Genomic DNA, 125,127 nt, shown 5'->3' with positions numbered 1-125,127 from the left:
ATCTTTCGATCCCGTTTGAATTGTGCCACGAATTACACATATGATGTTTGTCAATTTAAAATATAATTTTGCAAGTCAAAAAAAAAAGTAACAGATTTGTTTGTGTGAAACGCTCAATGCACTACATCTCTGGTCAACAACACACGTCACCAAGATGGCCGTCACTACTGTCTTGTCAACAAAACGATTGACTACCCTCACTATCACCACAATGAAACACGTCCAGAAGAATGTCATGCAAAGCTGCCTGCCTGCCTTCCTTTGATTCTCTCTGAACTGCCTGGTCTTTTTAATTTCAACCATTTGTGCAGATAGCATGAAGTAGAAAAGATCGCCGATCGCCGATGCTAGCGTTAGCGTTAGCATTTCTCCCCCGGGCTTAAATTGTGTATTATAGAATGATCACACCGGTGACAGTACTCTTCAAAGGGTTCACGAAATATGACTACTACTCTTACTGTTTAACATTTTGGGTTACTTAATGTGCGTTGCGTATTTTTCATAGTCTTATATTTCAACAGTTTTACGACAAACTGTGACTTTTTTGACATGGAAATTATTTTTTAAGATTGACAAACATCATATGTGTAATTCATGGCACAATTCAAACGGGATCGAAAGATACGTTTTCTCTCTCCATTGACTTCAATACATTATTTTTCCGAAATAAGGTCCCATGGACCGGAAGTAGATGGGCGGGACTTCGCCACTCTATAAGGATTCAGAAAATCCATGTTTCCATTTGCCCAGATGTAGGCCGTAAAATGTAGGTTTTGTAATATCTCGGCTTCTAAATAAGCTGGAACATTGATTTTAACTTCTAAACCTACATTTTCAGGGTCAAGGAATCCAATGATGGTAGTTACAAAGGTACTACATTTTACAACATTAACCCTTCGATGCATGAGTCGGTCGAAAATGACCTGTGCAAAGTTTTTTTAAGTATACAAAAACAAATTGATTTGATTATTTTTCATCAAATACTCTATAATAGACCATTATCTTATATAGATAAATATAAAATATCTATAAATTCAATTCAGGCAAAAAAAATAATAATCTTATGCGAGGCCCTGTGCGACCACAGTTTTTCGTCTCTTATGGCAACGGCCCTGTTCTTCAGACTTCTGATTTTCTTCTGATATTTGTTGTGGACCACACATAGCCTACTATATGAGAAGTGTCATCCCTCAAGGTTATTTTACACATCATTTGATACATGTACAGTAAGTATTATCTTCATTTTTACCTCAGAAAAGTTCAACAGGTTTTATGTCTACAACATCCCATTTAAGCTAGCTAACATTACTATTGTGTCATTCATGATGTCATGATGTTATCATCTTGTATCATCGAATTAAAATACAGTAGTTTGCTAACACTAGTTAGCTAACTAAATATGTGTGTGTGTGTGTGTTTCCCCTACCATTGCGCCCTGCCAACGGAGCCCCGCCCCCCCCCCCCCCTTTAAAAAAAGAATATATGTAGCACCAAATTGCAACTGAAGTAATCTATGTACGGTCACTTTTCACTCTTTTATCAAAGAGCCCCAAAGCAGTAAACCTAGGGGAAACACTGGTGTGTGTGTGTGTGTGTGTGTGTGTGTGTGTGTGTGTGTGTGTGTGTGTGTGTGTGTGTGTGTGTGTGTGTGTGTGTGTGTGTGTGTGTGTGTGTGTGTGTGTGTCTGTGTGTGTGTGTGTGTGTGTGTGTGTGTGTGTGTGTGTGTGTGTGTGTGTGTGTGTGTGGGGGGGGAGTAGAAGCTGCCTGCTCGGAGGGTAAAGACATCGAGGCTGAATCTGTGAAGCAAGTCAACAGGACCCTCCTGGAGGCCACTGCTGAAGTCATCACAGCATTCCAACAATGGGAGGAACAAAAATCCCAGCATGCGATGTTCAAGGCCATGATGAGCTACCTACATCGGGTGGAAACAATCCTGTTCTTCATAGCAGCAACTCGGAATGCTGACCTTGAACTCCTTCTGCAGGCTGGAGAAGCACTGAGCAAGTTGTTCTTTGCCATGGATCGCATCAAGTAAAGAGACTCTGGCCAAGATACATCGCAGACATGCATGACTTGAGGATCAATCACCCTCAGACCTGGGAGGAACTACACGCAGGTAATATATCTGTCACCAAGAGTGTCATTCCCTTTGTGTCTGTTGGGGCAGACCACGCATGCGAACATCTGAACAAGCTGATGAAGATTCTCTCTGGGATTATTGGCATCTCTAACAATGCCAATGCCAGACAGAGATTTGTCATGGTCACACCAGAACTTTCACGTCTGTCGAAAGAGTTCAAGAGTCAATTTGACATGGAAGCTGACAGAACCACAGAGCACCATGAGCTTGGGCCAAGTGCAGTCAAGAGGGCACATGGTACAATCGACAAGATCAAGGCAGCCATACTCAGTCATGGAAACCCCTTTACTACTGAAAGTGACAAGCTGTACAATGTAATCACACTTGCCTACATCCCAGATGAGTATGTACCACAGATCTTGAATGCTGATGTCACTGGCCAGAAGTTGTATGAAGACTACGTGTCAGAGCGGATCAATGGAGATGTCAGCCTCTGGGCCCCTGTGAAGAAAGTGAACAATAAGATGTTCCTGTCTGGGAACAAGAAGATTACAGTGAAACTCAGAGACAATACTGTGGATCTGAAGGAGACCAAGGACCTGTTTGCAAGGCTGATGGTACTTGCCAGGTCAAACCGAGACATCAACCAGAAAGAGGCCATAGGAAACTATGAATTTACTCTAACACCAAGGGCACTGTTCGCTTCTAATGGAACAATCCTACCATGCCATGACAAGTCCAAGTTAATCAATCTCCTTGAGAAGCTGACAAGAGAAGATGTGCCCCATGAAGACCATCAGCTGCCTCAAGCTGGAAGTACTACCCTCCAAGATGCAATGGATACAGGATTCACAGACACCACATCTACTGATCAGCCAAGTCGAAAGATAGCACTGGTGGACGGCATGGTGCTTGTGCAGAGGCTGAGCAAAAAACCAGCCACTGTAGTGACAGTCAAGGATCTGAGTGGCTGCTTCAATGACAGACTGATGTCACTAACAAGAGATTATGATGAAATCATCCTTGTGTTCGACACATACAGGACAGATTCTCTGAAGAGTGCAACCAGAGATAAACGAAGACAAGGAAAAGCTATCCAGTACCAAGTCAGAGATGACACCAACATCAAACACATCCCACTGAGCAGGTTCCTCTTTCATGACCAGACGAAGGCCGATCTGACTGACTATCTTGCAGCCAAAATTCTAGAATACAACAGGGGATCCTCCAAGCTGATCATCACGTCAGCTTCTGGGAACACTAGGAGCAACAAAGACCTGCTCTTTGAAGAAAATAACCAAGAAGAAGCAGACACGCTGCTGATCCACCAGGCTGTGCTGGCATCACACCGAAACCCAGCTGATGCACAGTTGATGTTCTTCTCACCAGATACAGACATTCTAGTGCTAGTCACAGCAAACTATTATCTCTTGCTGAAGAACACATCAATTTCGATGGCCTCTGATGTTGTGCAGATTGAATCACTGTGGCGAGCTCTAGGTAAAGAAAGAGCAAAGGCATTGCCAGCTTTCCATGCATTCACTGGTGCCGACAACACAGGCAGGTTCTCCCGTATAGGCAAGGCAACCTGGCTGCAGATCTATTTAAAAGCAGATGAAGATATTATCAATGCTCTGCAGATGCTTTTGGATGAAGCAGAAGTGGCGGAAGGAATGCTGTCCACACTGGCTTCCTTTGTATGTGCAGCCTACTCACCCAAGGGTATCAACATAAAGACAATCCCTGAACTACGATGGCATCTCTTCTGCAAACACAGGGCAGAGAGTGACAAGCTCCCTCCAACGCTTGGAGCTTTGAAGCAGCATATCTTGAGGGTCCATGTCCAAACCAGGGTATGGGCACAGGCAGCCATTGCTCTGCAGGATCCGCAGCTGGACCCCCAGCACAATGGGTACTTCAGAGACTCGGATGGCATGAAACCAACAACCACAGAGGTCCTCCCAGCCCCAAAGGCCATCATTGAGATGGTCCAATGCAGATGTAAATCTAACTGTTCTTCTGGAAGATGTTCCTGCAGAGCTAATGACTTAGCCTGTACTGATATGTGTCAGTGCAGTAGCCAGTGCCAGAACGACGATGATTCCCATGCCGTGATGGATGAAAGTGTTGATGATGATAGTGATGATGATGCATAGATGTGTATACATTTAGATGTCTAATGAAGAAGGTTGCTTATTTTCTGTGGTCACAAAATGTGCATGTCATGATGATACTAAGGAGGCTTGTGGTGCAGTGGGTTGTGTGTTGGTGTTCGGATCAGGGGGTTACAGGTTCAAACCCCACTCCAGTCAGCATGTCGTTGTGTTCCTGGGCAAGACACTTCACCCCAAATTGCTCCTGTGGGGATTGTCCACAGTATTGAGTATGTAAGTCGCTTTGGATAAAAGTGTCTAACAAGTAACATGTAATGTAATGATACTGAAGTTCACAATTTTAAACTCAGTTTAATCAGTTAATGTCAATTATCTGTTAAGTCCTCAATAAAAGTGATGTTAACATGCAATTTAGTGAGTTCTACCTAATTATTGTTGGCACCATTGGATTCCTTGATCCTGAAAATGTGGGTTTAGCAGTTCAAATCAATGTTCTAGCTTATTTAGAAGTCAAGATATTACAAAACCTACATTTTACGGTGGCCATTTTGGAAATTCCAATATGGCCGCCATATAAACACCTGGGCAAATGGAAATATGGATTTTCTGAATCCTTATACAATATCCTTTCCAAAAATGTATAGTATTGCAAATCCCCACAAAAATCCCACAAAAGTATATAGTGAACCTGACTATTAACACGAAGCCAGAGCCACACACACACCCACTTACCGTAGGTAGGGCCACACTTCATATACAGACACATGAATCCAATGGGATCGAGGAAACCTGAAACCAATCCTAAAGCCTGTTGTAAATTATTTTATTGTTGGTTACAGGGTCATTGTACTCTTAATGCTGGCAAACTGGCAAACTAGGATGGCTTATAGAATAGAATCGTTATAGGGTACACATAGATTTTTCTACTGACAAGTGAATATGATGCTGTGAAAAAGGCCTATTCATCACGTCTTTGACTTCATCATTTTGGTCACAACTGATCAGATGTGGCCGTTTTCTCCTAAAGAAAAGGTAGTTGTGTCACTATCTGACAAGTTGGTGCTAATTTCCCTAATTTGTCAAATTGTTGAGTTTTTTCACCTTAGTTTTTAGTCTCGTTTCTGCTTTTAACCTTTTTTGTTGGTATACTTTTGTACAACAGTATGACCGACCCGATGTGTGAAGTCCACTGATGAACGGTTGTCGAAGGAATGGAAGGACGGACATACAGAGAGAGACTCCTTTTTCATTGTTGTTAGCTTAGCTGAGGGTGATGTGATAGGAAATGTTGTGGGGTCAATAATATAAACAGGTTTGCACTGCGCAGCTTTTTCAAAAACAAACTTAATGGTCAGCAAACCGAAGTATTTTTTAATCTTCAGAACAATAATTTATAAGAAAGTGCTTTTACTGTTACTAAGCAGAGTGTTAATTGACTCCCTGTCTGCTGGAGTCTGGTGCTTTAACCTGGCTGAGGGGACGCCCCGGTCCTTGGGTGCTGGTTTTGGTGCGTCCTGTGGGGTTGGGCAAGGGGGTGATCGGGGGCAGCCGGGGCTGGGGGCAGGACGTGGCCTCCTTTACGGGACAGGAGGCCAATCTCTCTCCGGAGTGCCTCAGCCTGCTGTGATTCTGTCTTCACCAGCTGCTTGAGCCTCTGGATCTCCACCTGGTCTACACCTCTCCTGTAGTCCTGGGACTTGTTGCCCTGGATACGCACAAACACATTTTATCACCACTTTGTGATTTTTTGAAGCGTAAATGTAATCGACAGAAGTAAAAAGCTAATATTTGGCCATAAATAAATGATATCACATGGCAGCACATCACCACGCCTAGCTAAAGGCGGACGTGTCAGTGTGATGACGTTAAGGCTTTTATTGTCATTTGTACATAGCTACAGTGTAGTTATGACAGTACAATTCTTCACCAGTCCACACCTCTCCTGGAGTCCTGGGACTTGTTGTTCTGGATAGGCGCAAACACATTCCTAAGGTATGAGTGGTGCAGTAATGATGTATTTTTGTATGCCAAACCAGAAGTTACCATCGAGAGAACTCCAAATATTATCAACACTTTGTGATTTTTTGAAGCGTAAATGTAATCGACAGAAGTAAAAAGCTAATATTTGGCCATAAATAAATGATATCACATGGCAGCACATCACCACGCCTAGCTAAAGGCGGACGTGTCAGTGTGATGACGTTAAGGCTTTTATTGTAATTTGTACATAGCTACAGTGTAGTTATGACAGTACAATTCTTCACCAGTCCACACCTCTCCTGGAGTCCTGGGACTTGTTGTTCTGGATAGGCACAAACACATTCCTAATGAGTGGTAAAGTGATGATGTATTTTGTATGTCAAACCAGAAGTTACCATCGAGAGAACTCCCTTAACAAAAAGCAATGGGATTAACCTATTGGATTTCGGTACATCACAGCAAATAATCTTCAAATATAATATCCAAATATTATCACCACTTTGTGATTTTTGAAGCGTAAATACAATCGACAGAAGTGAAAAGCTAATGTTTGGCAATAAACCTACAATACCTAGTGTGATGACGTTAAGGAGTCTAATTTAGTGAACCGCCTTTTTAAATTGAGGTAAAACAATAACCTATTACATGTAATTACTTTTGCGCCTAAAAGCTGTTTGCCAGCCGCCCTTAAACAACAAATGAAGAAGAAGAAGAAGAAAACACAACAAAACGAACAAAATAAAAGAAGAAGACGGTGTGCCGGCGTTGTTCGACAGCGGTGCGGTATGCTAATTGTAACACACGCCAAACATGCTAAATCATATCAGAAGGCATCACCCAGATTTGGCAATCACCGGAGCCCGGCAAAAGACAACAGCAGTTCAACAGCTTATCCCTGCTGTTTTTAAGAAGCCAATAGACATGAAAGCCGAGAGACCAAAATAATGCATATGCATATGTTTTTCAACGGCTATGCGCCCTTATGCAATAGTAGAGGACCCCGGCTTTTCGTGATTGAAACACTTTCTTATTATTTATTTTGTAATATTTTCAAGACATTCTTTTTAGTTTTACAGCTTATTGAACCTTTTTGTTTGACATCAGCCATTATAGATGATATGGCCATCTGAGTGTGTGTGGTACTGTTTGTGGTTTGTTTTTTAAAGTTAATTATTCAAAATGTTAAAGTTCCTTATTTTTAAACTGAAACTTGCACTACTGCTCAAAATAAATAAAAAACAAACCTGGAATTATGCATTTGGGACTTTTTTTTGCTTTTTCTTGTTGTACCGAACCGTGACCCCCAAACCGAGGTACGTACCGAACCGTGAATTCTGTGAACCGTTACACCCCTACCGATATTACATCATATCGGACGCAAATCTCGATCAGCTCCGTTGTTCCCCCGTTATTAGAGATTTGGGTACGGAGGAAAAGAGAGAGGGTTTATTTTCTGACGCTGCGTGAGTTCCCGACACCCCGGGGACACATAGTTATGTATAAAAGACATCAAAAAGTGCATTTTGCATGATAGGTCCCCTTTAATATAACATCTAATAGATCACATGACTATGTGTAATGTCTGTCGCCCTCTGCAGATTAGAAAGGGAAATACAATTCTGTTGTTACAGAATGTGTCTCTCTGAATCAGCTTGAAATAAAGCTCATTGAAAGGGAAGTTTAATACTCCTATACGACAGTGGGGATCCAAGCTTTGTTTGATAATACATATAAAAATAATGTGCACAGAAATTACCATTTTCCTCTGGCTAGCGTTGATTTTACGCTCCAGTTCTCGGTTCTGGTCCATAAGAGTCGTCATGCAGAGAACTCGCTCAGTGTTACACCTGGTCACCTCCATCAAACGGTCACGCGCCTCTTCTACCTTGGCCTAAATAAACACACACACAAAAATACAGATATCTCACAAGGTGCTCGTACGTACACACACACACACACACACACACACACACACACACACACACACACACACACACACACACACACACACACACACACACACACACACACAATAATATGTTCAAATTAATGTACAATACAATGTAATATTTGAAAGGCATAAATTATTACATTTTCATTGCACAAGATCATAATGTATAACTCCACTTACATCAGCCAAAAGGAAAAGAGCCTCTTATTTTTCCTTGAAATGTGCCATCATGACCAGAATTGCAGAGAGATCTTGGTTGGAGGATTCCTCCTCGATTTGGGTGAGGACATTCTGAATCTCTGTCCTCCATTTGGTCCGCTGACTGTTGAAGCTGTTTAGCCATATAATACTGCTACTCAATCTCGAAATAAAATACGAACTTTTAGGGGGGAAAAACCAGCAATAATAACGTTTCTAAACCTAAATAATCGGTTAAAGGTCACAGCGGTTCTCTCCTCTTGCTCCTGATATTTTCACCCCGAAATATTGTACAGTAACAACAAAATTATACTGTAACATTACAGCACTATTTACAGTATTGCTGTAATATTACAGTATCATTTTTTAATTGCTGTATACATTTCCCGCCTAAGGATAATATTCCCACAATGCAGCAGCACTATGTGCAGCAATACTGTAATGTTACTGTACACTGTACAGTAACATTACAGTATTGCTGTAATATTACAGTATCATTTTTTAATTGCTGTATACATTTCCCGCCTAAGGATAATATTCCCACAATGCAGCATAATGTACAGTATCACACTGTATTACAAATTCAAAGTAAATTACTGTGGGTAATACAGCAATTTACTGCCTAGATTACAGTTTTTTTTTACAGTGTGGGTCGTAATAAGGGCTTGAACAATCGGCCTATATGGTCGTTTTTTGTAGGAGGACAGGCTGTTAATTCCACATTAAACGTTCTCCTATGGTAATACCTATGCTACAATGGTGAAATCAATACATTAGATTTAAATATATGACTATATTTGGCTTGGTACTAACTTTCCCTTTAACATGATCTATACAAATAAAGATTTGTCTGATCTTATAGAGTGGGTACTAAAACTCTCCCTTTAAACTGTAGATCAATACTGTAACAAATTAAAACACTAACAAATTCACACAAGAATATAAGCTCTAAAATAATAATTGGTCAACATGATGAAAAGATTGAAGAATATTTTCTACTCTGTACTACTGACTCCAAAACACCCACTGCTTAAAGTGTACATATAGAACTGATTTGACAGAAGCTGGAACAAAAAATAAGTAAGCTGGGGCATGTCAGCAGAGTGGATGTCGTGTGTGATGAATATTTCCCCGAAAGTCTGAAGGCTGAAACACGCAGCAAGAGAGAGAAGGGAGTTCATAGACACGTTGAGCCATCCAGTGTCATTCCTGGAAACTGGCCAGAGTTTCTGCGCATTGAAGACAAGAAGGCTTAACTGTTCTCCTTCCTGGCAACCAGTGTGACAGCCTTCAACACTGGCAAACAAATAATCAGTATTTGCATCATGCACACATGAGGAGGCTGATAACCGCATCCTACTGCACCCAGGAGATGCTGTGAAGGAAGGGTATAGCAAGGTGTCAATACGCACAGTTGACACGGATGTGGTAGTACTGGCAGTCACAGCAGCCCAATCCCTCAACATCACTGCTGTGGGTTGCCTTTGGAGCTAGGAAGAGTTTTCGGCATTTAGCAGCTAATGAGATGGCGAGATCACTAGGTCCAGATCGATGCATAGCCTTACCAATGTTCCATGCATTTACTGGATGTGACACTGTGTCATCTTTTGGTGGCAGGGACAATAAGACGGCGTGGGATACATGGATGACGTTTGATGATGTGGAAGAGGGGTGGAAGCAGGCCCGCCCCTCCCTACACACAGATCACGCAGACTGGGTGGGGCCTAACCTCGCGGAGGGGGCCTCACCTCGCGGAGGGAGCCTCATTCGAAGCGCAAATGCGGCGCACCTTTATGCGCTTATGTGGCGCAATTACTGTAAGCGCGCCACAGTTTCGCCAGTTTCTCGCGTGCTCCCCCCCCCCACACACACACAGAGGGCCTCATCACATAACTTTGCGTGGGCCCACAAGTTGGCCAGGGTGGGCCCACGCCCCCTGGGTGGAAGAGTAAGGCCACAGGTGGATGGTAAATGTACTGGACCACATTACCAGAAGCGACCTAGGCCTGTTGCGAACTCCTACGCTGTGGATGCAAAAAGGGGTGCAGTGGACAACTGTCTAATGTGTCAAGGCAGCAATTCAGTGCACTGCCCTTGCCACTGTGGTGGACTGTGTTTTCAGGACTAACTCTGCATTTAGTTGAAAACCTGTAATATTACATATATATTATGTAACATGTATTACTTCACCATAATCAGAATCAGAAGAATCAGAATAAGAAACGGGTTTATTGCCAGGTAGGTTCACACGTACGAGGAATTTGACTTGATGTCATGACTCCTGACTTTTCCGTGTGTTTTATTCTTATTTTGTTTTTTAAGTTATATCTGTTGTAATTTATTGTCGTTTATTGTGTTTTGTAGTAATGTGTTTTTTATTACATGTACAGCACTTTGGCTCGACCAAAAATCGCTTTTAAATGTGCTTTATAAATAAAACCTGATTTGATTTGATTTGATTTGATGGTGCATACATAAAATATAAAACAAAAATAAATATGTTAATGGTTTTACTGTGTATTTTGTTCCCTGAATACCAGATACATGGAGTTAGCTACATTCTAGCATGTTGTAAATAGTACCACTGCATTCCTCATACTTGAAAATGTCGGATTAGCCACCAGAATCAAGATCATAGGTGGTCTAGATCCTAAGCTACTGGTAAAATAACAACCAATTGGCGCCATTGGACAAATATGCGATGGCCCTATAGCCAAAAATCTTCCTTAGGGCATGCTCTAACAGTGTGCCAAAGTTCATGTTTTTATCATCAAAAGCACAATTCTTTCAGATATTTCACATATCTGCTGGACTATTATCTTTCTATTTCTCTATATTCCCCTTGTTTTACTGAACCTTTAGTCTTAGGTATTTAAACCACTTGTCGCACAACCACTGTCAAGTGAGGTCAGTGAAAACTAAATGGACATTATTTTGTGAGATCTGCAGCTGAGATGTGTGATCTCACAAAGAGTTGTTCATATCATTGTGTCTCCCAGAAAACAATGAGCAGAATATCTTTTGTAACCTTTTGTTAGATTTTTTGCCTTTTTTTTCAACATTTATTTTGGGTAGGGACATAGGGGCTCAGATAAATAAAACATATATACAGTCTTTAACATATGCGATTTTAAGTAGTGCCTGTTTGTCACGTGAGGGACAACCTCTGACATACAGTATCTTGTTTATTCTATATTTACATATTATTGTATGGTCTCATTTGTTAGTAACATTTTCTTGGTGCAAGTTGTTTTTCACAACAGGTCTCACAAGTTGTGCTTTTGAAAAGGGAAAATCAGCCGTCTTAAAATAGATGTGGACATGTCCCCAATGTAAAAAACATCTATATGGGTGTGTGTAATGTTTTGTTAGATATTAATATTGTTGTACTATTATCTCATATTGACAATGCACTACAATTCTTCTCTTTGTAATCATTTCATATTTGACCATGTGTGTTGTATTGCTGTCAATCTGTAATGCAGAAAAAATGTATTTGACTAATTATACGTAAGTTATGTAAGCAATGTAAGGGGAGTTTTGAGTAGATGTCGAGTAAATCATTAGAATTCTTTAAGACAGTTGATAATCCAAAAATATTTAAAACTGAAATGCGTGCCTGTTTGTCACGTGAGGGACAACTTCAGACATACAGTATCTTGTTTATTCTATATTTATATTTACTATGTTATTGTACTCATTTGTTAGTAAAAAAAACTGAGTACAGGATTTGAGCCTTTGCAGACCACCACACATTTCTTTTATCCACACTACAAGAAAGGGTAAAAAACAGGGCCTTTTCAATTTTCATTTCATCCTCAATTTGCATATTTTGTCCAAAACTGATCAGCAGCTGCCTTTTTCTCCCAAAGGGGAATCTAGGCATTACCTTATTTATCATCCCACCAGTGTTATTAGTTTGGATTAAAAACAAAACCGTATAATTGCCATATAAATATGAACATATGCGTGGTGTTGCCGCATCCTTTTCCTCCTCGGTTTCCTATGGCACACAATTTTCAGTTGTGTGGTTAAAAACAGTGTACAGTGTTTGCTGTGTGTGTGTGTGTTGCACCACCAGATGTCCCCATTGGCTTACTTTTCCCTTGGTGACGGTGGTGTCTGCTGATTTAAGTAATTTCCTTATTTTTGCACCTCCTTTTTTTGTCTCGTTCTTTCTTATTGACCTTTAGTGTTCTTGTAGTGTTGATACTAAAACAGGTTTATATTTGTTATAAATGCAGAGGTGGGAAGTAGTGGAGTACAAATAAATCGTTACTGTACGTAAGTACATTTTTCTGGTATCAGTACTTTACTCCACTACTTATTTTTCTGATGACTTTTTACTTTGACTTCTTACATTTTGAACCCAAATACCTGTACTTTCTACTTCTTACATTTTCCAAACAGGCTGGTTACTTTAGTTTGAATGTGTGTTTGGTGGCGTGATCATTATTATTTAGAGTCATTGCGTGCCTATTGATTTGAACACGATCCGTGTATCATCTTTTGCCATCTCTGTATAAATGTAATCTTTATTTAACTCATGCCGTGGGCCGACATTTAACATTTTTGGACGACTAAACATGTAGCCTATTAAGAAGAAAGAAACAGAGACATCAGATGAATCCGAAAAAACTTTATTCATTCTTTAAAAAACAATTGACTCATTAACAGTTATCGACAATCTAATCAGCAAATCTAGTTTCAAAGTTCATGTTCAATCTTCCCTTTTACATTACATTTCTACATTTCAAAACACTATCAAGACAACGTTCTAACTAATGATTAGTAACATACATTTTATCTGCATTACAAAGTGACAGCAATACAACACACATGATCAAATATGAAATGATTACAAAGAGAAGACCTGTAGTGCAGTGTCAATATGAGATTATAGGAACACAACAATATTAATATCTAACAAAGCACACACACCCATATAGATGTTTTTTACATTGGGGACATGTCCACACCTGTTTTCAGACAGCTGATTTTCCCTTTTCAAAAGCACTACTTGTGAAACCTGTTGTGAAAAACAACTTGCACCAAGACAATTTTACTAACAAATGAGAAGATACAATAATATGTAAATATAGAATAAACAAGATACTGTATGTCAGAGGTTGTCCCTCATGTGACAAACAGGCACTACTTAAAATCGCATATGTTAAAGACTGTATATATGTTTTAATTATCTGAGCCCCTATGTCCCAACCCAAAATAAATATTGAAAAAAAGGCACACAAAAAAACTCTAACAAAAGGTTACAAAAGATATTCTGCTCTTTGTTTTCTGGGAGACACAATGATATGAACAACTCTATGTGAGATCACACATCTCAGCTGCAGATCTCACTAAATAATGTCCATTTAGTTTTCACTGACCTCACTTGACAGTCGTTCGACCTTGATGTTTCAATGTCTATTTTTGTATATGCTTCAGAACATAAATCTCTTGTCACTTCTCGTTTCTGTTTTTCATTATACACAATACAACCTTCTTGATTTTGTATACATTGATGAATTTACTTTGAATTTGCTTTTGGTTAGTTTTAATGGCTTGTGCCAAGTTGCCTCTTTGATCTATTTCAGATTTTGTATGAATATTATATAATAATTTCTGGTTCAATTGATCAATTTCAGTTTTTAATTCCGACATATTTTCTTCTACCGTTTTAGATTGAACTTTAATCTGCTTTAAATTAATATATTGTTTGATTAATGATTCATATTTAGTATTTTTTGCTTTATTTAATTCTCTACATTTAAATAAATAAATAAAAATGTTTTATCCATAATTTGATGTCAGAGTTTGTTAAACATCTCAATTGTATTATTTTTTGTATTTCCAGCTTTAGTTCTGTTAAAACACAAGTATCTTTTAGGCACTGTGTGTTCAGTTTCCAGAAGCAAACATAATGATGTTTGGGCTAAAAGATAATCCGAAAAGTTATTGAAGATTGTTTTATAGTTGGTTACTGAGAAATGATTAGATACATAAATCCTGTCAATCGGGTTTTGCTTGTTTTGTCATATCTCGTGAAATCCATACCAACGGGATTCAGTTATCGACAGACATCGATTTGGTTTGCATCGTCGTAGATTTCTTTTAACAGTTTTACTTCCGGCCTCAGTTTAAAAACAGCTGTACTACACTTATCTATTTCTTCTGATACTGTGTTAAAATCCCCACCTAATATAATTGTATAACCTACTGTTAAAAGTTCTCTTAGTCTTCTGAATAATTTTAGCTTATTTTGTGCCTCAGGGGCAGTATATACATTGATCAGTCGATATTTTTCATTTTTATAAAAACAATCCACCATGAGCAGCCTTCCTGGGATTATGTCCCTTCTTCTAATAATAGTTATATATTTTTATTTGAAGAAAATGCCAACTCCGGCAGCTCTATTCTCTCCAATCGATATCATACATTTACCTTTACATTTACCAAGGATCAGGACCAGGCTGCTGCTGGGCTGAAGGACGAGGACCAGGACCAGGCTGCTGCTGGGCTGCAGGACGAGGACCAGGACCAGGCTGCTGCTGGGCTGCAGGACGAGGACGAGAACCAGGCTGCTGCTGGGCTGAAGGACGAGGACCAGGACCAGGCTGCTGCTGGGCTGAAGGACGAGGAACAGGACCTGGCTGCTGCTGGGCTGAAGGACCAGGCTGCTGCTGGGCTGAAGGACCAGGCTGCTGCTGGGCTGCAGGACCAGGCTGCTGCTGGGCTGCAGGACCAGGCTGCTGCTGGGCTGAAGGACCAGGCTGCTGCTGGGCTGAAGGACCAGGCTGCTGCTGGGCTGAAGGACGAGGACCAGGACCAGGACCAGGACCAGGCTAACAAAAGGTTACAAAAGACATTCTGCTCATTGTTTTCTGGGAGACACAATGATATTAACAACTCTATGTGAGATCACACATCTCAGCTGCAGATCTCACAAAATAATGTCCATTTAGTTTTCACTGACCTCACTTGACTGTGGTTCACAAAATGTAGCAGAAGATCCATAGTTATGAAAAAAGAGTCCAGCATAGAGCGGCTGAGTGAAATTGGTGTGCACTCTGTGGACGATGTTGATGGTTTCAGAGACGCTGTAGAAGAACAGAACACCTGCCTTTTGATCCAAGAAAACACCAATCCTTGAGGATTCAGGGACAGGAACAGGAATGGCCTTTGTTACACCGTTGTGTTTGAAATTCCAACCACTTTTATTAAACCTTAGTGCCCAAGACTTGTCATTGTTCCCGAATGCACTTTCCTCTCCTGTTCTGGGAACATCTCTGTATGCGACTGCTACTGAAACTCCTGAACCACTCCACTCCACTTCCCAGTAACAACGATTAGTCAGAACCTTTCCACACAGAACCTGAGACCTAGCCATGAATCTGTCTACGTGGTCATCATATGACTGTGGCTCTTTCACTTTGGTTGCCTTCATGTTATCTTCAGATAATTGTATCCGCATGCTCGCTGTGTTTGGATCCAGTTTGAGAAGATTTTTGGGGGCTGCATATTGTGAAAGCTCAGCTTTGGTATGGGAGTCTGGCAACAATTTAACATCCACTTCAGTCACTTTCTCTGAGATCTTCTTCGATTCCTTATTAAAGCTCTCCAGTACTTTACCTCTGGCCTCTGACACAGCTGCTGTCACATCCTTGAAGTATCGTACAGGACCAGTATTTAATCTGAATGGTTTTTGAGAGAGTTTCTCCAGCTCAGTGTTTTTCCTCTTCAGATCACTGATTCTCTTCTGCAGCATCTCCTGAATCTCTTTGACCCGACTCACTTCATATTCCTGCCGGGATTTAATCTTCTGCTTCACATCAGAACTTCTTTGCTCAATGAGTTTGACTAATTCAGTACATTCCCTCACTGCTTTATCAGCAGAGAGATTGATGGCCTCCACCTCCTGCTGAAGCAGCTCCAAATCTTTCTCTTCATTCTGGATTCTCGGCTGGATGTTTGCAGACGCCATTTCACCTCTCACTGCCTCTGAATATCGAGCATGAAACTAATAATATACCAAGTGGGAGTGGTTTCCAGGTAGTGCTTGATTCCAGAGAGAGGTGTTTGTCTTCCCATTACATAGTTATTACATGACTCATCAAACCGGTTCATTTATTGACACAATCTGCAAAGTTTCCTTCAACAGTTCTCTTCTACCTCTCACTTATTGTTCATGGCTTTATGTACTGAATACATATTGATAATTTAATCTGTGTTCCCACTTTCATTATTTATGTAATTTGTGTCAGCTCTAGCTGCAGTGTGAGGATCTCTCTATAAAGGGCCACACCCAAGGTTCTTTCACATGCCTATGTTTGATACTTTGTTCTTACGTTGATTATAATTATAAAAGTATTTTTTTATTATTTATTTTGTGTGAAAATGTGCTGTAGTTAAAGTAATTACAGGTGAAGAAAATACAGACATCTAGACAAAGAAGGTTTTTGACAACGCCAAACTACCAGGGGAGATTGAAGCAAACTGAATAATATAACATGGGTTTGGACACTGTGTGTGTGTGTGTGTGTATGTGTGTGTGTGTGTGTGTGTGTGTGTGTGTGTGTGTGTGTGTGTGTGTGTGTGTGTGTGTGTGTGTGTGGTGTGTGTGTGTGTGTGTGTGTGTGTGTGTGTGTGTGTGTGTGTGTGTGTGTGTGTGTGTGTGTGTGTGTGTGTGTGTGTGTGTGTGTGTGTGTGGATGCAAGGATATAAAGATAAATAAATGAATGATTTTTTTTTCTCGTCTGTTTTTGTTTTGTGGGTTTTATTATGATTTGTTGTTTTGTCCTTAATGTTTTGGTATTGTCTCACCTTGCAACTTCTGAAAATATGCTGTGATCAATGGGGATGTTACATTTGGCTGCTTTGACGAAGCCTCTCACATTATGATATAGATAAACTCAATCTGATTAAATGTCTTATATTATAACATCTTCACTATACCTATCAACAGGAGACACATGTTGAGATTGTCAGAATGATGGTGAAAGCCCCAAAGTTGTTAAATCAAATGCAATATTTTCTAACCTAACATTTTAAATGCATTATATATGATATTTCTTCATACTTTGCATTATAAAGTTAATCTGTTGTGCACGCTGAAAAATGAAAAAGGCTTATGATTGATGTTCTTATTAATTATGCTTTTAAGTTTTGTTATAACACAAAGCCTTGACTCAATGGAAAAGTACTGCAGGCTTTAAGTTTCGTTCAGCAGAAATCACCAGACCAAATGGAATTTATAGAATCCAACCTAACAGGAAGCTAGAGCCACACACACACCCACTCACCGTAGGTAGGGCCACACTTCATATACACTGTAAATCAAATCAAATCAAATCAAATCAAGGTTTATTTATAGAGCACATTTAAAAGCGATTTTTGGTCGGGCCAAAGTGCTGTACAAGTAATAACTACAATCACATAAAAACACATTTCTATAATCACAATAAAAGACAATAAATTACAACAGATATTTAAAAAGAAAACACAGGGAAAAGTCAGGAGTCGTGCTCCGCTCTGACTAAAAGGCCAGGGAGAAGAAGTGTGTCTTAAGAGTAGATTTAAAAACCCCTAGGGTCTGGGCCGACCTCACATGGAGGGGCAGAGTGTTCCAGAGCCTAGGGCCAGCTGCTGCGAAGGCTCGGTGCCCTCGGGTTTTGAGCCTGGTCTTTGGCACTATCAGCAACAGCTGGTCAGCAGACCTTAAAGCTCTTGTTGGGGTGTAGCGCTGGAGGAGTTCCGCTATATAGGCCGGAGCCAGCCCATTTAGTGCTTTAAAAACAAATAAAAGGAGTTTAAAATCGATTCGGAACCGAATTGGAAGCCAGTGCAGTGAGGCCAGAATAGGGGTGATGTGGTCACGCTTTTTGTGGCCAGTGAGTAGACGTGCAGCTGCGTTCTGGACTAGCTGCAGGCGTTTAATTGACGCCTGGTCCATACCCACGTACAGAGCGTTGCAGTAGTCCAACCTCGAGGTAACAAAGGCATTAATAACCCTTTCCAGGTCCTCAAACGATAAAAACGACTTAGTCTTGGCCAATAGTCGTATTTTAAAAAAGCAGGTTTTGACTACGCTGCTGACCTGCTTATCAAATTTAAAAGCGCTATTGAAGGTCACTCCAAGGTTCGTGACAGAGGGGAGGATATTATTTTTGAGGGAGCCCAGAATATCAACCTGGGAGGCTAGAGGTTGGGGTCCAAAAAAGATAACCTCAGTCTTGCTCTCAATAGGTGCGTTCACACCGGAGTACTTTGGTGTACTTTTCCCACAATAGTTCATCAGAACTACGATATATTTGCGTTCACACCAAAAAGCCCCAGGAACTAAAGTAGCTCAACTTAGTTCTTCAGACCCGCTTTTCAGGCCCTGCTAGGGAGCAGGGCCTGTTGTGGGAGAAAGTAGTTCGTACGTCTGATTGGCTGTGCGGAATGCAAACCACGCCCGTTTGACTCTGAATTTTTTGTTGTAAGCGGCCATTGTATTTCCTCGCTTCGCAGCACACCCGAAGAGATTACTTTTGTGAAAGCAGTTATTATAGCAACACTAAATAAATCAATTGGAGCGGTGGAGTGATGAGGATGTGTCTGCGCTTCTGGCGATTTACTCGGAGGATGCGAAGCGCCACATTCAGAAGCTTCTACTGAATGCAGTTTCTGTGGCTCTGCAAAGTTAGCAGACCTGGCAAAGTCATGTCGGGACGACTACCAAGGTAAAATAAAATACATGCACTGCACAGTTTTAATCTGCACAATACTGGTCTTAGATGTACTTTTATTTGCTCAGTAGATCGAGCTAGCCATGCTAGAACTAGCTAACGTTAGGTCCAAGCTGGATAATAACATCTAGCTAGCTAGCTATTCTCATCCATGCCCGCTATGAACACGTTTTGACTTGTGAATAAGTGTGCAATGTTCTGTAATTTGCTTCACTAACTCATGGCACTAATCGTGTGTTTCAGGCGAGGTGTTTCTCTCAGGATTAGAAACTAGTTTTCCCCTCCGGGATAAAACGATAATATAACGTTAGCAATTAGCATGCTAGCTGGACATAATGCTACCTCTGTGGCTAATGCATAGAGGTAAACAATAGATTGTAGTTGCTATAATTTCAAGTAATTTGCAACATTCATTCTACATGTTAATGGTAAAAGCTTAAACAGTTGATTACCTGCATGCCACAAAGACTGATGTTCTAATATTTTTGCACATTGAAGTAGAAATGTAATTGAAATTCTATTTACTGCCTAAACATTGTTCCTTGTATTATCCTAAATAGTTTGACCTTGTTTCCTCAGAAGGCTTCTCAGACTACATGGAGGATCCCTCAGAGAAACACAGTTTCCACGTTCAGTTCCCCCCCGCTGAGAGTAGGCAGCTCCACACCCTGTGCCCGGTCAGCGGACACCATCAGGACTACCATCCTGACCGCTGCTGCCATACTGCAGCAAACAGGAGGGAACGGAGGTGAAAACACACTTTATACATTTAGATATGTGGATCACAAAGAAAAGCATTGCTAAAAAACATTTAGCAGCTAAACTGTGGATAACAAGTAAACCACATTGGTTTGTTATTCAATATTCAAAAGCTTTTTGAATCATTACATGTCACTTGTTAGACGCTTTTATCCAAAGCTTACATACTCAATACTGTGGGCAATCCCCACAGGAGCACTTTGGGGTGAAGTGTCTCAGGGACACAACGACATGCTGACTGCAGTGGGGTTTGAACCTGTGCTCCCCTGATCCGAACACCAATGCACTTATCCACTGCGCCACACGCCTCCCTATCATGACCTGAGAGCCCTCCATCCCCCAATTGCTAGTGCCTTCACCATTTAAAATGTTAATAGTCAAATCAAAGGTGTTCCCCGTGTTCCTCCTGTTGTGTGCCTGCAGAGACAGATTTGGACAATGTTGTCTCGTTGTTGCGATTAAACTGATCTTGTATCTTGCATATTTCACCTTAGGAAAGTGGGCACGCGATGACAGTTTCCTTGACACCATCATGGCGATGGACCGCCGTGCCATGGTCAGCAAGGAGAATGAGGACCTGCGTGCCAAGGAGATGCACGACGAACGGCTGCTGCATTCACACAAGGCCCAGGAATCGAGGTGGAGCAACAAAATACCTTTCAGGCTGGGCTTCTGGCAGTGCTAAGCGAGCTGATTAAATCCAACAGGCCTTCAATACAAAAATTAAGAAAAACTTGTCGTTGATAAACTGTACAATGACTTGTTGGGAGGCGTGTAGTGCAGTGGTCTGGTGCGTTGGTGTTCAGATCAGGGGAGCACAGGTTCAAACCCCACTGCAGTCAGGATGTCGTTGTGTCCCTGGGCAAGACACTTCACCCCAAATTGCCTACACCTGTGACAGTTAATTTTGTATTATTGTGATTATATATATATGCCACTGTTATTAATACTGACACCTAACTTTGCACTAAGGTGTGTCTGCTGCTGAGCCTACCTATTGTTATTATATATATATATATTGCCACTGTTATTATATTGTTTTGATACTACTGACACTTATTGATCTGCTGCTGATAAATAAAAGAGAACCCACATGCACGGCACTAGCATCATGACTGTCTTTGTTTAAACCAACAGCAGTGCAGCGGTACACAGACTAACCTGTGTGTGTGTAACGTAGTTCTTCAGGTGTGTATGCTTAACATGTATGTTAACATGTATGTATACAAAAGTTTTTAAAGAGCTTTCAACCTCATCCCATTGTCTTTAACACACATTTAACATAATATACTCATTAATATACAAATATACAGTATGAGTACTGTTTTGATACTGACATTTAATCTTTGCACTAAGGTGTGTCTGCACTATTGTAATTGTGTCTGTTGACTGGTAAATAAAAGAGAACCAAATGCACTGTACAAAAGATCAGCTTTATTGTCAATTTACAATTTCCATGCTGTTCAGATGCCTCTCCCCAACGTTGCTTCCAGGCGAATACAGAGGAGTTGAAAAGAGCCCTTGGACATTCGGAAATCTTCGATCCACTGCACTTGTTGGCACCACCTCCCACCAGGCCGACGTTCTATTGTTCACCCAGAGTTCCGTAGTATTCGCATATCTGGAACACATACAAAGACACAAATTAGCCCTACATAACTCCATAAATCCTACATTAGATAGTATTAATGTGATTTAATGAACGTACCATTGCTGTTCTTTGGGCGTGATAACGGCCATCATCCTCGGCTGTACAACGGCGAAACATGTCCATCGCGTGTGATTTCGTCGTCTAATCCTTTTGTTAAGGCTTCTTAACCGCCTTCGCCTCCGACTCAGCATTTCTATTGCATTTGAATGGTCGATCTGTATTTGTATTTGTGGCTGAGTTATTGGCTTAAATAACTCCGTTACGAAGCTGTATAACACGAGCACCAAAACGTCAACTCCATACCGTGTCTGAGGTCGGAAGGTAAACAGAAGCATACAGCGGAAGCGGAAGTTTTTTTTCTTCTTCTCTCGGTTTTTTGGCGAATTGCAACTTTAAGGTGCATACCGCCACCTACTGTACTCGCCGTGAAGTTGTTTGCGGCCTGCCAGGAAAACCAAAGCAGAAGAAGAAGAAGTGACGTCAGCGGCTCATTTGCCTAATCCACCCCCAGGAACTCATTTTGGTGTGAACGCGATCTGCTTTAGTTCGTCAGAACTAAAAGAACTCTCATGCACTAAAGTTCTCATGAACTACTGTGGGAAAAGTACTTGGTGTGAACGCGGCTATTGAGGTTGAGGACATTTTGGCTCAGCCAGGATTTGATCTCTGCTAAGCAGTCCATCAATAGCTGTAATGAGTTAACATTTGAATTGAGTGGCAGATAGATCTGTACATCGTCGGCGTAGCAGTGGAAGGGGATGTTGTGTTTTGTGAGAATTGAACCTAGGGGCAGTATGTACAGTAGAAAAAGGATGGGGCCCAAAATCGAGCCTTGGGGAACCCCACAGGTAAGAGGGGCTATGGCTGAGGAGAAGGCACCTAGCTGCACTGAGAAGCTACGGTCTGTCAGGTAGGACCTGAACCATGCAAGGGCAGAGCCTGTGATGCCAGCGGACTGTTCAAGCCGTGACAACAGGATGCTATGGTCCACAGTGTCGAAGGCAGCTGTCAGGTCTAACAGCACCAAGACAGCTGGGCTACCTGAGTCGGCGGCTAGGAGCAGATCATTAAAAACTCTTAAAAGAGCTGTTTCAGTACTGTGCATGGGTTTGAAGCCAGACTGAAACTTTTCATGGATTCCATGCGTGGTTAAAAAAGACTGCAGCTGGGCGTAGACTACTAGCTCCAGGGCTTTTGATAAAAAAAGGTAGCTGGGAGATGGGCCTAAAATTTGCGAGAATGGAAGGGTCGAGATTTTTCTTTTTAAGTAGTGGCTTAACCACGGCATGTTTGAAGGCAGCTGGGACACATCCTGAGCTAAGAGAGGTATTTATAAGTAATAAAATACTTGCTCCAACTGATCCTAAAACATCTCTGAGAAGGCGAGAGGGAATGCTGTCTGAGGTGCAGTTTGTCGGCCGCAGGTGCTTGACTACATCCGAGAGAGAAGAGAGGGATACAGGCTCAAAGTGGTCGAGGACAGCAGGGCACAGAAAAGGAGCAGGATCTGGGGTAGCACTAGTGTGGGCTAGCCTAAGAGCAGATACCTTTTCAATAAAAAATGTAAGAAACTTATCACAGAGAGTAGTCGATGGCACAATTGGAGGAACATCACAGGGATTAATGATCGAGTTGAGGACATTAAAAAGAACTTGAGGTTTATGGCTGTTTTTGGAGATTAGCGGAGAAATGTGCTCTGTTTTGGCTGCTTTGACTGCCGTCTGGTAGTCAGAAAGGCAAGCACGAAGGATTTCTAAGGAGACATGGAGTTTATCCTTTTTCGATTTTCTCTGCACGCCTGCAGGTGCTTCTAAGAGCGCTAGTACAGTCATTGAGCCACGGCTCTGAGAGAACTTTGGTGCGTCTAAGCGTAAAAGGAGCAACAGAATCCAGTATTAGTGTACATGTCGAGTCAAACATGGAGATAAGCTCATCAGCACTAAAAACACAGTTCACCTCTAATTTACAGATAGGAGAAGCATTAAAAACATCAGAAAACTGTGAGGCAGTCAAGGGGTTAATCGAACGCAGACAACGCGCAGGGGCACGTGATTCGACTCCTGCGGAAGGGATCAAGGTTGTAAACAGAACCGGTAAATGGTCTGAGATACGCGTTGCTGCACATATTTCATCCACAGATACAGACAGTCCAAACGATAATACTAAGTCCAAGGTGTGTCCTTTTTCGTGTGTTGGGCCAGCCACGGACTGAACGAGACCAAAAGAATCAAGGAGATTTAAAAAGTCCCTAACCAGAGGTTTGGACTCGCAACACACATGGACATTAAAGTCTCCGGAGATCAAAACACGATCATATTTCACCATGATCCCGGACAGAAAGTCAGAAAAGTCATTTATAAAATCCTTATTGCACTTTGGCGGACGATACACGACTGCGCAGAGTATAGGCGAGGCCGGGTTCAGTTCAAAAAGCTGCAACTCAAAGCTAGCATAGCTAGTTACAGGGTGAAGCAATCGGCATTGGAGGCTAGCTCTAAACACTGATGCTATGCCCCCACCATGGCCGGTGGCACGGGGGGAGCTGAAGAATGTACAGTCAGGAGGAAGAAGTTCAGAGAACGGTGTATACTCGCCAGCGTGGACCCAGGTCTCCGTCAGAAACATAAAATCCAGTTCACGAGAGGTGAAGAAGTCGTTTAGCAGGAACGTTTTGTTTGCTATCGACCTAGCATTTAGCAAAGCCATGCAAAGTTTTCGCTCCGGGCTTGCCGAAGGTGTAGTGCGTCTCAGCTGACGAAGATGTGCGTGTTGAACGCCGCGCGGGCCGGGAGCAGTCAGTCGGGCAGGAGGAGCTGCCAGCGGGCCCAGCAGAGTCCGCAGCTCCGGAAAAACAGGGCGAATCCATCGATCCCTCACATGGCGTGCAGCGGGAGGGCCATGACATCCGAGGCGTGGATAAGTCCCAGAAGAAGCCGTCAGGTATGCAGGGTAGGTGGGAATATTCGACAGTAGAGGGGGGGGGGGGACGATTTATGGTTGCCAGATGTAGGTTTGGGCAGCAATATCAACTCCAGTGAGGGTCTGAGGTGGAGGAGAGCTTGGCGATCGTAAACGAGCAGAGCAGAGACATTCTGACAAACATAAAACAAAAACAGGATAGCTAAAGGTAGAGAGCTGAGGGAGCGGCGAGCCGACACAGGCGCCATCTTGAATCACGTACCGTGAAATTCACAGTATTTAACTGGCAGCAATTGACAAGTTACTTACTGTAAAATGAATTACAGTAAGTAACTTGTCAATTGTTGCCAGTTAAATACTGTCAAATGAATTAAAGAGAGAGAGAGAGAGAGGAGAGAGGAGAGAGAGGAGAGAGAGAGAGAGAGAGAGAGAGAGAGAGAGAGAGAGAGAGAGAGAGAGAGAGAGAATGAAATGAACAGTTAGAACTGACTCTTGATTGCCCTCTCTCTCTTCTCTTGAACGGCATATGATGACACCCCATAATTGACGTAGAGCTGTTGAGGGCACGACCATTAACCATTATCTGAAGTCAGTTGGAGTGATGACATCATCGTGTTCCATTACACAGGTGTTTATAGTTGAACTAACGAGCTCTGTAGAGATCAGAGGTTTGCATTGTTCTGAATGAGAGATAAACCTCTTACATGTGAACGTTTTGTGGAAGAACGATAACAGATATCAGTGAAATTTCAAAACGTGAAGCATGTCAAGGAAGTTGAGTATCTGAAGTGTAATTTTTGTGTACTTTCGGGTTAATAATGTGGCCTTTTTGGCAGTTTAACTAAAGGTGTGCGGCTGCTGCTGTGAGGAAACATCAGCCTGAAATTACAATGGGTTTTAATGGAGACATGTTGAATGTTTTTGTCACTTCATGCCCTCAAGAGGCATTTTGTTTAATTATTTTTGCTTAATTATTTGTCATTTTTCAAGCTACGAGATGTTTTCCTACGTTTGTCATGAAAAATTATGTCTCAGGAATGTAGGGTTTGGGAATTATGGCAGTTTTAAAAAAAGATATGAAGGCAAATTTCAAGATTTCCTACACTCTCGCTGTGACATCACGCACTCTGCCTTAACGAGCTGCGCAATGTTAAAGTTGAAATGTTAAAAATGTGATGTATTATGGGATGTATCTCTGGAATTATGAAAGTTATGAATGATAAAAGTAATAGCCTGCGATTCCCGACCGAGCTGAACGTTTTGATGTTTGAACGGAGTTTCTGCGATGTTGAATGTGGGAGGAGAAGAGGGCCAAAATAAGTCGGTGGAATAATAAACTGTTTGTCCGTAGCATAACATATAGTTGGAATGCTGTATCAGCATTCCCACTAAATAACGATAATAATAACTACAACAATAATTTCAGATTGTATGCATGGTCCTGGATGCATGGATATAAAGATTCTCGTCTGTTTTTGTTTTGTGGGTTTTATTATGATTTGTTGTTTTGTCCTTAATGTTTTGGTATTGTCTCACCTTGTAACTTCTGAAAATAAAAGATGCAAAAATGTGAAAAGACACAAGTGGAGAGATCCGTGAGTGAATTGAATTAGAGAAGAAGAACATTCCTGTTGAAATGGTCTACTGAACATCAATGCTGTGATCAATGGGGATGTTACATTTGGCTGATTTGACGAAGCCTCTCACATTATGATATAGATAAACTCAATCTGATTAAATGTCTTATATTATAAATATAATATATATATAATAATCTTCACTACACCTATCAACAGGAGACACATGTTGAGATTGTCAGAATGATGGTGAAAGCCCCAAAGTGGTTCAATCAAATGCAATATTTTCTAACCTAACATTTTAAATGCATTATACATGATATTTCTTCATACTTTGCATTATAAAGTTAATCTGTTGTGCACGCTGAAAAATGAAAAAGGCTTATGATTGATGTTCTTATTAATTATGCTTTTAAGTTTCGTTATAACACAAAGCCTTGACTCAATGGAAAAGTACTTCAGGCTTTAAGTTTCGTTCAGCAGAAATCACCAGACCAAATGGAATTGATAGAATCCAACCTAACAGGAAGCTAGAGCCACACACACACACCCACTCACCGTAGGTAGGGCCACACTTCATATACACTGTAAGAAACGTACCGTGAAATTCACAGTATTTAACTGGCAGCAATTGACAAGTTACTTACTGTAAAACAGTAAGTAACTTGTCAATTGTTGCCAGTTAAATACTGTAAAATGAATTACAGTAAGTAACTTGTCAATTGCTGCCAGTTAAATACTGTACAGGTAATCACAGTATTTACAAGTTTTTATTTACAGTAACAGTGTAACATGAAACACAGTAACTTCCAAGTACTGTATTTGTGTTTACGATAATAGTGTTTAAACTGTAAAATGAAACACAGTAATATGTAATTACTTTATTTGTTACAGCAGTAGTGTTATAGCTGTAAAATGAAACACAGTAACTTCCAAGTACTGTATTTGTGTTTACGGTAATAGTGTTTAAACTGTAAAATGAAACACAGTAATATGTAATTACTTTATTTGTTACAGCAGTAGTGTTATAGCTGTAAAATGAAACACAGTAACTTCCAAGTACTGTATTTGTGTTTACGGTAATAGTGTTTCAACTGTAAAATAGAACATTTAATGCTATAGTTTTAAGTTGTAACTGTAAAACAATTTACTCATTAGTGTGTGTGTGGGAGAAAAACTTCTTCTGGAGGGAACACAGTGATTTGAGCCTTTGCAGACCACAACTTTTTTATACCACATTCTCCCAAATGGGAATCTAGGCATTACCTTATTTATCAACCCACCAATGTTCTTTTTTAAATAAAAAGCAAAACTGTATAATTGCCATATAAATATGAACATATGCGTGGTGTTGCCGCATCCATTTCCTCCCCAGTTTAGTGTCTTAGATGTGTGGTTAATAACAGTGTGTACAGTCTGTGGTGTATGTGTGTGTGTGTGTGTGTGTGTGTGTGTGTGTGTGTGTGTGTGTGTGTGTGTGTGTGTGTGTGTGTGTGTGTGTGTGTGTGTGTGTGTGTGTGTGTGTTGCACCACCAGATGTCCCCATTGGCTTACTTTTCTCTTGGTGACAGGTGGTGTCTGCTGATTTAACTCATGTCTATTTTTGCACCTCAGTTTTTTGTCTTGTTCTTTCTTATTGACCTGTAGTGTCTGTTTACCAGCGTTTAATACTCAAACAGGTTTATATTTGTTATAAATGCAGAGGTGGGGAAGTAGTGGAGTACAAATACTTTGTCACTGAACTTAAGTAGATTTTTCTGGTATCAGTACTTTACTCCACTACTTATTTTTTCTAACGACTTTTTACTTTGACTTCTTACATTTTTAACACAAACACCTGTACTTTCTACTTCTTACATTTTGAACACAAATACCTGTACTTTCTACTTCTTTCATTTTCCAAACAGGCTGGTTCCTTTAGTTTGAATGTGTGTTTAGTGGCGTGATCATTATTATTTAGAGTCATTGCGTGCCTATTGATTTGAACACGATCCGTGTATCCATCATTTCCTGGTCTTCTCTAAAGAAGAGGGACCAATGAAAACTTTGTCATGTTGCCGTTGTTCAGCATGGAAACATTCATTAGCTAACAATGACATTATTGTTCTATTAATATAAAGGGAGGTCAGGTACTCTTTAAAACAGCTGGTAGTTATGGGTACTTTTTACTTAAAGGGGACCTATCATGCAAAATGCACTTTTGTACGTCTTTTATACATGAATATGTGTCCCCGGTGTTCCAGGGAACTCACCAAGTGTCAGAAAACACAACCCTCTCTATTTTCCTCCATACCCAAATCTCTAAAAAAGGGGCTGCAACGGATCTGATAAAAACTGATCCAGATTTGAACACTGTCCTGACGTCAGGACGGTGGCGCTACGGCTATTGGGCCAACTCCACCAATCAGGAGGAGACAGCCACGGCCATTGCCATTCGAAAGCGCTGGAGACGCTGGAGACACTGTAGTACATATGCCTGCCCTTATCTGCCCTTACAAACACAGAGCAAAAAAATGTCAAATTGAGCGAAATGAGGCATGGCTAAAATGCATGATCTGTTTGGTATTTTGAAAAGAAAAAAAGTATAAATATGCCTTATATAGGTATGGTCCAACACTATATTATTCAAATATAGCATGATAGGTCCACTTTAAGTACATTTCAAAGCCCACTGACTAAACTTCTTTACTCAAGTAAAAGTGAAGAAGTTTAGTCAGTACTTCTACTTTTACCTGAGTATTTTTAAACACGAGTATCTGTACTTCTACTTGAGTAAAGGATGTCTGTAGTTTTGCCATCTCTGTATAAATGTAATCTTTATTTAACTCATGTCGTAGGCCGATATTTAACATTTTTGGACGACTAAACGTGTAGCCTTTTAAGAAGAAAGAAACAGAGACATCAAATGAATCCAAAAAAACTTTATTCATTCTTTAAAAATCAATGGACTCATTAACAGTTATCGACAGCATCTAATCATCAAATCCTTTTTTTAAAGTTCATGTTCAATCTTCCCTTTTACATTACATTTCTACATTTCAAAACAAAATCAAGTCAATATTCTAATTAATGATTAGCAGAGGTGTGGACTCGAGTCACATGACTTGGACTCGAGTCAGACTCGAGTCTACAATTTGATGACTTTGGACTCGACTTGACAAAATCACAAAACACTTGCGACTCGACTTGGACTTGAACACTAATGACTCGGGACTTGACTTGGACTTGAGCCTTCTGACTTGAGGTGACTTGATGATTTAATTCAGAGGTCTCCAACACGCCGATCGCGAGCTGCCGTTAAGGCCCTGACACACCAGGCAGTCACCAGAGAACTCGCCGACACCCGACACCGACAGTTCCATCGACGAATTCTCCTGCGTCTTGGCCGTGTGTCGCACTGGAAATCACCGCAAAGACTTCAGCCGAGCACGTACGAACTGCGCATGCGTGAGTGGCAATAACTCTCCTTACCAGCAGTTGGCGGTAGTGTGTATTCGTCATTCAAAATAGGCAACAACCGGAAGACAGAGAAGAAGAACAGACTGATATAAACAAACAAATAGCGTGTGCGTTCCATTTTCACTCTCGTCCATCGAAAACATGTTTTAGAATATAAAAATACATGAATGATGAAATGAGCACATAAAGTGCAGACATACTATAAAATCACAGTTAATAGACCTGCATCTGATGATCGCAGTGTTCTGGCGGGTGTGTAGTTTATTGAGTCAACAATGTAATAATGGCCATTTCTTGCTAAATTTACGATGAGATGAAAAACCGGACTTGACCAAACAAATCACGGAGCTCTCAGCAGAGGACAGCCGGGGACGCTCCCGCCGATATCAGAGATGTCCCTGCTATGTGTGGGAGGTAAGAGAGGACATTTAAGGGCTATGTTTGATGTCTTTAAGTATCACCTGCTGGTGTTTAGCTGCTGTCCTGTGCCTTAAATCGTTTGTTTACGTCCCTCACTTCCGTTTCGCTTCTCATTTGCTAGCTGAACAGCTGATCAGAGTGGTTTCTTGGCCCGATAGCTTGTGTCCGACACCCGGCCGATTCAACATGTTGAATCGGCCGGGTGTCGACCGTGAAAGGCCAAATAAGGCGTGTCACGGCCGAGGGTTCGGGACACACCAAATTGACTTTGGGCGACAAGGAACCCGTTTTCGCCAGACAACGCAAGACGGCCGATATCGGCCTGGTGTGTAGGGGCCTTTAGAAGAGCAGACTCCCGTCGGGGAGAGCAGAATCTTCAGCCGCTCCAACTCTTGCTGTGAATCCATGCAGGCAGGGGCGGGACTTTATTTTGCTGAGCCACCATGCGGCCAATCATATGCGAGGACACACTAGGATCATACCATTATGTGAAAGAAGGGTGGGGGGCAGACGCTCCAAAGACAGCAAGTGTAGTGGTATAGGCCAGCTACACAGAGCCACGGGGAGACGGGGAGCCGGATTTAAATGCAAGCGCGTCGGAAAAAGTCAAGAAATGAGCGAAAACCGAAAGAAGAAGCAGCATCTGGCTGCATGTCAATGATATTGGAGAAAGCAGAGCTCAGTGCAGGATTTGTAAAATAAAAATAACCTTCAAAGCAGGGTTTTCTTTTGGTAACCACTCAGGATTTATTGTCAGAGGTGGGAGAAGTTCAGATCTTGTACTTGAGTAAAAGTACCAGAGTGTAGGAATACTCGGTTACAATAAAAAGTCCTGCATTCAAAATGTTACAAGTAAAAGTACAAAAGCATTATCATCAAAATATACTTAAAGTACCACCTGCAGAGGGATCTAGATTCAGGTGTTCTTTTCCCCATAGAGACGCCTCGCTGCACATTATCCCTTGCATAAAGATAGAAGTGGGTCCCTTATAGCATGTTGTACACAGTGGAAATAAACATTCTGGTCACCTCAACATCAGGGATCTTATACATTAAACTCCTTCTGAATCAAACCGTCACGGTGGCCTAACCTTACTGATCCCTCTTAAAATAGAAGAAAACACGTTACTTTACCAGCAGAGAGAAAATGGATAATAAAATTATTAATGTGACTAATAAAGAGCAGTTTGATTATTAAGTATTATTCTGTTGATCGATGTCATTACATTTGTTGAAAAGCACATAAGGACTTGTTTAAGACTTGTTTTGTCAAAGTTTAGGACTTGGACTTGACTTTAACTTTCCCATCCTGACTTGAGACTTGACTTGGACTTGAGCGCAAAGACTTGATACTTGACTCGGACTTGAGCGCAAAGACTTGAGACTTGACTCGGACTTGCAAAACAATGACTTGGTCCCACCTCTGATGATTAGTAACATACATTTTCTCTGCATTACAAAGTGACAGCAATTAAACACACATGATCAAATATGAAATGATTACAAAGAGAAGACTTGTCGTGCAGTGTCAATATCAGATTATAGGACAACAACAAATATGAATATCTAACATAGCACATACACCCATATAGATGTTTTTTAAACTGGGGACATGTCCACACCTATTTTAAGACGGCTGATTTTCCCTTTTCAAAAGCACAACTTGTGAAACCTGTTGTGATCAAACGCTGGTAAACAGACACGACAAGACAATTTTACTAACAAATGAAAAGATCCAATAATATGTAAATATAGAATAAACAAGATACTGTATGTCAGAGGTTGTCCCTCACGTGACAAACAGGCACTACTTAAAATCGCATATGTTAAAGACTGTATATATGTTTTATTTATCTGAGCCCCTATGTCCCAACCCAAAATAAATATTGAAAAAAAGGCACACAAAAAAACTCTAACAAAAGGTTACAAAAGATATTCTGCTCAATGTTTTCTGGGAGACACAATGATATGAACAACTCTATGTGAGATCACACATCTCAGCTGCAGATCTCACTAAATAATGTCCATTTAGTTTTCACTGACCTCACTTGACAGTTGTTCGACCTAGATGTCACGAAATGTAGCCGAAGCTCCATAACAATGAACACCGAGTCCAGCATAGAGCGGCCGCTTGAATGTGGTGTGGACTCTGTGGAGGAGGGTGATGGTTTCAGAGACGCTGTAGAAGAACAGAACACCTGCCTTTTGATCCAAGAAAACACCAATCCTTGAGGATTGAAGGACAGAAACAGGAATGGCCTTTTTTTCACCGTTGTGTTTGAAATTACAAATCGTTTTACTAAGCTCTAGTGCCCAAGACTTGTCATTGTCCCCGAATGCACTTTCCTGTCCTGTTCTGGGAACATCTCTGTATGCGACTGCTACTGAAACTCCGAAACCACTCACCTCCACTTCCCAGTAACAACGATTAGTCAGACCTTTTCCACACAGAACCTGAGACCTAGCCATGAATCTGTCTACGTGTGGATCATATGAGTGTTGCTTTTTCACTTTGGTTGCCTTCCTGTTATCTTCAGATAATTGTATCTGCATGCTCGCTGTGTTTGGATCCAGTTTGAGAAGAACTTTGGGGCCTGTATATTGTGAAATATCAGCTTTGGTCTGGGGGTCTGGCAACAATTTAACATACACTTCAGGCACTTTCTCTGAGATCTTCATCCATTCCTTATCAAAGCTCTCCAGTACTTTACCTCTGGCCTCTGACACAGCTGCTGTCACACCCTTGAAGTATCGTACAGGACCAATTTTGACTCTGAATGGTTTTTCAGGGTCCCTGAGATTTGACAGTGAGCGGTAGGCCTGTAGAAACTTGATCTGATCATCTGTTTGTGAGAGTTTCTCCAGCTCAGTGTCTTTCCTCCTCAGATCACTGATGTCCTTCTGCAGCATCTCCTGAATGTCTTTGACCCGACTCACTTCATATTTCTGCCGGGATTTAATCTTCTGCGTCACATCAGAGCTTCTTTGCTCAATGAGTTTGACTAATTCAGTACATTCCCTCACTGCTTCATCAGCAGAGAGATTTATGGCCTCCACCTCCGGCAGAAGCACCTCCACAATTTTCTCTTCATAATGGATTCTCTGCTGTATATTTTGCCGACTCACCGCAAGCTCATTCTGCTTCTCACTCATTTCATGAAGTTTCGAAGCTTCAATTAGCTTGGTTTTCTTAAATGGAACTTCATCGTGAGGCTGCAGATTGGACTTCAGAGATTTCCTCTTTCTCCTTGTAGGACTACATCCCACTTCTCCAGGTCCAGCATCACGGTGATAAGATGGACCAGCCTGGGGTTCTGTCTTCTTCTTCTCTTCCTCCACTAAATTTGCCAACACGGTGCTTATCACCAGGGCAGGCCTTGGTTCAAAGGTCTGTCTGCAATGAGGACAGCTGTATATTTTAGCCTGCTTCTCTCCATCCCAACGTCTACTAATACAGCTCTTACAGTAGCTGTAACCACAGGCAATAGTCACCGGATCCTTCATCAGATCCTTGCAGATAAAACAGCACAGTTCGTCCCGACCGAGCTGATGTATTTGCAGCGCCATTTCACCTCTCACTGCCTCTGAATATCGAGCATGAGACTAACAATATACCAAGTGGGAGTGGTTTCCATAGTGCTTGATTCGAGAGATAGGTGTTTGTCTTCCTACTACACTCTTTAAAGGGCCACACCCAGGTGCTTTCAGATGCCAATGTTTGATACTTTGTTCTTACTCATTTCTATGAACATTTACCAACTTTGATTATTCATATATATTATTAGTATTAGACAAGAAGTGGATGGATCAGTGAGTGAATTGAATTAGAGAAGAAGAACATTTCTGTTGAAATGGTCTGCTTAACATCAATGTTGTGATCATGGTGATGTTAAGTCTGGTTAACGTCAGTGTTGTTCACATTGAGTTTATAAATCGTTTGAAGAACTAAGTTGAACCAATGCTGCTTTGTCGATTTCCTGATATAAGCCTCTCCCATTGTAATACACATTTACTAAATCTGATTAAATGTATTATAGTTTTTTATTATAAAATCTTCACTATACGTGAACAGGAGACATTTTGAGATTGTCAGAATGATGGTGAAAGCCCCAAAAGTGTTAAATCAAATGCAATATTTTCTAACCTAACATTTTAAATGCATTGTACATGTCTTCTTCATACTTTGCATTATAAAGTTAAACTGTTGTGTATGCTGAAAAATGAAAAAGGTTTATGATTGATGTTCTTTGTTATTAATTGTGCTTTTAAGTTTCATTTGAACAGAAAGCCTTGACTTAATGAAATAGTACTGCAGGCTTTAAGTTTTGTTTCAGCAGAAATCACCAGACCAGGTGGAATTTCCATAGACTCTGAACTCAACACGAAGCTAGAGCCACACACACACACACACACACACACACACACACACACACACACACACACACACACACACACACACACACACACACACACACACACACACACACACACACACACACACACACACACACACACACACACACACACACACACACACACACACACACACACACACACACACACACACACACACACACTCTCAAACACACACACACACACACACACACACACACACAGTAGGTAGGGCCACACTTCATATACAGACACATAACTCCAATGGGATCGAGGAATCCTGGAAGTAATGCTAAAGCCTGTTGTTAATGATTTTATTGTTGGTTACAGGGTCATTGTACTCTTAAAGGTCCCATGTCATGGCCATTTCTACTGATCATATTTCCATTGTTGAGGTCTACTAGAATAGATTTATATTGTGCAATTTTCCAAAATCACATTGGTTTCTCATACAGCATCTCTGTATAGTATGTGTATTCACTCTCTGTCCTAAACGGCTTGTTGGAGCTCCTGCCCCCCCCCCCCCCCTCCCTGTGAGCCCAGTGTGCTCTGATTGGCGAGGCTCGTTGCTGCTGCGAGGAGCGGACAGGTTTCCTGGTCGGCGATACAACGAGAAAAAGCAAAACTCATCCTGAGCACACACAAACACTCACAGCCGAAGTAAAAACAATAAGTGTGGCTTGATATTGAGTAAGAAAAAGGTTTATAATGCTGTGAGCATGGGTCTGCGGAGAGCATTTCTCCGCGATCCCAACTCGTCTATTACCAGCGTTCAGGGAGCTCTATGCAAGTCAATGGGGACTCCCTGTTAGTTAGCCAAGGGATCCTGGTGTGCGAGGTGCTCCGCGGATTGGTCCATTTGGGGCAATCCAGTCATTTGTTGTTGATTTGGGTGTTCACACGTCACAGAACCCAGGAAGCAAACAATGGAAAAAGAGAAATGTCCAACGAGGCGTTCTGGGGCAGCATAGACAGGTCTTTTCTGTGTTAGAGTTTTACTCGCTACAGGGTGTACTTTGAGGGTTTGTGACTCTGCAGACGGTTTACATGCAGAAAAAGCTACATAACACTCAAGGGGACGGGTAATAACTGGAAAAGCATGACATGGGACCTTTAATGCTGGCAAACTGTCAAACTAGGATGGCTTATAGAATAGAATCGTTATTGGGTACACATAGATTTTTCTACTGACAAGTGAAAATGATGCTGTGAAAAAGGCCTATTCATCACATCTTTGACTTAATAATTTTGCCCAAAACTGATCAGATGTGGCCGCCAAAATAATCGATATGATTTATCACCAGATGTTTCCATTGGTTTACGTTTCCCTGGGTGAAAGGTAGTTGGTGCTAATTTCCCTAATTTGTCAAATGTTTGCACCTTAGATTACTTAGTTTTTAGTCTCGTTTCTTGTTGTTACCCTATATTGTGTGTATACTTTTGTACAACAGTATGACCGACCCGATGTGTGAAGTCCACTGATGAACGTTGGCCAAAGGAATGGAAGGACGGACATACAAACAGAGACTCCTTTTTCATTGTTGTTAGCTTAGCTGAGGGTGATGTGATAGGAAAAGTCTTGGGGTCAATAATATAAACAGGTTTGCACTGCGCAGCTTTTTCAGAAACAAACTTAATGGTCAGCAAACCGAAGTATTTTTGAATCTTCAGAACAATAATTTATAAGAAAGTGCTTTTACTGTTACTAAGCAGAGTGTTGATTGACTCCCTGTCTGCTGGAGTCTGGTGCTTTAACCTGGCTGAGGAGACGCCCCGGTCCTTGTGTGCTGGTTTTGGTGCGTCCTGTGGGGTTGGGCAAGGGGGTGATCGGGGGCAGCCGGGCCTGGGCTGGGGGCAGAACGTGGCCTCCTTTACGGGACAGGAGGCCGATCTCTCTCCGGAGCGCCTCAGCCTGCTGTGATTGTGTCTTCACCAGCCCCTGGAGCCTCTGGATCTCCACCTGGTCTACACCTCTCCTGTAGTCCTGGGACTTGTTGCCCTGGATACGCACAAACACATTCCTAAGGTATGAGTGGTGCAGTGATGATGTGTGTTTGTATGTCGAACCAGAAGTTACCATCGAGAGAACTCCCTTAACAAAAAGCAATGGGATTAACCTATTGGATTTCGGTACATCACAGCAAATAATCTTGAAATATAATATCCAAATATTATCACCACTTTGTGATTTTTGAAGCGTAAATACAATCGACAGAAGTAAAAAGCTAATGTTTGGCAATAAACCTACAATACCTAGTGTGATGATGTTAAGGAGTCTAATTTAGTCAACCGCCTTTTTAAAGGTAGGGTAGGTAAGTTTGAGAAACCGGCTCGAGATCGCTAGAATTTGAAAATACACAACCGGAGAAAATCTGCCACTTCCTTATAGAGCCCCTCCTCCAACACACACGAACGCGCACATGACCAATGAGGGCACGAGATAAGTTTGTGCACAGATGGAAGGCTGACAGGCAGGTAGGCCATCCAGTTATTTTAGCCGGGCCAGCTAAAATGATTGGTCGTGCTTTTTACAGTATTACGGCTTCCACAGATTACATTTTTTTATGGATTTTTTGTCAAAGCACTTCAGATATTCATTGCTATCGGGATGTTAAGAGCATTCCATGGAATATAACAAAAAGCGTATCTCGAGCCGGTTTCTCAAACTTACCTACCCTACCTTTAAATTGAGGTAAAACAATAACCTATTATAATTACCACAAACAAAACTGGGTGTGATTACTGTGTGTGGATTGTTTCTTGACTGCTCTAGTAAATTATTTTAAAGGTCACCTATCATGCTATTTTTAGGCAATAGCATAGGTCACAGACAGGCCCGCCCCTCCCTACACGCAGATCAAGCCATTAACTTTGCATTAACTTTGCATTAACTTTGCATTAACTTTGCGTGGGGCCACAAGTTGGCCAGGGTCAGCCCTGGTATACAAATATCGATGAGGTGTTTTGCTCAAAATTCCAAACAGATCACCCATTCTAGCCATGCTTCATATCCCTCTATTTCACTTCCTGTTACAAAAGCGCTGATTCTGGGTATAAAGCTTTAAAAAAAGAAGGGGCTGAGCTCATGCGGGAGATTCTACCGGCAGATACTGCTGTGATGAAACGCCATATCATGGATTATCAAAGATTATTTCTGAAACAGTATGGAGCTCAAAGGCTTTCTCTCTTGCCGGTTATACCACAAGGTGAGTTTTTTTATATCCTGCTTCTTCATACATGTGCTCTCAAGTACAGGTTAGCTCTGAGTGTTAGTGATGCTTGCTAATGTAAACAAAGACCATATTACGTCCAAAACAGTCACGCATTGTTTCTGAAAGCAACGTTTCTGATAGTGCTGTGGGTCCGCCGCCGATATTACATCATATCAGACGCAAATCTGGATCAGCTCCATTGTACCCCCGTTTTTAGAGATTTGGGTACGGAGGAAAAGAGAGAGGGTTTATTTTCTGACGCTGCGTGAGTTCCCCGACACACCGGGGACAAATATTTATGTATAAAAGACATCAAAAAGTGCATTTTGCATGATTGGTCCCCTTTAATATAACATCTAATAGATCACATGACTATGTGTAATGTCTGTCGCCCTCTGCAGATTAGAAAGGGAAATAGAAATTCTGTGGGTACAGAATGTGTCTCTCTGAATCAGCTTGAAATAAAGCTCATTGAAAGGGAAGTTTAATACTCCTATACGACAGTGGGGATCCAAGCTTTGTTTGATAATACATATAAAAATAATGTGCACAGAAATTACCATTTTCCTCTGGCTAGCGTTGATTTTACGCTCCAGTTCTCGGTTCTTGTCCATAAGAGTTGTCATGCAGAGAACTCGCTCAGTGTTACACCTGGTCACCTCCATCAAACGGTCACGCGCCTCTTCTACCTTGGCCTAAATAAACACACACACAAAAATACAGATATCTCACAAGGTGCTCAAACGTACACACACACACACACACCACACACCACACACCACCACACACCACACACACACACACACACACACACACACCAACACACACCACACACACCACACCACACACCACACACACACACACACACACACACACACACACACACACACACACACACACACACACACACACACACACACACACACACACACACACACACACACACACACCACACACCACACACACACACACACCACACACACACACACACACACACACACACACACACACACACACACACACACACACACACACACACACACACACACACACACACACACACACACACACACACACACACACACACACACACACACACACACACACTGTCAGCGTACATCCCACTGTTTGATTTCCTTGGCGTATGCAGCTTCTCGGAGGAGTTTCTCCTGCTTGAGCTCCTCTAGCCTCCTGTTCCCTGACAGCGTCTGCAGAGCCTCCAGGTCCACCTCCCTCCCAAACTTCATCATCATCAGTTCGTGGCACTGCTTCTCCAGAACTGCACCAACACACACATCAGTATCTAGTAAGTACATTTACCTAAGTACAATAAATGGTTATTCCACTACAATTTGAAAGCCAATATTGAACACCACAAAATGTATTTGACAGTTCGAGTTACTTTACGGATTCAGATCAATAGCCACTACAAAATATAAATAAACATATTAAAATATAATTATATGTTAGCAGCAATAAGTAAAGTAATTAAATTAGCTCCACCTTGACCAGCTGTAATAGACACACTAATGCATCAACAATCACCAAACCAGTAATTTAATATATATGATTCTGAAAAGTGCCACTACACATGATGAGTACTTGGCTTTAAGCAATTTTGTGTCAGCTGAATTCAATGGCTTCTTGCACTAATGTACATTTCTCAACGATATTGAAGTGACTGTTCATTTTAATATATTGATTATATTATATTTGTATACACATTTTTATATATATATTTTTTTTTGTGGGAAACATTTTACAACTTTGAGGACATGATGATTTAAATAAGAGCATAATGTAAGTCAATGGGAAAGGGTCTTTTTGGACCCATTGATGTAACGGACTGACCAGAAGTTGTAGTACCGTGGTTTGGCCACTAAGACAATTAGCTTCAACACCTGGCGATCTTCCGGTAGGTTTGGTCTTACCCTCGATTTTGACTTTCATGTCCTTGCGGTCATGGGTGAGCCCGACGTACTGCTTGCGTGCATCGATGTACAGATCCTTCTGCTGGCTCTTCTCCTCCTGCAGCTGCTTGATGCGATCCTGCAGACGGGTCAGCTCCGTCATGTCCAGCACCAACGCCGGGCTCTGGTCCGACGGCACTGAGCCGTTAACAACAAACATAATCTGGTGCAGGGTTGGAGAAGGTGGAAGGAAGAGAGGAGGACATGCAGGAGATGAGAAATTGTAAGGAAGTCAAAATTCCCAACTAACAGATCAACTTTAAACCCGTGTTTCAAAAAAGGGCCTATCAAAAGACACAGGCAGAGTTTTAGCATGAAAGTCCAGGTTTGTCAATTTTCAGTCAGTTGATGAAAAACGTTTTTATTTATTATTTATGTTTTTGTGTAAATGTTTGTGTTTTTTCTGTATTTTTCTGTATATTTTCGGTGTGGGTCTTTGTTTTGTATCACTTATGACTTAAAGTGGACCTATCATGCTATATTTGAATAATATAGTGTAGGGGCATACCTATATAAGGCATATTTATACTTTTTTTTTGCAAAATACCAAACAGATCATGCATTTTAGCCATGCCTCATTTCGCTCAATTTGCACTGTTTTAGCTCTGTTTTTGCAAGGGCAGATTCAGTGAGAACAGCACCATCTACTGGCCTGGCATATGTACTACAGCGTCTCCAGCGCTTTCGAACGGCAATGGCCGTGGCTGTCTCCTCCTGATTGGTGGAGTTGGCCCAATAGCCGTAGCGCCACCGTCCTGACGTCAGGACAGTGTTCAAATCTGGATCAGTTTTTATCAGATCCGTTGCAGCCCCTTTTTTAGAGATTTGGGTATGGAGGAAAATAGAGAGGGTTGTGTTTTCTGACACTTGGTGAGTTCCCTGGAACACCGGGGACACATATTCATGTATAAAAGACGTACAAAAGTGCATTTTGCATGATAGGTCCCCTTTAAAATAAAAAAAATATTGAACATGAAAAATGAATTGCACTTCTGTTTGTTAGCAACTCATATCAAAACAAATATCTAATTTTAATTTTCACGTATGAAATGTGCATATCTGAGGATTTAAAATAGAACTTTCATTTTCATAGTATTTATAGTATCAATTAATCATGTGACTAATTTCTAACCAATTGGCATCTTTTACTTTTTTTGGTCCAAACTATTAATCTTTTAATGAAGAAAATAACCAATATATATATCAGTTATGAATATAAACTGTTGCGGCCTTAGATTGTAAAATGGATTTAAAATGTGCTTTCAAGTCTGATGACTAGAACCTGTGTTATCTTCACTCTGTTGTTGTGTGTACCTGGTGCAGTCTGAGAGGAACCACCACATCCAGCTCGTTTATTTTCTGCTGTTTCTCCCTGTTGACTAACTCCAAGTCGTCCTCTGCTGCCTTCTGACTGCTCTTCACCGATTTCTCCTGCAGAGACAAACACAATGTGACACTATTACAGATTAAAACTGTTGGTGAGGAGATCCATGTTCATATTGTGGCCCAACCTTATACTTCCTGATCTCTAACAACACACAGCAGGGTATGAGAGCACATGGTGATAAGGGAACATGTGAGATGAGACAGAAAGACAGAGAAAATAGTTTGACCTTCTTGACGAGCATGATGCACTCCTTTCTCAGAATCTCAGCACTTTTCTTCTCCTCCACCAGCAGCTCCTCGAGGTCCATCCGACGCTCACGCAGCTGCAGAGTGTTCCCAAACAGCGCCGGCACACAGCCTGAGACACACACACAGATTCTTACTTATAGTTAAGCTCAAATTAAACTTGAATCACACTGAAGCACCGCCTCATATCCACTCTGTCTATTCAGCTAGGGTAGGACGTAGATAGGGTTCAGACGTAGGGGTGCATACCGGTTCCCGGTATTACCGAAATACCGGTTACTGGTGGCTACGGTATACCGTACCGAAATCAGATCCGGTTTTCGATACTTTTTTTATTTTTTTTTTTATTTCATAAAAGTGAGGCATAATATCCTTAAACTTGTGCCCAAACCGTCGGAATTACGATGTCAATTTCGCAGTGAAACTCCGCAACCAAGTCACTTTTGAAAATCTAAAGTGTGGCTGCATATGACTGCCAGTCTGAATGGTGGGGTCTGTAACCACTGCCAGTCTGAATGGTGGGGTCTGTAACCACTGCCAGTCTGAATGGTGGGGTCTGTAACCACTGCCAGTCTGAATGGTGGGGTCTGTAACCACTGCCAGTCTGAATGGTGGGGTCTGTAACCACTGCAAGAAGTTTATTTCTGGGAAAGGTGGCAACACATCCAATCTCCAACCAATGCTGTCTCGTATGGCAACCAAGTACCTTTGTGTTCAGGGAAGCAGCGTGCCAAGCGAGAGAGTGTTCAGTTTAGCAGGTGATATCCTACACTGTGAAAGGGCCTGTTTGGATCCAGAGAGAGCAGATATGCTCATCTTCTTGAAGATGAATGCACAAAACTGAACTGTGATGGGATTAGTTTTCTTTCATCAGGCAAATGTTGATTTTAAGGATGCTATTTGTTTTATGTGCAATGCCGAGATCTCATGATCCTTTATGTGTTCTCTGGTCAGTCGAATCTCAGGTTGAATATTGATTATACTGGTGCTATTTTATTTTTCCATTGACAAGATGGACTATTCCCGCCTGATGGTTGTTATAAATGATATTGCAGAATCAGTTTTCTTCATAGATAACGTGTTTTTCATTGTTTGTTCAGTACTAAAAGGTCCAAGTCCCACAATTGAATTTAATATTCATTTGACATGTTAACTATATAATAAAGCGCTTCATGGGAGTAATTGCGGGATGATAAAATGTTTCCCTTATGCAACATGAAAGTATCACGATATGTATCGGTTGAGTATCGGTATCGTTCAGTGGTATCGGTATCGTTCAGTGGTATCGGTATCGGTATCGGTATCGTAAAAAAGTCAACGATATGCATCCCTATTCAGACGTATGGCCTAATATAACATGTACTGTGTTATTTGGTTTGGGTATAATAAGCCTGAAATTAGCGTAACTATAACTTTTAACTATAGGAAACACTCACATTCAATGATCTAGCTCGCTATCATGGTAGCAAGCTAGATATTTATCCTATATTTATGCTGGAGTTCATCATTTATGATTATTATCTATTTGACAGACCTTTCTAGGTTAGACATTTTTAACCATCACCACACTGACCTGGAGGGCAAACATCGTCCAGAGCAGCTCCTTCTTCATCTGAGCCGCTGTCAAAATCATCGTCATCATCATCCCAGTCAGAGTCATCATCAGAGTCTTCCTCATTCTCCTCTTCTTCCGTAAATGCAAATTCAGATCATAACAGACACATATTTACACACAAACCATCACACTTGTTACATTGTACGCTTGTGTTTCTTCCTATCACCTTCATTCCCTGTCGGTTCCTTTTTCTTAACTCGTTTGATCTTCTTCTTGAAGACTTTGGTCAGAAACTCCTCAAACTTGTTCTCTTCGCCCAGCGATGCGTGGAAGGCGGCGTGCAGAGCTTTCTCTCTCTCCTGCAGCTTGACTATGTCAGCTCGCTTCACTTCCAGCTGCTCATTATACTCCTTCAGCTTAGACTGAGGAGAGAGGTACACACCAGATGAGGATCTATTAAAAAGGAGCCTATGATTCAAAGCCGTTGACCAATCACAACAGAGCTGGCCAGCTAACCAATCTACATACTGATATACACCTGAACATCGGCAGGAGAGGACTCTTTAAAGTAGAGACACTACATACTGATATACACCTGAACATCAGCAGGAGAGGACTCTTTAAAGTAGAGACACTACACACTGATATACACCTGGACATCAGCAGGAGAGGACTCTTTAAAGTAGAGACACTACATACTGATATACACCTGAACATCAGCAGGAGAGGACTCTTTAAAGTAGAGACACTACATACTGATATACACCTGAACATCAGCAGGAGAGGACTCTTTAAAGTAGAGACACTACATACGGATATACACCTGAACATCAGCAGGAGAGGACTCTTTAAAGTAGAGACACTACATACTGATATACACCTGAACATCAGCAGGAGAGGACTCTTTAAAGTAGAGACACTACACACTGATATACACCTGGGCATCAGCAGGAGAGGACTCTTTAAAGTAGAGACACTACACACTGATATACACCTGGACATCGGCAGGAGAGGACTCTTTAAAGTAGAGACACTACACACTGATATACAACTGGGCATCAGCAGGAGAGGACTCTTTAAAGTAGAGACACTACACACTGATATACACCTGGACATCGGCAGGAGAGGACTCTTTAAAGTAGAGACACTACATACTAATATACACCTGGGCATCAGCAGGAGAGGACTCTTTAAAGTAGAGACACTACACACTGATATACACCTGGACATCGGCAGGAGAGGACTCCTTAAAGCATGGTAAAAAATGATAGTATATTTTAGAGATAGGTCAACTATATTACATAGTTCACTCTAAACAGATAGCTGAAGGGCTACACATGAGAAGATACTCCACATGATTTAAACTGTTTCCCACCGTGATGCTGATCTCCTCCTTCGTGCGTGCGCTGAGGTTCTCCTGCATGCTGTCCTCCCTCCTCTCAAACTCCTTGAGGAGCAGCAGCTCCTGGTAGAGCGTCAGCTCACGGAGGTCGGCCAGCTTCAGCTGCCAATCCAGAAGCAGCTTCTGGTGGCGCAGCAGCACGAGCTCGGCGTCAAACTGCCACACCGAACTCTCCATCTGACGAGGTGAAAGACATCCGCAAAATGTCATATTCTTAAACATTGTCTGTAACTTCGGTACCACTTTACAATAAGACTACCCTTATAAAGGATTCATAAAGGGTTTATAATTAGGTTATTAATTAGGTTGTAAACACTTTATTAATCATTAAGAACCATTTATAAACCAGTTCTAACATAGTTCTCATACATCAACACAGGCTCACTATTTGGCAAGATGACTAAGCCTTATATTGGCTACCTAGCTTACTTCGCCTTCTTCATCAGCCAACATCCTTGGTATCTGTTGTTCACTGAGTTGATTCCCCCCCCCTTCCATCTTGATGTTTCTTGGCATCTCTTTATGACCATTTATTTACGAGTTACTAACATTTATAGTTGCCAAAAGGGAGCCTTATTGTAAAGTGTTAAACACATTCCCATTTATTAATGAGTTATACCATTTCTAATAAGGCTTAGCAGTTCAGATAAATGTGGGCTCACTATTTGGCAAGCAACCGGTCACAGTTGCCCTGTTTATCTCATGTCTTATAAAAGCTTATTAATGATGTATAAAGTGTTCACAACCTAATTAATAAATGACTTACAAACTATTTGTAAACCCTTTATAAGGGTAGTCTTATTGCAAAGTGGTACCTAACATTCTTATTCTAGAAGATTTTGTTTGTGGTTACACATTTAGGGCTAGACACCCCTGTCTAAAACAATTTTTCTTCTTAATGCACCAATATATTTTGAGATTTTGCAAGTGAAAAGAAAACCTCCATATTCACATTACATTTTTTTTTTGTCTTGAATTTTTCTGTTCAGTATGAAGAGTTCCTCTAAATTCACCATGGGTAAATATTACGTAATGCCTCGCTTGCATATTCAAACACTGCATACCAGAAAACGTGTAATATATAAAACAATCGCCTTAAAGAGCACAAATAATGCTTATTTTCACGTTCATATTTCAGATTCTATAATAGACTCCAAAGCAGACCTGCTCCAGCAGAGAGTCCTGCTCGTGCAGCAGTTTGATCTCCTCCTCCCTCCGGAGCTCCTCCTCCAGCTCGCTCAGCTCTGCTCCTTCCTCTTCTTCTTCTCTGGTTACAGATGAAGCTGAGTGACTCAGAGTCCCTTCCTCTCTTTCCACCTCCTTCTCCAGCTGCGCCAATATATAGGTGCTGTCCTCCTGCTCGTCCTGCTCCATGCTCTGCACCCTGTTTAAATATTTTTAAACTATTAATTTGTACTATCCTCCTTTTAATGAACAATTTCATCGTTGTACCTTTAATCTAAATGTATTTTTATATGTCTTTTTTGTATAGTTTGTTTTTATGTCTTTTACTGGTATCTGTGTGATATCAATTTTCTGTGAAATGTCTATGTGAAGCACTTTGAACTGCACTTATTGTATGAAAGGTGCTATACAAAAGCATTCAGGAGCTAATGCTCTATTATCTTAGCAATGGTTTCAGGTTTAAACATTTGATATACACAGTCATACAACAGATACATGTCATCTAAAGATAGACCTTTAAACCAGCTAAGTATAATAGTGTACAATAAATGTTTTGCTACTTTGTAATTTCGATTTGAACCTGGATCAAACGGGCTGCTGTACCTCTGATCCCTCAGACGACGGTAGCGCACTAGGGTTGCACGGTTGAACTGCAGCCTCTTCTCGGGGGTCTCCTCTGGTAGTATGGCAGGCAGGGTGGGTGGAGGGTGGTGGAGATGGGCCGGCAGACGCAGCTGCACAGTCAGGACCTGCTGAGTCTGAGAGCGCAGCTGAGACACCAGGCGGACCTTGGAGTCCCGCAGCGCCACGATCCGTTGATTCATCTCCGTCTGCTTCTCACGGATCTGTGGGGACGGATGGACTCACTAACTGGATCTGCTTTGAATGCAACTGAAGGATCTGTCCATCATAGATCAATCCTTCGCTTATTTATATTAGTCTATTTACAATTCGTATTAACAGACAAAGTCATCGTGAAAATTGCATATGGTAAAAAATGTCCAATAGAAAGATACAACTACAAATATTCATAAAGATGTAATAAGTTGAAGTAAAATGTCCAATAAAAGATCAAGTAAAATAGAATGAAAATATGTATTGAAACATAAGAAGTAAAAGGAAGAATGTGCAATAAAAAGACAATGGCTGATGATGATGAAGTGTGTCCTAGTGCTGTGTGTGTGTGTGTGTGTGTGTGTGTGTGTGTGTGTGTGTGTGTGTGTGTGTGTGTGACCTAGCATTACTATCCTTGTGGGGACCTAAATATGTTTACACAGTCACATGTGGGGACTCGCCTCCCTTATGGGGACATAAGGGAGGTCCCCATAAGGGGAATCATTAATTTTAGGGTGAAGACTTGGTTAGGTTTAGGGTAAGGGTAAGGGTAAGGGTAAGGGTAAGGGTAAGGGTAAGGGTAAGGGTTAGGGTAAGGCATGTGTTGGTTATGGTTAAGGTTAGGATAAGTATCCAGGAAATGCATGTAAGTCAATGTAATGTCCCCTGAAGTGATGCATACATGGTATGGGTGTGTGTGTGTGTGTGTGTGTGTGTGTGTGTGTGTGTGTGTGTGTCTACTTTTTCCTCCAGGCCTATCAGCTCTGTGCTCTTCCTCTCAGCGTTCATCCTCAGGTGTTTGGGCATCGTGAAGTCTTTGTCTGACTTCAGTTTTAAGTCTCCGAGGTTCTCTTTGGCTTCGACGATGGCCTGCACATCCTGCGGATCCTCGCAGTTCTCGCTCGGCTTCTCTGCGTAACTGAGACACCAAAAGGCTGTCACAGTTTTGTACTAGCATCACAATAGTTACACTAGAGATCCACCAATCGTGTTTTGCCCCACATGCCATGTTTTTAAAACATATGAATAAGGACTGTTACCGCACTAGGAGAGGGGGGTTTTACTCAAGTTTCTAAGATCCAACTCATACATTTGTGAGAAAAACGTGTTCTTTGGCATTCCCTATCACCAACAACGTCTGTATGGTGATGATTATGAAGTTTCTTTCCTATGAATGTGTGATCTAATATCATACAATTTCGCTTATTCTATAAACTTCAATCTGTGAAGTTTTTTACTCTGAATATTACCTTCTTTCCCTGGGCTTTTTTTTTTAGCTACAAAAGCCATCAAAGGCAACACAATAACTATAAAGAAAAAATAGCGAATGCCATTTATAAATCTAACTAAAATGATGTTAGACACTCACAGTTGGGCCCATTCCTGCTTCCTCTTCTCTATCTTGGCTCGAGCTTGTTCAGCTTTCTCTGCAGCCTTACGGAGCCTCTCCACCTGCCGGTCTCCCAGCTTCACCCCTTCCGAACCGGCCACCGGGGGGGGCAGATCCTCCTCTGAAGGACCCAGGAGTAACCAAGTGGCAGACATTATAAGAGAGCTGTCAAAATTCTCTTTTGATTAAACTAGATTATATAAACTTGTATTGATCCCATTTTAGGAAATATTTGAAATTCTCAGGAAAGGAGCTTCAATGCTTCATTAATGATATGCACAGCACAGCAGTAGACCCCATAAATAATGCTTTTATTATTATTTTTAAGAGCGGGGGCAACCATTTCCTTTCCATTTTTAATTACAATTCTAACCTTGGTAATGTTATATCTTTTTCAATGTCATCAACACTTATAAAACCCGCAAGAAACAACACGATAAGGACACATGGGGCGAAGTATCTAGATGTCTTTTTAGGAACATTTTCAATCAATCCGCTGACAATTTGCCCATTGTAAGTGCATTTAGATTCTCTTAGCACTCTGGTGGTCTATTTTAAAGTCCTGATGAATTCTCCTTCACATATTTCCTTAACCCCATGACGTTTTTTACTGAGGTTAAGGAAAAGTGGTTCAGAAAAGACATAGGAGTAGATTTATTTAGCTGTTTGACTGCAGCTTCCTACTGTTGGGGAAATATTTTCCTAGGCCCATACCGTTGACCCAGTTTATCAGTTTGTACTGCCTGTGCTATGCTCTCAGTGTTTTGTCTTCCTATTCCGGCCCGATGGCTTCAGCTGATATAGGTGTTATAGTGCTTTACCTGTTTTATCTTGTTATGCACAATGTTGATTAATCTCTCAGAACTAGCTAAATGCATGGGTCTGGGGTAGACATCTTCAGAATTGGTTTGGCAAGTGCTGTGTCACCTCGTGGCTGCAGCACATGTCTCCGGCCGTAGCTCCAAATAAACCGTAAATGTTTGCCATCAAGTTCCAGCTCTCTCCGTGTCTCTCTGAGTCTCGTCTCCATTGCTTCAGAAGTTTCCATCACACCTACCTTCCAGTATGCTGCTGTCTTTAGCAGGCTCCACTCTGGGTCTTCCATGTTCTGCTGCAGCAGCCCCGTCTCCCTCAGGCCAGCCGGGCCTCGTCTGATGTCTGAGCTGCGCTGAATGCTCCGGGAGCGTGGGCAGGCTGTAGGTGGAGATTCTGTGGTCGCTGCAGATGGCGACCACAGTAACCACTTTGGAAAGAGAGTCTTTGAACCTGACAACAAACATGAGAGGTGGGTTTTATTCTGGAGGCTGGATGTCTTTACCTCCTAACTACCTACAGAGGCAGAATGGACATGTTATAAAAACGTCTTAGGATGCCAGTCCGGTAAAAATATTTGGTAGTTGTGTGTGTGTGTGTGTGTGTGTGTGTGTGTGTGTGTGTTCAGCCAGTACCAGTCCTGCATTTTTCTGAGTGCTATGCTGCAGCGCTCCTCCTCCCAGGCCACCTGCTCCCTCACCAGCCTCACTTGCTGGGCCTTCTCCCTCTCTGCCTGCTCACTGAAACATGGGTGCAACTGCAGCTCCTACACACACACACACACACACACACACACACACACACACACACACACACACACACACACACACACACACACACACACACACACACACACACACACACACACACACACACACACACACACACACACACACACACACACACACACACACACACACACACACACACACACACACACACACACACACACACACACACACACACACACACACACACACACACACACACACCACACACACACACACACACACACACACACACACACCACACACACACACACACACACACACACACACACACACACACACACACACACACACACACACACACACACACACACACACACACACACACACACACACACACACAATGACTTGAAGTACATGAATTCCCTGGAGAATTATCCAAATCTTAATGATATTATGCCAAACCCTACCCTAAATACAACGTTCTTTACCCTATACTTTAATGGTTGACTTTGTGTGAAACAGATATTAATCCCCCATTGAAAGGTAAAGATGTTTTCTAGGTTCCAGTAACATGCTTTCTTAAAAGTCAACATGTTTTCCACACTTGGATGGTGGATTATGGAAACCAGTTTTCCCCAGATAGATTGCTGAGACGTGCCCATGTAGGGGAGGCCTACTTGTGATTCCTTTCCATCAAACTGACATAAGGTGACCTCTCGAAGTCTGAAAAAGTATGTGTCCACCACTGAAACATACTCTTTCACCCTCTGTCTGGAACCAGAGCCCAGTCTGCTCTGATTGGTTAGCTGGCCGCCTCTATAGCATTGCAGCTTTCCCAATAGGAAAGGGGCACTCCACCTATTACGTATGGATGCAAGCTTACATCACACCACCACATAGGGTCCTGTGTGCACAATGTCATTTGTCCCATGGAGAAAATGAGAATGCGCTGATGTAATCTAATTGCATAACAAATGGGGTCATTAAAAGGCACTGTAATCAGAGTTCCCCCATGCTACTGGTCTGCTTTGATATAAAACAAGGTGCTATTGGCAGCAAATACAGGATAAGTAAAAGCCAATCTTAGGGGAGATGTTATTATTACTATAGTCCAGTCAAAGCACAAAGAATAAAATCAATTAACATTCATAAATAAGTTGTATTTTTCATTGAATGTCCTTGGGCTTTTCGAGGAATAAAAGCTATCAAATCCAAACACTGTTAAAAGTTTTGATAACGACACGAGCTTTTGATTAAACTGTGTGGTTAAGGTGCTACTGATAGTGAAATCCTGATATAACATTCATTTTTCATTTGCGGAAAGTTACCGTTCGAAACAAACTATTAAACTTGACCTTGCTGTTGATATTTATATTTTATAGACAGATTTGTTTTAATTCTGCAAAAAGGTATAAATAACTCAGCGTAAGCGCTAAGTACTCAGCATCATCTTCTTGAAAGACAGGAAATAGACACATTTATCATACCTCTTCATTACATTAAATACAAGTTAAGTAATTACTCTATGAAAAGTGTCAAATTCAAAAACTCTGATGAGTTAATGTCACCACTACATTATTCCAATGGATATACCCAAATGGATGACATCTTATTATGTCCTTGATTAACATGAGGTTTATTTGGCTCTGATTGTGGAGCGTGGCTTTCATTGGAGATAGTGTTTATTGAATTAATGTTGTGCAAATGAAGTGTGTAGCTTTTAGAAAATACCTGTAAGGGTCACCCTGTCTGAGTCGTATATGACTGAAGTTTTGATAACAGTCTAGCTGATAGGGGCCTAAACATGTGTATATAAGGCCTGTTAAGACTCAGTATTGTATTGTATCCATCATGAAGTGTCTTGTTGCTGTTTTAGTCTGTGTGGCGCTTGTGGAGGGAATCGTCAGGTAAGGAAATCATCTCTGTATTTCTATATCATGGGCCTGTTTCGTAAAAGAAACAATTTTTAGTCATATCAGGTTAAACTTCTTCATGTTTATGCTTCCTTCTTCCTCAGGATCCCTCTGACTAAGCACAAGTCTATGCGTGAGGCCCTGAGAGAGAAGGGGATCGAGCTGTCTTACCATGATCCGGCTCTCAAGTACCAGCCTGATGAGTTTTCCAGCTCTGCCAACATGTACATCAATAACTACGCTGACGTAAGAAATCCTAGCTTAACGCGATTTTACACACAGCCCTGACTGATGGGTTTGCATTTTATTTGATTATATTCCTCTCTTTCTTTACCTCCAACCAATGCAATACCCAGACCACCTACTATGGCGCCATCAGTATTGGAACACCCCCCCAGTCCTTCCAAGTGCTCTTTGACACCGGCTCTGCCAACCTGTGGGTGGACTCCATCTACTGTAGCACTCGGGCCTGCAGTGAGTATAAACCATCAGGCTTTACATGACTAAATCCCTCATCTGTCACAAAACTGATTTTGCATGTAGACATAAAGCTCACATAGGCCAAGCGTGCAGAGCAAGTCATCGTGTTTCCATGAGATTACATTATTTAACATCATGAGATTTAGAGTTTTAGTGTACTTGCAGGCTTGTCACTTATCATTTTCAGTCTTTAAGGAACCATCAGCAACTTCATAATAGACCTATTAGTGTCAAAAGACTCTGTGAGGCATGATAGCATGTTTGTTGACATGCCTCCAGAGATAAACTATGTCATTCACAGACGCACACACAAAGTTCAACCCCCGGGAGTCCTCTACCTACTCTGCCAATGGAAAAACCTTCTTCCTGCCCTACGGAGCCGGAAGCCTCTATGGTACCTTTGGATATGACACTGTCAATGTGAGTCAGACCAACCAAACAAACAACTACATGACTAGTTCTTAGTGACTGAGAAAGAGTACTACCAGAAAGCATACTATGTCAATAACACCTCAAAGAGTGATGTCTCACAGTAAGAACATACCAGTCAAAGATGTTGCATTGGAAAGTTTCAGTAGGAAGATATGTGTGGCAGTTTTCAGTTTTGAGTGTGTAGTAAGTATGTGTATTAGTGAAAATATATACATTTGTATATACACTAGAAAAATATTTTTGATGAGAAACAACAGAGGCCTACCCTATTTGTTTTAACATTGCTGTCTACAGTCATATAGGCTGTAGCTTGAACATGTATAAATACAATCTATGAATTGACATCCTACTCATCGCAGTGGTTGTTTTTTGGAACCATAGGTTGGTGGCATTGTGATCAACCACCAGGAGATCGGTCTGAGCACAAATGAACCTGGTCAGAACTTTGTGGTTGCCAAGTTTGACGGCATCCTCGGCCTGTCCTACCCAAGCATCTCCGCTGGAGGAGAGACTCCCGTCGTGGACAACATGATTTCTCAAAACCTGCTGAGTGCCAACATATTTTCTTTCTATCTCTCCAGGTATAACTGTCACAAGACTTCTATTAAGCACTGTAAAACATACACTATCACATCATAGAGGATATCAGATATTACTGTATATCCACATTGTGAGCTTTCAGATAAGTTTTGGTTGTGTGATTCAGGGGAGGACAGCAGGGCAGCGTGCTCTCTTTCGGAGGAGTGGACACCAGCCTGTACCGGGGACAGATCTACTGGACCCCCGTTACCTCTGAGACCTACTGGCAGATCGGAGTTCAAGGGTCAGTGCTTTTCATCATTCATTAATAATGTTAAACATCCAATGATCTTCCCATCTTCCGATTACTTACATTACTTCAGTGCTTATTGTGCGTTCCGAAATAACTGCAACATTTTTTTAACTTTTGTTGTGCTTTGCAGATTCGAGATCAATGGTAGAGAGACCGGCTGGTGCTCTCAGGGCTGCCAGTCCATTGTGGACACTGGAACCTCCACACTGACAGCCCCAAGCCACTTCATTGGTGACATCATGCAGGCCATCGGCGCTCAACGTAGCCAGAATGGAATGGTAAGACAAATGAACAGACAGACAGACACTCTCATATTGAAGAAGTAGGAAAATAAGCATGTATAAATTGGGCCGGTTTGTTTTAGTTTCTGTCTCTTCTAATAATAATATAATAATAAACTTTATTTGTATAGCACCTTTCATGCACAAAGCAGCCTTTAAGTGCTTTACAGAAAACACAACAACAATATTAAAATAAATACAGAACAAGATATAACATCTACAGTGATCCTAATGAAATTCCCGTGAATTAAAGCTGACAAGAAATTAAAATATGTTTAAATAAAATAATTTAACAAAGAAAATTAAAAAAAATAAAAGCAAAACAGAAAAAATACAGTAAAACATGGACAATGATACCAGTGAGAATTGAAAGTTAACCCAAATTAAAAGCCATTTAAAAAAGATTTTCATTTCACGGGTGTTTGCTGTTCTAAGATCCACGGGGATCAGATCAGATCTCTTGTGTGATACCCTTGGAATTTCTAAAAGCAATTCTAATATCTCTTTTTTTGTCTTGATCTTCAGTACATGGTGGACTGCAGCGAGCTCAACAACCTGCCAACTCTCAGCTTTGTTATTAGCGGTGTTGCCCTCCCTCTGCCTCCTTCTGCTTACATCAGTCAGGTAAGTTACTACATGCATGCACTCAATAAGCATGTATTTGTGTATTTTTTATTTTGTGTGTTAGCAATGTCATTTACCTTTCCCATCTCCTGTCTCCGCTTACAGCACTACCAGAATGGAAACCAGTTCTGCTCTGTGGACATCGCCCCCACATACCTGCCCTCTCATAACGGCCAGCCCCTGTGGATCTTTGGGGACGTGTTCCTCAGAGAGTACTACTCCATCTACGACCGCACCAACAACCGTCTCGGCTTCGCTTCAGCTGCCTAAAAGTCATCATTTTAACATAACTATAAACCTGACCAGAATATAAGGAGTCTGTGTCCACTCGACCACTGCTAATGATATATTGGTATTAATATATAGTTAAATCCCTGTGGTATGTTCAAATACAGTTGGTTTTGTGTATTAAAAATAAAGGAAAATCTGGACATTAAATAATACATTTTGTTCGAGTGCTTATCTGCTGCTGAGTGTAGGAGGTCTCTGCAATGCATGTCAACAGAGTGTGGCCCCATTTCCCCTAAACTGCAAAACCTCAAAATGTGTGTCAGTGAAAAGCTGCACAGAGTAACAACAACAGCAAAGGCCTCAGTCCTTTCCTTGAAGAGTTAAAACACCTGGCTGATCCCATATATTATTTGTTATTACAGTTGTTTGTCCCTTTCCAAAATATTCTGTGATATTTACATGTCAGTATCTCTATCACATGAGATACAGCCACCACTGCAGTGTCTACATTACATCATGTTTCTGCTTCTTGTTTAGACAGCTTCCAACTGAGCGTACAGTTCCTGTCACACCATGTTGTGTACCGCTTGCTGCTTATCCGACAGCACACCGTGACTTCCTTTGCATTTAGCCCACCTCTGCTTGGGATCATTCTTAATAATAGGGATTTGAAGCTAAGGCTTACCCGTCATGTTCCTCTCCATACTAAGCCATTGGTCTCTACCTATTCTGAATTGTGATATGCTAAGCAAGACGACAATCCTACCACAGAGGACTTTCAGGCAGGGTTAGGGGGAGAGAAACTCCTTCTGGAGGGAACACAGGGATTTTAGCCTTTGCAGACCAGTTACATGCACAAAAACCTATATAACACACAACAGGGAAAGGGAAAAATCCAAAAACCATAATAGGACATTTTGTCGCACACCCTAAATGTTTTACCTAGCTTGTTTTTTTCCCTAGTATCATGTCTTTTGGTTTTCTTATTGACTTATTTGTCTTTAAATAGGTACATATTCTGAAGAACTCAGTTTGTCGGACATTAGAAAACAGATGACAGTGATCCGGGTGTGCGTACCTCAGGTTTCAGACGGACATGCTCCGGCAGACTCTGGTTGGTGATCAGCAGCTGTTGAAACTTCTTATTCAGCTCAGCCAGCTTCTTTCGCTTCGCTGCGATCTTAAGCTCCGCCTCTCGTCGCAGACGGTCCTTATCCAGCTTCTGCTTCTCTGACTCTATGCTGGAGGGAACACAAAGTTAGATGAGTAATTTCATGACATTCTTGAGTTAAAGCCCCTTAATCCCCCAATAATGTAAAAACAATAAGGAAGCCAAATGCAGTCGGTGTCAACTGTCCGAATGACTTTTCAAAACAGAGAAAGATACAGATACATTGAAAACAAGAATGATCAACAGATCATTTGCGCTCACCTGCAGGCTGCTGGGTCCTCAATATCCTGGGCTAACGCCTCATTCTCAAGGCCCACCTGTTCGAATATCAAGACATTATACTTTTTTATATAACAATCCATTTGCACCATAAACAGTTTGTTTTCTTGCCCCTTACAACAAATATGAACTATGTGATGACATCTACAGACAACTTTAAAAGGTGTAAAGTCAACTTTTCCAAATGTTTGACACAAGCTAGGGAACACAAGGACCCTGGGCGTTCACACAAATAAGAAACATACATTTCATAGCAATCCATTCAAATTGGTGGACAGACTGACACATTTCCTCTTTGATAAGGCTTATAGTTAGGGCTGGATCAGGCTTACCTTTAACCAGACCCTATGCTGCTATAGGTGTACACTGTCGTGGGACTTCCACCTCTCTTCTCCTACTTCTCTCTCGTTATCTCTTATGCACTCATGTCCTCTCTTCACCTCTGGACCAAGAGTCGTGGCTGTTGCTCTGGTCCTGCCTGAAGCCTACCTTATTATTTTATAGTGGTGTCTGGACGATTCTTGACATCCCTCCTGGATCCGACCATTTTTTTTGTATACTCATATTACCATTTTTGTCCTTTTGGATTGTCTATATTGTCTATGTTGTCTATTCAAACCATATCTATTGCTGTCCCGTTCTGGGTGTTTCTACAAATTATTTTCTATTCGCTGTGGGGTTTTTCTGGGGAGTTTTTTCTTTGTGCACTAGGGTCTAAGGACATAGGGTGTCATTTGCTGTACACACCGTAAAGCCCCCGAGACAAATGTAAAATGTGGGATATTGGGCTATTTAAATAAAATGTAATTGATTGATTGAGTAGGGTTAGGGTTAGGGTTAGACTTTATCATCTGTAGAAGCACACTATATAAAGTCTTAGTAAAGTGTTAATAACGTGTAGACTGACCCTGGGTGAAGGAACATTTGCCTTCTTCCTCTGCATGCTTTTCTTCAGCTCCTCTGGAGGGAGCAGGCTGAAGGAGAAGAAGTTCCCGTCGTCTCCCGCTGTCAGCACCAAGAGGTCGTCATAGCTACAGCGGATGTGCCGCAGGTGTCCGTACTGGTTGTCGTGGACACTGAGAGCCCAGTAGGCCTGCATGGAGCTGAGGCTGTGGTCTCCGGGCTGCAGAGGGTAGACCCTGATGGAGCCTGAGTGCATGCCGCAGAGCAGCAGCTGCCTGTCAGAGCTGGACAACACCAACATAATACTTTAGGTATACTAGTAATAATTACAAATACATCTTTATTTGTAGTAGCATTTTATATACACAGGAGGCAGCTCAAAGTGCTTTAACAATTTGGCAAACAACATTAGACAAACAGACAATAAGACTTTAAATTCAAGTCAAAGGTTAAAAGCTACTAGTATACATGAAGCATATGTTCATGATACATATGACTCCATGGATTACAAGAAGCCAAAATAGATAAATACAATAAAGTAATCCATACTTAAGAACTTAAGAAATAAGACTAAATAAATAAATTCAATGAATTAAAGAAAGAAATAACACCAACAGAAGAGCAAAGTTGCTATTTAAAAGCTAATTAAAAAAATATGTTTTCAGCTTTTGTTTAAAAATGTCGACTGAGTTAACCTCTGATATTTCCTGGTAGGTTGTTCCACATTTTTGGAGCGTAGCGGTTGTTAGCTGCTGATAATAGCTGTGATAAGGGACTGAACCAGGCAAAAATAAATAAAGCTATGAGCCAAAAGAGGTGGAAACTACTAGCAACTTTCTCACGATGCATTTAGTTCTTTGAATCATTGTCGAAATATAGAATATTGATCAGTGGATCTTCAGTATACCTGAAGGTGAAGGAGCGAATGGGGTCGTCGTCTGCGTTGAGGACAGGCAGGAAGTCAAAGGGCTCGTCCTGCCGCTGCAGAGGGTCCTGGTCCTGCTCCTCAGAGAACTGACAGTGATACAGGAAACCAGAGTCATAGCCCCCCTGCAGGAGAGGGAGAAGAGAGAATGTTGTGAACCTGTTTTTGATAATACTTTTCAATCTATAGCTGTGTTTTACTATATGTAGTTTGGTATTTGTACCAAAACACAGCTAGAGTCTGTGTTGAGTCTACAGGACATGTTTTAATTTCTCAACCCATTATTTAAAGGTCACCTATCATGCTATTTTTAGGCAATAGCATAGGTCTCAGATATATATATAAATATATAAAAAAGATGTCTATGAAGTGTTTTGCTCAAAATACCAAACAGATCACCCATTCTAGCCATGCCTCATATCCCTCCATTTCACTTCCTGTTTCAAAAGTGCTGATTTGGGGTATAAAGCTTTTAAAAAAAAGGAGGGGTCTGAGCTCATGCGGGACCCGGCAGCTACTGTCTAAACTAAATACTGCGGTGATGAAACGCCATATCATGGATTATCAAGGATTATTTCTGAAACAGTATGGAGCTCAAAGGCTTTCTCTCTTGCCGGTTATACCACAAGGTGAGTTCCTTTTTATTTCCTGCTTCTTCACACACATGCTCTGTGCAGTACAGGTTAGCTCGAAGTGTTAGCGATGCTAATGTAAACATGCACCGACCATATTACGTCCAAAACAGTCGGGCATTGATAGCAACGTTTCTGATAGTGCCGTGGGTGTAAAGCCAGCCTACATTTCCGATATTACGTCATATCGGACGCAAATCTCGATCAGCTCCGTTGTAGCCCCGTTTTTAGAGATTTGGGTACGGAGGAAAAGAGAGAGGGTTTTATTTTCTGACGCTGCGTGAGTTCCCTGACACACCAGGGACACATGTTTATGTATAAAAGACATCAAAAAGTGCATTTTCCATCACAGGTCCCCTTTAAATGTAATGTTGATCTTCAGTTTCTTTTAATTGTGTGTACCATGGAGAGCCAGAAGTGGCCAGGCGATGAGTAGAAGCCGCAGTAGAGAGGACTTGGAGGCTTAGGGATGAAGATGGAGGGCAGCTCTTCCTCCACCTCCTCTTTATCTTCCTCTGGTTCTAAGTCTGGCTGCTTGGATTCTTTCAGCCTCTCTTCTCTCTCTTTCTGCTTCTCGTCCTTTGCGGCTTGTCGTCTGGCAATTTCCTGCTCTCTCTAAAAGAAAATGCAACATTTAAAACCACACATTGTCTGAAACCAACATGGAGTTACTTATTTTTTACACATATTTACATGAAGACAGCACAACATGAAGAAAGGGAAAATACTTTTGTTGGGGAATAATTCGCCCTGCATGTCCTCCTTCGCCCTCTGACGCAGCTGACCAACCTTGAGCAGCCGTTATCTCCCATAAGGAGGGGCTGCCCTAGCATTTTGTTGATGTTGCCAGTTTATGACCGGGAAACTCTCGGTCAGAGACAGTTATTGTTGTGGGACACCTGGAACACATCCTTCTCGGGGTGTAGATGACCCCGAGCCATAAGCGACAACAACTGTGATTCAGTGTCCTCAGCTGTTTAGTCTATCTATTGAAGAATGTTGATTATTACACTCTGAACTAGTTAGAACCTGGAGCTACAGGAGGGGTCTTCAGGATTGATTGTGGCATCTCAACCGTGTGGTCAACTCGTGGCCCGTGACATGTCTTGTGAATTCTCCGGCCGAAGCTCCAAATAAACCGTCAGTGTTTGCCATCAAAGCTCCAGCTCTCCTTGTGTCTCTCTGAGTCCTGACTCCAATTGCTTCAGAAGTTTCCCCCACAACTTTATATACTGTACATGTTTTATTTTGTCATATTTTTACAATAGTTTTATATGTTCTCCTTTTCTTTACAACCTAATACCTCTTATGTATGTCCCATTGTGTTTATGTATGTACCATTATAACCCAATTACATTTATTTTACATTTATGTGTAAACCTACTTGGTAATAAACCTTATTCAGATTATAAATGTGTCACCATCTGTCATATTGTTTTTTATTTGTATATTTATTTCTTGAAACAAAATGTTTTTCTTAATTTTTATGTTAATTATTTTTATATATTTGCTATTTTTTTTACAACTTATATCCTCTTACTGTTTACATTTAATACAACTAAACACATGTCTTGTATGTGTAAACCTAACTTGAACTAACCCTGGTTTTGATTCTGATAGGACAACAGGTCTGTATGTACATAAACCCTACGAATGACTGATTGGACACACAGGGTCCAGACCTTGATTCGAGACTTGATGCTCCTGAACCTGAAGGCTCTGCTGCTCAGTTCAGGCAGGTGGAAGGTGATGCCGGGCCTCTGGACCTCTGGGTCAGGAGGGTGCACCTCAACAACGTGACCGCTCTGACACAGGATCAGCAGCCGGTTTTCACCCTGGGGAAAATCATAAAACAACAATAACAATCATTCCCATTACAGAATCGTTCAATTAAAGATATTGTACAAGATTAAGGCCACTCTGGATGAAAATGGTCCACAGATAATAAATAAATAATTCTGTTGGGGAAATACTCCAGGTATAAATGTTTAGCTGTAGATAATAGATATATAAAATATATTATAATATGATATATAATGTCAAATAAAATACAAATAATAATATAACCAGGGTTCATACACTTTTTCACCAATGATTTTCAATGACTTTTCCATGACCTTTACCTAATTTTCCATGACCAAAAAATGACTCTTTCTCAGCGGTACCACTGAAAATGGTTTATTTTAACATGGAACAGGAAAATAAGGTCTGCATATGAAACATGTTGTGCCTATCTAAAACAAATCAAATAGGCTTACTAGCTTCTACACGCTAAAGCAACTAAAATCTCTCACCAGCAAAATACCTCGTCAGTTAAATGCCATTTTACGTTTCATTACTAGACGATACAGTATTTATTATCATTATAGTATTACTATTTTGGCGATTAGATAACATATAAATTATATTTGATGCAACTTTAGTTACATTTCCATGACTTGTCCAAAACTTTGGGAAAAATATTGTTTTCCATCATTTTTCCAGGGCCTGGAATTAGCATTTTGAATTTCCATGACTTTTCCAGGGCCTGGAATTAGCATTTTGAATTTCCATTACTTTTCCAGGTTTTTAATGACCGTAAGAACCCTGTATAACATATACATATTTTTCAAGCTCAATCAAGAAGCTATCTGGATTCAAGTTTTCAACAAAAAAACTTTGCAAAGCCAATTTATTTTTGGAAATAAATATAAGAATATTTTGCTCAATCAATAACGTATCCATAGATACTGTATTTTGGTGCATGTGTGTCGGAGCAGACTCACGTGGGAATGAGGCGTCCACTCCAGCGCCTGCACCGGCCCGGGGACGTGCACAAAGCCGATTGGTTTGTATTTTTCCCCGACAGTGAAGAAGAACACAGTGCTGTCGGAGCTCTGAGCCGCAGGGTGGGGGGCAGAGGGTTAGGGTCAGAGGGTTATTAACAACATTCTTTGTTCCTGCATAAATGACCTTAAGCAAACAATGACCAATTATATTTCCTCAGGTGTTCTTGGAAAACATCTTACCCCCGTTGCTAAGATCTCTCCATTTCGCTCATACGCCACGGCAGTTACAGGTGCTCTATGGGGCTTGAAGGCCTGTTTGAGGCGCAGCTTGGCGTCTCCTTTGGGGATTCGCCCGGTGACCACGTTCAGCCTCTGAGGGTCGTACAACTCCAGCAACCTCACAACCCCGTCCTCAAAGCCCGTGACCAGCAGACTTCCAATCTGGTTCACCTACACTCTCACAACAGAGTTCAGTTTCCTGTCAGTACACTTCTTATGTGGTAGAATTATACATGTTTCTGTTGCTTATATTATGTTCTAATAGGGATGGTCTATTATAGTGTGTTCTAACTTTATCTGTATTTTTATATTGTGTTTTTGATAGAGATACATATCTATAACTGTTGATATGTATATGTTTCTTTCCTACTCTATTTTACTTTTTAATTCATGTCCAATGCCTTGTTTACGATCTGCCGTGAAAATATATTTCCCAAATTGGGTTCCATATAGTCAAACTAATCTCATCTAATAGCGTGTGTGTGTGTGTGTGTGTGTGTGTGTGTGTGTGTGTGTGTGTGTGTGTGTGTGTGTGTGTGTGCGTGTGCGTGTGTGTGTGACGCCCAGCTGCTTCACACTTCTTATCACGGCAGGGAAAAGTAAAAAGGGCGAGTGAGAAGGAGAGAGATTTTGGCAGCAGAGAGAAAAACAAAGATGGCGGGAGGTCAGACGAGGAGAGAGAGGGAGGGGAAGGGTGTGAAGGAGGAGAGAAGAGGAAGAGGAGGAGGTGAGGAGGAAGAGTGAGAGATGAAGACACTCTCCCTCTCACTCCTGATTTCTTGGAGTGTGTGTGTGTGTGTGTGTGTGTGTGTGTGTGTGTGTGTGTGTGTGTGTGTGTGTGTGTGTGTGTGTGTGTGTGTGTGTGTGTATACAGTACGCGCCTAATGTCTATGATAAAAATGTTTTCGTTAAGTTGTTTAAACCACAGAACTTATTTCAGGCATCTACCGGTAAACCAAAAACAAATAAACTGCCTTTGAGACTTGGAAGTGGGAAAATGCATTTCCAGGTTTTAGGACTCATTCCTGCACCACTCTATTGACACACTCACCAAAGTTGGCGCCCAGCTGAGAGCAGTTCCACCCTGATTGAAGCGACTGGAGGTCAGCTCTCTTTTTGCCAGGAAGTCAAAAACTTTGACGGTACCTGGAGAAAAAGGACGGACCTGTTACGGTTTGTGTTTGTCCGGAAAACTGGTATAAAAGCTTCAATAAAACTCTCATTCAATGTCATTTTTAACAGATTCTGCCTTGCGATAAAAATAAGCTTTGATGTTACACTGAAGTGATAATATATCTGATAAAACAAATGTTTTCTGTTTGGAAGAAGTGTTTCATGACTAGAGGAAGAAAGGGGGAAGATAAATAAATTGGGGCTCTTTACGACATCCTTTAGAGGAAATGTACCGCTGCGTATATCCAATCCAATCCAATCCAACTTTATTTATAAAGCACTTTAAAACCTCCAGACCAAAGTGCTGTACAGAGAGATACATCAAATATAAAATCACACAGCTCAGCTCACAAAACATAAAAATAAGTATAAAATCACATAAAAGATATGAACACAAAACAGAATAAACGTAACAATTACAAAATAAAAATAAAAACAACCATATAGTAAAAACAATAGACCGCTGAAAGCAAATAAAAGCAACCATCTACTTGTTTACGAATGCTAAGGGGAAAAGGTGGGTTTTAAGACGGGATTTAAAAACAGAGAGTGTGGGAGCCTGTCTGATTAGCCAGGGCAGGTCGTTCCTCAGTTTAGGGGGAGTATATCATTTGTGGTTAGATGTGTGTTATGTTACGACAAAAACCTGTATGTGTGTAGGGGAGAAAGGGTATGATACTCACGGTCTAGAGTGGTCGTGGCCATCAGGTGGGATATCCTGGACACGTCCAGGCCCTGGATGGCCCCGGCGTGGAAGGAGAACAGGCACTCTGGATCAGGAGTCTGCACACAGATCACACATCAACGGTTATTTAAAGTGAGAAAGCGTCTCATGGGAGTCATCTTTGGTTTGATTTGTATCTTAAAGAGGAGATGTGCTCATTTTCAGGTCCATATTTGTATTTTGTCGACAAATAAAGAATCACACTTTTTACCAAATGTATAAGAAAAATGGTCTTAATAGTAACAAGAAGAACCTGTTACAAGACAATTGAAATATTTGTTAACAAGAATGATAAAATACTAAAGTAAGTGTATGGAACTCACAGTGTAGGTGAATGAAAGATCCAGTTTCCAGATGGCTCCGCCGGTGTCCTATAAAAGTGCAGAGATCAGGTTTGGTATCTTGATGGAGATCAGATATTACACATAGCTGTAAGGATGAGCTTCTGACTCCCCTCTGACCTGAGCGAAGCAGATGAAGGAGTCGGACGGCTGCGAGCTCTTCACCACCGAGGAGAGGCACACGTTGTGTCCCACCAACAGCTCGTTCATGGGCTCCAGCTCAAACCGCCCGCTGTCACCGGTACTGTCTGCGGTGTCGATGCTTTCAAAGTCCCAGCCCTGCAGGGGGCAGGGGGGTTACAAATTCAGACCGATTTCAAAAAAGGCAACTACAAAGAAATCCGAGTTTAGATCATCAATCCGGCTCAATAAGGTTGATAAGGAGTGCCAAGAAGGGTCAATTGGCTTAAAAAAGGAACATATTTCTAATTGTAGCCTATGATCTTTGGCAAACCCACGTTTATTTATGACACCTTTTTTGTTCAGCAGGATCATCTCTACATATTAACACCACTTTTAAGATTTTTGAAGTGTAAATGTAATCTCGAGAGGCAAAAAAGCTAACGTTAGGCTATAAACAAACTACATCGCAGTGACTTGACTTCACCACCGCTAAGCTAAAGGAAGCTAATGGTCGGTGTGATGACGTTAAGTCGTCTCATTTAGTCTCTGTACCACTCTATTATTTACACACAAAAACTACAAACAAAAGCCATTATTAATGTAGAAAAAAACACTGAACAGTTATAGGAGTTTATTGTTAATTTAATCAGAACATTTTATGTTTTTGAAAATATTTCTGACACGTTTGAAGTGAAGCATCTTACCCGAACCACTCCATCATAGCCGATGGTCATCAGCTGTCCGTCTTCCAGGGCGAACGGCTGGACCATCCCGGCGTGGCATTTCCCCCCCCCCTTACGACAAATCTCCACCTTGATGGCGTTCCCCTCCCACAGCAGCAGGTTTCCCCAATCTGAGCCGGACACCACCTGAGAGGAGGAGACGAAGAGAGGCGAGGGTCAGGATTAACTTTTACAAAATCTCCAACACTTGTCAACTCACACCAAAACAATCTAGATTGATTTGTAGCTCCACATCAATTCTGATAACTATGCCTTAACAATGATCTACCAATCATGGATATGGAGGGAATTCTCTTGAAAAAATGTTATCCAATGTTTAACAGCCATAAGGTTCAGAGTACAAACTTGAATGTAAAACAGACTCATTGCTTGAGACTGCATGAATCACAGTTTAGTGAACAATCTGAGTTTCTATTGGTGTGTGAGTACATGTCATGTACAACTGTTGGTTTGACATGTTAATGATTGAAAACAAATTCTGTAATGCTCCATTTGGGAAGTAAATAAATATTTAGAGAAACATTTCAGATGTTGTGTCAGAGCTGCAGGGCACACACCTTTCCATCAGGAAGATCCACGTAGCCCTTGATATCAGTCGCTGCAGTTTTCCCAAAATTTCCCATAAGCCCTTGCAATTTAAGCCCTGTGTATGTGTCGGCCATTTTCCAGAACCTGACAGAGAGGAGAAAATGTATTGTCCTCTTATTTGGAAACATTAATAACATATAATTATCATACAACATGTAATCTTATATGCCGGTTTGGGGAGAAACTGATTACGTTTTTGTCATGGCCTGGCTCTTGGCCATAACAACAGCGTGGAAACAACTTTACGGCGTATACTGCCACCCGAAGTCCCCGGCCGGAGTTGGGGACTGAAGCCTTCCGAGTAAATCGCCAGAACGCCGACACCTCCTCATCACTCCACCGCTCCCGTGTTTTTTTTTGTGTTGCCATAAGTCTCTCTGCGTTGGTGCGCGGGGCTAATGCTAATGCTAATAATGCTAATGCCAGCAAATACAATGGCGGCTTCACAAAACTTTTCAGAGTTTTACGGGGCGTGGTTTGCAATTCGCCCAGCCAATCAGAAATTGGAACTTTTTTCTCCCCAGGAAAGTACCACCTCTCTAGCAGGGACTAAAATGGGGGTAAAAGTTCTCATGAACTAAGTTCTCCTTTTGGTGTGAACGCAAAATCCCAGGAACTATCGGAACTAAACGGGAAAAGTACTCCGGTGTGAAAGCGCCTAAGGTGTGGTGCGAGGTGTTTGAATGCCAAAACTAATATAAATGTAAAGCAAAAGCATAAACGAAGTAGCTGCTCTCCCAAAACAGATCCTCAGCGGAGAGAGCGAACGAGACTCTGGCTCGAGCCTTTCACTCCTCCGGTACCGGCGGCCAGGTGGCCTCGATCAGCGCTGATATAATGTGACGAATAAGGCAGGGGTAAAGTTCTAAATAAAGAATGATATATTACGAAGCAAATGCTTTCACATTGCAATACATGCTAAACAGTAGGAGTTACACACAGTCCTTTTTACGCTTAGGGGAAAATATTAAAGGGGGTTTTTAGCTGAATCTGGATAAAGGCAGCAAATGGCTTCATAATTACATGTTTACATAAAAGATTCAAAGCCATTATTTTTATATTTCTTCCAGTGGGCCTAACATTGTTTTGAACAGGGTTTGAGGAGGATTCAGTACTTGATGTGTCCAGATCCCGATGATGTGAGAAGTCCCGGGTTGTATGGGGAGAAGCTGACTCGGTACACCTCCTGAGAAATGGCCTTGCAGCGCAGCATCACCTCCTCCCTCCTCCAGTCCCACAGCGTCAGCATGTAGTCGGGGTCCGCCCCCACGCTGGCCAGCAGGCTCCCGTCTTGGTTAAAATCCACAAAGCAGTACGCCCTCTCCGTACCACCTGCAAAACATGAAAGTTAACACATCAATAAAACATCACATTTGAAAAACTCACAGCATCTTGTTCCCATTTACCTCTGAGGATGCAGAACGGCCGTAACGAGGGATATTCATACATTATGATGTTGGGCTGGATTCCCTTCTCTGCTACAGCGAAGCACTCTTTGCTTGGATGTGCCTTGACATACACACAACACAAATGAAATACATTAATACCACAGTTTTTGTACATGTGTTTATATATTGATACTATTAGACTATGCTAAGGTTATGTTTGTCTTATTGAATACACCAGGTGAGAGTGCCGTAATAGGTGTGCATGTCCAACATATTTTAAAGGGGCCCTACTATGCTCATTTTCAGGTTCATCTTTGTATTGTGTGTCTCTACTGAAACATTTTTCCCTGCTGTAATGCTCAAAAAGAGCTCTATTTTTCTCATACTTCCTGTGTTGCAGCACCGCTTTTGGAGAGATATGGTGCAGAGAGAAGAGGAGAAATACAAAATTAAATTGACAATACATCAATAAGGCCTAACAAGAGCTATGTCTCCCTCTGGTGGTGGTTTGCATTTAAAGCCAGGTAAGAAAATGTCTGTAATCCATATCTATTATTCTATTTGATTTGATCCTAAAATGAACTTACTGTTACAAAACCAATTTCCCCTGGGAATTTTTTTTATATCAAATTTTGATTGATTCTGAAATTGAAGTTAACCGTCTGTTTATCCTTCTCACTCCATCCCACAGACTAGCACTCTTCCCTTGCAGTGTTCACTATCGTACCTTGATGGTGCCGATTCCTCCTCCACTGCAGGAGCGGAGGTATCTCTGCTCCTTGGTGGAAACGTCGAGCAGCACGAGCAGGTTCCCGGCGATAAAGATCAGAGTGTTGTCATCCAGCAGCTGCAGGTTCCCCCTGCGCCCACTGTCATAGCCAAAGGAGTGACTGAACGCAGGACAGAATAAGGATCAAGATCAGATTCCCTAAAGTGTCACACAAAATGTACTTTCAAAAGTTGTAGGAGATGTGGTGTAACATTTAAGAACAATGATAAAGGATACCAGAGGTGCAGGAGGTTCTCTGGGATTTCAGAGTCCGGTGTGATGTATGGTCTGGAGTGAAGTTCCTCATAATTGTAGTACTCAGAGAGCTGCTTTGTTGATCCGTTTTCAGCCTCATGCTGCATCACTGGGTGTTTATCGTGAGGGGGTAACATGTTGGAGAGGTTAAACTCCAGCAACACTTGTAGCATGCATACAATCTTTTGTTAGACAAGGGAGAGGTTGAACAGAAATGTGGAAGCAGCTTACACTGCAGGCAAAAATGATTGAACTCGTTAAATTAGAATACCAGCTGACATTTCAACTGTTTACAGCTCACACACTTGGACTGTTCTCAGCAATCCTTCCACCTTAACTAAAATGTCTATGCTATCTGCTATTTCGTAAATGACAATGTGACTGCATTACTACAAGTTAACTAACAGTGTCACTACTTGTATTTCTTATTGACTAACTAACTAACTTACCAACTAACTAAGAGATACTCTTACTTCAGCAACTACACTGCATCTCACATCATTAAATGCTTCTACTTTTACTGACATTTCATTCACTTTATAAATTACTTATCTCCAGTGGTGAAAGAAGTACTCACATAATTTACTAGAGTAAAAGTAGCAATACCAGAGAGTAGAAATACTCTGTTATAAGTAAAACCTCTGCATTTAAATTGCACTCCAGTAAAAGTACAAGCATCAAAATATACTTAAAGTATTATAAGCTAAAGTTCTCATCTTGCAAATTCCACATGTTAATCTAAAAGCCTTTAGCTAAGGCTAGGTAACGCTAGCTAAAAAAGCCGGTGATGCTATCTGACCATCACGTTGACGTTATACAGGTAAATGTCCACAGTTAGGCTACCTTCACCGTTATCCTGTGTAGCAGTCTCTCTCTTCTCAGTCTGTTCACCAACAGTAGTTGTGTTTTCTTCCGACATTTCCGCTGTTTACTCATCTGCTTCTCTGTTTTTGCATTCTGAAAAATAAAGAGGGCAATTTATTTTTCAAAACGTTATTTCCAACTTCACCGAACCGACGTTAAGCTTTAAACAACTCTGAATGTGAACATAACGTAAAAGACAGCGGTGGAAAATACATTTTTAGATATTATATATCAAAATTGCACTTACCAAAATGTTTTAACGTGAATTTTGCCTCATATTTAACGCGTCAAACCTTTACATTTGACTGTCCAAGTCATCCGTTTAAGTTTGGGGGCGTTGCCAGGCAACAAGGTGAGTGACTCTCCCGCAAAGCCTGCTGGTTAATGTAGTTCTTTCAGTGTTATCTTGGAATGAAGAATGTCTACCATTTCTAGCAATAAACTGTGCTAGAATGTGAAAATACGTTTCCACAACGAGCCAGCAGGTTGTTCTGGTGGACCTGACGCCATACCCCGCTGTCTCACGGAGAGATACCGCAGGTCCTTCCTTCCTGCAGCGGCCAGACTATAGGCTTGTTTGAGACAAGCGAGACCTGCGCAGACCTGCGCAATTGCGATCAACGTCTTGCTAGTGCGTTGCATGATGGTTAGTCATTTTGTCCGACTTTCTCAGGAGGCTCGCCTACATGAGACGTTGAAATCTCGCGGGACAAAGACGCCCGCAGACTTGAGAGCGAGGCGCGGCGAGGCGGCGCAGTTTCTCTCCACGGGCTGCGGAAGCGAAATGCTTGATGGGAAACGACTCGCTGGTATCTCGAGCTGAGCGCTCATTGATGGTTTTTACCCCGTGCTGGGGATGAAACTCTCCATTGGCTCGGCAAAAGTGTGTTGTTGTTTTGTGTCAGTTTTACGTCGCCACTTCCATTCACATTTTTCATCATTGTTCCACAATGTTTATCATCATTAAATTAATATCTATATATGTTATACTATACTTGCACTGCTTACCGTTTTCATACTTTATATATCTTAGCATATTCATACAACACACTGTTCATACTAGGCTAGGCTACTGTGTATAGTGTATTCATATCCCTCACTGTGTATTCGTCATTCAATTCATTCTATATTTTATTCTGTAGATTGTGTACATTACTTTTCACTTTACTGCTTTTTGCACTCCTGGTTAGAAGCTAAACTGCATTTCGTTGTCTCAGTACCTGTAATCTGTGCAATAACAATAAAGTTGAATCTAATCTTGAGCAGGAACAAATGTATTTACTTAGTACATATCTGACATTAACGATTAAACACATTTGTGCATGAAGAGAGAAACTTGCTCTGTCATAGGCCTACTGGGTCAGGCTACAAGGAAGTGGAGAGGAAAATATCACAAACAGAATACTACAGGATTGCTGGGAATATACAAAGTTCCAGGGGCGTGGGTTTGGCTGGACAAGTAAGGAGAGAACGAGGGCATATGGAGTGGAGACCATAAAGTTTGCCAAAGCAAGCCCATTTAGCAGTGTTCCCCCATGGCTTTCCCCAGAAGCTAATATAGATGTGAGTATCATAGAAAGGAAAAAAGAGTGGCAAATAAATGAAGTGGGAATTAAAACGAGTATGTACCTGAACGAAAAGTATTACAATTACCTCAAAATGTATACAGATGGATCTAAGAAGCAAGAATGCGTGGGGATAGGCGTGTATACCAGAATTCAAAATATCAATCTCAAAACGAGTGTCACATAATTTATCAGTTTATACAGCAGAAATACTCGCAGCAATTATTGGGCTACAATAGGTTGAAGAGACCTGATAGGGTGGTGATATGCACAGACTCACTATCTGCTTTGGAAAGCATACAGTCGACAATAACTGTTAGAGAAGATTTCATTATTGAACTTAACCATTGCTTACTGAGACTTCAGAGAAGGGGAATAGATGTGCAGTTATGCTGGGTGCCTGCACATGAGGGGGTTCAAGGGAATGAGCATGCTGATAAATTAGCAAAAGATGCGTTACAGAAGGAAATAGCAATACCAGTTTCACTTGGAAAAGGAGAAGGAAAAGCAATAATTAAGAAGAAGGGTATGGAAATATGGCAGAAAAGGTGGGAGGAAGATCAGAAAGGGAGGAGATACCACAAGTTACAGAAATCAGTCATAACAAAGATCTATACAGAAAGGAACAGACGGGAGGAGATCATCATCACTAGACTCAGACTGGATCATACAGGATTAAACGGCACAATGTTTATAATGGTAAAAAGCAAAGTTGAAGAATGCAGGGGGTGTGGAGTGAAAGAAAATGTGGAACACATCATATTACACTGCAACATGTACAAAACAGAGAGGGAACAACTAAGAGACAGGGTCAGAGAGGCAGGAAGGGAGTGGAGCCTGATGGGGACACTGGGAACAGAAGGCGAGGGGGTAAGAGCTACCAGGAAGGCCATTCTTAAGTATTTGAGTGAAACAGGATTGATTGGAAGAATTTAAAACAACGTAAATACATGGTATAATTCCACAAGTGGTGATAGGATGATATGGTGATACACACTCTTGTACAGTAGGTGGCGGTAGGCACCTTAAAGTAGTTTGCAATCCGCCAAAAACCGAGAGAAGAAGAAGAAGTTGATTCCGAGCTGTCCGACTTCAGGCTTTGATTTGGCCCGCGGGCTTTGAGTTTGACATGTATGCTAGAGCACATGTGTCAAACTCAAGGCCCGGGGGCCAAATCAGGCCCGTGGTGGATTTAATTTCGGCCCGTAGGATAATTTCTAATTACTATTAGATCTGGCCCTGCCTGCAGCCCATAGACTGTGGGTGTTTCTCAATCGCGAGTACGCTTGCTTGGTAGCACATGTCTGCCGAGCATCTTGCTTCAGAAGCGAGGCAAGAATACTTCCTGGCATTCGGAAAACAAAGAGTGGAACAGGCTAGCAAGTGTGCGTCATATGAGAGGCCCCGCCTTACATTTTCCGTCACAGATTTGGGGAAATTGGTCCGTGCACAAAGCATTGTGGGGATTTTAAGACCGCGGAGTCTACTCATGTGCAGCCTCGATATTTCTCCAAACGGAGTACGCCGGGCTCGGTAGATTTCCAAGTATGCTGGAGATTGGAACAGTAATTCGGCGGCACTCGATGACGTAGTATGCTTGAAATAGTGGCTCTGGAGCAGCTTTACTCGCGATTGAGAAACACCCAGTATATATAAATGGACGTAGGGTCCGTGACGTCACCCATAGGATTCTGCAGAGTTGCCGAGAAGCCCTTAGTAGGCGGAGTCGGCCACTAACGGCTCTACAGTGACGTCAGAGTCTAACTCCCGCCTGCTCCAAATAAGGGCAAAGAGGCGGAGCCGAGGCGGGACCTGCTGCCCCCGAGCAGGAAGTAACAGAGCTAGCTCAAGCTAAGAAGCTAAGCTAACATGCTCCCCATCTGCACACTGCCGTCACATTATACGTTTCTAAGGTAAGCGGACATGAAACTATTCAGCAAAACTATAAATAATAATCTAAGTTATTGAGTTTTTAGCATAATACTTCAGAATCTTAAAATCCCTTAACGTTTGTATGCAATGTGCTAAATGCAACACTGGAATCAAGCAAATTATTAATATGTTTGCATGACATTAGTTATTTATATTTTGCTATCACTTAATTATACGTTTAATACATTTAAGTCAAGCTAAGGTACATGTGATGGTAGCTAGTTAGTGCTCTTACCTGTGAGGCCTCCTCCAAACAGCATTATAACCAGACTGTATCATTAAAACTATAAGTACCAGTTCTAGATCCTTGACTTTAGACAAACAATTCAAAAGACAAAATGTATTTAAAGACCAATCTTTATTTGAATGTGCCTCTTAACCTGAGATATTAGTTATACAGTAATAGTATTGACAATCTAAAAAAACTGAGCAACTCAACAGTCAACTTTATATTTCTTATTGTCTAAAGCAGGGGTCGGCAACCTTTTTGATATGAAGTGCCATTAAAAAAAAAGGTTGTTATCAGCGTGCCAACGATCGAGAATTATCAACGGGGGGGGGGGGGGGGGGGGGGGGTTGAGGAGCTTGACGCTCATGAACTATCAACAGGAGGGCGGGGGGGCCTCGCTGCGGGGAAGCAGTGTGTGGACCTGGTTTAAACGGCATAATAATAAGGACGATCGTCCGTTCTGTGATTCTCCAGAACACACATATTATGATATTAGGGTCATGCAGAGTGAGATGAGATCGCTGTCCCTTTAAGAGAGAGAGAGAGGGGTGTGGCGTCTGCATGTGTGTGTGTGGATGGTAGAGCGAGAGTGAGCGAGCGTGACGTGTGTATGTTTCTGGAAGTGAAACGAGGCAGCAGAAAAACAGGTCTGTGATGTATTTTGTGAAACAGAAGAACAGCTAAATAAATGCAACGGCCTCCCAAGCAGAGCTCGCCTCTCTCCAGTCATTTAAGCTAAAGTGGGTTATTGAACCTGAAGCTTGTTGCTTCTGCCCTCCTCGACTACGGTCTGGGAGCCGACAGGAAAGTTCAACACACAGATGGCCAGTCCGCCCCTTTGTAGCATATTATTTCAATGAGAGATGAGCAGATCGCCACTGGGCTTTCAACTAAAGACACAGCCACGCAAAAACTGCGGCATTTGTAAAGCTCCTTATGGGTACTGCAATTTGTGAAGTGCTTTCCTCTGTGGTGAAACGATCAGCCCTGCACCACGGAGGAAAGCGGCAGAAAGTCACCTGGAGTTAAAGAGAGCGGGGCTGCGCTGCGTGCGGGGAGACGCGCTCTGGCGGCGGTCTCGTTCAGGATCCGAAAATACAATTTAAATATTTTGCACACTTATTCCACTTATTCCTAGGGTGCCACTGGTTACGGTGCCGCGTGCCAATGCTGGCACGCGTGCCAGGGGTTGCCGACCCCTGGTCTAAAGCATTTATTATTTTCATTTTTCCCCACTCATATTCAGTGTGGACGGATTGAGACAGCGTGGTGTCCAGAGAGCTGCAGAGACTTCAGGGAGAAATCTCCGTGTGATGGACGTCCAGTCTGTTGGTTTGGAGAGGACTGAGGGTCTTTCCTCTGTGAGGAGGACCAGGCCTGATGGAGGAGCCCATGCTGGGCATAGCTGATACCACCTGCACAGGCCTTGTCTGTCACTTTATTTGACTAAATGTGTTTACTTATGCATTTAATAGGTTTACACCTTCTGTCCATATGTGCTTTTTTATTTAAAACATGTTTGATTAACTTTTGGTTCAGATTTCAATAAATTGTATTTGTATTTGCACTCCTTTTGTCCATTATTCTTACTGAAAATGTTAGATTACACATTCACATCTGACTGAAGATTGGCCCCATTTATTTGTGACGTTGCAAACTCTGCGGTACAAGGTACAGGTGTTGTGAAGCTCATAAAGTGAGGCAAATAGAATTAATCAGCTGATGGAGTGTAGATGTGGAAATAGGTGCATTCGATCAGCTGACTTCACAATAAAAGTAGTTTCTTAGTGAATGTCCTGTACTGGTCTTAAAATCTCATAACATCAGCTTTTAATTTTCCTCTTGGATGTTCTTCTTGACCCTCAGAGAAGGAGAAAATGTTGAGTCGTGTCTTTCAGGCATGTCCTTTCCTAACAAAAATTACAGGAAACATAAAACATATTATTGCAGAACAAGTGTGTTATTTATGAAAGAGGTGTGCTTGTGTTTAGGGGCTGTAGATATAATTATTTTGTAATTGTAATGTTTTATTTTATTTCAACAGTGAGCTACAAAGACAATCAGATTATGAATGAACAGTATGACATTCATCAACATTGAAATATATTTTATTATCAAAATAATATTTAACTGTTATCAAAACTTAGTGCAACTGTAGAAGCTTGCTCTGTTCTCTCACTGAAATCATAACTTTTACCACGTTTTTTACAGACAATATTGAGAGATAAATAGTAGCAGTTCTCACTAATAGCTTTGCCTTCAATACCTTAAATTAGAAAGCTGACAAAGTAATATTGCTTGTTAACATGTAACCCTTTGCATGGAAAAAACCCTCAACTTCACTGATGTGTAGGTGATCTAGTATTTAGTATTGTTTAATGGAATGTATATCAGTGTATTAAAGTCAATACTTCATTTATTTAAACCAATATCTTTCTTGATTCTTTGTACAGTATGAAAAAAGAGTATTTGTACCTGTGCTGAAGTTCACTGCTGTGAGGAGTCCAGTTCTGTCTCTCACTCTCTGGTCCAGCCTGTCTGCATCACCTGGAAACTTTAAACAAACAGATATATATGTAAAGAACCATGTGTACAAACAATATAACTTATTCTCTTCTGTTGAACATGTTGGATTGTGTATTGCCCGAGTCAGGGTCCTTTTTATTTTACTGTAACTTTGGAAGTTGTGTTACCAATGCTTACTGTTTATTTGATACCAATTTGGTAATGCAATTAATAAAAACAACAAGGTTTGGGTTCGTTCTTCAGATGACTGTGACGTTAACGTGTAAGCTCAATAATGAACTCCAACTCAACCAACCATATTGTAATATCTAAGTAATCATCTTGAAATATGACATTAATAATTGTAATATACACACATCTTATTGTGAGGTTGATTTCACATACACTACTTCGACGTTAGCTTGTCTACATACTTGAGCATAGCCAATTTAAATTAACCTTAGCGATGCATACAGTTCCTACCTACATAATAAAATATCTCTCTAAGTTACAAGGATGACCTTATTTTATCAACCTCAAACAGAAGCCTTTTGTTCTACAGTACTATCTCACTTAACGCTTAACACTTGTCTATTTCATTTTAACCTTTATATATACAGTCTATGGTTTTAAGTTAACTTGGAGGATACGATTAGCATCGTTAGCACCGATGTAGCTACCACTCGCTTACACGCTAACCCAAGCCTTAACATTCATTACGTAGCTGATTAAAATCATAAACACATAAATAAAGTACTTGAATTTCACTTACCGCAAAACGGCATTCATGCACCGTCTGTTTTAACCGCAGAGCGAGTCACAATAGTCCGATATATAAGCATGAAGAACAAACAAACACGGCCGGGGTCAAGTTGTGTTCCCTGGATGAACTGGGCAGGCAGAGTCCCTGTAGCTTCACGGAGACGGAGCAGCTAGCAGAGAGACAAAAAGCTAACAGCAGCAGTCACTTGACAGAGCTGTCACTCAATGTGACCACGCCCTAATTTATGCAACAACTTTAAGACCTAATATAAATAAAAGGGTCATGTTAGAAAACAATTCACTCACAGATCCATAATCATGAAGGTGGAATCTAACTATATCTATAATAATATTTATTGGATCCATGGGTAGAAACATGTTTTTTTAGGCTGTAAAATTGGGCATTTTAACATGGGGGTCTATGGAAATTGCTCCTTTCTGCAGTCAGCGCCTATCGGCCAATATATGAACTGCAGTTTGTGGCACTTCCGTATTGGCGTCCCGGCTCTTCCCCAGAGTTTGCCGCTTGGTGTACATCGAATATTTTTCAAGGCAAAGATACGTTAAACTCACTGCAGCCTTGCACTTCGCCAGGAGAGGTCGCTGTAACTGAAGCTTCGAGAAATGAACCTATTTCCGACACAATTGTCCAAGTGGTTCGATGCTTCATTCAAAGCTTCATTTTGCCATCACTAAGCCTAAATACCCACATGTGCAATTAAGCCAACAAGACACAGGTGAGGGGGAAGGAGACAACCAGTGTTCGAAATGGGGGGGAGCCAGGGGGAGCTTGGCTCCCCCGAAGAGGGAGGGAGCTCCCCCGAAGGCCGACTTTGAGATAAATAGGGGGAGCCCCAAAAAATCGTGCATATTTGTGTCACACAGATTAGAAAGGTTGAGTTTCTGTAAATAAAAGTTCTTGAAATAAATTATAGTCATTGGTCATTACAGTTTCTGAATATTATATTGTGAATATTTCTGTGTGTTGCCATCTGTACGTGGCGGGGCTGCATTCTTTACGCTACTTACGTTGCTATGGTTACGGCGGTTCATATTGATATTGTTTAACAACAACAAATTGGCTTTGTAATAAAGAAAATGGCGAAACGCAAACAGCCAAGCCTCGCAGCTTTTGGTTTCACAAGTAAAGAAGCAAAGGAGTCTAAAAATGAAAATGTCAACCAAACAACTTTTAGTTCGCCAGCTGTAAGCGGCGTTAGGGTCGATTGTGACAGCTCCACACCGAGGGAAAGGCCTGCCGATGCGGAGCCAGAAGAGGCTTCAACAACGGCAACAGCCGCCGGTTCGACCTGCACTAGCGAACATGACGCTGAAGATGCCCATGATGGCCTGCCTTTTAACTGGACACTGAAAAGATGGAGTGAGTGGAAAGAAAAGTATCCATGGCTTTTCATAAAAAATAAAAAATTTGGATGTGAGATTTGCAAAGAGGCAAAAACTATATTGATCTCCTTGCCGCTCGCAGAAAAATCCACAGGAGTGCACCTTTCACCAGAATGGATTCAGGGAAAAGTCAGCTGTGATCAACAAAATAACCTGCGAAAAAAGATCTATAAGCACCATAAGAGCCAGGCACACGAAAAAGCAATCGCAATTTCGGAGATGAGAAAGAAAGATGTCCTACCAAACAAGGTATTAGCAATCAATGCGGATCTAATGCAGGAAACATATACATCGTTCAGATCTGCCTATATGATTGCCAAAGAAGAAATGTCATACAGAAAGCTACCTGCTGTAATGTTCCTACAAAAACTCAATGGTGCTACCGTAGGGACTGTGCACAAATTGGACCATGCTTGTGCTGAAATAATCAGGCATATCGCCGAGGAAATGAGAGCTAAATTTGTTTCCAACGTAAAAGACATGGGCTCACTAATTAGCATCACAATAGATGAGAGCACAGTTCATGGGAGGGCCTACATGAATATTTACGTGCGATGTGACATGACAGGAAAAGGGGAAGTGGACAATGTTTTCTTGGATATTGTTGAGCTTTCAGAAGGTACGGATGCTAACTCGCTGTACAGAAATTTGAGGAAAAGCTTAAAACAAGCTGGACTGGATGACGAGTTCTTGGGGAAAAATCTAATCTCAATAGCAACGGATGGAGCAGCAGTACTCACAGGCAGAGTTGGGGGACTTGTGACAAAACTCAAACAGGATTTCCCCAAAGTGCAGTCTATTCACTGTCTAGCCCACCGACTAGAATTGGCTGTCAAGGATTGCCTTAAAGAAGTAGCTGAGTGTAATCAATTTGAGTTTTTTGTTGCAAAACTGTATGCTCTCTATCACCAGTCATCAAAAAATGCCCGTTTGCTCCAAGAAGCAGCAGCAGAATTAAACATGCAAATATTGAAAATAGGCCAAATCTTCACTATTCGTTGGGTGGCTAGTAGTTTTCAGACTGTGAAAGCTGTCTGGAAAGATTATCCCGCACTGGCACGCCAATTCAAAACAGCAACAGACGACACATCATCTCGCAGTGACACAGAGAGACAGAAATTCAGGGGACTGCACAAACTCCTCACGAGCACTGGATTTCTGACTGATTTGGCAACATGAAGGATGTTCTTCGAGAACTTAAAAGCCTGTCGCTAAAACTGCAACGCAGAGAAACATCTTTGGTAGATGCAAGTTGCTACATTCAGCAGACCATCGATGTGTTGACAGCTATGAAAATCAGTGGCGGAAAGTCCACACAAAAAGTGGAAGAAGGCATTGCTACTGGCATGTTCAAGGATGTTGAGCTCTCAGAGAGCAGGCCCAAGATAAACCGTCTGCAGTTTTACCAGTCTATAATAGACAGTTTGAAGAAGCGACTGCCTGAACCGGACCTGGTCCGCATGCTAAAACCACTGGACAAGCGCTTTTGGCCCGAACAACGGAGCGCCCTGATCCTCTATGGGGAGAATGAAGTACGCGCACTGGCAAAAGTACTGGGGGAACCGGCCCGAGAGGCCATTGAGGAGTTTCGGGACTACAAATTAGAGAATAAATCTCCAGGGAAAGCCCTGCAAAAACTGCAGACAGCGAGCAAGACCTTTCTGCCTACATCAGCTGAGTGTGAGAGGGGGTTTTCTGCCGTCAATTCGACCGACACCGACAAACGCAACAAGTTGCGGGAGAAGAGCCTCTTCTCACTTCTCTTCGTAGACATCAATGGCCCCCCCCTGGAGCAATTCGACCCTCAGCCATTTGTACGGTCTTGGATCAAAGCTGGCCACAAACCCTCCACATCATGGGTTCCGGGACCGAAAGCGAAGAAGAAGCCGCCCAGGTCCCTGTGGTCGCTTTTACAGTAAGGTAAGAGAGTCCATTTGACTGTTTGAGCTTTGTGTTTGTTTGGACTGGCCCCAGTCCTACTGTTGATATATTTTTTGGTGGTGTGATTTATTAGGTTTTTATCAGACTGATTGACTTGCGTAGTCTAATCAATCTATAGGCGTTGCTCTTTCAGCAGCGCCACACACACACACACACACACACACACACACACACACACACACACACACACACACACACACACACACACACACACACACACACACACACACACACACACACACACACACACACACACACACACACACACACACACTTTGGTTTCATAGTCTGCTTGCATGTCTGTAACTTCTCGTCCGTTTTCCCTCCATTGTAGCAATCCACCCACAGGGGGGTGACAGGGAAGAAGTGATAGGGACAGTCAAGAAGCGATAGGGACAAAGCTGTTGACTCTGAGTATAGGCCTATTCCAGGCTGGTCCTAAAGAAGCCCCTTCCTTCCCCTTCTGCTGAAAAAAAGAGGCTATGACACACATGTCATGCACACATACAAAATAAAAATAAAATAAAGTTTTGAATTACGTGGAAGTTCGAATTCCATAGACTGTTGGATTAGGCCTACATGTGTGGTGGAGTGTAGTATTAACATTTCCATTCATTGTTGTTGCTCAATAATAAATCATTCGTTTTGGATAGCTAGTCTCATTATTTTCTTGGATTAATTTCAACTCATTTAAATTCTGAGGCCGCCGTGCCTATGTTATATAGCCTATACAAATCTGAAAAACGTTGCCATGTGTCCCCAACAGCAGCTGATGTCGTTGCTTTGTTTTGTTTGTTGCAATTAAATAAATGTTGGCTAATGGCTATCAATTGGTTTTGAAACGGTAGCCTCATGTTGTTATTTATTCTCTCTGAAATGTTATTGTGCCTTGGCAGTAATATCGTCTGTAGTAGTAGCAGAGTGTTTTTATAGCAATTGATCGCATCCGCGCTGCTGCGCCAGTCAACAGAGCGTGCGTGTGACATATTTAGTAGCAGGATGTGCACTAAAAAATAGGGCTCCCCCGAAAGAAAATGGGTAATTCGAACACTGGAGACAACACAGGGTACCAGGTGAACATAATCAGGAGCAACAGACAAAACGGGAGGGGGAACACTTTTCAAACACAAACATATATAACTGAACAGAATAACACACATACAAACCCAACTAAACACAGTCAGCACTGGTACAATTAATGCCACTTAACGCTATGATTTCCACACCCTCACATATTATTTGCACCCTGATTACTCTCAACCGCTGTCATTCTACACCAGCAAACACTTTCGGCGCTCTCGGTAACTCCCCTATCTTTTCAAGGCGGAGCCGAGGACCCGACCAGCACCTGCCAGACGACATTTCAATTAATACGGTTTAATCCTTTAATAAATACTATCTCAATAATTAGTATAAATTATATAAAATTTGCAAATATGCAATGCCAAACGGTACTGTGCAATCACGCTAATAAAGTGCCAAACTGTTCACTACTAAAGTGCTGGGTGACATTTCTGTGCAAAGGGAAGTTGTTTCATAAAGTGCAATAATACAAGGCCCGAAGCCGTCAGTCCACAGTGACGAAGTTACCTTCGTCACACTGTGGCAGCATGCCAACATTTCTGCTGTGAAAACATCTTGATATATTTAAATATGGATGTTGTGGCTTTACATTTAGCCTCAAAACTATTTAATAGAGCAGTTAAACACATAGTCATTTCATCGTGTTGAACTTAGGATACACTTAGCACAGACTGTGTTTTTTGTCTCTTATGATAACAATTAAAACTGTTTCAGTTTAGTTTTTACACTACTCTTTCTTCATCAGAGTCAACATGATAAAAGGCAAACAAACAGTTTATAGTAAATCTAGTCCAATGTACAACTGTTGTTGGATAACTGGTTGAGCCGGTCTCTAATTTGCATTCATCAAGTCAAATAGAGGAAATGTGAGTCATGTCAGCCTCTCTGCAGTGAGTAGAGCAGATCATTGGATGGCCTACCTGCCTGTCAGCCTTCCATCTCGTGCACTCATTTTTATCTTGTGCCCTCATTGCGTTTGTGTGTGTTGAAAGGAAGTCTGAAGGAAGGGGCAGATTTTGTTCGGTTGTGTACTTTCAAATTCTAGCTTACTCCAGCTGGTTTCTCCATTCTTACCTACCCTACCTTTAATGGAAGGATTTCAACTCCAACATCTAATGCCACAAGGTAGAGTAGAAGTAACAACGTTTGTCCGGCGCCTATTTTTACTTTCACTTGAACCTTTCTGCGTTTTCTTTGCACTAATGACATGTACAATTGACCTTTTGGTTATATTATTCTGTCACTATACACATTCACTTAATAACTGTCTCACTGCCATATCTCTTACGCTTCTGGTTTTTTAAAGTTTCATTTCCTGCCGTCTAGTTTTTAAAATACGTCTGAAACTGTTATGGCATGTTTCATGTGATGGAAAAATACAAAAACTCTGTAGGCTACTTTTAGTATTGTTTGTGTTTGTTTGAGTTTGTGCTACGTGGAAATGACCTTTTCCTGGGCTGTAAAGCTTCTTAACCTTTAATTACATGAATTAAAAAAGCTATTTGTAACTTTTTGGAGAATTAGTACTACTTGCTTGAGCCATTTTTAAAGAACAACATTGCAAACATTCTGTTGTGTCAGCTTCTCAAATGATTTCCTAAATAGTTTTATATCATTGGAAATTGAGCATCTTTAGATTTGGACTGAATTAGCTCAAAATGGTTCCTTAAGCTACCACAAACTGATTGAAACCTTTCATGATGGCTCAAAGCTGTGCATGAGAAGTTCTTAATGAGCCTTTCACTTTACTTGTAGCTTCTTTTTCTTTTTTGTGTCAATGACTTTATTGTCTGTTTCTGATTCACACATGTCTTCATAGTACTTTTTTTTCTTGAGCTGAACATTTGGAGTTGTCATTTAACTGAGCCTCACAAATAGTAGTGTAGCCTAAGCTAGTTTTAATTGTTAATTTCTTAGTGTCGAGACCGTTAAAGAAAGAGAGTATTTTGTTTTCTCTTTCTTAAATGTATAAGAGACAACAGAGGTATGCGTAAAGTCTAACAACAATACATTTTTTAACAGCTCCTTGATCCACAGCAGCACCTGATCTAAACACAATGGAGGAAGGTAGGTGCACAGGTATTACAGTATACACCAGGGCAGTAATTGCGCCGCATAATGTTTATGTTTATGTTTATTAAGGATCCCCATTAGCTTTTGCTCTTGACAAAAGCTCCTAGCGCATATGGGCATAAGCGCATAAAGGTGCGCCTCGGATGGCCCGCCCCACCCATCTGCGTGTAGGGAGGGGCGGGCCTGATGTACACAGTAGGCTTGTTTGAGACGAGTTGCGGCTCGCCTCGAAAGTAGTGATGGGAATTCCGGCATTTCTTGGTGAGCCGGATCATTTGGCTCGGCTCCCAAACGACTCTTCAGTTTACCACATATTATACCTTTTATAATTCAATCAAATGTAGCCCTGTTTTGACTAATGATTTATATGTGTACACATATCACTTAAATTATTCAATACATCCTTTGTACTGAAGTATTCAAAAGTAAAAATTACATGTTTAATATCAATTATTTGCTGTGGCCAATTGTTTTCATTGCATTTACAGATCCTTGTATCTCTCTGATACCACCCAATGAATGCACAGACTTGCTTGTAGAACCACGCTACACAAAGCAGATAGCAACACCTATAAAAACTTAAGCATAGACATTTAAAAAAAGGGGCTACTGTATCGACATTTTAAAATTATATTTAAAGAAAAGACCCTGACAAAACAGCAGGGCTCTATTTCAGTATTAACTATAGAAAAAAAGACATCCCTTGACCTCTGAGTGAAACGTCACGGGGTTAAGGGATAGTGGATAGGAGATTTCAAAAGGATTTAGGAGAAGAGACTGCGGTACTTTTGAGAATCCGACTGCACTTTCACTATCCAACGTGTTTATGATGCGCCAGCGGACGTCATAAATGTGCGTCTGCTGCTGTGGGGAAACTATGGAAACTACAGTTTTCTATACAGCGGACTACAACATGGATGTTTAATAAGAACGAGGGACTACTGTAAACTCATCTAGAGACTCTGCACCGTGCTCTGATGCTGTTGTTTTATGCTTTATGAACGGGGACAACAGAGAAACATATTCTTCATGACCAAAGTTGGAATTGGAATAAAAAAGGAAAGTGAAAGGGTGTCAACCATAAGTTTCACTTTCCTTTTTTGTATTAATGTGGACCGGAGGCCTCCGGTCCACATTAATACAAATGATCCCAATACGTATGATTGTATGAAAATATCTTAAAATCAATACAAATGTATTTATTATAAACATTAGTCTTTAACATCTATCACTGTGTATATCACCATTCAAACATCTTTTAAAAGTTGAACAAACCCCACACAGCTCAGTAAAGACTGTGAAATGTTGACTTTATTTGATAATTTCAGTAAAAACTAACGTTCATATTTCTCTTTTTGATTATAATACTGATGAACGTTCAAAACAAAGCACTTTGGCAACTTACCACATACGTTTTAAAATGCTTAATAAGCACCGTAACTTTCATGATATCATTTGTCGGTTAGGGAGGTCCAGTGGTTCCTAAGCTAAAGGAGGTTATAAAGGAAGTTTGAAACCTCCTTTCCTTTCATTTAGAGAATTCGAACGGCTCTTATCATGGCTGCCACTGAGGGACTTCCGGGTCATTTCACTCCGTTAGGAAGGTTCCTAAGCTAAATGGACTATTCGACCGCAACCTCGGTTTTTTGGCGGATTGCAAACAACTGGTGCATACGCCTGCTCCGGAGTCGGCTTGACTCGGTTTGCGTTTATAAAGAATGCACAAATGTGTTTAATCGTTAATGTCAGATTATATATGTACTAAGTAAATACATTTGTTCCTGCTTAAGATTAGATTCAACTTTATTGTTATTGCACATATTACAGGTACTGAGACAACGAAATGCAGTTTAGCTTCTAACCAGGAGTGCAAAAAGCAGTAAAGGGAAAAGTAATGTACACAATCTACAGAATAAAATATAGAATGAATTGAATGATGAATACACAGTGAGGGATATGAATATGCTAAGATATATAAAGTATGAAAACGGTAAGCAGTGCCAGTATAGTATAAAATATATAGATATTAATTTAATGATGATAAACATTGTGGAACAATGATGAAAAATGTGAATGGAAGTGGCGACGTAAAACTGACACAAAACAACAACACACTTTTGCCGAGCCAATGGAGAGTTTCATCCCCAGCACGGGGTAAAACCCACCAATGAGCGCTCAGCTCGAGATACCAGCGAGCCGTTTCCCATCAAGCATTTCGCTTCCGCAGCCCGTGGAGAGAAACTGCGCCGCCTCGCCGCGCCTCGCTCTCAAGTCTGCGGGCGTCTTTGTCCCGCGAGATTTCAACGTCTCATGTAGGCGAGCCTCCTGAGCAAGTCTGACAAAATGACTAACCATCATGCAACGCACTAGCAAGACGTTGATCTCAATTAGGTCTGCGTCGGTCTCGCTTGTCTCAAACAAGCTTGGGTTGCGGTCGAATAGTCCAAAAATCATCTCCTAAGTTCTAACCCTATCGTCTATTCCTTGACCTCGGAGTGAAACGTCATGGGGTTAAGGGATAGTCGATAGGAGAATTCAAAAGGATTTAGGAGAAGAGACTGCGGCACTTTAGAGAATCCGACTGCACTTTCACTATCCGACGTGTTTATGATGCGCCAGCAGAGGTCATAAATGTGCGCCTGCTGCTGTGGGGAAACTATGGAAACTACAGTTTTCTATACAGCGGACTACAACATGGATGTTTAATAAGAACGAGGGACTACTGTAAACTCATCTAGAGACTCTGCACCGTGCTCTGATGCTGTTGTTTTATGCTTTATGAACGGGGACAACAGAGAAACATATTCTTCATGACCAAAGTTGGAATTGAAATAAAAAAGGAAAGTGAAACTTATGCTCGTCACCCTCTCCCTCCGGTCCACATTAATACAAATGATCCCAATACGTATGATTGTATGAAAAGATCTTAAAATCAATACAAATGTATTTATTATAAACGTTAGTCCTTAACATCTATCACTGTGTATATCACCATTCAAACATCTTTTAAAAGTTGAACAAACCCCACACAGCTCAGTAAAGACTGAAATGTTGACTTTATTTGATCATTTCAGTAAAAACTAACGTTCATATTTCTCTTTTTGATTATAATACTGATGAACGTTCAAAACAAAGCACTTTGGCAACTTACCACATGACATACGTTTTAAGCACCGTAACTTTCATGATATCATTTCTCGTTCATAATCGGTTGTTTCCGTGAACGGCCGACTGTTGTGTGACGGCAAATGCGGCGGCCGCAAGGCATTGTGGGGCAGCATTTTCTCCTCTCCTTTAGGTTAGGGAGGTCCAGTGGAGCTAAGCTAAAGGAGGTTATAAAGGAAGTTTGAAACCTCCTTTCCTTTCATTTAGAGAATTCGAACGGCACTTATCATGGCTGCCACTGAGGGACTTCCGGGTCATTTCACTCCGTTAGGAAGGTTCCTAAGCTAAATGGACTATTCGACCGCAACCCTAGTCTGTTAGTTTGAGATAAGGTTGGATCAAGCCGAGCGTAAAAGCAGAATGTGACTGGAAAACGTATTTCCTTCTGTTTTATCATGTAGGAAATTCTTCACTCAACTTAATTTTCCTCACAAAGAATCATGCAGAATCACCACATTAAACTTGTATTTACCAGAGATGTGCTCCTCAGTTTCTTAGAAGTAGCTAATTCCTTCAGAGTAAAAGTTAATTTTCCGGTTTTGTAATATAGATGAATTTGAGGTTTTACCACTTTTTATTAAATATATCGTGATGCATATTATATCCAAGCTAACCACTTTGCCTTTTCTTTCCTCAGAGCTATTTGTGGATAAACATAATTTAGCACTAGTCCAGAGAGTAAAAAACATTGGACCGATTCTGGATGGACTGCTCTCATATAAAGTTATCAATAGAGAAAATGAGGAGGAAATCCTATCCCTCCAGGGCCCTCAGGAGAAGATGAGGGCCCTCCTAAGTGGGCCTTTGAGATTCTGTGGACCTGGAGGAAAAGAGATATTCTACAAACTGCTGAGAGAACATGAGTCAGATCTCCTCGATGAACTTGGTGATGAGTCTGAGAAATATAAGAAGAAAAAAGAAAGACGTAAAAAAAAAAAAGAAAAAAAAAAAAAAAAGAAAGTCATGGAGGTGATTCAATATTTAGTTATTAAAAGGATTCTAATTAAAGTTTGGATATTTAATGTTGTGCCGCTCATATAATCACTGCTCTTGAGATGCACTTGGTGTATGCAATAGAGAATACAATTCTAAAGTTATATCAATAAAATATTTGTAATCTCTAATTTGTAAACCAAACATTTAAAACAACATTAGTTTTCTTAACTCACCTTGAACTGGCAGATGTTTCTGAAATCGACGAGGAAATCCTTCACTGAGAAACAATATTCTGTAACCTGATATTTTCAAACATGATTTAAAATGATTGACAACATTTCAAATCTTCCACTGACCCATTGGGCCCTGTGTGGAAGAATGGGTTTTCTTTAACCAAACAACAATGTTTTGGGACAAACATCCACTTGAGTACCAAAACAAACTCATTTTCAATTTGGTGGGAAAATGCCATGGGATTAAAATGATTAATGATAAATATATGACATTTTGGACAGCCATGGATGTAAACTGCCACTTTTGTGGAGGCATACAATCGCAATGCAGTACATCTAGTTTTGAATATACTATCTAAAAGTTAATCTTAGTGATATAAATAAGAAGAGACTCAGTCTCTGATCTTGGATGTAAATCACACACATAATCGACATCCTATCCTGCATACACTCTAAAATATGTCCTTTACATTTTACAGGTAGGAAGAATGAGGACTCAGAAGAGACTTCTTGAAACATTGAATGATTTGAGTTCAGATGAGCTTAAAGAATTCAAGTCACTCATTGATTTAGACGAAAGTTTCCGACTGATCCTCAAAGTGGCAAACATAGATGAAACAGTGGATCTGATGGTGAAGACGTTCAGCGAAAAGTGTGTGAATATAACCGAAACGGTTTTAAAGAAGATGAACAGGACTGATCTGGTGCAGAGATTGTCAGACATCAGCTCAGGAACCAAAGGTAAGAGAAAAAAGACAGAAATATGTATATTCCGATACCCAATGTATCTTAAGCCATTGAACAGTGTTAGAATATCTTTAAGTGGATATATAAATAATTATATTCTCACTGTTGAGGAGGTTAGTGTGTCACATTGGGACACACCTTTTCCTTTTTTTTTAATCCTCAGAGGAACTGCTTCCTTCTCTGATCCAGAGCGTGAGTAAAGTCCCATCAATTTCACACAGTGATCTTTGACTCAGTAGATTAAGAAAAGTGTTAATAAATAATCTTCATCCTGAACTGCATTTTTTGTCCAAGATAGTTTTAGAAATAATCTGATCATGCCAAATTAGGTACACATACGTTCTTAGCCATTAATGTTATCTATATGTTATTTGTTCAAATACAAAAAAAAAGATGAAACTAGTTAAACATCGACTCTGTTGTAAAATCAAGAGGTTTATCGCAGTTTTTCTACCACAGCCTTTGAAAGAGTTACCCAGGAGGTCAAATAAAGTCATGAATTAAACACCCAATTTATACAAAAAGAAAATAGTTTTGTGATGAATTGGATGAACAATATAAAGTGTACTGATACATTGTGGTTGACATGGCTGATGTTCTCTTACCACATCCACTCTTGTAAAACACTGAAACTGTCAAGTTGCAAACCAAAATAATCTGTAATCATTCCAGCTGAGAAATTGCTCTTTTGCCCCATTAACATCTCCTTTGATTTTACCAGGTGGAAACGATGGCGTCTGTCATAGAGCTGCTTCTGGAAACACTGAAAGATTTGAGTGACCAGGATTTAGAGAGTTTTCAGAGGGTCCTGAGTGAAATTCTCTCTGACAAAGGCTACCCACAGATCTTACTAAGATGGCTAATGATGAGAGAAAGGCAGGACATAGTGTTTTATTTGGTGCGAGATCACGGCGATCACAGACTGCTGGAGATGACCACTGAGGCTTTTGAGAAGATGAAGAGGACTGATCTGGTGCAGAGGCTGTCACAAAGCAGCTCAGGACCCAAAAGTAAGACAAATATGACACAAACATCTTTAAATCATCAAACCTGTTTATCCTAAGTTAATAAGCTCGGTATTGTTCTTTTTAAGTTATAAGGTGAAATGTATATTTATAATGTATTTATATCCTAGTGTACAAATATGTTTTATGACTAATCAGAATAATGACTAATATTTTGGGAGATGGTCAAATGAATTGAGTTGGTTTATCTCCACCTCTTTTCTCTTCAGAGAAACACTCAGAGGCACAGCGACCTGCAGTGATCCAGAAAGTAATGTCACATCTGTCTGACTTTCTACAACACACCTTTCCTTCAACAGATAATGATATGACCCAAACACATGATTGACTTATCTATGATGATCTGTCTGTCTGTCTGTCTGTCTGTCTGTCTGTATGTCTGTCTGTCTGTCTGTCTGTCTGTCTGTCTGTCTGTCTGTCTGTCTGTCTGTCTGTCTGTCTGTCTGTCTGTCTGTCTGTCTGTCTGTCTGTCTGTCTGTCTGTCTGTCTGTCTGTCTGTCTGTCTGTCTGTCTGTCTGTCTGTCTGTCTGTTTGTAATTGTCCAAGAGGAATCTACACATGTCTAATGAATGTATTGATTATTTCAGGTAGCAACAATGGCAGCTGTTAAACATCTGCTTTTGGAAACTCTGAATGATTTGAGAAACGAGGATTTTGAGAAATTCAAGCGGACCCTGGATTTAATTGTCTACAAGAGGAAGCAGAGATATGATTCATGGATGTTGAGATCCTCAACAGGCAGAGCACGAACAGTGGAACAGATCATTCAGTTCTTTGGCCAACAGTGTGTAGAGATAACCATGGAGGTTTTGAAGGACATTAACAGGACTGATCTGATGCAGAGGTTTACAAACTTAGAACTCAAAGGTAAGACAAAGAAGAAAAAAAAAAACTCACATCACATACATTTTATATTTCAGTATAAAAAATAATCTGTAGTCATTAACAATGTGAAGTATAAAAAAAACATGGGACAGGAATCTATAGAAACATTAAAGAAATAATTAAAATACCATCAAATACCACCAACATATAGTCTCAACAAGAAACAGAATGTTTTACGTTTAAGTAGTTTAGTTGTTGTTGCTGGGATCTTGTGTGTTAGACATTCACTTTATTTTCTCTCTTCAGAGATGTACTCTGTGGATGAACATCGACCTGCACAGTCCGAGGGAGTGAGTCTGACTTTACACATCACAGCTTTCATTCAATAGATGCAAGTTGTTAACCATATCCATCTTGAACAACCATTTTTAAGGTGGATCTCTTCTGTCAAAATGATTTTTCTTCCGCTGATGTTATGATTAGATTAGCAGACTGACGTCTGAACACTCATAAAAAAAATGGCATTTGTCAAGAAAAAAGCTAAACATATGTAATAGTACAGATGTTAGTGTGTCTTTGACTTGAGAGATCTTGTAAACATTTTATAAAATCCTCTTGTCTGAAACACTGACTGACGAAATGAAAACAAAGTAATATTCATTTCCATAGAGATATAACACCTTTTCTTACACATCTGTTGAATTCAGGCACCAATTCTCCTTTTGAAAACTCTGAAGGATATGAGTGGCGATGAGCTCTACAGATTTAAGTGGTTGCTGCCGTTCACATACTTCCAGAAGAGCATATCCTACCTCTGTCATGGATATCCCAATTGGACAGGATGTGCACTCGAGCTAGTCGATGAGATGGTGGAGACCTGTGGTCCGCAGTCTGTGGAGGTGACCAGGGAGGTTTTAATGGACATGAACAGATCTGATCTAGTGGAGAGATTATCAGAGACTATTTTAAGACTCAAAGGTAAGAGAAAGAAAACAAAAACTGCTACATCACACAGAAGAGTTCATAATCATGAGTTTTGTAATTGTTGCAATGCTTTTGTATTGGATTTTTTATTTATTTTAAGGAATAGTTCACTCTCAAAATGACCAGTTGTTCTGTATAACAATTACTCACCCTGATTTCTCTCTAATTCTTGAATACATCTGTTTCCTTGCATGACTCCACTGTGAAAAAATGTAGACATTTCAATGAATTTAAGTAAATGGGGGGGCGGGCGTGTTTAATAACAGCACAACTATACCAAAACAACCTCACTGTTTGAAGCACTTTTGCATTAACAGTCTCATACTTGGAAATGCGTTACTCTTCTGCACACATGAGTACAAATAGTGAGCTAGTGCCTGGACGAATGAGACTTTGATTATACTGCACGAGTTGTGTGGGAGTTTGTAAACAAACGTTTTATATAGCTGCAGTTATATAGCTTATATCGTTTTCCTGTTGTTGAACACGGCTCCCGATTAATAAAGTATTTTGATTCTTCATAATTTAAGAGCAGTAATGAAAAAAAAAAAAAAAACTTTCCTTTAAGAAGTCGTTTATAATCTGATTTTAAATCAGTGATGAGGCTTTTCCTTTGTTTTCTCCTTAGATAAACATCCGTCCAAACCAATGAAGGAGGTGAGTCATATCACATCAGACACACTTTACACAACACGGCTCTCATTTAGGTTTTACAGTTTGCAAATGTTGACAGTAAAGAGGTGGAAAATGTTTTCAACAAGTGGAGATATTATATTGAATTCCCTCTGATGACATTGAATCCATTAGGAAGTAACCATGGCATCACTGGAGGAGAAGCTTCTGGAAACACTGCAAGATTTAAGTGATGGAGAGCTCGAGAAATTCAAGCGTGGCCTCCAAAGAATCTCAAGTCAGAGATTAGAGACAGCAGGGAGAGTTGAGATTGTGGATCTGATGGTGGAGATCTACGGCCAACAGTCTATGGAGCTGACAACAGAGATTTTAAAGAAGATGAAAGAAGACGATTATGGTCTGGGGCAAATGTTGTCAAACATCACTTTAGGATCCAAAGGTGTGAAAAGCCAAGTGTATTTCTATTGTATTATTTCAAGCTTCCAAAAAGACATCACTCACCAGTATTTCCTGCATAACAATTGCTCTAATGCTACATCAGTGCTATGTAGCACATACAGTAGTGCTGAAGGGCATAGAAGTTACCATAGGATTACATTTTTTAAGTAACATAATGAAAAAAAATCTTGTTTCTTCACAAGGGCCTTCAAGAAGCTTGGAGCTTGAGGGCAGTGAAAAAATGACGGTAATTCCTTAATTTTTGTTAAATGTTCATCTTATTTGTTGATCATGTATGGGTTAATTTATGTGATTTTTCCAAAAGTCACGTCTTCACTTATTTTTAAAAATGATTGTCCTCTGCAGAAGGACTCCAGTGGCTGGACTAAACTTGAACCTGAGGTGAACAGTACAGATGAAGATGAGGCATCTTACAGGTACAAATAATTTCCTAAATACTGCATATTATCAAACTGGAAATATAACACTGATACTTCGGTCTTGGGATTTCTTCACAGAGAGAACACTAAGATCTGCTACAAATATTTCCCCAATAGTATTAATGCTGTGTACCAAATACAAACTCTGTCTTTTTTTCATCATATTTTAGCCTAAAGTCTGAAGCGGGAAACTTTGAATGCAGTGTTTCTGGCTTGCGCTGGGTCTGTCAGGAAAAGGTCCGCTTTAAGTACCAGTTTTGCTCTTCGGAGGAACCCATGAAGAGGATGGAGATGATGAAATACATGCCTGCAGGTCCCCTGATAGACATCACAGTGATTTCTGGGAAGTTATTTGAAGTGTACCTGCCACACTGGATCTGCATAGGTAAGTGATCATGGAGGAAAATAACAAAATAATCAATGAAATTGTTTTATTCACATTTCTTGTGCTTTATACTATGCAGATGACATCCCTGAAATATTGCAAAAGTTTGCAGTCCTGCACATAGATGACTGTGGATATGTTGTGGAAAAAGTGTCTGAAGTCACATCGTCCCATGTCAAGCTGTCTGAACCAGTTTTCTCTCCAAGAGCCCCCCTGATAATGGTTCATTTGGGCTTTCCAGTAAAAATACACTGTAACGTGTTGATTTATTCAAAAGCCTACGCATCCCACACCGTTCTTCGTGTTTACCTGACCAAGGACGATCCTGCTCTTAAAGAGGTTACTGAATATCTTACTGTCACACATTCAAAATGAAATGAAAACCTACAATGGATTATTTGGGCTGAATTGTGAAAATAACACCTTTAATTCTTAAAGTAGTCCTGTTATGAGAGTAAAGTCATAAGTGAGGGAAAATATTTAAAGGAAATATTATCTTAAATGGGTCCTATTGTATGTTATGGAAATGGAGGATTTTAATACAATCAACTTCCAATCGTCAAACATGAACACAGCACCGCACACAGTGAATTCTAGTCTCTGCCTTTAACCCATCCTTAAACAAGAAGCAGTTGACTGCTATATTACAGTGCCCAGTGTGGGGCTCTGGTGCCTTGCTCACGGTTACCTCAGCATGACCAGGAGCCAATTGCCACCTCACAAAGTATCAGTCCCCACTCTTCACTTGATCCGTTCAAGGACTTGAACCTGCAACCCTCTGATCGCCAAGCCAAGTCCCTACAAACAGAGCTAGTTCTGCCCAAAGCTATAAGCTATGTTTGCAATATGACTCTCAATGATCGATACATGGTTGACATATAACCTTATACTTATCATTATGTTATAACGTGTTCCCTGATAATACTTATCAAGCGAGATATAATTTCGTTTTTTTAGATCATCTCGAAGGAGAGTTCTGCTCCATGGAGAGCTGCTTCAAACAGCAAAGTATTTAAGCCAATTTAACTGTTTCACATGTTGCTATAAATGGTAAATACAATCACAGACGTGCCTCAGACCTATTCAGTGGTAATTGTCGATGACGCTGCAGCTTGGTTTGATCTCACTTATTTAGTTACTCTCAAAACGTTTTTTTATCATGAGCTTTTCCTCAGTGGCCATTCTGAAATGACAAAATCTAAAATAAATATTTATTTTTCTAGATACTGACCCTAATACTCTGTTGTTAAAACCTTATTGTTTCATGAATGCATTTTAAACACTGATGTTTCTTACTGTAAACTTGAAGCAGGGTTGTGCTTAGATTGATTTTTTTTTCCAGACCATCGACAAGGACAATAAAGAATACAAATTCATCCGAAAGCCACGCACAAACAAGGGCCTGCAAATGCACCAAGATTTCAAACTCACAGCAGGCATAACGGCCAAGATTTGCCCAGAGGTACAGTTTGAATTGCCAGTAAATTGGGCCAGGTTCCGGGTATTGTTAATGCTGACTAGACTAGAATGGATGTGACACTAATTAAAATGGGACAGTTATTCATTTAGTAAATAATACCTGTGTCTCCACTAGACTTAAACATCCCACTGAGGTGAATTATCTTTGCACCATCAGCTTTTTAATTTGCAACCACCAGGCATTAGAATATGTATCGAGCTGAGCGTGAAATATGCTGGTATTTGTATTTTATAGATCTGCACTATTGTTGATTTTTATGTATTTATATACCAAGGGACTGCAGATGGAAATTAGCTTATAGCTCAATTCTACCATTCATCTCTTCCCTTTTTGTAATTAATGTATTGTTATGCATGTTCCTTGTTTAATAAAGACATAATAACAAGATATGCCGGCGTGTGGCACAGTGGGTTGTGCGTAGGTGTTCGGATCAGGGGGCCACGGGTTCAAACCCCACTGCAGTCAGCATGTCGTTGTGTCCCTGGGCAAGACACTTCACCCCAAATTGCTCCTGTGGGGATTACCCACAGTATTGAGTATGTAAGTCGCTTTGGATAAAAGCGTCTAACATGTAATGTAATGTAATGCCATGCAGAGAGAAGAATTAGCTATGGTTCAGTAGCCAAAATGTGTTAATCCAGAGGAGCGAATGTGAGAAAATTGATGCTTGTAATTTACCAGTGGCATATCAAATTGTGGACTTAGTCAAAAACCGGCATGCATATACCATCAAACTTAAGTTAAACAATAAGGACTTCTCCATTTGAAATAAACAGCATCACTTTTTTCTGTTGGTCATGTGACTAATTCACTTTTTTTTTAACTACTGAAATCTTTAGTTTATTCAATATTGACCCTCACATCTCATTTTGTCATCTCTCTCTGTTATTTCTTTTTTTTCTTCTCACATAGAAAATAACCCTCAGCAATAGTAGCCAAAGGCAAAGCTCAATATTCTTTGTCGTGCACTTTAAGAATCCAATCAGTGACTTCGACCTTACACTCTCACAACTCAAAGGGAAACGTGAACCACGGTGTGTATGGAGCTATGAGATTCTAAAAGGTCAGTGGGCATTATTACTTACTGTAGTGTACCATATGAAAAAAATAATCTTTCTTTTACCTTTTAATTAACTAAAGTGTTATGCAAAATGATTATATTAAATCAAAGAGAGCCCAATCCCATTGTATCCAAACATATTAAAAATGAACTTTATTTTAACGTGTTGATGAGAATACAATGCATGAAAAAGAAATATGAAAAATCCATATTTTGTATGTTCTGTATTTCAGTTGAGTTCTCTGGTGATTCAGATGGTAAGATGCTGCATATTAAAAAAATGTTTTTCAAGAATGTTTGTTTTTACAGTTATTGAAATGATATTTCTATTACATCTATAATAATCTTAACATACACATTTTTTTTTCTTTTTATTAATGCAACACTGCATATTCCTATTTTTGCAGTGAAAGAGACAGATGGACCACCCTCCATTACTGGTCCATTGGATAGTAAGTTAGTTTCTGTTGTCTGACTGTGTACTACAGAAAAGCTGTTTTTAAAGCAACCTTTGATTCAAGATTCAAAGGTTTATTGTCATAACATATACACAACTAGGGCGGTGGTGGCGAAGTCCATAGGGACTTGGCCCGGCAAGACCAAGTGCTACCGAGGTGTCCCTGAGCAAGGCATTGTACCTCCATGGATGGCAGCTCCGCCCTGCTGGAAACGATGAAACTGCCAAACCAGGCCATGATGCAGCGGGTCAGGATCCTCTCTATGGTGCACCTGTAGTTGCAGAGTATCCTGGAGTCTCTTCTTCCTCCGCAGCCAGCGGAGGAAGAAGAGCCGCTGTTGAGCTGTTTTGGTGATATTGTTTGTGTGATGAGTCCATGTCAGGTCTTCAGTGATGTTGAGATGGAGGTTTTCATCCTGGCACCAAGATATCAGGTTTTCGACCTCCTCTCTGTACACCGTCTCGTTGCCGTCGGTGATCAGGCCGATGACGGTCGTGTTGTCAGTTAACTTCACGATGGTGTTGGAGCTGTGTGTGGCCACGCAGTCGTTTGTGAACAGGAATAAAGGAGGGGGCTGAACACACAGCCCTGAGGGGCTCCGGTGTTGAGGATAAGGGTGGAGGATGTGATGTTTCCCATCCGCACTGCCTGGGGTCTGCCCATCAGGAAGTTCAGGATCCAATCACAGAGGGTGCTGTTGAGCCCGAGGTCTCTGAGCTTGATGACCAGCTTGGAGGGCACAATGGTGTTGAATGCTGAACTGTAGTCAGTGAACAGCATTCTCACATATGTATGTGTTCCTCTGGTCCAGGTGTGAGAGGGCAGTGTGGATGGTGAGAGCTATGGCGTCGTCTGTGGACCTGTTTGCTCTGTAGGCAAACTGCAGGGGGTCCAGAGAGTCAGGGAGGGAGGAGGTGATGAATGATTTGACTAACCGCTCAAAGCTCTTAATGATGATGGAGGTGCTAATTAAGGCTGGTGGTTTTAGTCTTTTTGGGGACAGGAACGATAGTGGAGTGTTTGAAACATGCAGGGACTACAGACTGCAGCAGGGACCTGTTGAAGATGTCTGTGAACACCTCTGCCAGCTGAACTGCACACACCCTGAGAACACTTTTGGTTTACAACCAGGTAGAGCAATTCTACTTAAAATTAGTCCGGTGTAATCAATATAATGATTAATGAAAGTAATTTGTCTGCTGTGTCAAAAAGGAGAGCAATACATCTGTACTGGCTCCTGAAATTGACGCAATCTGCTAGAGAGAAGATGTGTCACTCTGTTGGAGTGTTTAGAACTACAGAAACACAGGACAGGAAAGAGAACATAAACCCAACAAGCTACACTTGGGGTTTTTCTTAAATTCCTCTAAACAACATTTGTGAAAGCTGACCTGCTGTGAAAATTGTTGATCATTCTGTGATAAAGTCCTTGTATTTTGTTTATATGAATTAAAGTAGTCTGATACAACGTGTTTGAAGTAAGATGTCAATATATGCACAAGAGAGGAATTACAAAACCCAACAAATTATTATCATACATTGCCTTTAACATAATGTATTATTAGCAAAGCATAATCCCTTTGTGTGCAATTGTAATGTTTAGACAGTCAAATCAAGCTCCCAGTTTAAAATGCCAATAACAGCATGCAGTATTAGTGTGTCCTACATACAAATTGTATGTCAAATTGTCATCCGTCATATTTCTTGCTAACCATATCTGTCTATTTTGCAGTGGAAGCTACGGGTGGACCGTCCTCAGAAAATGAATCAAGGGACAGTGAGTTGTTTATCTACATTAGGTTTCCCAATATTTCTGGTCAAATATATTCCACCAGAATTGTAGGGTTGATTATTGGTGCTTTCACAAAATAAGTAATGCAGGCACTTAAACCAGGAAAAGACACTTAGGTTATATGACGTTATCCAAAATGTAATACAAAGTGTAGTCTGACATCATGATTTCACTATGATATCCATATATGGCCCAGCCCCAATTAATTCACTTGAGATAGGAATGACCTTGGACACAAGCTTGTGTGTTGTAGCATAGACTTAGGAAGCTGAACAGTATTGAGAGACGTGGAGTAACCCATTGTTGCTTTTAATCTTTTCATTTAGTTGAATATAGGATAACATCAGTCTTATTGTTTTAGGTATTCTATTAAACTGGCAACCAATGACAGTGCATGTATCATTGACACATTGAATGACCGTATTTTGCTATGTTGCTGTGTGCATGAAAAAAAAAGCATAAACATTAAACCTGTCCATCATTAAGCAATTGTAATTTTCCCTCGATTTCTTTCAGCTGCGAGACCCTCAGCTGGAGAGACAGCTCAATACACCATGGTAGATGGTGGGTGCACACTTGATTTTGGTTTGTGATCCCTGTGGTTCAGCCACTTCTCTGAATCATTCAAATGTCCATTGGCAAACTTCAGAGGGGCCTTTCATGTGCCTTCTTGAGCAGGGGGACCTTGCAGGCGCTGCAGGATTTTATGCATTATGGTGCAGTGTGTTACCAATAGTTTTCTTTGTGACTGTGGTCCCTGCTGCCTTGAGATCATTAACAAGTTCCTCCCTCTAGTTCCTGGCTGATACCTCACCTTTCTCATGATCATCAATACCCCAGGGGGCGAGATCTTGTGTCGAGTCCCAGACCGAGGGTGATTGATGGTCATTTTGTGTTTCTTCCATTTCCGTATAATCGCACCAACAGTCTCCTTCTCCCCAAGCTGCTTTCTGATGGTCTTGTAGCCGATCCCATCCTTGAGCAGGTCTAATACTTGTCCCTGAGGTCCTTAGACAGCTCTTTAGTCTTGCCCATGGTGGAGAGGTTGGAATCTTATTGATTGATTCTGTGGACAGGTGTCATTTATACAGTTAACAAGTTGATATTAGGAGTACTTTTTTAAAGGAAGAGGACTTCTGTAACCGGTCTGTGGGAGCCAGAATCCTTGTTTGTTGCAAGGGGATCAAATACTTACAGTATTTCCCACAGTTAAATGCAAATAAATTGTTATCTTTTATATCATGTCAATTTCTGGATTTTCTTTTTGATATTCTTACTTACACTGTTAAAATAAACCTACCATTAAAATTATAGACTGTTCATTTTTTTGTAAGTGGGCAAACTTACAAAATCTGCAAGGGATCAAATACTTATTTCCTCCACTGTATTTAAAATAAAGAAGACACTGTTATAGAATATTTAATCATTTTTTTTAGAAATGTATCAAGTTGGCTTCATGGTATCATCAACACTTTACTCATTATTCCCTCCTTCCTCAGGTCAGCACTTTGTGGATACACATAGAACCAAGCTGATCAAGAGAGTGGATGGCGTTGCTTCCATTTTGGATAAGCTCCTTGATGAAAAAGTCATCACACAATCGATTTATAGTGAAATCCTGGAAATCCGGACCACTGAGAAGCAGATGAGGAAACTCTTCAGTGGTCCCCTGAATGCAGCAGGGCATCGTGGCAAAGAAGTCTTCTACAGAATCCTTGAGGAAGAGCAGAAATGTCTCATTGATGAGCTAAAGGGAAAGAAGTGAATGTTGCGGAGAAATCACTAAACGTACATTGTACCTCAAGAAAAAAATGTCTTAAACGGTTACAATGGGGAAATAGTAATGTAAATGTCTCTGTAGGGGGTTCTATCAAATATAGCTTTTGCACCTTCATGTTTAATCATAGCTCTTATCCTTTTTTTACACTTGGACCAGTCATATTTTGTAAAATGTATACGTTTTCCTGTAAGGTTAAAACCAGATTCAGCAAACCATGCAAGTCATTCATGTAATGTAATGATGTAAGAAATGATTTTGCCTTCTCACCTGACATGTAATGTTTTAATCCAGCAAATCCCAGATGGATTGAGTCTGCTTTTAACCTATTTTTTATAAATTAAAGGATGCTTGATCATGAATGATTATCCTTAGGTTTTGCAAGCAGATTTTATCTTTGAGCATTGTCTTATGTGCTAAACGATTCTATTGTTATTTTTTCCCTTATAATAATGAAAATACGTTTACTTTTGGAGGCCAATGTTTTATATTTCGAAATACATTTTCAATAAACTCTTATAAATATTATACATGTCGAGTGAATAGAGTGTTTTAAAAGTTGAAGCAGACATAATGATGTAATGAAGTTAACAGATTTAGGAACGTCGCTCTCCTCCTAGATTTTTAAAAATGTTTACATATTATTCATATTATTTATTAAACTGATTGTTCAGACGGATACTGGAAGAAGGTAGTATTCTTTTGAAGTTATCCACAAACGTTGCTTTATTAACCAATCTCAATTTTTATGAACTAATTGTTTAGCCTTACCTTCTTGTATGTTTGGATGAAGCGAGGCAGGCAGGACTTTACTTGGTGATGAAAGTACTGTACAGTTTATACATTTAAAGGGGAACTGCAGCAATGTTTAGATATCCAGTCTGTTTAGGAGTCTTGTAAAGTAGCTGCCGCATGAGTTATATAAAGCCTTTTGTGGCTATAGAGGGAGCTGTCTGATAGATAATGCCTGTTGGAGTTCAATACTACACATTTGGAAATGTTATGTGTTTGTGTTATATTAGATTTTCTCATTTCAGTTGTAAATTCATGTGTGGGATGTAAGTCATGAAATGCTTTTTTAAGGATTCATTTTAAAGTGTGTTGTTCCCCTATATCCAGTCTCTGATAGTGTTACGTTATTATGAGAGTGCTCTCATACTTGTTGGATTCTGAAATTGTATATATAAATATATATGTGTGTGTGTGTGTCCGCATCTGTAGCCTGTTATTGTCTCATTATACCGCACTGTGAATGAATTAAAAGTAAATATATAAGTCATCATGAACACAGTTCTGTCCATCAGACCATGGATGTATAATAAGAACATCAGACAGAGGGCTGCTGTGCCTCCTGTCATCATTAATGGACGTCTCTTTAAAATGACCGCTCAGAGGAGAGGAGTTCTCATTTCTCTAACCGCCTGCTGCTTCCCCTCCTTTCTCCTCGGCTCCCCTGCTCGGCTCATCCGCTCGCATCTCCTGTGGGTGGGACTAAGACACGAGGATAGGAATCGAGGAGGGGAAATCCCAGAAATGAGATACGGCCTTAGTGACGATGTCTGTACGGTGGCCGAGAGGGGCAAACCATAGTTGTAAACATGGCCGCTCCAGGCTGTGAACGCTCTTAATACATGCCTAAAACGCCAGAAATGTATTATTAAACACAACTTTGTTGTCGCTAATCTTGCGTTTGTTGAGCAGATTAAATATTGTATTGTAATGATATATATTTGTAAAGCGTGACGTCCGGCTTCTTTACGGCGTTAACATGTTGGCAGCGCATCACCCTACGTTTTACGGCAGCGAAGCTTCAATTTGGTTGGATGGTGTGGTGCCGTAAACCGTGTTGGTCGCAGAACGCATGGGACTGAGCTGCGATAGCGTGTGTGTTTATCTGAAATGTAAGTCACCAGTAAAATGTTGTATATACCTGTTGTTGTTCGTGTTTAAAGTAGAGATAAACAAAAAACCGTGGCGTAGGGTTATATGTATTTTATTAAGATGTGTTGACAGATATTGTTTATGCTATTAGCTATGTTAATTAGCATTGGCAAAAGTAGCAACACATTTTAAACATTATCCAAGTGAGAGAAAACAAACCAAATTGAAGAAATATGCAGCATTAAACGTGACAAATAATTAATACCAGCTACATTTGCTTGAGTATTGAAGGATAAAGAAACAGTCAGTCTTGAAATATACGTTTTCCTGCAAGTTTTGTACGAATACTTAAGTTTAAGATACTCCTAGCAGTAAAAGATTGTGATATTGATTTTGAAATGTGTTATGGAAGTGTTTAATTTCTGCAGATAGTTCACTTTATGTAGACTAACTGCTCACTCAACAGATAGGCCTGGAAAAATGTGTGAGTGTGGGATTGTGCATTAATTTTGTGTATTGAATCTGTCTTCTGCTGCTGTCTTTCTGGGGTATAACCTTAGAATGGAGGCTAAATCGAAGAAACCCTTTTCTCCTAAAGGTGGAAAGAAGTTTACACAAAAAGGAAAAGGTGAGCTCTAGTTAACATTAACCAGCTATACAGCATCACTTTCAACCAGGTTTGTCATTGACATGTTTCACTCTGTCCAGATTCAATGGGGACCAAACTTGGAGGAAAACCGCCTGGTAAGAAGCCCTTCAAAGCGTATGACAACACAGGGGGCAAACCGTGGAAGGGTGGAAATGGCGGAAACAAAGACTACAAACCTGCCTTCTCCAAAGCTGGGCCTGGTCAGCAGAAGAGAAAAATGCCATTTAAGGCAAAACATGAAGAAGAAGGGGAAGGTGAGGAAACCTCTACGTGCTGACTTTAAAAAGATGTCAATAAGGTTTTGCATAATTTAGTCATTTACTCCTCATGGCTTAATTAAAGGGGCCCTATAATGCTCATTTTCAGGCTGATATTTGGTGTCTCTACTGTGACATGTCTCCATGCTTTAATGTTCAAAAAGCTCTTTATTTTTTTCATACTGCCTGTGCTGCAGCACCTCTTTTCACCCTCTGTCTGAAACCAGAGCCCAGTCTGCTCTGATTGGTTAGCTGGCCGGCTCTGTTGTGATTGGTCAACCACTTAGAGATGTCCCGCCCCTTAGCCTTTCAAGTACAATGGGTTGGAGCTAGCCAATAGAAGCGCAAGTGTTACATAGTGGTGTCACTCTCCCACAAGTAAACATGGAGGAGTTATAATTGCAGTTCAAGTAATATATTTTATATATCGTTAGCAAAGGGATATGAATCATTAATGCTGCACAATTGGGGGAAAATAACTCAAATGTTTTTTTGAATGTATGGAGATTACTATATTGGAAGAATTTATCATTTTTAGATATATTTAAAATGATCAGGGTGTTTTTTTAGGAGGATATATACCAAACAAATGCATTTTTTTTTAAATATTGTTTTGTAGGCCTGGAAATCTATGCAACACCACAAAACCTAATTCATAATATTTCCACATACTTTGCCCGTACAAAATATTGTGCCTTCCGTGATTTGAATATTGCAGTAACCAATATTGTGATGTTGATGAATTGTTTGACCATATTAATAACATGCACGTGGACTTTTGATTAGTTGCTGTACACATTGCTCTGCTCAAAGCAGTATGGTAAAGCCTTCAATTCTGTTCCTCTGGATTCAGCCTAAATATTACTGTTGTTTATCACCGAAGTGTGGACACATTGTGAGTGTTTTCTGCGTGTGATCAGGTCCAGAGGCCAAGAAGTTGAAGGATGGCGAAGTTAAGCCAAACACAGAGGGGCTGACGGAGGAGGAGATCAAGAAGAACAGGCAGCAGGCGAAGAGGGATCTGAAGGACAGCAGGCAGCACGCGGAGAGGAAGGACATGTTCGATATCATCCGTCAGTGCAAACGCCTGTGGGGCGACCTCAGGAGGTACAACCACACAAGGGCCAGAACATATTAATATTAGATGTAATATGCCTGTTCACTGACAGGCGACGATGGTGGTGTGTGTGTTAACAGGAAGAATTGTGACAAAGAGCTGAAGACCAAACTGATGGGGGAGCTTCACGATCTGGTCCGCGGGAAGATCAAGCAGGTGAGCCTCACTCTGCCTCCCTCAGGAGCTATAAGGCTCATAAACAGAATCCCTTGAATGAAAAAAACAAACATGTGATGTCGGCTAAATGACTGCAGATCGCCTGTCAATCAAAGAGTTTGGAACATAAGTGTCTTAAGATTTTATTTGGATGCACTTTATTTTAGTCCTACTGCCAGGTGCCGTTCAACCAGTACACATATTCCCCTTTTTTGTTACTTATTTTTTTAACCTGCGGCAGGATAATGATACTTTCTTATTATAACTGAAGGTCTAATTGGACTTGCCAAGTTCATAGCTGAGATTTGATGACACAGAGACGCGTTTAAAATGGTCTAATATGTCAAGAAACGCAAGTAGTTAGACAAAAAATAACTTTCTAATATGAAATCTTTCTGACTGTCATTTCTCACTGTTCTCTCTCCTCCAGATGGCCTTTGCTCACGACTCGGTGCGAGTTCTCCAGTGTTTCACACAGTTCGGCAGCCACGAGCAGAGACAGGAGGTCTTCGATGAGCTCGAAGGTGAGTGTGCTTCATGGACTTTGTTTTGTGTTCACATCATCAGACAATTTAATAAACCTTACGTTTAAATTGACGCAGTGAAGTTTTTCATACACTGCAGGCTGCTAAGGGTTTTTAAACCTCAACTTCCCTGTAAGACTCACAATCACAATTGCCTTGGGTTGACAATCTTACTTTCACAATAAAAGCCCAAGCCATCTACTCTGCATCACAGCCTACCAGCTGAGCATTTTGCTAAGAGGCAACTGAACATATCATCTCACAGTGGAGAGAGATGGGTGCATTTTTAAGCTGTCCTGACATTTTGACAATATCCTAAATTCTTTTAAAAAGGAAACGCATCCATGAATTGAATCATTTCCATGTTCACATCCTGCCTGATCAGCAGCGTCAGCCACATGACGGCTGGAGGGTCAGCTGACCTGTAGTCCAGCTCTATATACGAGCCGCTAATAAACAAAACATTAACTGTCAGTATTTTCCTGTCTCCCACAGATGACATCATCGCTCTGTGTAAGTCGCAGTACGGCAAACACGTGGTGAAAAAGATGCTGATGTATGGGTGAGTCTGCTCATAGTGGTTTCTTCTATTCCTTTCAAGAAGATGTCCGTATTCAAATCAGACTTCTATAGAGTAGTGCATCGACGACTTATTTTGTAAGCTGACCTGGAAGTTGGCATCGCAAAGATCCGATGGGATTTCAACTGGGCTTTAGGACTTATTCCCGCAGAACTCTATTTGGTGCAGTTAAAAATATCAGTCATTTTAGTGGTGTGTGTAACTTGTGTGTGTGCGCCTTCCACAGGAACAAGGAGCTGATGGCGGCTGTGATGAAAACGTTCAAAGGTCACGTGCGCTCGATGCTTCGCCACGCCGCCGCCTCGTCCATCATCGAGTACGCCTACAACGACAAAGCCGTGTTAGCGCAGAGACTCATGCTCACTGAGGAGCTGTATGGGAACACCTACACCGTCTGCAGGGTACACACACACACACACTCCTGATGATGTCATTGTGTCTGCGTTGGTCATGTGAGTGTTATCTGCTGCTGAATGAGTGCCTGAACTTTCCTCTTCCTCTGCTTCAGTCTGGAGTGTGTAACACCATCGAGAAAGTGGCCGAGGCGAACCCGGACAAGCTGGCCAACATCATCGAGGAGATGAAGCAGACCCTCACTCCCATGGCCCAGAAGTAAGGCAGCCTGTTTTGTATCACTACATTTAGTTAGTAATCTTTGGGTTGTCTTTGGTTCCTTAGCAACAATGTTTAGTTATCATTTCTTGGATAAAGATAATAAAAAGCTTGTATATATGAATCCAGCTTTGTTTTTATTTATTTTTTCGCTTCTCTTTCTCCGTCTCATTGATGTGATTTAATGTCCTTTGGATTAATTATTTGGGTTGTGTTGATTGCATGTTGAATTTAAAAACAAGGTAACTACATCTTCTGTTGTTGTGTTTCAGAGAACAAGTCATCAAACACTCTCTGGTCCACAAAGTCTTCCTGGACTACTTCCTGTTCGCACCCGAGAAACAGAGAACGGTGAGCAGTCGCATATTTCTTTATTAAGAAAGATGCAATGTGCTGCAAAAGAAAAGTAAATGTAACAACAGAATAACAGTAAAGAAAGCAAACCAGACAAATGTTACAGTTCCATAGAACAACATATTTTCAAATAAAAGACATGTTTATAAGTGTATTTACTGTTGAATGGAATGACATGTTGCTTCTCTCCGGTGTGTGTGATGTGAGCAGGAGATGATCGAGTCCATCAGAGAGTCAGTCGTCTACATGGCTCACACACACGACGGAGCCCGAGTGGCCATGAACTGTCTGTGGTTCGGGACGGCCAAGGTGTGTTCACACGCGCATACACACACACATACACACACACATACACACACACACTGTAGTTTTGGTCATTAATTCTGCCTCACAGGAAATGAATACCACAGGTAAAAAGCTTTTTTCCAAGAACTAGTCAAGCGGCGAACAAAATGCATCAACCAATCATGTCTTTGTTACGAAGATTTGTTTTATTTGTCATGTTTCAGGACAGAAAAGTCATCATCAAAACTATGAAGACCTACATGGTGAAGTTTGCCACGGTGAGTTCTCAATGCCATTCATTCATTTTAGAAACAAGCTGTCTGTACCTGTGTTGGCTCATTGGATTTTAGAGAACAAAACTCTTAATTCTAAGTATTTACTAGGAGAAAAGGTTGCATTTATAAATATCTAAACTTAATAATCAGTTTATGTCTTACCTGAACTCCTGATGTTCATGTGTCTGTTCTCTGTCCACAGGGAGAGTTCGGTCACCTGGTTCTTCTGGCCATGTTCGACTGTGTGGACGACACCAAGCTGGTCAAACAGGCCGTGCTCTCTGTGAGTCTGAGCCCATGTGCTTTGATGCTTCATTACAAGATATTCCTGCACACAGCTATGATTTAATAGGCTAATATAATCAGGTTGTAGTTATTATCTAAAAGTCTTGTCTCGCCTGTTTCCCTGTGCAGGAAGTCTTGTTGTCTCTGGATGAGGTCATTGGTAATAAATACGGTAAGAAGGTTCTGTTGTACCTGCTGACCCCCAGAGACCCCGCTCACCTGCTGCCGGAGATCATCAAGGTGCTGGAGCGAGGAGACGGGAACACACACAGGTAACTCATCACAAATGTCTAAATAACATTTAAAAACTACATTTTTTATAAAAGGTATTTTTGCCAACAACGTTTTATCCCATGACACATTTTGTCATTATTTGCTTTCACTTTTTATGACAGTGGAGTTATTTTCAAGCTTCTCACCTTTCAGCCAATCACATGCCCCCTGCTGCTCTTAAAGGGATAGTTTCCATTTTTTTATTGGGGTTGTTCACCAACTGCTTCCAAATAAACATTTAAACTTCTCATGGTAGGGAAAGTGCTCATTCATACTGATCAGAACAAACGGCTTCCTGAAGGGAGGACATCAGTAGTGAGGGATGTAAACGCTGCAGCAGAGTGACATCAGATCTGTGTTCCTCTCCCCAGTAAAAAGGACATGGCGGTCCGGCGAAAGGAGCTGCTGGAGGTCGTCTCCCCCCCGCTGCTGGAGCATCTCCGTACCAACGCCGACACCATGGTGATAGACAAGGCGTCCAGCGTCACCATCAGTGACATCCTGGCGTCGGCCTGCGGGGATCTGCGGCCCGCCATGACAGCCGTGGCTCAGCTGGCCAATCAGGAGCTGGTGCCAGGGGGGATAGACGGACAGGTAGGGGGGATGTGTGTGTGTGTGGGGGAGGGTTATCGGAAGAAGCAAGCATGGAGGTTCTCCTCACAATGAATGGCTTTCCAAAACAAAGTCTGCTGTTCTTCGCACTGACTTCCTGTTTCTGCTGCAGCTTCACATGGCCGAGCACCCAGCAGGACACCTGGTGCTGAAGTGGCTCCTGGAGCAGGACATGACGCTGGCAGAGGCCGGCAAGGAAGGTAAAAACACACACACCTACTGCTAGACCATGAAGTCATACATTCATTTAATTTTGCAAAACTGCGCCCAAATGTTTTTTATTTTTTTTAACCAAATTAAATCAGGGCAGTTTTTGAGACAAGGGTAACAGAAATATAAGATTATGAGCTAAAATAATGATAACTAAAGCATGTCTCCCCTCTCTTCTTTTTTTCCTCTCAGAGCGCTTCAGCAGGATTCTGGTGGACGCAGTGGGAACAGACAAACTGAAGAGCTGGGTCAAAGTCAACAGAGGAGCCATGGTGCTCTGCAGGTCAGTGAGCGAGCACACACACACATCATACACTACGGTTACCTCATCCAAACCATAAGTGTCCCTCTATTTGTCAGGGTCCTGTGATTTTATTTATTTTAAGCGTGAGATTTCTGCCATAACAACCCCATGGAAATTAGTGGAGGTGTGATGCTCAAAACAATGAAACGCTTAAAAAAACCTCAACAAAAAAACATATATTTTTTCCAACAGTGTCCACGTTTTTCTTGTCATTCCACATTCTGTCAGCAGTGTTAATAGGGAACATTTCATTAATAATGTGATCAACACAAAGGCATGACATGGATAAATATTGAAACATAATTGTGTTGTTAACCTTTTTGAACCTTTGCCTGTTTTGTTTGCAGCCTCCTAAACAGCTATGAGAAGTCTGTGGCTGCGGAGGTGAAGGAGGCGCTGCAGTCCATCAAAGGAGAGCTCAGCAGCCTCGCCAACAACAAAGGAGCTGAGATCCTGCTGGAGAACCTCAACAAGTAGAGACTTTATTCCAAACAGACTGGTGATGTCATCGCATCATTTCCTGTGCAGCAGAAAAACAAGACTGCAGACGTTTGAAGCTGCGAATGGGAACGATTTCAGGAGGTGTATGCGACCTGGATCTCCGTTATGTCCGTCCCTGATGGAGAAATGGACGTGAATTTGTGTGGAAATGTATCTGTTGATAATTAAATAAAATATGTTTGAGAAGGTGATTGACCAAGACAACAGGTCAACAAAATACATCTAATGTAAACACACTTTGCCATATTTTTCCCAATGACTGTCAATAAAACTCAGTTTCTTTCACATAAAAGATTCCCTTTGGGATGCTGAAGGCTTTTTTTTGCCGATTAGTTGAGGTTTATTGACAGTAGTCTAACGGCAAAGGAGATAGTTAATAGAAACTCAGAGCAGCAGACTGGTGAAAATAACTTTGTGCTGTTGGATTTAGCTCCAACATTTCAGCAACATCTGTTTAACAGGAAAGGTGTTCCTGTAGCTTAAAACTAACAGACCCATAAACCAGACAAATAAAAACAATCTGTATTGCAGTACTGTAGTCCTATTCTAAGATTTTGTACCATGTGTTTTAATTGTATCTGCTGAAAAGAAAGAATTTGCAAAATAAAGACTATTGTATTCAAATTTGAGTATTTAACTATCACTTACGTAAAAGCAGTAAGTAACCATTTCTGATAAGAATATTGATACCTCTGTCAAAAGGTAACATGCACATAATGTTGTTTATGTACATGTGATGTGAGAGCTTCTTGCCTGGAAGTTCATCTCAGACTGGGCCAAACTAACCATCCCCTGGCTATAGCTTCACATTAAAATGAATGCTTTCTTGCCTTCCTGCCAAGAGTTAGATGATACTACGAATTGCAGCAATTAGCTTAGCATAACGCCAGAAAGCAGGGGGAAACACATAAGAGGTTTCTCAATACTCTAATTTCCCCTCCTCGACTCCTCGGTCCTCCGATAGTGACCCGGAAATGGATTTCAGCGCGCCATGTTGAAGGACATCTCATTTCTCTAAATGCACATCGAGGACCGAGCATCGAGGAGGCTCTCTGGAGGAGCTCTAACCGAGGAGACACTGATGGGTCCTCCACGGCCGCGGATGCATTTCCGGGAACGGTGGAGGCGTTACGCACATGGATGTATAATAATAAGGTTATGCACGGCCGGACTTATCTCAGCCAATGACAGCTCTGCATGCATCCCTTGGATATTATTTTAGTAATTGCTTTCATCGCGACGCGATGTTTACAGTGAAAACAGCTGTGAGGTCCGTGCAGAAAGCAGAGCAGTGTGTAAAATATATATCACTCAGTATAACAGGCCTACATTACTCTCTTTATTTGCTTTAGTTTAGTAGATATCTACAAAGAGTCGATATTTTTCTAAGACCATTTAGTGCTTCACATAATAAAATACACAACGGCTGTAGCCTGATTATGCTTTAGGAGCTGTAGGTGTGTGTGTGTGGTACAGTGTGTAGGTGCGTGTGTTGAGTGCGTAGATGCGGCGGACAGACGGGTCTCAGTTGGTTTGGTGTCCTGTGCTTACTTTTAATACGTGTAAATACAACTTTTGGCCCGTAATTTCAATTCCCCATTTCAGCGACCAGAGAGAGGGGGGGGATATATCCAGTCTCTGATTGTGTTACGTTATTATGAGAGTGCTCTCATACTTGTTTGATTCTGAAATTGTATATATTTATATAAATATATGTGTGTGTGTATATGTCCGCATCTGTAGCCTGTTATTGTCTCATTATACCGCACTGTCAATTTTTTTATTTATTTAACCAGATAAAAACATTGAGATAAAATCTCATTTTCAATGCTGACCTGGCCAAGAAGGCAGCAACGTTACACATAACACATAACACAAACATATAAAATACAGAGAACATAACTAAGAAAACAAAAGACGAAAAAGCAGTCACTACATTGTGCACATTAGGACAATAAAAAGTACACTACTTGTTACTGCAAGAGCAGCTGGTGGTGAGGACTTCAGACAACTTCAATTAAAAACATGATATAGAGACAAGTGCCCTCAGTTTAAGGCGTGATTGAAGGTCATTCCAAGACCAAGGACCATAATAAGAAAGACTCCTTTTTCCAGCCTCAGTCCGTACAGTAGGTACCTGGAACCGTATCCAGGCACTGGATCTGAGGTTGTAAGAGTCGCAAACTGGGGCAAATCTGACACATATGTAGAGTGGAAGCTTACCTAAAATGGCTTTATACATTAATAAAAACCAGTGCTGCATCCTACGCATAGTAAGTGAGGACCATCCAGTTAGGCTATACAGTGTGCAATGATGAGTCCTATAGGGTGCATTTGATATATAACGCAGTGCAGCATGGTAAAGTGGGTCAAGTTTGGCCAAAACAGTGGGACAGGCAAATCTATAAATGGTATCACCGTAGTCCAGCTGGGACAGGAATAAGCCAGAGACCAACCTTTTACGGGATGAAATTGAAAAACAACATTTAAATCTGAAAAGGAAGCCAAGAGTGAATTTCAATTTCTTTGTTAAAACTTTAATATGGTGTTTAAAGTTCAGATTACTGTCCAACCAAAAGCCCAGATATTTGTAGGTATCAACAAACTCAACAGAAACGCCATCAAGGGTGTCAATGGAGAGGCAAGAGGAGGACGCTGACTTATTGGGAGCAAAAAGCATTGCTTTGGTTTTCTTACTGTTCAATAGCAGTTTAGAATCAAGAAGCGCATGCTGCAGCGTGATAAAATCTGATTTTAAATTGGAAACGGCCATATCCAATCAATCTAATCAATGAATTAAAAGTAAATATATAAGTCGTCATGAACACATCTGTCCATCAGACAGAGTGCTGCTGTGCCCCCTGTCATCATTAATGGACGTCTCTTTAAAATGACCGCTCAGAGGAGAGGAGTTCTCATTTCTCTAACCGCCTGCTGCTTCCCCTCCTCTCTCCTCGGCTCCCCTCCTCAGTCCTCCGCTCGCATCTCCTGTGGGCGGGACTAAGTCTCGAGGATAGGAGTCGAGGAGGGGAGTCGAGGAGGGGAAATTAAAGTATTGAGAAGCCTCTCATGTCTCAGGGCTTCTTAACATTTATGAAACTATTAATGTTCCATACCCTTTTAATGGGAAGAAACTCCGCTAACTGACCATATGAACAATTTTTAGCTAAAAGAAACACAAGAGTAATACCAAGCCTTTGAATTAGCATTGAGCGAAAAAATGCTAACGGACTTTTGCACAGCACTCACTCTCAAAATGCCCTTATTACTTATCGTAACTGCACAAACAAGATATCCGATTAAAGCTGAGACTCCACAGATTCCATACATGTAGTGTCATCACTGTACGACCCCGAATTTGCGGAGCTTTCAGCCAGAAAAGAGAAAGTAAATAGCATCCGGTTTCAAAAATATTACAATAACAGGGTTGCCAACTCTCACGCATCTGGCGTGTGACACACGCTTTCACTCTCAATCTCACGCTCTCACGCTGCCCAAACTATTCTCACGCCAAAAACAAGATGAACCGGCGATCGTGTTTGGCTGGTTATTTACAATGTTGAGTTGACAGCATTATTTGTAGTACTTCCATTTACTGACGATGGGGGCGCTGCATAACTACGTAGCCTCGATTAATGCAACAGAAGAAGACGACATATATTAACAAACCACCGCAGCCCGGACTTGTATCGGAGCAGCGGAGGAGTGATGAGGTATCTAGAGATCTGAGTCCAGTGGGCTGCTTGTGTTTCTGTTCATCAGGACATCATATGACCAGCAGATCCTGTGTGAACGCACTACGTTAGTCAGTGGACGTCCGACAACATGCACACTAACTTATATTGCAGCTATAGGCTATACTTTGGTTTAAATTGCGTGAATAAACTAGCTAGAGAGCTAAAGTTAATTACATTCATCCAATGTCAGAAGGATTACCTTTTAACAAACGTTGTAATGCTTTTCTTTCATTTCAATTTGAGTAAACATTGAAGATATAACATTGTATTGTTTTCTTTTTACACTGACTCAGATATAATGAAAAGACTACGTCAGTCGAAGCTCAGCTTTGGTAAGGAAGAGACAGGACAGAGAGAAAGAGAGAGAGAGAAAGTGATGGAAGTCAGGGAGGAACTGCAGGTACAATCACACAAAATATTTATTTATCTATCTATCTATCTATCTATCCATCTATCTATCTATAACAATAGTCTTCATTTACAATATAGACAATATGCATCATTTTAAAAAACAACTTACATCTATTGCAGTTATGATGTCATAATAACATACAATTGTATAAAACACCATTTGCTTACATCTTTGTTCTCTTTTGAGAATCAAACAAAACAGATTTAAAAAAAGAAATGCAAACAAACAAGTGAAATGAACTAAATTGCTGAATTGCTTTTAATTCACTGGCAGGAGCGACAGGAGTGAGCAAAAAGTGAACAACGAGGGAGAGATTGAACAAAGAGAAAGAGTAGAAGACAGAGAGACTAAAGAAGATGGAAGAGAGGCTGCAGGTTATGGAAAGGAGAGAGACATGGAAAATGAATGTTGACAATGTTTTGTGATCATTTTAGCCTCTTCTGCATGTCCAGATCATTCATAGTAACAATCAACTGATTCAAAAATAATCTATGCTGCAGCCCACTGACATGGTTTGAAATCGATATATTATCCAGTTTGTGACCCCCCACAGGACTTAAAAAGCACCTAACTAGATCATGAAAATCCCGGAAATCTCGGGGGAGTATACGACCCCCGAACCCCCCTAGCATGTTTGGACCTCGGTATTTAGGAAATCCTGGATACGGCCCTGGTTCTACTAGGCCAAAATAGAGTCAAAGAGTATATGAGAGTGAGAGTGTGTTAATATATTTGGCAGTTTGGAGTAAGTCTGTAGATTTGTGTGTGTGTGTGTGTGTTTCATGTATAGGCCTCTCACGATAATTAATTTTGTTGGATACATTTTCCCGGAAATTATTGCGATTAACGATAATATTGTCGGCACCGTTGTATGACCATTTTAGACCACTGACATAATGATAATATATAATATAACTATAACTGCTAGTCACATCCTCATGTAAATGGCAATTTATCGAGTACATTTTTATTTATCGAACGATAAGTCAATTATTTGCTTATCGCGACAGGCACACAATAAAACAGTGGAAAACAAACATGTGTTTGACTTTCATTAGTGAATGAAACTTTGTGCCCTTTATAGTCTGTGTCCAATATTGTGTATTTGTATATATTATATATATATCCTATATATATGCTAAGGTCCCGCTACTGACACGATAGCAGTCATTTAGTGCGCATATGTGTAATTAAACCCATGATATCAAAATCTCACTCCAGCCAGGTACCCAAAGTTGGCAACCCTGCAATAATTACATCTTACCTTTTTTGATTTGTGATCAAAAGTTGTGTTCAACGGAATAAAAACGCCGCTCAAGGTTAATCCAATGTCTCTGTGTCACGTAGACATTTTTACTGATAATCCATCATCATATTTATGGCAATATACTGGGTATAAAGTTTTGCAGTCAAGGCTCGTACTTTCAGATATGCTTCGTTTGCTTCTCTATTACGTCCGCAATGGTAATGTTTACGTGGATTTGGGAACTGCCCATCGGATTCTATTGGGTCTAATGGTTAAGAAAAAGGTGTAAATCACCCAAATCGACCAATGGGTTCCATAGATATGGTCCTGCGTAAAGTATAAAGTATGACAGCCAGCGGCAGACCCATTACGCACCAGACTCTACGCAGTGTTTACTACGTAAACAACAGGAATTGCAGCAGGACCCAGAGCGCACAGAGCGGACAGCAGATAACAGAGCAGATTACAAGATTTGCGTTTAGGACTTTTTCTATACTTTGACTTTTGTCAAATAATGGAGATGCTTGCTACTTTACAGACAATGGAAATTGTGACTAATGTTGACAGCGATGCAGATATGTTACCTGTTGATTCTGAGTCAGACGACGAGGACCTCTTGCAGCCAGAACGGAACCCAGACCGTTGTGACTCTGATGATGAAATTCCACCACGGGAAAGGTATGTAATCTCTCTGTTTTTATCTATTACTTATTTATTTGGTGTACGATTATTCATATAGTAAATAAAAGCGTCTGCTAAATGTAATGTAAATGCACACGCTCAAAATGGCATGTTTGGCAGGAATTAGAGGGATTATTTACAAAAATACCAAATAGTGTTTCTGTTACATTTACTAAAAGTATAGGCCAGTGTTCTATAGTCACTAAATGTATTGCATTCACACACTCAAAATGGCATGTTTACTGCCAAGGAAACAGGAATTACAGGAATGAATCTAATCTCTTTGTTTTTCCACATTTGTTTTCATAGTGATGGAGATGAGGATGAAATGGCTTCTGGACCCCCACCATTGTCTACTTTCACCCAGCCCACACCTGCCTCACCCTCACATTCCTCAACTTCTAGAAAGAGATCTGCACCAGTATTGGCCACTCAGCCTGCATCCGAAAAGCACTCACTTCCAAAGCTACCATCGTCTGGTTTCTACCAGCTTTCTGCAGCGTCAGATACATCTGTAACACACAGGAAGCGTGGCCGAGGTGAGGCTCCCGCTCCTCAGCCAGGAAAAGGAAAAGCATCAGATAAATGTGTAAAACGCAGGAAACGTGGCCGAGGTTCTTCCTCTTCCAGAACGACAGAAGAAGAACTCGGGTGGCACAACAGAGAGGAGAATGACCAAACACCAGAGCCACTGAATTTCACGCCAGCCAGGGTCCCAGGCCCAGCGCTCAACCCCACTGTAGCATGGTCTCCCCTCTCCATTTTCAGACTTTTTTTTAGCGCTTCCGTGGTTCATACAATCATTTCCAACACGAACGCCAACGCCCTGAAAAGACTGCAGGCTGGAAAGAAGCATGTTTGGAAAATGCTGACTGTGAGGGATTTCTATATTTTCCTGTCCATTATCATTTTCTCAGGCCTCGTCACCGTTCACAACCGATCGGACTACTGGAGGAAGAAATGGCCATATAACTTCAAATTCCCAGGTGATGCGATGTCCCGGGACCGCTTCGGAACCATCATGTGGTCACTGCACCTGAGCAACCCTGAAGAAGACGAGGAAAACGATCGCAAAAGGAACACCGCTGAGTACGACAGACTTTTCAAGATAAAGCCCCTGTACACGGACATCGTTACTGCCTGCAAAGCACATTTCCAGCCCCATCAAAACATTTCAACAGATGAGAGGATGGTCGCCTCAAAGGCCCGCATCAGCATGAAGCAGTACATGAAGGATAAACCAACTAAGTGCAGATACAAACTGTTTGTGCTGGCGGATTCCTCCACGGCATACACATGGGACTTCAATGTGTACACAGGGAAGAGTACATTCCCCTCAGGCCAGGGACTCAGCTACACCTCCGTGAACGACCTCCTGCCCCCCCCCTCTGCACAGCGTTCTCCACAAAACGATGAAATGGTACAAGACTTTTTTTTTCCATTTTCTGGACATTGCCGTGGTGAACAGCTTCATTCTCCACAAGGAGCTGCACAAGATGAAGAGTGACCCCAGCAGGACAGAGCCACACACACAGAAGACTTTCAGGGAGCAGCTTGCTGCAGAAATGTTGGAATATGAAACACCTCCACCCCCCCCCACCACCACCCCCCCCACCACTCAGATGCGGGCCCATGTTTTATGGGAAAGATGTCCGTATCAGGAAGAACTGCAGGAACTGCCATGATGCTGGCAAAAAGAGGGTGAAGACACCTGTGCACTGCAGGAAGTGTCAGGTCCCTCTGTGCTTCACTTCCAAAAAGAATTGTTACCAGGAGTGGCATGTCAAAAATATTGTAACATTGTAAAGTTTTAAATAAATCTGCTCCAGTTGGAGTCAAACTTCATTTTGCATGTTTTTTTTTTTTACAACAGTTGTATTTGGATGGAATGAATACCTATAGGGATAATTCAAAGTAATAAAATGATTTTTACAGTGAAAAAGGTCAAATGGAACTGATGGTTCCCAAATTACCCAGAGGTGAGTCCGCCTGGACTTTATTTGTCTAAACCGCTCTAAAAAGGTCAAATTGTACTTGTTTTGCATCAATCTTGATACAGGGTACTTATTATATGTTATAGTTTGGATTCCTAAAGCTTTTAGTCTACTAGCCCATCATTCAAGGGTGGTTTTCACTGTAAGTAATGGGGGTTTTCTAGGCGGAGATTAGAATTTACATGTTTTTACTATGTTCCATCTGAATTTACTTTAAAATAAAAAACATCTATTGATTCTGATACTTCTACATCCAACTCACAGATGGAACCTTGCTTTGAGAAAAAAAAGATTATGAATTTACCCCTTTTAGAAGTGAAGATATAGTCATTTGTTGTGTTAGTGGCATTTCCGAGCCTTAAACCTGAAAAACAGGCTCAGTGCTTAATGGGTTAAAGGGGAGTTATTTGCCAGACTATTTAATGGTCAGGAGAATTTACTTCCTGTTGGTTTCTTGGAAAATGTCACAGTGATGAAACGGAGCCATGATTTCAGTCTCTGTGCTAAGCTTATCTCTTGGTGGATTTATTAAGTGTTGAGCTATGACTGCTAGCCATTTGCTAATGTTACTCTGCAAGAAAGCCACATTTCCTATAGAGTACCTCCACCAAATCATGATCACCTTATAATGCTTTTTGCTTTTAACCATAAAGTAACATACTGTTCATTACAGACGGTCTGACAGCAGCTAAAACGACCGATTGAATGACGATTGAGTTGGCAGTGTGAAACATGGTTTATTATTAAAGAGATGCATGGGGAAGATAAATAGGTCTAATATCTGTCGTCCAGATGTCCACTCTGCAACCTATGATCTATTTCTGACCCGTTCACGCCATTTACTCCTGATTCCTGGATTACTGGACTAATGGACTGAGTGTGGGGGGGGGGGGGGAGTAGATGATGATTGTGATACAGACAGCTTTAGCATAGATTTACAGTATTTAAAAAAATAGTATAATGATGAGTATAAATAGAAATATTAACCAATATATTTAGGGTTTTTCTCCGTCACCTTTTGCCAATGCATGCTGAGATAACACAAATAAGCAAATATGGCGGATGAATGAAAGGATGCATATAATAACTAAATATGCCCTGGAGCAGCATTTTGAACTCAACAGTTTCTGAACTGAGATCCAGACATTTGGAGATTTCTCAGCTTGTTATTGCCATGAATCCAGCAGTGTTATTCTGCAACAAAAATGGCCTGTACAGAATGTCACAGACAGTTCATTTAAAGCAGCAACTGGATGCAACTCCACTGGATGCAAATATAAGCCTGATTGTATACATCTGAGATAATGACCGTACTTCTTACTTGATTTATTTCCACAGTAAACGTTTTCCTGACAGGTTTATGGTGTCACGTGCTAGTTTTAAGTCTTCTTCAATAGCCTACAGCATGATGTTATTTTAGGTAATAATGGAAATAACCCTTAAAGCAGGGAATGCTTTAGGGATTGAATTGTGACTGACTGACAGGCCACTTCCACTGTGTTGCCCATGTTTACGTCTCTGTGTCTTCTCACTTCAGGATAGTGTCTTGTCCAGCGTTTGGTTGCACTTTGCTCCAGCCTCTCAAACTTCTGCCTCCAAAAATCCAAGATGGCGGTGGCCAAAATGCCAAACTGAGAGTTTGGAAACCAACATATGACGTCATGTTGTCCATAGTCAGTCTTTGGTTCATTTCACATCTCTGACTGTCACTCCTTACCTCCCACACAAATGTTACTGTGAAAATCTAAAACCTTGTTGTGTGCAGATGGGAATTCCTTGGCTGAACGACGTCCTCGCAGCAGTCGTGAAACTTCTTCGCCGCCCTCTTGGCGAAGTGCACCTTCCCGCGGGCCTTGGAGACGGCGGCGTACTCGTGGGACTTGAGTTTGGTGTAATAGTCGGAGAACTTGTTGTAGAGGATGGAGATGGGCATGCCGTTGAGGATGACGCCGAAGGAGATGCAGGCGAAGGCGAAGATACGGCCCAGGTTGGTCTCAGGGAGCATGTCGCCGTAGCCCACCGTGGAAATACTCACCTGGGGGATGAAAGACAAAACCAGATAATATTATAAATTAGACGAACACGTAGAAATATTTAAGACAGAATGAGATGTTGAGGACATGCTCATCTTTCTTATTCCAAAGACCTTTACGTTTTTTTCGATGCAATATATTCACTTGTCAATATATTTATCAATACCTCTGACCTCTCACCACCCCCCCCCCCTCTCTCTTCAGTTTTTGTTTGTGTTATCTCTGTCGAAGAGTCTTTGAGTTTTTAGAAAAGCGCTATATAAGTGTTGTGTATTATTATTTTGTGTATAACTATAAAAATAAAATGTAATCCAAGTCTTTCTTTAGTAGTTTTTGCTGTTACTGTCGGAAATGAATTCATCAATGTTCTACAGCCATAGCATAAAAATACAGGCTTTTATTGTGAGGCAGTCACAGGTAGTGTAAACGTATGTATTACCACGAATAGCATGGGTTACAGTTCAAATAAAAAAATTGTAATCTAAAAAACCTACAAATTCTGAATATCAGACTGGCTTGAAGGCAAAAAAATATATAGATAAAAAATAAATAAAATAAACAATAATAATTTTAAAGGGGGATACAAGAAAAACTATTAAACACTTACATAATAAGCTGATTGCAAGACAGTTATATATACAGTGGCGTTTTTATATGTACAAAAGTGGTGGGGCACAAAAAACGTAGATGTCTATATATAAGCTTCTGCAGTGACGTGCAGTGAGGTTCATGGCTGGTGAGGCACTGGCACTGACTCTTCAGGTTTACAAATATTATATTTTGACCTAAACCAAAATATAATATTATTTTCAAAAGCTTTTTTTGTCTGATGCTTCGATTAATTTTAAATAGACAGTTCAACAAAAGGATACCCAAAAAATGTAATTTTATCATTTAAATATTGAATTGTTCTCTCTTAGTAAGATCCCATTTTCAATCAAATTGCGGTCTTACCTTGACTTGAAGATGAAGTCCATTTGCCTATCCTTCTGGACAAAAATGTCTATAACTTTTTGTAAAAGTCCTCCTTATGTTCTTGTAGTTTCAAAAGTCTATCATAAATCTAATCCATAGATTTATGATAAAAAAATTATAAAAGTAGGGTAGACATGTGGATGTTATCCGGCTGATCAAAACGTGCATTTATCTAACAGGTACGTTTCCCACAGATCTTATTTCCAGCTATTTTCTAAAATCCTCTGGAGAAATCTCATTGCTTTTTTGTCGAGGGAAGCCATGCGCAGCTTACTTCCTGGTTTTAGGACGCGTCACTGCAGCTCTCTCGTCTCCTCTTCACACAGCACACTTTTCGCGGCACACGTACTTACAGCCAATCAGCTCTGAATGATTTGAGATGACGTATGGTGGGGATGGTAGCTCCATGCCCCTCTGGTCATTATTTTTTTGCCACACACATTTCATTACAAAATACTCTGAGCATGCGCAGTGTAGTTTTTACAGTCACCGTTGACTTCACAGCGAGAGGAAGGGGCATAATCAGGTTTTGTCCCACATGGCTCTAAACAGCTCAATAGGCACACACTGTGACTGTAGACACACTAATTAGAAGAACACAGACTAAAACAGCAATGTACAGACGAATCAGATGATTAAACATGATCTTAAAATATATTTTATATATTTTTTTATTTTATTTTTTGCATTTTTGTAATCATTATTTGTAATACTTTCTGCTGACACTAGGTGGGGCTGTGCCCCACCTGCCCCTAATGACCAGTCGCCACTGTATATATAAGTATGTATATGTTTTTATGTGTGATTCAAGGCATTTGATAAGGTGTGTTTCTTTGTCTTGTTTTACTGTACAAAAATGAGTCTGAACAAATAACATGAATGGACCAATGAAGTCACCTAACCTCATTGCTTACAGTAAAGTAACTTCCCTGGGTGCTGCCATGGTGAGTTATGTGTAAGGAAAAATCATCCGGGAAGATAATGGTGTTAGTCAGGGAAGACTGAGCACTGATCTGCCTCCCAGTGGATTAACATTTTAATCCTCCAGCACAAAAACACAACAGATAGAAAACATGTTGTTTGAACGTCATTGTGTTCATGTGTATGTGTGTGGACTCACGGCGGCCCACCACCACGCGTGCGGCATGGAGGTGAAGTTGGTGTTGGGAACGTCGTGCTCCACCGTGTACACCATGGCTGAAAACATGAAGATGCCCATGCCCATGAAGAGCAGCAAGCAGCCAACCTGAACAAGGAAACATGTTTTGTTTGATTATTTCCTCGTAAATGTAATGTTTTCGTTCTTAACTAAGGCATAATGTCTAAGATTCATCTAAACATACAGGCTACACTTGTTTCTAATCAAATGCTGCATCCCAGCTGCATGGTAAGGCAGAGCTCTTCTCACATCATTGGCTATTTTTTTTTTTTTTTTGGGCAAAAGTTGAGGGTAGTACTTGGACATTTTTTGGCACAACCTTGGTCAAAGTCCTATATAGGATTCCATAGTCCTCAGCAGAGTTAACAACGAAATCAGGAGACTAATTAAGGGTTTTTAGTTCATCCAAATTCAAGATTTCAAGAGGCCTCATCTATTTGCTTGTTGAGCTTTCCCCTTTCCTGTAGTGTGTTATATAGGTTTTTGAGCATGTAAATGTTCTGCAAAGGCTAAAATCCCATAGTACAAATATAAACCTGAAGATGAACATACATATTTGTAATGTAGAGAGTCTTTTCCAGCGAGACACAGGACTTAAGTCATGCAGAGCCGTACCATGCAATGAAAATTAAGCAAAAATATTCTAGCATTTTGAACCTTTGCAAAGCTTTCTGTGTTTTGGGCATACTATAAGATACAACACAATTAATTCCTCTGTTTTTTTGTATCCATGTATAGATATGGCTTTTTTTTCACAAGCTGTATGTAAAGTCTCACCTGCTGGTAGCACTGCCTCAGAGTGAATCCGAAGGCTCTGAGGCCGGTCGAGTGTCGAGCCAGCTTCAAGATCCTGAAGATTCTCATCAGACGCATGATCCTGAGAACCTGACCCACCTGCAGAAAAACCCAGAGGAAGAACTGTGGGAGACGAATCCAAAAACATCCCATCTTCCCCTCAGAGACGGCAAGAGTACACACATCCTTTACTCAAGTAGAAGTACAGATACTCGTGTTTAAAAATACTCTGGTAAAAGTAGAAGTACTGACTAAACTTCTTTCCTCAAGTAAAAGTAAAGAAGTATGGGCTTTGAAATGTACTTAAGTAAAAAGTACCCATAACTAGCAGCTGTTTTAAAGAGTACCTGACCTCCCTTTATATTAATAGAACAATAATGTCATTGTTAGCTAATGAATGTTTCCATGCTGAACAACGGCAACGTTTTCATTGGTTTCCCTCTTCTTTAGAGAAGACCAGGAAATGATGGATACACGGATCGTGTTCAAATCAATAGGCACGCAATGACTCTAAATAATAATGATCACGCCACCAAACACACATTCAAACTAAAGGAACCAGCCTGTTTTGAAAATGTAAGAAGCAGAAAGTAAAAGTATTTCTGTTAAAATGTAAAAGTAAAAAGTCGTCAGAAAAATAAGTAGTGGAGTAAAGTAGTGATACCAGAAAATGTAATTAAGTACAGTAACGAAGTATTTGTACTACTTCCCACCTCTGCTTCCCCTCTCCCATCAGCCCCCTCTTTACCTTCCCCACCCGCCCCACGGTCTGGACTTCCTCTGAGTGCAGCTGTGTGTCGTGGTCCTCAAAGCACTCCAGGACCATCTGCAAGTAGTGCGGCAGGATGGCCACCAGGTCCACGGTGTTCAGCACGCTGCGGGCAAAGCTCTTGAGGTCGGGGGTGCACACCAGGCGCAGCAGGTACTCCAGCGTGAAGAAGGAGATGCAGGACGACTCCACGTACTCGCCGTACGTTCTGCCGCTGAGCTGGCCCGACGGCGTCTGGAGGAACAACGAGCAAGTCAAGTTTTAAACGGTTTGTTGCAATATATATATATATGCCTTTAATAACTGTGCAATATATACCTGGCTGCCAAATCCTCAGAACTGTTACAGGGTGTGTTTTTTGTAAATGGTGTAACTTTTTTTATTATAATTGATTTTGTTATGCATGCTACTTAGGTAACATTAAGCTGTCTTTGGCTCTTTTCTTCTGTAATCCCCTCTGTGGGACTAATACAGTTACTCTGATTTATTTTAATGTATATGGCCTGTTTTATTTGACAATTAAGTTGTGAATTACGCTTGACTTATTTTTTATATATCCAGATTTTCTTTCAAGATCCCCGTTTTTGTTGAACTGCTTCTTGCTTTTATTTTATTGCACATTTGCTTTATTTGTTTAAAAAGGAGATACATCTATGAATATTCTGTAGTGCTGGATTCTAAGAATAGTGTGAATATTCTTATGGTTATCAACACTGGAAGAAACACACACAATTCATAATTATTGACCTTTCAAGATTATAACTGTCACATTTCTCTCATTAACCAGCTCTAACGGCATAGTTACTTTCAAAATAAAAAAACCCAAAACAAATAAAGGTTATCTGATCCTCTGGTTGCAATAAAGTCGGATTGTATAGAAGTCTTCTCGGATTGATTACTTAACTAAACCCTTTCCTAGTCTTTAAGTCTGTAAGGATATCCAGATTTTAACTGACACCCTAAGATGCATATTTTGTTAAACTGATCTGTCTTTTCTGTATCATTTTTTTAATAGTTTTTACACATTTGCTTTTTAATGTATTTGTTTATGGATTAAAAGCAGTTAAATCTATAAATTATAGCCCTGCAATCGAAGAAATCTTTGACAACTCTCATTAACCTGCTCAGAATGCATTTGCTCTATAGCCTACACACACACACACACACACACACACACACACACACACACACACACACACACACACACACACACACACACACACACACACACACACACACACACACACACACCACACACACACACACACACACACACACACACACACACACACACACACACACACACACACACACACACACACACAGTAAAACACACACCTTGTACTGCATCTCCTCCACGGTGTTGAGCGCCATGGTTACCAGAGAGATGAGCACGAAAAGGGAGGAGGCGATGCCCATCAGCTTGGCGATGACGGAGGAGAACGGCCTCTCCATGACGTTCCAGATACTCTTCCGCATCGGCCCGAAGACCAAGCCGTCGAATAACACCTCGTTCTCCTCCTCCTCCATCTGGAAGGGACAGAAATACATCCGGGTCAGAGAATAGGAAATATCTTTTTGAAAATGTGCCAACTACAGCCAATAATATGACTTTTATGAAGAATAATCCTCGGTTCAAATACAAAGAAGCCATAGCAAAACCACCAACATGTCCAGATGAAAAACTAAACGCAACTGAAGTAAAGAAGCAGAAACTGATTGTCAAATATCATCTTTATAGACCAACAACAACTCACTACCATTCACACACACTGATGGTAGGGTTTTATCAGGTTCTTATCTAATGCTTGTCTACACATGCTCACACACTGATGCCTTTGGGTGTCATTTTGGTCTCAATGTCTTTCCCAAGGACACTTTGGATTGAGGACTGAAGGAATTCAACACACCAACTCGTGAGCCAAGAAAACACAACGGGAGAGAAACTGTTACACAAACGGCATGAGTGTGGGACCTCTGTGATAGAAACATCTGTCCGAAACCTGTGCCAAGAAAAAAAGCTTACTCTCTGCTCTCCATCTGTCAAGACGGCGAGGCGGTGATTTATAATGTAGGTCAGCCAGACTCAGACAGCAGATTGCCAACTCAATCTCACAGGTACAAATACAAAACATAGACTGCTGAACCACGGCAGCCCGAAGGTGGAGACCTCTTGATATCTTTATTTGCAGAACTACATAAGGAGACTGGAGGGAGAAAAAGTAATATGTGTGAACAAAATATTATTACTTAGTTTTGAGGGGATATTTTGTTCCACTGAGAACTGCCTCAAGTATGCTCTGTTTTTCTGTGTTATTGTGTTGCTCTGTTGGAGGAGCCTGTGACCTAAGATTTTCATCATCAAAACAACACTATAGCCATGTACGTATGACTAATACAAGCCTTGAACCTTGAATATTCAGGGTAACGTAAAGTTGAATGAACAAGGTTTAAGATCCCCATGCTTCTACTGTGTATATATATCGTAGCTGCACACTGTTCCTAATACAAGGAACTGACCATTTAAAGTTCACTCAATTAGAATCTTCCCCTTCAATTTCCAATTTGGTTTCAAATACCATAAAGTGGTGTTCATTTATAGAGAGTATCTTGCTGAACAAAGTCTCTAAGTGCCATGAACTTTTATTTGCCACAGATTCCATATTTCAAGAGCCAATGAAAAGAATCCTGCTTTTCGTCAAGGGCGTTGCTAACTCACAGTATTGCCTACAAAAGAAAAGTCATCCCCACAGCACACTTAATTCTACCTGAGTTGTGGCTAATACAGTGTATTCAGCAAACAGTCTGAAGGTTCAATTTTGAACACAGGCCTTCTGATAAACACTCTTTTTCATTGAGAAAATACATTCCTATTGTGGTGATGCATGGAAATAAATAAAAAACCTTCAATATAAAAAGAAAACCGCCAACCCACCTCTGCTATCAGCTCTCTCTGTATCTTCAGTTGCTCGTTCAGCTCGTCCTGCTTCTCTTCGAAGGAGATGCGGCAGCAGCGATGGCTGTTTTTGATTCTGACGCCCCAGTAGTTTATCTCCTCCAGGAAGTTGTGGGGACACAGCTCGTTTTTAATGTACAACACTCCAGTTCTGATGGAGAGGACAGAAGAACAGGTCCATAATGATCCCATTGAGAAGAGGAAAACTCACTTCTTTCATTCAACAATACATCTGATTTTCACCTGTAGAAGTTGAAGATGTTGTGGAAGATTTGAGGGTCCCGGTCGAAGAAGAACTCGTTGCTGTGCACGATGTAGTCGTCACACAGATCCAACTTCCTGCTGTGGTCCTTGTACGTGGCCAACTGCCCGATCCGTGTCTTTGGATACTTGGCTGCTAACCTGTAGGGCAAGTGGTACACCTGGAGGAGAGGAAGACAGGAGACCATCAGGGGGAAAGGAAACTCTAGATAATGACATGTAAGAGGGGAATCATCTATAAAATGAGACTGGAACACATTTTAAAATAGTTATTGAGACTGGAAAAATACATGTCATAATTAATGACCTTTGGAAATGACATCCGTCTCCATTCATATGCCTCTCATTTATCAACTCAAGCTACATAATAACTCTACTGAAATTACTCTGCATTTTACTGTCCTTGAAAGTAATTATTGTTCGTATATCAAATGTAGGGTGTTGAAAGTGAAGTCAATCTGGAAGTGCATTAAACGTGGTTTGCAAAAATAGGCCCGATTGTATAGAAGTATATGAAAAAAACAACCCTTATTTGATTTATTACCTCACTATACATATTCCTAATGAATTGATGGTCTCGATAGCTAGTTTCAAGTCTTCTTCAATTCAGCATGGTGGAGTTCAATGTTAAAACTAACTTTCATGAACAGGAAATCTTCTGTGAAACTGAAATGGGTTCGTAAATCAAGCAGGAAGTAGGGTGGATTTCTCCTAAAAGGCGATATCATACTGGTTGTAAGCACTGTTAGATAGAAGTTGAGTAAAGTTACCGTTCCTCCGACGTTGATATTGAGATTGAAGTGTTTGGTTGGCGAGAGCAGGAAGTGGGAGGAAGTCACCGGCAGCCGGTCCTCCTCATCCTCACTTTCATACTCAGCATACATATCATAGATATCTCTGCCCAGCTCCTTCACAAATAACACCAAGGTTCATGAATGCAGCACTTTAAGCTTAGAACAAGGTGAATGAGACACAATAAGGTAACGATTAAACTAAGCACAATACAACTGAGACATAACTCAAATATTTTAACATGCATTCAACCACTGGGTTATTAAACAACACAAATAAAATCAACAAAAATTATCATATTGTAGACCTTTGACTGTATTATCTGCAGGATTTATTTGCCTATATGACTGATATCTGCGTGTTACACTTAACCAATTAGTTGAATAACGGACAGAAAATGTATCAGGTTGTTTTTCTTATACATTCTGTATTTTATTTTCTACTGTTCTTTATTTTCAAGTTGTTTTTAAGTGAATAATAATCCAATAGATCATAAAAGGACAATGTTCTCTCCTCCTAGCTTCTCAAATGGGTCAATTTGCTGCTTTTCTTGGATGTACAGCTTTGAAAATCTAATATCTTTAGGATCTAATGTCAGGCAATAAGAGGATATTAACAGACTATGTTGATGTCCTCAGATTGCCATGTTAAACATCAGCTCTGGAACATTGATCAATACAAATATCTGTAAGAGCTAGCCTTTAATCTAACCAGTGGACAGTAGTGTGTTGTCCTTGAAACAGAATCACTTGTCAATAACAGGATATTCTTGTGTTTTGAACATTTTAAATATACAGAGTTTCTGTATTTGGGTAAATTACATTGGGATGTGATTTATCAAAGTCAAAGTCGAGAGATCGAAATACCGGTTCCCACAATCCCGAATACAAAAACAAAT

General features: G+C 40.9%; 8 protein-coding genes across 9 annotated transcripts in view; 3 read left to right on the top strand and 5 right to left on the bottom strand.

The window, feature by feature from the left end:
* Positions 1–5,656: 5,656 nt before the first annotated feature.
* Positions 5,657–8,662, bottom strand: LOC117478765 (cilia- and flagella-associated protein 44-like). The gene is made up of 3 exons (XM_034125669.1): positions 8,306–8,662; positions 7,931–8,065; positions 5,657–5,899 (listed from the first exon to the last, which is right to left on the bottom strand). The coding sequence occupies exons 2-3, from the start codon at positions 8,033–8,035 to the stop codon at positions 5,657–5,659; spliced, it is 348 nt and encodes a 115-aa protein (XP_033981560.1). The 5' UTR covers positions 8,036–8,065; positions 8,306–8,662.
* Positions 8,663–9,575: 913 nt separating this feature from the next.
* LOC117478764 (stonustoxin subunit alpha-like) lies at positions 9,576–16,341 on the bottom strand. Its single transcript, XM_034125668.1, has 3 exons — positions 15,300–16,341; positions 15,147–15,168; positions 9,576–9,619 (listed from the first exon to the last, which is right to left on the bottom strand). Exons 1-3 carry the CDS (start codon positions 16,305–16,307, stop codon positions 9,576–9,578), a joined length of 1,074 nt encoding a protein of 357 aa, XP_033981559.1. The 5' UTR covers positions 16,308–16,341.
* A 15,561-nt stretch (positions 16,342–31,902) lies between these two features.
* LOC117478763 (tripartite motif-containing protein 16-like) lies at positions 31,903–33,405 on the bottom strand. Its single transcript, XM_034125667.1, has one exon. The coding sequence runs from the start codon at positions 33,403–33,405 to the stop codon at positions 31,903–31,905; it is 1,503 nt and encodes a 500-aa protein (XP_033981558.1).
* A 1,947-nt stretch (positions 33,406–35,352) lies between these two features.
* On the bottom strand, positions 35,353–68,004 carry LOC117478740 (cilia- and flagella-associated protein 44). 2 transcript variants are annotated; one of them, XM_034125647.1, is made up of 35 exons: positions 67,920–68,004; positions 67,652–67,765; positions 66,791–66,917; positions 66,512–66,674; positions 65,803–65,905; positions 65,512–65,728; positions 64,366–64,480; positions 63,770–63,934; positions 63,063–63,221; positions 62,925–62,972; positions 62,561–62,660; positions 61,756–61,850; positions 60,666–60,875; positions 60,423–60,533; positions 59,340–59,492; positions 58,060–58,272; positions 57,008–57,150; positions 56,105–56,384; positions 55,180–55,235; positions 54,826–54,988; positions 48,859–48,989; positions 48,468–48,676; positions 47,390–47,531; positions 46,762–46,939; positions 45,790–46,031; positions 45,166–45,385; positions 43,975–44,178; positions 42,826–43,021; positions 42,618–42,731; positions 41,026–41,156; positions 40,727–40,843; positions 39,374–39,575; positions 38,561–38,721; positions 38,003–38,137; positions 35,353–36,229 (listed from the first exon to the last, which is right to left on the bottom strand). In XM_034125647.1, exons 2-35 carry the CDS (start codon positions 67,725–67,727, stop codon positions 35,936–35,938), a joined length of 5,373 nt encoding a protein of 1,790 aa, XP_033981538.1. In that variant the 5' UTR covers positions 67,728–67,765; positions 67,920–68,004; the 3' UTR covers positions 35,353–35,935. The 2 variants fall into 2 exon arrangements, with proteins under 2 accessions (XP_033981538.1, XP_033981539.1); XM_034125648.1 differs by having other exon boundaries at positions 42,618–42,728.
* LOC117478741 (gastricsin-like) lies at positions 50,806–53,948 on the top strand. Its single transcript, XM_034125649.1, has 9 exons — positions 50,806–50,861; positions 50,972–51,113; positions 51,224–51,341; positions 51,649–51,767; positions 52,161–52,360; positions 52,486–52,602; positions 52,742–52,889; positions 53,418–53,516; positions 53,622–53,948. Exons 1-9 carry the CDS (start codon positions 50,806–50,808, stop codon positions 53,784–53,786), a joined length of 1,164 nt encoding a protein of 387 aa, XP_033981540.1. The 3' UTR covers positions 53,787–53,948.
* A 12,058-nt stretch (positions 68,005–80,062) lies between the features above and the next one.
* LOC117479027 lies at positions 80,063–97,914 on the top strand. Its single transcript, XM_034126039.1, has 23 exons — positions 80,063–80,218; positions 81,116–81,160; positions 84,969–85,300; positions 85,980–86,241; positions 86,411–86,439; positions 86,969–87,257; positions 87,482–87,522; positions 87,860–88,139; positions 88,404–88,447; positions 88,805–89,075; positions 89,710–89,738; positions 89,889–90,153; positions 90,356–90,399; positions 90,519–90,589; positions 90,763–90,977; positions 91,057–91,316; positions 92,320–92,439; positions 93,370–93,520; positions 93,751–93,774; positions 93,925–93,969; positions 95,708–95,752; positions 96,284–96,331; positions 97,267–97,914. Exons 2-23 carry the CDS (start codon positions 81,151–81,153, stop codon positions 97,530–97,532), a joined length of 3,141 nt encoding a protein of 1,046 aa, XP_033981930.1. The 5' UTR covers positions 80,063–80,218; positions 81,116–81,150; the 3' UTR covers positions 97,533–97,914.
* Positions 97,915–99,312: 1,398 nt separating this feature from the next.
* On the top strand, positions 99,313–107,043 carry pum3 (pumilio RNA-binding family member 3). Its single transcript, XM_034125955.1, has 18 exons — positions 99,313–99,445; positions 99,986–100,053; positions 100,134–100,328; positions 101,252–101,438; positions 101,529–101,604; positions 102,035–102,128; positions 102,624–102,690; positions 102,935–103,109; positions 103,217–103,320; positions 103,593–103,671; positions 103,885–103,983; positions 104,184–104,237; positions 104,437–104,517; positions 104,649–104,791; positions 105,164–105,386; positions 105,517–105,604; positions 105,807–105,897; positions 106,266–107,043. The coding sequence occupies exons 2-18, from the start codon at positions 99,987–99,989 to the stop codon at positions 106,393–106,395; spliced, it is 1,953 nt and encodes a 650-aa protein (XP_033981846.1). The 5' UTR covers positions 99,313–99,445; position 99,986; the 3' UTR covers positions 106,396–107,043.
* Positions 107,044–116,043: 9,000 nt separating this feature from the next.
* Positions 116,044–125,127, bottom strand: part of kcnv2a (potassium channel, subfamily V, member 2a) — a 9,276-nt gene continuing 192 nt past the window's right edge. Inside the window, exons 2-9 of the mRNA XM_034126050.1 lie at positions 124,208–124,345; positions 123,420–123,598; positions 123,156–123,327; positions 121,559–121,750; positions 120,200–120,454; positions 119,434–119,550; positions 118,618–118,743; positions 116,044–116,524 (exon numbers count right to left, since the gene is read on the bottom strand). Coding sequence (XP_033981941.1) covers positions 116,234–116,524; positions 118,618–118,743; positions 119,434–119,550; positions 120,200–120,454; positions 121,559–121,750; positions 123,156–123,327; positions 123,420–123,598; positions 124,208–124,345 — 1,470 coding nt within the window. The 3' untranslated portion in view covers positions 116,044–116,233. The remainder of the gene's footprint in view (positions 116,525–118,617; positions 118,744–119,433; positions 119,551–120,199; positions 120,455–121,558; positions 121,751–123,155; positions 123,328–123,419; positions 123,599–124,207; positions 124,346–125,127) is intronic.

The sequence above is a fragment of the Trematomus bernacchii genome, unplaced genomic scaffold (genome assembly GCF_902827165.1).
Source record: "Trematomus bernacchii unplaced genomic scaffold, fTreBer1.1, whole genome shotgun sequence".
In the NCBI taxonomy this organism is placed as follows: domain Eukaryota; kingdom Metazoa; phylum Chordata; class Actinopteri; order Perciformes; family Nototheniidae; genus Trematomus; species Trematomus bernacchii.
Note: the sequence above shows the minus strand (reverse complement) of the source record. Positions and strands in the feature narration are given on the sequence as shown.

What these genes read in the sequence shown, in the direction of transcription:
- LOC117478764 (XM_034125668.1), bottom strand. Translation starts at nt 16,307, where the DNA reads ATGGCGTCTGCAAACATCCAGCCGAGAATCCAGAATGAAGAGAAAGAT. An exon ending in GTGAACCACAGTCAAGTGAG is followed by an intron (nt 15,169 to 15,299) that starts GTCAGTGAAAAC and finishes ACCTTTTGTTAG; the next exon opens with CCTGGTCCTGGTCCTGGTCC. An exon ending in TGGTCCTGGTCCTGGTCCTG is followed by an intron (nt 9,620 to 15,146) that starts GTCCTCGTCCTT and finishes TTTGTTTGCCAG; the next exon opens with TGTTGAAGGCTGTCACACTG.
- LOC117478765 (XM_034125669.1), bottom strand. Translation starts at nt 8,035, where the DNA reads ATGGAGGTGACCAGGTGTAACACTGAGCGAGTTCTCTGCATGACGACT. An exon ending in ACGCTAGCCAGAGGAAAATG is followed by an intron (nt 5,900 to 7,930) that starts GTAATTTCTGTG and finishes GTGCGTATCCAG; the next exon opens with GGCAACAAGTCCCAGGACTA.
- LOC117478741 (XM_034125649.1), top strand. Translation starts at nt 50,806, where the DNA reads ATGAAGTGTCTTGTTGCTGTTTTAGTCTGTGTGGCGCTTGTGGAGGGA. An exon ending in ACATCAATAACTACGCTGAC is followed by an intron (nt 51,114 to 51,223) that starts GTAAGAAATCCT and finishes TGCAATACCCAG; the next exon opens with ACCACCTACTATGGCGCCAT. An exon ending in AACGTAGCCAGAATGGAATG is followed by an intron (nt 52,890 to 53,417) that starts GTAAGACAAATG and finishes CTTGATCTTCAG; the next exon opens with TACATGGTGGACTGCAGCGA.
- LOC117478740 (XM_034125647.1), bottom strand. Translation starts at nt 67,727, where the DNA reads ATGTCGGAAGAAAACACAACTACTGTTGGTGAACAGACTGAGAAGAGA. An exon ending in ATCTTTCATTCACCTACACT is followed by an intron (nt 62,661 to 62,924) that starts GTGAGTTCCATA and finishes ATCTGTGTGCAG; the next exon opens with ACTCCTGATCCAGAGTGCCT. An exon ending in GCATCATGCTCGTCAAGAAG is followed by an intron (nt 40,844 to 41,025) that starts GTCAAACTATTT and finishes TTGTCTCTGCAG; the next exon opens with GAGAAATCGGTGAAGAGCAG.
- LOC117478763 (XM_034125667.1), bottom strand. Translation starts at nt 33,405, where the DNA reads ATGGCGCTGCAAATACATCAGCTCGGTCGGGACGAACTGTGCTGTTTT.
- pum3 (XM_034125955.1), top strand. Translation starts at nt 99,987, where the DNA reads ATGGAGGCTAAATCGAAGAAACCCTTTTCTCCTAAAGGTGGAAAGAAG. An exon ending in ACACCTACACCGTCTGCAGG is followed by an intron (nt 103,110 to 103,216) that starts GTACACACACAC and finishes CCTCTGCTTCAG; the next exon opens with TCTGGAGTGTGTAACACCAT. An exon ending in GGAGCCATGGTGCTCTGCAG is followed by an intron (nt 105,898 to 106,265) that starts GTCAGTGAGCGA and finishes TTTTGTTTGCAG; the next exon opens with CCTCCTAAACAGCTATGAGA.
- LOC117479027 (XM_034126039.1), top strand. An exon ending in GACTATTTTAAGACTCAAAG is followed by an intron (nt 89,076 to 89,709) that starts GTAAGAGAAAGA and finishes TTTTCTCCTTAG; the next exon opens with ATAAACATCCGTCCAAACCA. An exon ending in CATTACTGGTCCATTGGATA is followed by an intron (nt 93,970 to 95,707) that starts GTAAGTTAGTTT and finishes TCTATTTTGCAG; the next exon opens with TGGAAGCTACGGGTGGACCG.